Here is a 144,179-nt window from a genome sequence, read left to right as displayed (position 1 = left end):
AAAAAAAAAAACCCACACGCTTTCGACACGATTGTACGATAATCAGATTGTTAGTACAGGGCTTTCGAGAGCCGATCATGACAATTCATCCAATATTATTTGACCGGACAAGCACAAAAAAATTGTCCTTATACGATACCAGATCGTATGATTTTCGTTTAGTCAGTACAGTTGTTGTCCGAAAATACATTAAATCACTTCTGATTTTTTTTTTTTTTCTGTTGTACGAGACTTTTTGTGACTTTAGTAACCTATTAAATTCCTACTTACGACTACTAAGCGAAAAGTCGTACGGTATTCGGATCGTGTGTACGGGCCATTAGACTTTAAAAAAAAAAAAAAAAAGAATAGAAGCAGGCCCTCTATTGCAGCGGAGACATGCAGTGCATTAAAATGAACTTACTTGCTTGCTCCTCTTCATCATTTACACCGAGCTGCCATGTGTTATGTAATCTTGCGTTGGCCAATCAAGAGAGCCAAAGACTGGCACCTGGAAGATGCCATAGAGAGCTGGCAGGCATTGAAGTATTGCAGACTTTAGATACCCGGGTGAGCGGACTTGTAGTGATGACAATGCCATATGGAGGAGGTGACCCCGGCAGTCTATAGAAGTATACACGTAGTCACAGTCCTGACCGGACACACGTGTATCTCCCGGCGCTGACGTACTGCTAACCGCTCAGCCTATACATACTGCGCCAGAGGAATGTCGTTCTATAACCGGCGCTCTATACCCCGGGAGAACTTACCTCTCTGATACCGCTCGTCCTCGCCGAGCTCCCCGGCTCCACTCTGCTCCTCCAATTATACGAGTCGTGACGTCAGTGGGCGGGCTCTTCCACCCGCCCCGCTGTGTGTCCAGTCTGCGGAGGAGAACCGTGTGAGGGGGGCCCCGGGGCAAAAAGGGGGAGGGGCCCTGGGGTAAAGAGGGGGAGGGGCCCAAGTTTGCTCTCAGTAGCTATTCTTGTGACCATTGTGAGAGGGATGGACCTGAACTCCGGGGGGGACCTCCTTTTTTATTCCTCCTCATTTGTTTGAAATGTATGAAAAAAGCAATAGTGTAAAGTAGAACTAAAGGCAAACCCACTTTTTGTGTATTTTGAATGGAGTGGAGAGGAACCAGAACACCGGTCAGGTTTGTATAGTGACGGCGCCCCCATAAGCCCCGGCAGTGTCAGGACCAGTGGTGGCAACCACCCACCCCCCGCTGTTTGCACTTACCCCATTGGTGGCAGGCAGCGTGGTGCAGCTCCGTGTCTTCTCCTCTATGGCGGCTTCCAGCTCCTCCCCTTCTCCTAGGCATCCAATAGGATTGCCTGTCCTTTCAGCCATTTGGGTGTCAAAACCCGCTTCCTGATTGGCTGGGGGATCAGTGTTACAACAGCAAATATTCATTCGTTGTTGTAATACATCCAGGTGTGATGGGGGGGGGGGGAGACTCTCTGCAACCTGCGCCCACCCTATATTGAAGCCTATTAGAGCCTCCGGCTCTAATCGGTGCTTCAAAAAAAACAAAACTGCCCCTCCACATTGGAATCCATGCGCCGGATAAAGTTATCTAGATCCCAGGGCGAACACACCAAATTGCACCCCCCCCCCCCCCCAAAGATGTATGAGTATTATAGGTTAGTAAACCCCCCCAAAATATTGAGAACTAATCCCCCAAATACAAATCTGCCCCCCTCCCAGCACAAATTTATGTCCCCTCCACCAAAAAAATAAAGTCACCCCCTCCTAGCACAAATCCTCTACTTCTCAATTTTCCCCTCCGAGTACACATCCTCCCCCCTTCACCATATGACCTCTTCTAGTATAAATCCTCTTCCCCTATCCCCCCTTCCAACACAAATTCCCCTAAATCACCACTCCTAGCAATTCTTACCCCCTCACATAAAACCACAGTGCCCGGGGCAGCCGTCCCTAGTGCCCACCCCTTGTCCCGGCCCTGAGCCCAGGATTCCTAAATGAACAAATGATAACAGATACTAACATTTCTAGGTAATAACACCACGGGTAATCCCTGATGTATAGGGGAATGCTGGGCCCTTTAATAAAAGGGGGGATTTTGATGTGAACAGAGGGTTCATCTTGACTGCTGCACTCTACAGTATATGATGTTTTGAATGTTCCTTACTTCTGACACCTGCACTCTATACATTATGCTGTAGATTACATAGTCCTGACTCCTGACCAAGGTGTTCATTGTCCCACTAGTTGCTGGTTTTAATGAAGTTCTTCTTTAGGCTGAGTTCACACTATTGTGAATTGGATGCATCCAATTCTCACAGCAGAGATTGTGACTGGCTCTCCATGGAGCCGGTTCACACAAATCGGGGACGGTTGCGGAGCGAATTGCACAGGGGGCCTGTGAGTCTTCTAGTCCATTTCAGGTCCGAATTCAACCCAAGAATTCGGATTGAAATTGGACCTAAAAACGGTGAACAGGGACGCCCGGACCTGGGAGATGTTCCATGCTTCAGTGTGAACCCAGCCTTAAAGTGGTTGTATGCCCTGAAAAAAAAAAAAAAAACACCCTATAAGGGGAAGCATAATGAGCACCGTATACTAGCTCCTTATGAAATACTTACCTTAGAACGAAACGCCCTCACCGTCTCTTGGTCACCGCTGAGGGAGCTGACATGTTCCATCAGCGTTTCTTCCGGGTTCGCAGCCCCGGCACTGTGAGTGGCCAGAGTCGCGATGATGTCACTCCCGTGCATGCGCGTGGAAGTCCTCGATCCGGCAGTGTCCGCATGACCTTCAGAGCGCATGCAGCTGCATGCAACGTGAATATCTCCTAAACCGTATACGGTAAGTTTAGGAGATATTCATTTTACCTACAAGTAACCCTTATTATAGGCTTACCTGTGTAGGTGAAAATGTGCAAGCGGGGTATACAGCTGCTTTAACCCTTTCATGACTAAGCCTATTTTTGAAATTTGGTGTTTACAAGTTAAAATCCATATTTTTTGCTAGAAAATTACTTAGAACCCCCAAACATTATATATATTTTTTAGCAGAGAATCTAGAGAATAAAATGGAGATTGTTGCAATATTTTATATCACACGGTATTTGTGCAGCGGTGTTTTAAACACAAATTTTTGGAAAAGGGACACTTTCATGAATTTTAAAAAATCCAAACAGTAAAGTTACCCCAATTTTTTTGTATAATGTGAAAGATGATGTTACGCCGAGTAAATAGATACCAAACATGTCAGGCTTTATAATTGCACGCACTCATGCAATGGTGACAAACTATGGTAGCTATGAATTTCCATAGGCGACGCTTTAAATTTTTTTTTACGGTTACCAGGTTAGAGTTACAGAGGAGGTCTAGGGCTAGAATTATTGCTCTCGCTCTGTCGATCGTGGCGATACCTCACATGTGTTATTTGAACACCGTTTACATATGCATTCGCGACTTCCATATGCGTTTTCTTCGCTGCGCGAGCTCGCGGGGACGGGGGCGCTTTAAAAATTTTTTTTTTAAAGCGCCCACAGCCGCCGGAGGCAGACGATTGGACACCGGGCCTCCCGATCGCACGGGAGGCCCGGTAAGAGCGGCGGGAGGCGGTGGGAGGGGGGGATGTCCCCTCCCGCTCCTCCGGTATAACAGCCGAGCGGCTTTTAGCCGCATCAGTTGTTAAATACGGGTAGACGATCGCCCGCTCAAAACAACGGGACCGGGATGATGCCTGCAGCTGCGGGCATCATCCCGGTATAACCCCCGAAAGCAGAGTACGCAGATGTGCGTGCGGTCGGCGGGAAGGGGTTAAGGTAGGCTCAGTCAGACAAAATTGTACCCTTTGTGTGTGTGTAAAAGCATATGTAATGGAAACATAACATTTTTAAAAAATGAGTCCTTTGTTCTGAGTTTTTATTGTGTCTGGGAAGCTGTCAGTTGTCATACAATACAATATTTGCAGTGTTTATAGCAACTAGGTACAGATTCTGGTTAATGAGCCCCCATTAAGCTCCTCCCACTGTTAGGCAAAATCTAGCCATGAACACTTAACGAAGAGATGTGCTATGTACGCCGCAGGACTTTTTTTTTTCTGTTCTATCCCAGGCCTTTCATGCTCAGATTTTGTCGCTCAGTTTTGAGTTTTTATTTGGAAAGTCAGGCACATTAATTGTTACAAGTATTGTTAACCGCCTCGTTTTGGAATTTAGGTGTTTACGTGTTTAAAACAGTTTTTTTTGCTAGAAAATTACTTAGAACCCCCAAACATTATATATTGTTTTTTTTTTTTTTCTCTAACACCCTAGAGAATAAAATGGCGGTCATTGCAATACTTTTTTTCACACCATATTTGCATAGCGGTCTTACAGGCACACTTTTTTTGGAAAAAAAATCAATCACTTTTTTGAATAAAAAAATAAGACAACAGTAACGTTAGCTCAATTCTTTTTTTATATTGTGAAAAATAATGTTACGCCGAGTAAATTGATACCCAACATGTCACGCTTCAAAATTGCGCCCGCTCGTGGAATGGCGTCAAACTTTTACCCTCAAAAATCTCCATAGGCGACGTTTAAAAAGTTCTACAGGTTGCATGTTTTGTGTTACAGAGGAGGTCTAGGGCTATAATTATTGCTCTCACTCTAACGATCACAGCGATACCTCACATGTGTGGTTTGACCACCGTTTTCATATGCGGGCGCTACTCACGTATGCGTTCCCTTCTGCGCGCGAGCTCGTCGGGACAGGGCATTTAAAAAAAGTTTTTTATTTATTTTATTTTATTTATTTTTACACTGTTTTTTTTTTTTTTTTTTAAATATTTGGGTCACTTTTATTCCTATTACAAGGAATGTAAACATTCCTTGTAATAGAAAAAAGCATGACAGGTCCTCTTAAATATGAGATCTGGGGTCAAAGTCCTCAGATCTCATATTTGGACTTAAATGCAATAATAAAAAAAAAAAAAATGTCATTTGAAAACATGACATTCAAAAAAATGTGGCTTTAAGACGTATGGGAGGAAGTGACGTGGAGACGGGTGGGGGCCATCTTCCCCTCACTCGTCTCCATGCACAGCTAGGGAACGGACGAGATCGCCCCCGCCGACGGCTTCGGTAAGCGGCGGAGGGCACCGGATCGCGGCGGGAGGGGGGGCCCCTCTCCCGCCACCAATAAAAGTGATCTTGCGGCGAATCCGCCACAGAGACCACTTTTATCTTGTAGCCGGCCGAAAACGGGGATATCAGGGTTATGGCAGCTAGCTGTTGCCATAACAACGATATCTGGTTAAATGTTTACGTAATGTTTTTACTATTTAACCACTTGCTGCCCGCCCGCCGTCATATGACAGCGGGACGGTGCAGCTGTTGTTCTGGGCCGCCGTCATATGACGGCGCAGCCTTCCAGGCAGCCCAGGGGGCGCGCGCCTGCCGCATCGCTCGGGTCCCGGTGCGCGTGCCCGGCGGCCGCGATGTCCGCCGGGCACCCGTGATTGCCCGGTAACCGAGCAGGACCGTGGATCTGTGTGTGTAAACACACAGATCCACGTCCTGTCAGATGGGAGGAGACCGATGGTGTGTTCCTTGTACAGAGGAACACCGATCGGTCTCCTCCCCTTGTGAATCCCCTCCCCCCACAGTTAGAATCAGTCCCTAGCAACACATTAACACCTACAGCGCCCCCTCCTGGTTAACCCCTTCATTGCCAGTAACATTTATACAGTAATCAATGCATTTTTATAGCACGGATCGCTGTATAAATGTGAATGGTCCCAAAAATGTGTCAAAATTGTCCGATGTGTCCGCCGCAATATCGCAGTCACGATAAAAATCGCAGATCGCTGCCATTACTAGTAAAAAAAAAATTATAAAAATGCTATAAATCTATCCCCTTATTTTGTATTTTGTATATTTAGACGCTATAACTTTTGCGCAAACCAATAAATATACGCTTATTGCGATATTTTTTACCAAAAATATGTAGAAGAATATGTATCGGCCTAAACTGAGGAAAAAATTTGTTTAAAAAAAAAATTTGGATACTTATTATAGCAAAAAGTAAAAAATTTTGTGTTTTTTCAAACTTGTCACTTTTGTTTTGTTTATAGCACAGGAATTAAAAAACGCAGGGGTGATCAAATACCACCAAAAGAAAGCTCTATTAGTGGGGAAAAAATGATAAAAATTTCATTTGGGTACAGTGTAGTATGACCGCGCAATTGTTATTCAAAGTGCGACAGTGCTGAAAGCTGAAAATTGGCTTGGGCAGGAAGGGGGTGAAAATGCCCAGTATGGAAATAGTTAAATATTGATTGTCTTATTTTATAATTGGAGTTTCTGTGATTTTTCAGGATGTCAGTAAAAAACATACAGTACTTTTTCCATGTTTTGTCAGTAAAAAAAAATTATGGGGGGTTGGCAACATTGATATGGAGTTTTTTTTTTTTTTTTTTTTTGGTTGAACTAGATGGATTTGTGTCTTTTTCAACCTGATTAACTATGTAAAGCCTCATTACAGTATCCAATACTTATGAGTGATATTGCAAATGTTGCCGGGACAACAAATGTGGGTTTGCAAGGCTCTAGCTCAATTTGATAGCTCAGGGGGTGGAGCTGAAGCAGAGCTGAAAATAAAATAGATTTTGGTCTGATCTATATAGTTGTATATAAAAGGCACTATTTATCTTTCAAAAAACTGTTTCCCAGCGCTAAACCTTTCATCCAATTTCTAAATTGCTGTATTTGTACATTTCCAAAGCCAATATAAAAGAATAGTAGCACTTGTGGGTTCAACTAATCATTTTTTTTGTTAATTCTCCTTTAAGGGGGTGTGGCAGGGTGCGTGTCCTATGCCTACCCACTTTTGCTAGTAGGTGTCCCTTATTCCCATCTCAAAAAGTTGGGAGGTATGGGTTAATGTGTAATATATATTATAGCAGCAAAATGTCTGAATAGTGGTAAACAGCATTATACGTTGATTCCTGTCTAGTAAGGCTTCATGTACACTGCTGCTGGTAAACGGACGTTTAGAGTAAGGATGAGATCAGGCATGCTCGCAATGCGCACGTGCAGAACCAGCCAGGAAGTCGGCACCGCACAGCTGTAATGACAGGCAGTGACACATTTCTCGATCTCTGCAGCCATGGTTCGGGAAAATGTCTCACTGCCTGTGATTAGCGCTGTGCAGTGCAGACTTCCTGGCGGGCTCTGCACGTGCGGGTTTCGAACACACCTGAGCTCATCCTTATTTAGGAGCAGTTGGGCGTTTTTTTTCAGCTGCCCCTGAACTCTCCTCTATGTTATCTTATCAGTACATGTACACAGAGTCATTTGTAGGCAGTTGAGTTTAGAAGCATTTTTTTGGAAAGCAAAAAAAATGCGTTCAGGACAGATGTTCAGAGGCATTTGAAACGCCAAATGCCTGTAACAGCTTGTAAACGTGGTAAATTACATTTCGCCGTGTTTTGTTTACAGGCATTTTTCATTTTTTATTATATGCAAAAAAAATAAAAGGAAATAAATAAACGCGGCATGTAAATGCGGCAAAACGGACATTTTTAAACTGCTGAAATGCTCCATACTTCCAAAAAGGTGCTGTCATTTGCCATGTATCTTAAGGCTCCCATTGTTCTGGGATAGTCATGGTGGGAGCTGCAAAAGCAATCAAGGAATATATAATTTCCTGAATACTGTGGCTGAGGAAGGAGCTGATCAGGAACAATCTGTGCTATGATCTGTTTATATCCTTTTGTCCACAGAAATTTATTTCTTTCTGTTTTTCATCTATTCCAGGGATGGATGAAAACGAACAGAAGGAATGCCCGTATGAAAAGGGGCCTAAGTTTTGACATGTTTGTGGTCTATTTACCAACAAAATGTATGGAAGAGGGGCTTGGCCTTAGCTGTAACTGAACAAAGCTGCTCCATGTTTTGGAACCTAAGCAGCAGTTTCTGGGGCAGATCTGGTGCTTCTTCATTTTATGTGGGGTTTTAATTCAAATTATATTTAGGAAGTATTGTAGCCCCGAGGGCTTTCACACTGCAGCAGTGCGCTCGCAGGACGGTAAAAAAAGTCCTGCGAGCCGCTTCTTTGGAGCGGGGAAGGAGCGGTGTATTCACCGCTCCTAAACCGCTCCTGCCCATTGAAATCAATGGGACAGCGCGGCTATGGCCGCGCTGTACGAGCGGATTTAACCCTTTTTCGGCCGCCAGCGGGGGTTAAAACCGAACCGCTAGCGGCCGAATACCGCTGCAAGAACGATGGTACAGCAGCGCTAAAAATAGCGCTGTTGTACCGCTGAAGCCCCCACCGCCCCAGTGTGAAAGGGGCCTAAGGCCCCTTTCACACTGGAGCGGTTTTCAGGCGGTATTGCGCTAAAAATACCGCCTGAAAACCGCCCCTAAACAGCCTCCGCTGTTTGTTCAGTGTGAAAGCCCGAGGGCTTTCACACTGAAGCGGTGCGCTCGCAGGACGGTAAAAAAAGTCCTGCGAGCCGCTTCTTTGGAGCGGGGAAATCAATGGGACAGCGCGGCTAGACCGCGGTAATACCGCGGCTATAGCCGCGCTGTACGAGCGGATTTAACCCTTTTTCGGGCGCCAGCGGGGGTTAAAACCGAACCGCTAGCCGCCGAATACCGCTGCAAGAACGACGGTACAGCGCTGTTGTACCGCCGACGCCCCCACCGCCCCAGTGTGAAAGGGGCCTAATTGTATTGGTTGCCTGGAGGTTAGAGCCGCCCTCCTCGGGTATACATATGTAATGGCCGCCATCTAAATTTTTATTGGCTATCTGTGAGGTAGGCCGTTCCCCTTGGATATAAAAGTATAGACTTCGTGTACCAGAAATGATGTCCTTGGCAGGGTGAAAAGCGTTGATGTAATTTCCGGTCCGGAGTCCGTTCGACGTCACTTCCGGTTGAACTCATGCTGGTTACGACATTCCCTGATTAGATTACTTGCTTTCTACATGCCTGATTTTACTGATGTCCTGGAAGTACAATATTTTATGCGCAATAAATGTTACAGGTTTGCAATACTTCACTATTGGTCCCCTTTCTTGTTCTAATTTTGGTGAACACCTTGAGTCCTGGTGAATCACGTTGGGGGGGGGGGGGGGGGGGACGACGACCCCTATTGGACTTTGTCATCCATTGCCTGTCACCAGATTAAAGTCTGTTTGACCCCCAGACTGAAAGCTGGGACCCCATGATTTCTGGTGAGTAGGGATATAAGAGGGGGTGTGTGTCACATTGCAGAGTGAAGTTTGGAGCACAAGGGCACGTTATTTGAACTTTATTTGGGACTTCATTGACAGTACATAGTTATTATACACTTTTTGATTTTTTTACATTTTGTCATTTGTAAGCACTGTTATTATATTTTACATATTTGTAATACTTGCTGATTTTTCCCTTAATCCCCTAAAACACACTACAGGTACAGAAAAAAGAACTATTGATGTGTCTGCAATATAGTGTGTTATTACCTTCCTCTTTGAGATGACAACAGATCTGAAATTCTTGGCATGTGTTTTCCACTCTGCCTATGTCAATACAGATATATTCCAAAGAACACACATCTCTCCTCATCTCCATAATGACTCCATGTGCAGAAACAAGGGGACAGCACAGCATCAGCTCACAAGGTTATTTGCTAAATCAACAGGATGTTTTATGAAACCGATATATAACAAAATGCTTTCAATGGTTATTTACAGACCAAAGAGGAGCAAATGAAAGAAACCTATTTTGAGGGATTACGTATATTTTAAACTCCAGGGTAAATCTGGAGCTCAATTGCTGGAATCACTTGGGAGCCTGTGCTAGCAAACGTGGAACACTGCCAACCCTATTCATGCCCCATAAGTAGAACAACTGTTCTCTGCAGTCCATAGATTTTATACACCCAATGAGACTATACTACTTTGCCTACCAGCCAAGAAAGCAAGGGGTGTCAAATGGTGGACAGAGCCAGGGTTTTATAATATTTTAAACCTCAAGTAAGCAGATGGATAGTTTGCCAAAGCTCTGTATATACTAACCACTTGCCACTGTATTCTTTATCAAAAGAAATCTATGGTAACAGCATTTATTTTTATTTTAAAGCATCAGCATTGTACAAATACAAACAATAGTTATTTTTAACAATCCAAAATAAGCTTACTTGAAAAATCTCCTTTCATCTTGTAAGTGCTGTTCATCTATTGGCCATCTCTTTCCACAACTTCCTAGATTCCCTGCATGCTTTGCAGCTTCTCCTCTTCCCATTCATTTGGTTTCATTTTGATTTCTAAGAACTACATGTCCCATGGTACCTTGCTACCTTCAAGCAGTGAGTCCTGTACTGACTCTGCCTCCTCCTCTCAGCACCTTTGTAGTTCAGAAGGCAGGCTCTGTAAAATGTGTGACACATTAACTACAAGTCACAGAATTCAAGGAAGTAAATGTGTGGGGATCTTCACAAAGTAAGTTTATAAACTTCAAGATCGTTCAGAATATGAGTAGACTATAAATACTGTATTTATTGGCGTATAACACTCACTTTTTCACCATGAAAATCGGGTGCAAATAGCGTGTGCATGTTATACGCCAATACTTCAATTTTAACTGCCTCGGAGGGGACAGGGAGGGGGGCGGGACGAGCGTCATCAGATTACATAGAGTGAGAATCTCCTCTTTACTTGGCGGCCTCTGTAATAGGAAGTCCCGTCTCCTGGGCCGCCATTGGACCACTGTTCTGTCTATCATAGGAGATTCTCACTGTATGTAATCTGTCGGCGCTCGTCCCGCCTCCTCCCTGTCCCATCTAGGCTGCAGATGGGCATCGATCAGGCTGCACTGATGGCAATGGTGAGGCTGCTGCACTGATGGCAATGGTGAGGCTGCTGCATTGATGGCAATGGTAAGGGTGCTGCATTGATGGCAATGGTGAGGCTGCAGATGGGCATTGATCAGGCTGCATTGATGGCAGTGATGAGGCTGCAGATGGGCATTGATCAGGCTGCCTTGGTGGCAATGGTGAGGCTGCAGATGGGCATTGATCAGGCTGCCTTGATGGCAATGGTGAGGCTGCAGATGAGCATTGATCAGGATGCATTGATGGCAATGGGGGGGCTGCATTGATGGCAATGGTGAGGCGCTGACCCTTATTTTGCTTCAAAGTTCCTTATTTAAAATTTAAGTTTTTTTCCTGAAACTTCCCTCTGAAAATGAATGTGCGTGTTATACGCCTGTGCGTGTTATACGCCGATAAATACGGTAGTTGGAATGAATAAATTATTTTACATTTTGTACCAAATAGTATTTTGTTATGATTTTGGCCATAGGTTTGGGGTCATTATGCTGCAGAATGTAGTAGAGGCCAATCAGAAATCTGTCTGATGGTATGGGATGATGCAAAGGAATTTGCCAGTACGTTTCAGCAGTGAGGGAGCCATCAATTTTGATTAAATTACCAAATTAAATACTGCCCCAAACCCCTTTCACTGTTGCTTGCAGACATTTATACAGGTATTCTCCAGTCCTTTGGCACACACGCTGCTTCTGTTAAAGAACATGTGTGAAACATAGGGCCCGCAGGCCGAATCTGGCCCTCCAGGCCATTTTATGTGGCCCTCGCACCTTTCCTACAGCACCCCCCTTGTCTCCACCCCTACCTTGTCTCAGAAGTCAGCAGCAGGGAAGCCAGAACTCCTCCACCAAATTGTGCGCTTCTCTACGCAGCCACAGAGAATGCCCCGACCCCCCTTGGTCTCAGCATTCTGTAGACTCAGGCAGCTGACTCCTGCCCTCTTTTTAGACCCTGCACTTTCTGCTTCCCAGCTCCACCCTCAGCTTCTTCACAGCAGCAGCAGCACAAGGTAAGAGGGGATGCACTGTGATGTAAGGCAGGCTGGGGGACTCATGACTTCTAAAGGTAGGGGGGCTCTTGACATCTACTTATAATTAATATGAGAATAATACAATTCTATGCCAGTTGAAAAGAAGGCTCACACACCGACCAATAAAGTTTCTTGTGGATGATACCAGCTGTGTGCTTTTCAGACTTGCATCATCAGGAGTGTAAGTGGGCTCTGTGCCAGTCTATACCTGACCGGCACAGCTTAAGTCTTAAAGAGGAAGTAAACTCTGGTGTTTTTTTTTCCCCCTTTCTTCTTCTCTGCAAAGTAAAGGCATAATGTGCTAGTATGCATCGCATACTAGCACATTATGCGGCACTTACCTGCAAACGAAACCTGTGCCATCCCCACTGCAGGCCACACCCATCTTTGCCCGTCTTCCTTCTGGGGCCGCGGACTCCGGCTGTGTAAGTGGCCGCAGCCACGTGACGTCACTCCAGCGCATGTGTGGGAGCCGCAGGTCACGACACACGCTCCTAAAGAAATGGCACAGGCGGCCATTCCTTCAGAGTGCATGCGCCGATGACATCATCGGCATAGTGAATATCTCCTAAACGGCGCACATTTAGGAGATATTTGCAGCACCTATAGATAAACCTTATTCTAGGCTTACCTATAGGTACAAATGTTACAGGGAGGTTTACAACCTCTTTAAGTCATTACTAAATCCAGTAATGATCAAATGCAGAGGCAATTATTTAATATGATAGAGTAGGTACATTTATATAGTCTTACAAAGGCAACGGCCCCTTTGAGGGCAACCATAATGCTGATGTGGCCTGCAATGAAAGAGAGTTTGAAACCCCTGTGTTGAAGTCACAAGTTATCAGTCCAGAGCGCCTGCAGACTATTTTCTGAAATCCAAATCACGATTTTCATGAGTAGGTGAGTCGTATGGCTATTTTCACCTCAGAACTGAGGCTCTCCTATTTAAACCACTACTGCTAAGACTGTAGATGGGTATACCAGAGCCCCAATGGTTTCTGCCAAATCTGAGCTGACAGCAGTTCTAAACATCTTGTAATTTAGAGATACATTTAATGTATTTTTTGTTGGCTGCTCTATGGCAGACTGCTGCTTTTCTGGTCTTAACCATGCCTGTTTATGCGTCTTCTGAAGATGCATGTACATACACACACGGTCAACTTTAGAACATAAGCATTTTTTTTTTTTGAGGAAGCAATGCAAATCAATTGAATAACCTGAAATGGTACAAAAGTAAGAGTTGTAAAGCGCTGCATAATTTGTTGGCGCTATATAAATCCTGTATTATAATAATACTGTCCAGAGTAAAAATCCAGCAGGTTTCCTTACCACATAATTTGTCACAAAAAAAAAAAAAATTCCTGACAAGAAGTGGCTTTACTGAAGAATTGCAGCCAAAAAGCTAAAAGCTATACCTCCAATGTTGACACAAGGCTAATCAACTTAACTGTGCAGGAAAACATAAGAACTGGGGAGCAGAAAAATGGCAGCAAAAGCTCTGGACTCATGAGTCAAAATATGAAATACTTGGTTGTAGCAAGAGCCAGTTTGTTCACCGAATTTTACCAAAATTTTTCTTTTCGGTTCACCGAAGTGCTGGAGAGCAGTACAATGAGTGGCTGCAGGCAACAGTTGAATGGAGTTGGAGATTTGGTCAGGACCAATGGTGTCCTCAATGCTGAGAAATACAGGTAGATACTTATCCATCTTGACATACCATCAGGGGGATTAGACATGTGCAATTAGTTTAGTAACTAATCGAAATTCGGCCGAATTTTGCATCTTTCGGACATTCGGATGCATCCGAATGTCCAAATAAAATTGTAACGAATTTCAACTAAATACGAAAGAAATTATAGCAAATATAACTAATGAATTAGACATGATTCAGTGATTCGTTAAAGATCTAATGAAACAAAAAGGTCAACTCAAAGTAAATCTTACAGTCCAATCAGCTGATTAATTTTGTGCTGGAGGTTGGATTACTGGCAAAGTGCCTTCCTGAGAACTGAGTGAGAAGGGTGTTGTATTGTATTTAACCCCTTCCCGCCGACCGAACGCACATATGCGTCCTCGGCTTTCCGGGGTTATACCGGGATGATGCCGGCAGCTGCCGGCATCATCCCGGTACCGTTGTTTACAGCGGGCGATCGGCTACCCGAATATAACAACCGATGCGGCTAAAAGCCGCTCGGCTGTTATACCGGAGGAGCGGGAGGGGACGTCCCCCCCCCTCCCGCCGCCTCCCGCCGCTGTTACCGGGCCTCCCGTGCGATCGGGAGGCCCGGTGTCCATTCGGGAATCTCCGGCGGCTGGGGGCGGGCTGGAACGAAGCTGTGAGCGGCTTCGTTCCAGCCTTCTAATTGTAAACACGGAAGCGACGTCATGACGTCACTTCCCGTTTACTCGGCTGCCAATGGCGCCGAATTTAAAAAAGTACACAGTATTCAGAATCGCCGTTTTCGACGATCTGAATACTTTGAAGTGTAAAGGAGGGATGGGGGGTCTTTTAAAGAGTACCTGTCACCACATATTACTGTCACAAGGGATGTTTACATTGCTTGTGACAGCAATAAAAGTAAAAAAAAAAATAAAAATTTTTAAACACAATTTATAAAAGTACAAAAATAAATAAAATAAATAAAAAAAAAAAAAAATTTTTAAAGCGCCCCCGTCCCCGCGAGCTCGCGCAGCGAAGAAAACGCATACGGAAGTCGCGCCCGCATATGTAAACAGTGTTCAAACCACACATGTGAGGTATCGCCACGATCGTCAGAGTGAGAGCAATAATTCTAGCCCTAGACCTCCTCTGTAGCTCAAACCTGGTAACCGTAAAAAAATTTTAAAGCGTCGCCTATGGAAATTCATAGGTACCGTAGTTCGTCGCCATTCCACGAGTGCGTGCAATTATAAAGGGTGACATGTTTGGTATCTATTTACTTGGCGTAACATCATCTTTCACATTATACAAAAAAATTGGGGTAACTTTACTGTTTGGATTTTTTAAAATTCATGAAAGTGTCACTTTTCCAAAAATTTGCGTTTAAAACACCGCTGCACAAATACCGTGTGATAAAAAATATTGCAACAATCGCCATTTTATTCTTTAGACTCTCTTCTAAAAAAATATATATAATGTTTGGGGGTTCTAAGTAATTTTCTAGCAAAAAATACGGATTTTAACTTGTAAACACCAAATTTCAAAAATAGGCTTAGTCATGAAAGGGTTAAACAGAAGAGAAGAGATTGTTTATTGAATCTATTAACACACACAATGACAATCTCTTATGTATGTGTATATATATATTCGTAATAATGATTTGTAGTTTGGAAAGTCGTTTGTTTATTGAATCTATTACCACACAATGACAAACGACTTTCCAAACTACAAATCATTATCATGAATATATATACACACACATACATAAATATTGAATTTCAACTAATACGAAAGAAATTATAGCAGATATAACGAATTAATGCGACATGATGCGAGATTCAGTATAACGAATATCGACACTCTACAGCAATGACGAATTATCCGAAAACAAATTAACGTAACATAACGCATATAACAGAACGAAATTATGTATTTTACAAATGACAACGAACCAAAACTTAACAAAATTTTCCGTTGTGCACAAGTCTAAGGGGGATGTGTGATTGGCTGTATGTTTGGGGTCATTGTCCTACTGCAGAATAAATTTGGGACCAATGTCATTAAGAACAATCCTCAGCATAAAGAACAAGGAGTCTTGGAAGTGAAGGTCTGACCCCCACAGAGCCCTGATCTCAACTTCGGGTCTGTCTGAGATTACATGAAGAGACAGAAAGATTGGAGGCAGCCTACACCCACAGAAGATCTGTGCTTAATTCTTTAAGAAGTTTGGAACAACCTACCTGCCGAGTTCCTTCAAAAACTGTGTGCAATTTTACCCTGTTTTGCCTTCCAATTATTGATTTGATTTGGATTTTTCTTCTGTTCATTTACTAATTTGTTAATTGATAAAAGTAAACTATTAACACTTCTATTTCTGAAAGCATTAATTTACAGCATTTCTCACACCTGCCTAAGGCTCCATGCACACTAGTGTTTTTTTATATGCTATTATGCTAGGAGCAGAAAAAAAGCTATAATATATTAATATATATATATATATATATATATATATATATATATATATAAAACATATAGTGCAATCACACAACAGAGCTGCTAGTACTGTTAAGTAAACATCAACTGTGCTAAAAATCAAAAAGTTCACTCCAGACCATCTGACAGGGTCAATAGATTTGACCTTTTAGAGCCTATGCTTTGTAACTTCTCTAATTCCTGCATCTCCAGTTATATTGAAACTCCAAAAAAGGAGAACTGCATGACAATTCGTAAAAAAAAAAAAAAAAAAAAAAAAAAAAAAAAAAAAAAATCGCAATCTCGATTCAACCCCCCCCCACACGATTTTAATCCAGCATTTCCATGATTCATGTAACAAGTGCAAAGCAGTTCCCTGCTCACAGCTGTCAAAAAAACAAAAAGCAGCTGGTGTCACTTCACATTCGGCTACGCATCACATTTTGCTACCCGCTGGAGTGCGCATGCGCGACACCGCCATATGCATTCCAACACTGTTGTAAGACCACTTTGCCACAGGGCCCCTCTCTGCCTGGCTTCGCTCAGCATAATTATAATCTAACTCTATGTCCACTTGGATGGTGGGGCTTGAAACTGGACTCAGGGGTGTGGCCATAAAATTCAGTGCAAGCGCAGATCGCCAGTGTTGGAACGCGTATGGCGGCGTCACGCATGCCAAATGTGATGGGTCGCCATATGTGACGCTACATCGGCAGTGTTTATCAACAACATTGCTCAAGAGATGAACTTTGATCTGCAAATGGGGTCAGTTTAACCACTTAAAGACTAAAGTCTTTTTCTGACATATGTCGCTTACTAGTAAAAATCAGTATGCTGAGGTCTTTCTAACTAAATTTTCAGAAAAAAAATACACTTCAACGAATTAAAAAAAAAAAACAAACTGTAAAATTAGCCAACAAATCGGAATCAGGAAATACAGCAGTAGGAAGGCAATGCTCCCTTTATGAATTCCAAGTCTTTCTTTTAATTTGACTCAAGCACAACTTTTATTACTTAAATTAGTTTATGACTAGTTTAGGTCTTATGCACACAGGAGTTTTTTCCCTCCCATGGACATTTGTCTAAACCTGCATTTTTGAAATGTGGTGTGTGACGCGTTTGGGTGTTCATTCGTTCCATTGGATAGAAAATTCTGGCCATTGGAATGAATGCTCAAGCACAAAACCTGCCTAGTGCTTAAGTGCATTTAGAAGTGTTTAAAGCATTTGTTACCCCAACTCTTCATATTCCTGATATGTGCCTGCTGTACCATCAACTTGTATGAGAACGTATCCTGTTCTCTTTGTATTGCTTCCTTTATGTGAAATCCCTGGTGTTCCTGCCAGTCCCTCTGCTTTCCTATTAAAAACTGACCACGCTAAGCAGTAGAGCACAATGTGGTCAGTTCTCTAGCTATGCTGGGAACTTCGTGTACTGTTCTCCGATATTCAGACTTGTCCTGACACGCCCTCCCATTGCACAGCCATTAACTGGGAAGCTCAGTGTACTGCTGCTTCTCCTCCCCCCGCCTCTTATTCAGCTAAGAACAGAGGTAATGGGATCACTTATAAAAAAGGGGAAAAGGTATTTATAATGTTTTTTTACATCTATACACAAATGTTTTGCCTTTTATTTCTATTTTAAACTGAATGGGTTGTTTTACAAGGTGATCGTTTACAATCACTTTAGGCGTGTTGGGTGTTTTTTTTTTTTTTTTTTTTTTGCAGCAAATCGCTCCTCTCCTAAACACGCTGGCACTGGATTATCTTCTGTCTCTAAATGCCTATGTGTGCAAGGACACATAAGTTAACATAGAGAAGCTAACAGAGGGGTGTTTAGAGGCCAAAAAGAAAACTCAAAACGCTCTTAAAAATGGAGTTTGAAGCCCAGTGTGCATGAGACCTTAAGTTTTGTTTTAAATCATTTTCTGGTAGAATTATTCAAGCTCTTTTCAGCTTCAGTTTGTTTATTGACAGTATGACATTGGGCTCCACAATTTGTTGATACTTTAATACATTCTCTCCTCTACTTTTTAATAAGTTTAACAACCCATAAAAAATTCAGCCCATACCCAACTAATGGCAAAGTTGTTTTTCGCTTTAACCTTTTCCCCTAGCATCCAATATACACTATATTACCAAAAGTATTGGGACACCTGCCTTTACAAGCACATGAACTTTAATGGCATCCCAGTCTTAGTCTGTAGGGTTTCATATTGAGTTGGCCCACCCTTTGCAGCTATAACAGCTTTAACTCTTCTCGAAAAACTGTCCACAAGTTTTAGGAGTGTGTCTATGGGAATGTTTGACCATTCTTCCAGAAGCGCATTTGTGAGGTCAGGCACTGATGTGGACGAAAAGGCCTGGGTCACAGTCTCCGCTCCAATTCATCCCAAAGGTGTTCTAGCAGGTTGAGGTCAGGACTCCGTGCAGACCTGTCAAGTTCCTGCACCCCAAACTCACACATTCATGTCTTTATAGACCTTGCTTTGTGTACTGGTCCAAATCATTTGGTGGAGGGGGGATTATGGTGTGGGGTTGTTTTTCGGGGTTTGGGCTTGGCCCCTTAATTCCAGTGAAGGGAACTCTTATGGCATCAGCATACCAAGACATTTTGGACAATTTCATGCTCCCAACTTTGTGAGAACAGTTTCGGGATGGCCCCTTCCTGTTCCAACATGACTGCGCACCAGTGCACAAAGCAAGGGTCATAAAGACATGAATGAGCGAGTTTGGGGTGGTATTTACTGGCAGAAAAAAAAATGTTTTATTATACAAAGTTAAAACAAGGGCAGAGGATTTAATAGATGGAAAGATGACTGAAGTTCCACTTTAAACACTATACTGAATTTGCCCATCACTAACATTCAAGCATCTTCAGGTTAGCGTAAAAATTGACAAGACACCTGCTATTATATTGTTCTTATTTTTAGCCTTATTCATAAAGAACAGGCTTGCTATTGTGATGAATGTTTGTACATGCTATACAACTTGCCTTGTTCTTGGCAACATTTACTGTAATTGTATTATTAGCATTACCCACATGTTAGTCTTACTTTGTACCCAAGTACCCAAGAAGATGACAGTGCTATATAAATCATAAAAATGATGAGGATAATGCAGAAAATAGTGTTAATTAAAAGAAGAAATTAACTTTCATTTTTAGAAAACAAACGTCTTTAAAAAAGAATTGACAACTTAAGAAGCTAAGTTCATTTATTATACACACACAGTTTCTGTTTTTACTTACATTAAATACATTGGCAGATTGGGGTAAAAGTCCATTATGATTATAACCTAAAGTTAGATTTTTTTAATGCAAATAAGACAAAAAGAAAATGCATTTTAAAATAGAGGGTATTTAAACTGTCAGAGTTGCAATCTACCAACTTGCCAGGTTCTATTCATATGTAATCAGAAAAGAAGGGTGAAGGCAGTCGGTTGCACTATGGCCTTCCTGTGGACAATGGTAGTTGTATGTGGCAATACAGCCTGCTTCATTACCCAAACAGTACAAACATATTTCTTCTGGTGTCCCTGAGCACCAACACCATCAATACAGCAGTAAAATGCTACTCCAAAGATGACTATGCTGAGGCTGGGCCCAGCTGTAACACCAGGCACTTTAAAACCATGGCTAGCAATACAATTTTACATCAAATTTTTTTTTTTTAAACAAAGTAAATGCTCATCAGCCAACTTACATCTTCTGGCGGCAGAAGTACACGGCTTTAGAAATCGTTTTTGTTTTATGACATTACTATACAGCAGTTTCTCTATGGAACATTCTTTCCTGACATTGAGTAAACTAATTTAATTTGAAAATTCTTAAAATATCCAGACATTCTTTTATTTTTTTTTAGAATCCCAGATGTATTAAACAGGTTTCCTTAAAATATATACATTTTTTTCCTTGATGAAAACCACATTCATGGTTAGAACTTTGTTAGAGAAAAAAAATATTTCCACCCAGCTACGTCAAATTCTCTCGTCTCTACAGTTGAAAATGAATGTTGATTTGACCTCACTAACCATTAAAAAAAAAAATTAAACAAAAGTTCCAAAAATAAACATTTTGGATGAGATTCTACCATTGTATGACCAACTTAATGTTCCAGTCCCTACACAAAATGCATGCTCTTAAGAACAATGACAATGTTCTCCCAACCTTGGGTTGGGAAACAGATGTGGCCCATGTGCCACGAGAGCTTGATCCTTTTACTCTAGATGTAATTGTGCACAGATTTTACAATAATAAAAAGAAAATTCTGGGTGTGACTTCTCAGAAGCCATTGTTAGCATTTAGCTGTTGACCTCTACACAGCCCGATCACAAATGATGCTCTAATTTGTAACTTTATTTTCTTTCAAAATGTAATAGTACACTCAAAGTATCTATAGACATGAGACGACAGTTGTCTCATATGGCATTGATGGGGAACCTGACTGGATGGTGTCAGGGCGAACACCAATCAGGTATGTTAGAAAACCTGCCTCACCTTTTGATGCAAATGAACTCAAGGATGAACGATGGTCAACATGTTTTGGCCAATGGATGTTCCTTCTGACTTTAATAACCAGAACAAAGGATGGGACTCACCCAGCCAAAAACTGTCAAATTTGGCTCTCTCAGCAGATGGTAAATGCATGTTAATAAAATGGCTATTAGAGCAAGATTTTATAGTCCACAGATATCAACCTTTAAATATTGACACAAATGACAGGCATAGGTTTGTTGGCTGAATAAACTTAGATAAGACACTAACTAAATACAATCAGCCAAAGAACCTGGATCATTTAGATAGGTCAATAATCAAAAGCATGAGCCGAGTTCCTGGAAAACTACTTAGAAATAAAAAATGATTACACATAATAGTGTCAAAAGTATGTTGCCAAATACAAAGTATACCGCATAAAAGTTAAAGGTAACTGAACAACCACCCTGTTAAATCTATCCTCATCCTTAATGTAGTGTGAACCCGGACATTCATAATTTTTAACACTGCAGTAATATTCAGGAGTAGCAAGTCTTCCAAGATACCATAAAACATTTAAGAACGATTTTCTTTGTTCATAAAAAAAAGTGATATAAGCAGGCTTATAATAAAGTGGTTTTAATTTGCATTTCAGTGATTTCAGACTACTAAAATACATGATGAGTTTATCAAAGTGTTTGAATGAATAACTGCCTGTGCTGCACACACTCGTTATCTAACCTGCACTTCAAAATGAAATGCAACTTTAAAAATGGCAGCTAGAAATCACAAAGCTCTTTCACTTTAATAAATTAAAATCTTCAATCACTGCTAAAATTTACCCATAGCTTTGTCATTTATGTAACCATTAGATCTTGGTAATAAGTGCTCTTGGACACTAGCTAAAACTAGCTAACCAGATATATTTTGCTCTGTCTTGTCCTGCATATAATATACAAGTTGTATTTAAAACCGTACCACACTCAAACATCCCAGCCTAGGTATGGAAGGAAGGCACATTTCATGGAAATCCATAAAGCCACCGACATCAGTAAGAACACTTTAAACACACAGAAAGGCACATACCTGCCATATCACCGGGTGTAAGACTAAAGAGAACCTCGTGCCTTGGACCTGGTAGTGTGTGGTCCAGCGTTTCTCACTTAGATGTTCCTACAGTAAAATATGTGTTGTGATGGGTTAAGGAAAGACCATCCTAAACCACAGGAATGCTGATAAACACTAGTAAATGATGTGTAGTTGCTCATTTGCTACAGATAGGATAGCAGGCTTTGAAAATCATTTTTAAAATAAAATGAAGCAATCTGAATATATATGAACATCCCAACTATCTTTCAATGACTTCTGAAATAAAGTGCATGCTGCCCAAAGCAGCTATTGCTGTAAGCAATACTTAACACACAGGTTTGCAAGAATTCTTTTAAAAACAATAGGCAGACAAAGAAAATCAGTAACTAGAATCAGTTTAAAAAAAAAAAAAATGAGAACATTACCATCTATGCCGTGTTTACATTACTTGTAGAGATGATTGCTAAATACAAAATGTGAGTTTAGCCCTCCTTAACAGTGCCTTTGCCGCATCAGATATTGCAGGCAACTAGTTACAGTTGTGTCTCCATATTAACCCAACAGTGTCAACTCTGGTGCTCAACCTTTTTTATGCACCATTTGACAATTTTCCCAAGACTCCGAGAATTTGTTTTCCATCGTTAGAACCCCAAAGAAGTTGCCAGCATTTTCAGATATGACAGACTGGGGTACTTGAAAACAGAATAAGCAACCCCTTTGAGTCCCCGATATCCATTTTGATGGCATTGTACATTCATACACAAAGCAGCAAACACGTATTGTACACAGATGGCTTTTACAGAGATGTAGCTTCTAGAGAGCTGAGATGTAGTGCTTCTAGAAATGCTAACATTGAATAAAATCCAATTTGAACTCCAAAACTGCTAAAGGCATATTAAGTATTGCAAAACACAGAACTATTTCCCTCTTCAGGTTCTTGTAAACCATTGTATGTGCTTTATATTCCCGACACAAATGTGTGTTTTCCATTCACAATAGAAAATGAATGAATGTTATTACTTCAATAAAAAGGTCCAACCTGCTGTCTATAAAATCTGACAGAGATAAAAAGATACAGAACATAAACATCACTGTCGGTAGATGTACTCACCCATTCCAGTGCTTACAATAATCACAAGCATGTCTCACGTTCCCTGTTCCACACCAACTCAGCATCTGTGTATCTACAATCGTTTAACTTTTCAAGCTAAAGCAATTAAAAGCTCACCATGAACAGATCATTTACCACATACAGCTGTCAAACGTTTAGGCACACAAATTACATATTTGACAGAAGATGCAGGCAAGAAATCAATTGTTTACAAGTGGTAGGAAGTATGAGGCTCCTGGAAGTTCTACTAAATGATGTGATAAGCTGCAAAACAGAGAGAAACTTTAGAAGGTGGTAGATGGAAGCAAAGAAACTTACATGAAATCAAAACAAAAATCAATATTAAAGTCACTATATGCATCTATTATACAAAGTAGTATCAGTTTCTTATTTTGTTTTTTCTTCTTTACTCTGTTCTGAAGGCGAGATCTCCAGATGCTTTTAACTGCTGTGTCACCAAGAGTAGTCTGTGTGTGTTTGTCGGAAGCGTAAAAAAAAAAAATTAAACCCACAATAGTGCAGTTATAGCAGGGAGGTCTCTGAGGGCTGCAGAGGTGTGGGAGGTGGAAGGGACAGGTTGCTTTGTTTCCATGGGTGTGCTGTTATCCATTGGTGAAGGGAAAGAAAGGAAGTGCAAAAGGGAAAGTCCTGGCAGAAGAGTGAGGTGCTGGAAAGTTGTTTAGTTGTAGTTCTGGAGGGTAGCAGGGCAGGTGCAAGAAGAGAGGTTATAATCTTATCTTGGTTCCCCATTGCTTCTCTTGTCTCCTCCATTAATTGCTGCAGCACTGGCTCTTGTTCTGCTGTGTCTGCTCATGTAGATCCACGCCTCGGCTCCGGCCAGCAGCCCCGCTTGTGTTCTGAGGCTCATTTTTTGGCAGTTTCTTAGCTGTTGAATGAAACACAAGAAATTAGGTAAAAATAGACACACTACTATATTCTAATTTCTTAAATGCAACGAGCTTTCTTTGTTATACTTGCATGCCAAACATAACATAAAGCCAAATAAGAAAGTCATACAGGAACTTTGTGGGACCAATGAGGAATGTCAAGTCAACGTCTGTTGAATTGTGTGGGATTTTAGTCGGAAAATTAAGTCCTGCTAGATCACTTCAGGCTGGCCCCTTTTGCAGGTATAGCTATATAAAACATTCAAAATAAGTGTCTATAATATTTAGAATTCAGTAATACACTGTCTCACCCTGCTCTGCACATGCTCAGTTGCACTCCGTTTTTAGGCATATTTAGGCACTGTGCTGAGTTTGTAGAGGCCGATCTGCTGACAGGCTTAAAGTGGAATTAAACCCTCCTATCCTTTACAGCCAAAGAAGCTGCTTCTGTTTGATCTGCAACTGCCATGGTGCTGCACATGTGATCAGTAATGACAAGCCATTTGATGGTTTGACAGTTTGGTTGAGGACACAAGCAAATGTGATAGTTAGCAATCCCAGAATTCCAGGATTGTAACACTTTTTTCCAACCTTTAAATCAATGGGTTTAGTTCCGCTTTATCATTTACTGCTGTTCAAGGGCTTTGGCTTCAGCAAAATAACAGCCTCCAGCAAGAAGAAACAGGAGCAATATTGGAGGCAATTTACAGCCTTTCAACAAATTTTGGTAGCATAATTTTTAATGTGTAATTTATGTTCCTTGCTAAAGAATATTCTTTTTTTATCAAGTTGTTATGGGTAAAGTTCAGCTTTAGGTTGGTCATACACGGTTTACATTTTAGCTGGTTCCTGATGAACCAAATCAGATGCGTCCATTGTTCTGGTATGTTGACAGCAGGTGGGGCCACCTGTCAGAATACAATAGCCACAGCAGGAGATTTGTCCATTTGCATTGTAAAGCACTGATGGAGGAATCTGTCTTCAGTCTGTGGGTTGACTGGAGAAAAATCTATGTGCGTGGCCAGCTTTATAGTGGGAGTGGGACTAGTGTTTGATGCGCTCTACAGCATTAACATAGCTAATAGACTGTCTACACCAACCTATGAACCAGACCTGCAACCAACTGTTTTATTTTACAGAGTACAACAGTGCACTAAAATCTGAGTTTTTGACTGTATCTGAAAATATTTTCTTTTGACAACAGACAGATCCCCATTCTGACAGGGAAGTAGAGAGTGATCAGGAACAGAGATCTCTCTTTACTCCCAGTCAGTCCACTCCCCCCACAGTTAGAAACACCTCTCTAGGGAACACTTAACCCCTTGATCACTCCCTAGTGTTAACCCCTTCCCTGTCAGTCACATTTATACAGTACTCAGTGGCTATTTTTAGCTCTGATCACACCTATAAATGTCAATGGTCCCAAAAAAAGTGTCAAAAAAGTGTCAGTTCTGTTCGCCGCAATGTCGCAGTCCCGCTAAAAATCGCTGATCACTGCCATTACTAGTAAAAACAATAATAATAAAAATACCATAAATCTATTCCCTATTTTGTAGACGCTATAATGCGCAAACCAATCAATATACACTTATTGCGATTTTTTTTTAACCAAAAATATGTAGAAGAATATATATTGGCCTAAACTGATGAAGTAATTTATTTTTTATTATCTTTTAGGATATTTATTATAGCAAAAAGTAAAAAATATATTTTCTTTTCAAAATTGTCGCTCTTTTTTTGTTTATAGCGCAAAAAAGAAAAAACGCAGAGGTGATCAAATACCACCAAAAGAAAGCTCTATTTGTGGGGAAAAAAAAAAAGACATCAATTTTGTTTGGGTACAATGTCTCACGATCTCGCAATTGTGCAGTATCGCAAAAAATGGCCTGGTCAATAAGGTGACAAATCCTTCTGGGGCTGAAGTGGTTAATTCAACAAGAATTAAAATTAAAACAACATTTGCTTTTTCACAGAAAGAACAATGAAAGGATTTCCAAATACACCTTGATTTTTAGAAGATACTATTAACGCTGTACCCAAACAAAATTGATGTTTTTTTCTACAAATAAAGCTTTCTTTTGGTGGTATTTGATCACCTCTGCGTTTTTTATTTTTTGCGCTATAAACAAAAGAAAAGCGACAATTTTGAAGGAAAACACAATATCTTTTACTTTTTGCTATAATAAATTTCCCAAATGTAAAAAACAAAAAGCAATTTTTTTTCCTCAGTTTAGGCCGATATGTATTCTTCTACATAGTTTTGGTTAAAATCGCAATAAGCGTATATTGATTGGTTTGCGCAAAAGTTATAGCATCTACAAAATAGGGGATAGATTTATGGCATTTTTATTATTTATTTTTTTCTAGTAATGGCGGCGATCAGCGATTTTTATCGGGACTGCGATATTGCGGCAGACAAATCGGGACACTTTGGACACACTTTTGGGACCAGTGACATTTATACAGTGATCAGTGCTATAAAAATGCACTGATTACTGTATAAATGACACTGGCAGAGAAGGAGTTAACACTAGGGGGCGAACAAGGGGTTAACTATGGTGCCTAGGTGTGTTCTAACTGTAGGGGGGTGGGACTGACTAGGGGAAGAGAGAGATCAGTGTTCATACTTTTTTTTTTTTTTTTTTTAACAGTTTAAAGTTTCAAAACGGAGCATACATTACCAGGTTACAGATACATACAGAAATCAAATTTTCTCTTACAGAACATTGCAGGTGTAGTTATTAGCAGCAAATGTAGTAGTCAGTTAGCACATTTCCTGTGTCAGATACCTCATAAGCCACTGCGAGCATGACCAGCAAGAAATATATGGGGGGGGGGGGAGCTCCGCTGACTGCCTTTCGCAAAATTACTCAATGGTTAAGTGCTTTGTTTTCACCCATGCTGCCCAGATTTTCCCAAATTTTTGGGGGCAGTTTCTACCCAAATATGTTAATTTGTATAGCGGCAGTGCTGCATTCACTAGGGATTGCCAGAATTGTCTAGTGGGTGGTAAGGGTTGGTTCCATTGCAATAATACTGCTTTTCTAGCGTAGAATGTGGTATAGAAAACAAACAGCTTCTTCCCCCAGGAGACCTCCATAAAAAGACAAATACCCAACAGGAGAGGGATCAGGCTATGTGGGACTGTCAATTTTCCACCACTCCAGGACAGGACCAAACTAGGTGGAAGAAGTCAGCACCGTCCGAGCTACATCTAGGGCAATTTGCCGTTCGGTCAGGGTATATTCTTGCCAAGTGTGCTGGGGAGTAATATGCCCGGTGAAGTCACTTCATTTGTATAAACCTAACTTTTGCTGAGATTACAAGGGGCAAGTATTGCTGGACACCCTCCTCCCAGTCATCTGCTAGTTCTTGAATGTCCTTCTGCCAGAGCTCGAACAGCTGGGAGACCTTAGACGTGTCCAGAGTAGCTAGCATATTGTATAGTGTGGATAGTGTTCTCTCACCATCAGGGGATCTGAGCGAACTCTCCACAGTTGACATCTCCAGAGAGGGGAATTGAGAACGAAAAGCAATTGGAGAAACCTAAAGAACATATGGTTCAGTAGGCCTCGATCTCTCTTCAGAGCATCAAAGGAGATCAGCTGTCCCAGAGACACTATATCACCCAATGCTATGACCCCATGTCTGGCCCACACGACTGTATCAGGGATGGAGCGGAAGTGGGGCAAGCGAGGATTACCCCAAAGGGGGGGGGGGGGGGGTCGCTGGAGACCACACATCAGACCCCATAAGCTGCCTGTTAACAGTGTCCCACACCTTAAGGGTTACCGGTGGATCAGAGCAGGGCCCTCTATGGACCAGGTTTCTCAGTTCCGCATATGAGCCTAGCAGTGCCGCCTCTGAAGATGTGGGGTTGGCCGGGTTCTCAGAGAGCCATCACTTAACAGTCACCAGGACCGCAGCCCACTAATATTTCAAGAAGCAGGGTAATGCTAGTCCCCCTAGTGTAAGAGTTAATTGTAAAGTTGTTTTTGCTATTCTGGTGGCTTTCCCATTCCAAACAAAGGAGGTAATGATACCATCCAATTGTTTGAAAAAGCTATTCGTTATGGGCACAGAGGTCTGACGGAAAAGGTAAGTGAACTTGGGCAGAACCAACATTTTAAATTAAATTAACCCGTCCCACTGGTGTTAGGCGTAGGGATTTCCACGTATTGCATCTTTGAGATAGCTGATTGATCATTGGGCTCAGGTTAAGGGTAACATATTGTTTTAGATCCCAATGTATTTCCACTCCCAAATATTTGAATTGGGAGACCCTCCGGAGCTGCCCATCCGCCTGTGAGGGGCCAGCTCCAGAGTGTAGAGGGAATAAAACTGACTTCCCCCAGTTTATACATATACCTGAAAAATGGCCAAATTTGTCAGTAACCGATAGGGCCACCTGTAATGAGGTCCCGTCATCCCTAAGATACAACAAGGTGTCGTCGGCATATAACGACACCTTTTCCTGAAGGGGGCCCCTAGCAATGCCCCGGACCTCAGGTGTGGACCAGAGGAGAGCTGCCATAGGTTCAATTGCTAGTGCAAAGAGCCCCGGGGAGAGGGGGCAGCCCTGTCTGGTTCCCCCGTTCAAAGAGAAGGACGGAGAGAGAACCGTACTGGTACGTACTCTGGCCGTTGGGGCCTGGTACACTGCCTTAACCCAGGAGACAAAGATCAGACCAAATCTGAATTTGTGAAGGACCATCCAGAGATAACCCCACTCCACGGAGTCAAAGGCCTTCTCCGCATCAAGGGAGGCCACCACCTCTTTCTCGCCATCTCCATCGGCCAAAACAGTATACAACCTACAGATATTGATATCGGTCCCCTTGCCTGGCATAGGGCCTGACTGGTCTTCATGAATTAAGGTATTACTTCATTCAACCGCCTGGCAAGAATTTTAGTCAGCACTTTTGCGTCTGAACCAAGCAGGGAAATAGGTCTGTAAGATGAGCACAGTTGGGGGTCTTTCCCGGGTTTCGGTATCACCACTATGATGGCTTGTGCCATAGAGGGTGGGAGATCGTCACCCTGTAGGGTCTTTGTAAACATGTCATGCATTCTAGTAGCCACCTCCTCTATGTATTGTTTATAAAATTCAGGGGGAAGCCCATCTACTCCCGGGGTCTTCCCTGTTTTCAGGGAACCCAATGCCTGTTGGACCTCCTCTAATGTAATCGGAGCGTCCAAGCTTACCCATGCTGCTGTAGTGAGGACAGCGAGCGTCACCCCATCCAGGAATTCATATAGCTCCTCAGAGGAGTACTGCGCCCTAGAGGAGTATAAGGCAGTGTAATAATCGGCAAAGCAGACATTTACATTAACAGGTTCTGTCACCAGGGTCCCATCGCTCCTGCGGAGACGGGCTATAGTAGAGACCGGGGATTGCTCCTTAGAGATCCAGGCCAATAGCCTGCCTGTTTTATCACCTTGCTTGAAGATTTTTTGCGTTTGGGCCAATTGGCGTTTATTTGCCTTGGCGACTCTGAGCAGCATCACTTTGCGATAGGCTACTTTCATATCCTGGGCTGTAATAGGATTAGAGGTAAGGGTAAACCGAGATTCTAGATCTCGGGCTTTAGCCCCTGCTTCCTCCAGTGTGATCCTATCATTCCTACGTTCCCGAGCTATGGATGAAAGATAGCAGCCCCTTATGTAGGCCTTGAAAGTATCCCAAACAGTTCCCGCTGTAGAAGTGTTAGCGTTACGTAGCCAAAATCCTTTTATCTCCTTGGCCATTTCTATATCTATAATTGGGTTCTCAATCCAGTACCTAGAAAGACGCCATAGTCTATCCGCTTGGGGGGGGTAGTAGTTTGCAATGTACATAACAGCGGGGAATGATCAGAGATACCCCGAGGGAGCATCTCGATCCCTTTAATTTTGGGGAGCATGGTTACACTGGCATAGAGAAGATCGATACGGGATAGTGTGTTATAGGAAGAAGAGTGGCATGTGTACATACAATCTGACGGGTGTTTCCATCTCCACACATCCTCCAACCCAAACATCCGAGCCCATTGAGACAATACCAAGTCGGTAGCGGGATCCGGGGACAATCTATCCAAGGATGGATTTGGAGGAATATTAAAGTCCCCCAGCTAGGACCACGTTATCTGTAGGGAATTGGGCAATCAGGGTAGTTATTTTATGTAGCAGGGAGAGGTTAGCTGGGGGTGGCAAATACAGACTTACCAGTACCATCTCTATAATATCTATCATTGCGTGTATCAGCACGTACCGTCCCTCCAGGTCTGTGACAACATCCAGGGGTTCAAAATTAAGGGATTTATGGACCAGAACACTAACCCCCCCGGGCATAACTGGAGTGTGTGGCGTGATAGTGGCGACCCACTCATGGTCTTTTTAGGCCCATTAACTTCCCACCCACTAAGTGTGTCTCCTGGAGAATGCAGTTATGAGGTGCATACTTAAGGTAGTCAAAAACCAGGGTGCGCTTAATTTTTTGGTTAAGCCCTCTGACATTCAAGGACAAGATCTTTATTGGAGCCATATCCTGGGAGGGTAGAAGGAGCCATCGGGGAACTTAGTATATCTGAGACCCGGAGGGGGCAGTGCCCCACCCAGCAGAGAGCCCACCAAGGGCTTTCTAAGGTGTTCATACTTAGTATGAACACACGATCTGTCTCTACTCCCCTGAAAGAACCAGGATTTGTGTGTTTATACACACACACACACACACACACACACACACACACGCACACGCACACACGCACACACACCCGTTCTCGTTCTGTAACGAGGAATCGCGGGTGCCCGGTGGACATCGCGCCCACCGGGCACACGCTTCGGACGCATGCGCCGCCGGCGTACAGCTATGATGGCTCGCGCAGGGGGAGCCAACCGCCGCAGTATAAATGCGGCGGCTGTTGCGGAAGCAGTTAATCACCACTGGGTTTTTTTTATTTTTTGCTAAACCAATGAAAAAAAGACCAACTTTTTTTTCTTCTTCAAATTTCTTAGTTTCTGTAATAACATTCTGCAAAGAAGTAATTTTTCTTCTTCACTGATGTGCACTGATGAGGCTGCACCGATAATCAGTGCCCCGATTATCAGAATAAACGATGGGCTGACAAGCTTGCGGGTTAACGGCTCTCCTTGCCTCCCAACGCTGTGTCTGTGGGAGGAAAAGACTGCCAATAACCGGCAAGTCTGTTTACATGTAATCAGCTGTGATTGGACATAGCGGTCACAGAGCGTGCCCAATGCGCTCTGCAGGAGGCGGGGTTCTGGGAGGATGTCTATGGACGCTATCTCAGACCCAGACAACCACACTGTAGCTGTTTTTTGTGTATAGCGCGGTCAGGAAGTGGTTAAACAAAATGAATCTCAACAAACAGATTAAAATGTGTGTGGTCACCTTCAGTCTTTAGGGTAAGACTATATGGTAGATTAATAATGCAGTCACTCTAAACCAAACAAGGTTTGCAAGTGAATTTTTCAGGTGCCTGTGAAAAATTACAGATTGAGGCATTAGTGAATTTTTGGTGAATGTCAGTAAATGCTTTAACCGCTTGCCGACCGGCGCACGCCGATGTACGTCGGCAGAGCGGCACGGCTGGGCAAATGGGCGTACCTGTACGTCCATTTAAAATTTCCCGCCGTGCCCGCCGGCCGGGAGCTCCGTGAGTCGGGTCGCGGGTCCCGCGGACTCGATCGCCGCGGGGATACCCGCGATCGCCTCACGGAGCGGATGAACGGGGAGATGCTGTTGTAAACAGCATCTCCCCGTTCTGCCTAGTGACAAGTGTCACTCGATCTCTGCTCCCTGTCATCGGAGCAGAGATCAGTGACGTCACCCACACAGCCCATCCCCCTACAGTTAGTAATCACTCCCTAGGACACACTTAACCCCTCCCCGCCCCCTAGTGGTTAACCCCTTCACTGCCAGTGTCATTTACACAGTAATCAGTGCATTTTTAATCGCACTGATCGCTGTATAAATGACAATGGTCCCAAAAATGTGTCAAAAATGTCCGACATGTCCGCCATAACGTCGCAGTCACAATAAAAATCGCTGATCGCCGCCATTACTAGTAAAAAAAAAATTATTAATAAAAATGCCATAAAACTATCCCCTATTTAGTAAACACTATAACGTTTGCGCAAACCAATTAATAAACGCTTATTGCGATTTTTTTTACCAAAAATATGTAGAAGAATACGATCGGCCTAAACTGAAGAAAAAAAATGTTTTTTTTATATATTTTTGGGGGATATTTATTATAGCAAAATGTAAAAAAATAATGCGTTTTCTTCAAAATTGTCGCTCTTATTTTGTTTATAGCGCAAAAAATAAAAATCGCAGAGGCGATCAAATACCACCAAAAGAAAGCTCTATTTGTGGGGAAAAAAAGGACGTCAATTTTGTTTGGGAGCCACGTCGCACGACCGCGCAATTGTCAGTTAAAGCGACGCAGTGCCGAATCGCAAAAAACGCTCTGGTCAGGAAGGGGGTAAATTCTTCCGGGGCTGAAGTGGTTAAATAAATGCCTATATGAAGTGTGTACTTGATTCCGGTTAATTTTCTTAGGCAGATTTGTCTCAAGATGTCTAGATAGTCTTCCCTCTAAAAATACTAGTACTAGCATGGTTGTGGCCAAGAGCATCATGTGAACAGACATGTGTCACAGAGCTCCCGCATAACCACCCGATTTTCGTCCACACACCTGCCACAGCTACAGCGGACACCCCTGGAGACCTTGGGCATTAGATCTAGCGGTATGGTGACCCGCAAACAGAAGGGAGACGGCGTGCAGCCTGATCCCCAACATGGCGCCAAAGCCGGCTTTCTCCCAGCGCTCACGAGATGATGCACAGAAAGGAGCTGGTAAGCCTCCCAAAACCCCTAAAGCCCTATCTTCCATGCTGTCCAGGAAGATACAAAATTACACAGGGTCCTCCTGGTTCCACTGACCAGCAGATTGCTGACACAGACGAGGGAGAGGAGGGAGATGATGCAGATCAACCCACACTGGCTGAAATAATTAATCACTTGCTTACTGGGCATTTAAACCCCCCTCCTGTCCAGACCAATTTTCAGCTTTCAGCGCTGATGCACGTTGAATGGCAATTGCGCGGTCATACAACACTATACCCAAATTAAATTTTTATCATTTTTTTCCCACAAATACAGCTTTCTTTTGGTGGTATTTGATCACCTCTGCGGTTTTTATTTTTTGTTAAAAAAAATGTAAAAAGACCGATTTAAAAAAAAAAAAAATTTTTATATTTTGTTATAAAATTTTAAAACAGGTACAGTGGGGACGGAAAGTATTCAGACCCCCTTACATTTTTCACGCTTTGTTATATTGCAGTCATTTGCTAAAATCATTTAAGTTCATTTTTTTCCTCAATGTACACACAGCACCCCATATTGACAGAAAAACACAGACATTGACATTTTTGCAGATTTATTAAAAAAGAAAAACTGAAATATCACATGGTCCTAAGTATTCAGACCCTTTGCTCAGTATTTAGTAGAAGCACCTTTTTGATCTAATACAGCCATGAGTCTTTTTGGGAAAGATGAAATAAGTTTTTCACACCTGGATTTGGGGATCCTCTGCCATTCCTCCTTGCAGATCCTCTCCAGTTCAGTCAGGTTGGATGGTAAACGTTGGTGGACAGCCATTTTTAGGTCTCTCCAGAGATGCTCAATTGGGTTTAAGCCAGGGCTCTGGCTGGGCCATTCAAGAACAGTCACGGAGTTGTTGTGAAACCACTCCTTTGTTATTTTAGCTGTGTGCTTAGGGTCATTGTCTTGTTGGAAGGTAAACCTTCGGCCCAGTCTGAGGTCCTGAGCACTCTGGAGAAGGTTTTCGTCCAGGATATCCCTGTACTTGGCCGCATTCATCTTTCCCTCGATTGCAACCAGTCGTCCTGTCCCTGCAGCTGAAAAACACCCCACAGCATGATGCTGCCACCACCATGCTTCACTGTTGGGACTGTATTGGACAGGTGATGAGCAGTGCCTGGTTTTCTCCACACATACCGCTTAGAATCAAGGCCAAAAAGTTCTATCTTGGTCTCATCAAACCAGAGAATCTTATTTCTCACCATCTTGGAGTCCTTCAGGTGTTTTTTAGCAAACTCCATGCAGGCTTTCATGTATCTTTCACTGAAGAGAGGCTTCCGTCGGGCCACTATGCCATAAAGCCCCGACTGGTGGAGGGCTGCAGTGATGGTTGACTTTCTACAACTTTCTCCCATCTCCCGACTGCATCTCTGGAGCTCAGCCACAGCGATCTTTGGGTTCTTCTTTACCTCTCTCACCAAGGCTCTTCTCCCCCGATAGCTCAGTTTGGCCGGACGGCCAGCTCTAGGAAGGGTTCTGGTCATCCCAAACGTCTTCCATTTAAGGATTATGGAGGCCACTGTGCTCTTAGGAACCTTAAGTGCAGCAGAATTTTTTTTGTAACCTTGGCCAGATCTGTGCCTTGCCACAATTCTGTCTCTGAGCTCTTCAGGCAGTTCCTTTGACCTCATGATTCTCATTTCCTCTGACATGCACTGTGAGCTGTAAGGTCTTATATAGACAGGTGTGTGGCTTTCCTAATCAAGTCCAATCAGTATAATCAAACACAGCTGGACTCAAATGAAGGTGTATAATCATCTCAAGGCTGATCAGAAGAAATGGACAGCACCTGAGTTAAATATACGAGTGTCACAGCAAAGGGTCTGAATACTTAGGACCATGTGATATTTCAGTTTTTCTTTTTTAATAAATCTGCAAAAATATCAACAATTCTGTGTTTTTCTGTCAAAATAGGGTGCTGTGTGTACATTAATGAGGAAAAAAAAAATTAACAAATGATTTTAACAAATGGCTGCAATATAACAAAAAGTGAAAAATGTAAGGGGGTCTGAATACTTTCCGCCCCCACTGTAATTTTTCTCCTTCATTGATGTATGCTGATGAGACGGCACTGATGGGCACCAATGGGTGGCAATGGGCACTGATCGGTTACAATGATAGGCAGCACTGCTAGGTGGCACTGATAGGTGGCACTGTCAAATGGCAATGACAGGTGGCACAGATGAGGCAAAATTGCCTCTTCCTCTTCGGGACCGATGTCCCTTGCAGATGAGCCGGTGATCGGCTTTTTTTTTTCTCTTCACGCTGTTAGCGTGAGGATAAAAAAAAACCGATCACAGAGCTTTTGTTTTTATCGTGATCAGCTGTCATTGGCTGACAGCTGATCACATGGTAAGGGGTCGGGACCGGACCCTTGCTCGGATCGGTGATCACGCGAGTCTCAGTGACTCGGAGCACGCAGGGCGCGTGCACAGGGGAGGCCGTCATATGACGGCCTCCCGGAAATTCAGGTCCGCGCTGTGGCCGTCATTCGGCAATAGCGTGGATGTGAAGAGGTTAAAGCTGTCCACAAGTGCACAGCATCAGTTGATATGCTCAAGGAACACTTTGGAGGCTTAAAAGAGGAAGTGGGGCCGATTCGCCATGATCTGCAAAAAATAAGAGAACGCACTACAGCAGCGGAGGGCCACATAAGTGACATTGAGGATAGGTTACTATCATTGACGAGGGAGCTGCAATCCACAGCACGCATTGCTAAAGCCACTGAACTTAACACAGATGATATTGAAAACTGCCTTAGGCGGAATAATGTCCGGATAGTGGGGCTCTCTGAGAAGGTGGAGGGAAGGGCACCCCCACAGAATTTGTGGAACAATGGCTGCTGGATACATTTGGAAAGAAGGCGTTCACCCCATTGTATTTGGTGGAACGGGCTCACAGGGTTCCACCTAGGCCTCTCCCGCCTGGTCACCCACCCCGCACTATGCTGGCCAGATTTCTCAATTTCAAGGATAAGGAGATTGTGCTCCCTCTGGCCAGAGAACGCCACAACATCCAGTAAAACGGCACAATCTCCTTCTACCCTGACTACTCGGCAGAAGTGCAACGCCGCAGGGCAAAATTTACAGAGGTCAAGAAAAGGCTCCAACGTCTCCAGGCCACTTACGCCATGTTGTTTCCTGCTAGGCTCTGTATCCTGGCCAGGGGGCAAGCCCACTTCTTTGATTCAGCCATGGAGGCCTCCGACTGGCTGGATGCCAATGAGCATACACTTTGCCAAGCTGGAAGAGATGTGGCAGAGATAGATTGAGGCACAATTTTGGGCTCCATTGCCAGCTTACCATAGCCCAAGGGGCCAACTACCACGACCCTACCACGGCCCTGGTGCACCAAGTCACAGGGATGCACAGTGTGGGCATGGGTTTGGAGGCACTGGCCTACGCTAAATCCAACAAGCTTTTTCCCACCTACGTGTTGATGCAGAAGGTGTGGAACAAAGCCAGACAGCTGCAAGATGTTACAGGATTCACGGGTCAGTCTTATTGGGGACAATGGGCATTATAAGGAGCTGCAATCTTTGCAGTGTAGAGTGAGATGGAAGCGGTATGGGGTTACACACCTGGTACACATCTCCAGTGGCAAACTGCACTCACTCTTTGCAGACTAAATTCAACCTCCCCCAATCAATGTATTTCCCATACCTACAATTACATCATGCTGTCTGGGCACAATCAAGAGGGGTCCCTGTGGGTCCTATCCCCGGCCCCCATCTTTCATTATATGACAGAGGTTTCTCATTTTAAGGGATTTATTTCCCGGTGTTACGCCATGCTTACGACCACACACTTGAAGGGCTTCTCGACCAACATGGCACCCCATGGGAGAGTGAAGTGGGCACGTTTGAGGACGATCAGTGGGAGGAGGCCCTACAGGTGGATCAGCTGTGTTCTCTCAATGTGGCACAGTGTCAGTCCCAGCTGTACATCGTATTGCGGGTACATTTTACCCCTGCAAGGCTGTGTAGGATGGGTTCGAGAGAACTCAGAGTGTACGAGGTGTTCCAGAGACCATGGCGACCTTATACAGCCTAAGCCCTGTATATTGGGTATTCTAGACAACCTCTCTATTGAGGAAATCCCTAAACAAGCCATAGCCAGAGCACTCTTTCAGGCACGCAAGCTTATCCTTAGACATCGGAAAGGAACAGAGCTTCCCACTCCAAGAGAATGGACGACTCAAATGGGGGACACCCTGCGCTTGGAGAAGTACATCTTCCAGCACAGGGGCCACCCAGAAAAGTTCAACACTTTATGGTCTTCATGGTTAGATACTCCTGGTCTTAGCGCAGTGGATTTGGTCTTGGACAGACTGTTTCTCTAGCACGGAGGTTAGCTCGGATCACAATATAGAAAGGTGGCCTTCTGGGCTAGCGCACTGCATGTAACTAAAAAAAAAAAAAAAAAAGTTGGAGGATAGTTAAAAGGGGGGGATCAGGGAAAGCAGCAGCAATGTAGTACTATATACGCATTTTCATTCATGCTAGTGGAATGTCGGAATATGCCTGTCAATACTTTTTATGGAACCTGAACTGTTGGATTGTATGTTATTGTTTACTTCAATAAAACTTTTGAGAAAAAAATAAAAATACTAGTTGCCAAGCTACTCATGATTACTTTTTGAGACATTGAATTAGAACAAGCATGTAAATCAAGAAGGCGACACTGAAGTCGGAGCAGTTTTTAGTAGTAGGGACCAGTTTGTGCCTTTGTGTTTATTGTTGCCTGGGTCTCCTTTAGGATATCTACCCTCACTTCTTATACTGATGACATGTCAGTGTCAGATAGAAGAGGAAGTGAAAATAAATACTGCCAAAAGGGAAACACATAGCCTTCAATCCTGACAAAATTTATAACATTCCCCCACTCAATCCAAATTCTCGCTCCCTCCAAAACTGGGCGGAGATACCCTAAGGTTTACACTTTGGGCCGTTCACACTTTCAATGTCATATAGGTTTTTAACAGTTAATGATTTAAAAGAAACTCAGTAATGGTCTTTATGTTTTTAACTATGGATGTTTATACTGTGTATAAAATATATATATATATTTTTCTGTTCACTGTGGTTCCCTGACCTTGCCAGATGCGTCATCACATTCCTTTCGGTTTTCCCCCTCCTTTGGCTAAAACTGGTTTAACTAGTTAAAGACCCTACAATAAGATATTGGTGTAAGACAAAACATGAGTTGGGTTTATGCAGGACTTCCAGGGACAAAGTGCCTGAGGAAAGAGGATTGTCGCTTTTTGGAATTTCAAATGAAATTTATGAGCTTCCCTGAACGTGAATGTTGCTGTATTTATCTATTTAAAAAAAAAAAGTTTAAACCTTTATTACAAAATGAATGAATAAAAAGTGATAATGAATGCAGCGCTAAATTAAGTGAAAAACAGGGTGATACACTGTCACACTATGTGTATATATTATGTATTAATAGTTAAAGACCAAAATAGACAAAATGAAGGGACAGTCTCCAATGACTGGAAGGAATGTCCATATTTGAGTAAAAGCCCATTGACATATAAAACGTGATATCCTTTATGTGAAGAAAGAAACAACGTGTATGGATGGTGCTTCTGAGTCTTCATGCATTCAAGATGGATGTATGGGTAGCAGAAGTGGGTACGCTTACTGGAGGAGGTGGACACAATCACCATACGGCCTAGTGTTATACAGGCTTAAGAATCGATTGATCCCGGGAGTGCTTGCTTGAAGGTATTGGTGGTAGATTCCATCTAGGGCAACCGTAGCTGTAGGATGGTGCTCAGATCAACAGCGGATGGATGGATAATCTTCACAGAAAGCAAACCACAAGAAACTGCAACTTCCCCCGTATGGGACATCTGTCTCCATGTGCACATCGAAGCTAATCCAGCTTCCCACATTGCCATTTTTATGTTTTTTATCTGTTCGTGATCACCTACATTCTGTACAACTTTTTTTGGATCATTAAACCTCATTGGAGTCCCTCTTTCTTTTCCTCCATGGGTCCACTGAGAACCATCTGCTTGTGATCGATCAATTTCGGCATCAGAGATTGGGTGCATTGGAGATCCATAGCCTGTTTAGAATAGCCACCCTCCCATTGGTGGCCGGGACCCGGAAGACACCATCTGGTTGGATATCCTGGATGACTATTCCCTTTTTGCCTTATTGACGCACTGCCATATGGTAGATGCGTCCCACCGATCCGGTAAGAGTACCCATCTGTTTTCTTGAAGTCTGGAGTGCCATTACAACCTGTGATTTACCCCCTCACATTGTTCACAGCCTTTTCAAGATATTACTACTCCCTTGTTAGGAAGAGGACTGTTTATTTTTAGTTTTTATAGACTTTTGAGATTGTTAATTTATCTAGAGTCACTTATTTGCACACTTTTGCAATATTAATATTCTTTGGTGCTTTTGTTACTTGACCCTTTTATACACAAAGCTATTTATGTATTTGCTTATATTTATTTCACTCTCACTCACTGAATAGCGCTGCACTTTTTACTTTCACATCGAACATTTGTTGTCGGAAATTCCGATCGTCTGCACGCGGTATAACAGTAAAGAACCCCTCCCATTAACAGTTTAAGAACTACTTCTCGTCAACTTGTGTGGTTTTTAAACAAAATACACTAATGAATTTTAGTGCACACAAACACAACGCAATATCCATTTGTTTTGGTAATATAAAAGATATTACGCCGAATCAACAGATGCCCAACATGATACACTTAAAAAATTGGTTACGCCTGTGGAATGGCGTCAAAACTACGGTACCTAAAAATCTCCATAAGCGATGCTTTAAAAGCCTTTACAGGTTACCAGTATAGAGTTGCACAGGACGTCTGGTTCTAGAATTACTGCTCTCGCATTGATATTTGCTGTGATACCCAACGTGTGGTGCGACTGCCATTTAAGCATGCACACAGGACTGATGCATGCGTTCACCTGCGTGTGAGTACGGTGTGATTGGGGCACTCCTTTTTTTATTACTTATTTTCTTACAATTTTTTTTATTTTTACACGGTTTCTTATTTTTTTTTTTTACATAATTTACGTTAATTTCATTGCTATAAGCAATGTACATAAAATGTCTCTTATCATATGAACAGACCTGAAAGCTTCAGAGGTCAGTCCACGCACAATATAAATGCCTTGGGATGGTACTGGCTCTACTCATACTGACTGAGTAGAGCCAGCACCTCTACTTAGTCAGTATGTTTTAGGATTATACCCAAGACATGTAAAACCATTTTAACATTTTATAAGCAACAAAGAGATCTACTTGCAAAACAACCTACCCAGCCACAGCTCAATCCAGCAGCATGATGTTGTCAGCACATGCTCCACCCCAACATGTTTGGTCCTACAAGACATTCTTAGGGGGGCTAATATTTTTTGCACCAAGGACAGTTATTTACCTGACTGTCAACTATTCAGTGGCTTCGAAAAAAATCATGAAATGCTGACCTGGAAGGAGCAAGCAGATCAAGATCTAGAAAATCCTCCAGGGCAGTGACTCAAAGCATTATCATTATTATTAGCATTATTAGCATATATCTTTCTCTTGGTTAAAGGTTTCTTTTAAGGGTAGTCATCATGCACACTTCCTGAAACATGCACCCTTAGTGATAAATCAACAAACAGATTACATAGCAAGACTGGTGAAGGTCAAATATAGTAAACAAAAGTACTAGAAGTGCCAAAATAATCATTCCCATGAATGTGAGTCTGTTTTCAGTGTAACCATTAAATGTGAATTCATCATGCCATTGCCAAGACTATTGTTCACACACTGAAATAAGGGCTAGATAGAGGAAAAAACATCTATATAAACAAAAGAATAGATTGCAGTCACAATATAAGTTATAATTAACCACTTAAGCCCCAGAAGGTTTTACACCTTTAATGACCAGGCTATTTTTTGCGATACTGCACTGACAATTGCGCGGTCGTGCGACGCTGTACCTATATAAAATTTCTATCCTTTTTTTCATACAAATAGAGCTTTTGGTAGTATTTAATCACCACTGCGGTTTTTATTTTTTGCTAAATATACAAATTATGGTATATATATCGATATCTATATCTATATCTATATCTATATCAGTTTTCCCATTTTTCACTGCTATAAGCAAATATTTTTACTGAATGTGTGTAGACACTGTATTGTTGCAATTAGCCATGATTGGTCACAGCTAATAACATGGTACAATTGGGCTGTGATTGGCCCTGTCTGTACCAGGTGATCACTGTGACTAATCACAGTTAGCAACACAATGAATTGTATATAATGAATGGCATGAAAGGAAGCCATTGTTTACAACTGTCATGTAATCTGCTGTGATTGGTCATAATGATCAGGACACTGGCAGCAGGCCGGTATAGTGATCAGTCATCTGCTGTGACGCAGCAGGTGACAGATTGCACCAGAGTGCGGCCCAAAGCGACCGCGCAAGACGCATTCTCAGAAAGACCTCATATGACGTCCTTCCAGAATAATAGGTTTCCCGCCCGCCTGTGATTTTATAAAGGCACAGGCGAGAAGCAGTTAAAGTGGCAAAACATGAGCAAATGTATCCTGAATGTGTTGTTTTTTTTTTTGCCTTGATTTACATATTATTGGGTCTTTGCCATCTGCTTGCCTTTCAAAACTCAGGTTCTCTATAAAGCCTGTACTAAAAGAGATATATAGAGTGCCATTGCTGACCTCCTGCTGAGTATGTTATTTACCCCCAAAAGTAAAAATTCTTGCATTATACCTTTAAATTAATAAAATATACGTAATACCTTAAGTGAATGTAAACCCCCACATATACCAAGTGAAGTGAATAGCCTCAGATGATACACAGAGATGAAACAAATCTCCCTATATAAGTTTTACATGTATATCTGCTGTCTTCAGCTTGCTATATTTTTTAGAAAGTGCACATTATGTTAGAATTTTCTTCTTGTTCAGCACTGGGAGTGAAGTCTTGGCATACACTGTGTGACAGCTGATTGGAAGAAAGGCACACACCAACAACTCCACATAGGCAGAGGAAGAAAGGAATGCACAGAGCTGTGCTGTGAAAAGACCAGCTCTCTGCTAATCTATTAATAGCTCCCACCCCGACACAAATTTCAGGCTGGTTTGGTCTCGGTTGTTGGAAGTTATCATGCTGATAACAGAAGAACGGAGCAGCAGAAAGACACATGACTCAGGGCTTTGGAGAGAGGTAAGAAAACACTGCAGATATATGTGCTTCGTTCAAATTTCATAAATCAGGTTTACATCCACTCTAAGTGCACAAAATGTGTGTGTGTGTGTGTATATATATATATATTAGGGCTGTGAAAATTAACGATTAATTCCTCGATTAATCGTTAAATTTTTTTGATCGGTACTCACCTCTCTGCCGGCTTCCAGGTCTTCAGGGAGTTCCGTCGGAGATCCGGTGACGTCACGGACATCAACGTCACCGGACTCCTCCCCCCCACCCCAAGTGCCTCCGTCTGCTAACGAAGGGAGGGGGGGGGAGTCCGGTGACGTTGATGTCCGCGACGTCACCAGACAGCCTGGACAGTGATGGTAAATATGGATGTGGTTAACTGGGATCATTCAGTGAGCTAATTGTAGGCAAATTTTATAACCTTTTGACAAACTCTGGTATGTCTGTGTGACTGGCTAAAGTGATGCCTACTTACTATAAAGTGACTGACAGTCAATATACTAGATAAGTTTTATAATTAAAGTTAAACTAACTTTCTACGTTTTTCTTAAAGTTTAATAAAAAAAATGTTATGTATGTGCATTATAATTAAAAAAAAAATCGATTAATCGAACACGAAAATTTTAATCAGTAACAGCCCTAATTATATATATATATATATATATATATATATATATATATATATATATATATATATATATATATATATATATATATATATATATATATAAAAGAGCTGCATGATTCCGACTAAAATGAGAATCACAATTTTGTTTTAGAATAAAGATCACGATTCTCATGGTGTAACATCACCTTTCACATTATACAAAAAAATTGGGCTAACTTTACTGTTTAGTTTTTTTTTAATTCATTAAGGTGTATTTTTTCCAAAATTATTGCGTATGAAAGACCGCTGCGCAAATACAGTGCGACATAAAATATTGCAACAACCGCCATTTTATTCTCTAGGGTCTCTGCTAAAAAATCTATATATAATGTTTGGGGGTTCTAAGTAATTTTCTAGCAAAAAATACTGATTTTAACTTGTAAGCAACAAATGTTTAGTCTTTAAGTGGTTAAAGTGATACTAAAGGTTCCTTTTTTTTAAAAAAAAAAAAAAAAAAAAAAAAAAAAAACACAACATACATATCATACTTACCTCCACTGTGCAGCTTGTTTTGCACAGAGTGGCCCCGAACCTGCCCTTCTGGGGTCCCTCAGCGTCTCTCTCGGCTCCTCCCCGTATTAGATAACCCCCTGGGAGAAGCGCTCTCCGGGGGGGGGGGGGGTTATCTTGCGGGCGCGCTCCCGAGTCCAGCATTCGTTGTCCATAGACGCCGAATGCAGGAGTCTGCCCCTCCCCTCTGGCGGCCACGTCATTGGATTTGATTGACAGCAGTGGGAGCCAATGGCTGAGCTGCTATCAATCTCTCCAATCAACAGCCGAGAAACCCCTAGCCGAGAGATGGCGCGTGCCCGTGGGACAAGTTCGAGGGTTCAGGTAAGGGCCAGGTGTTTTTTCACCTTAATCCATAAGATGCATTAAGATGAAAAAACACTTACCTTTACAACCCCTTTAACCACTTCAATACAGGGCACTTATACGCCTTCCTGCCCAGACCAATTTTCAGCTTTCAGCACTGTGGCAGTTTGAATGACGATTGCGCGGTCATCAATCACTGTACCCAAACTAAATTTTTATCGTTTTGTTCCCACAAATAGAGCTTTCTTTTTTTTTTTTTTTAAATCTTTATTTAAGGATTGCTGAATGTACAGAAAGAAAGGAAATCAAACATATCATCCAACCCATTCCAACACTAGGCATCAACAACAATTTGTTATAGAGCTTTCTTTTGGTGGTATTTGATCACCTCTGTGGTTTTTATTTTTTGCTAAACAAATAAAAAAAAGACCAAAAATTTTGAAAAAAATTAAAGTTTTGCTTTTGTTTCTGTTAAAAATTTTTGTAAATAAGTAGGTTTTCTCTTTCACTGATTGGCACTGATAAGGCGGCACCGATGAGGTGGCACCAATGAGCGGGCACTGACGATGGGCACTGATAGGCGGTACTGATGGGTGGCACCGATATGCAGCACTGATGGGCATTGATAGACGGCACTGATGGTCACTGATAGTCGACACTGATGGGCACTGATAGGCTGCAAAGATGGGTTCTTATGGGTGGCACTGATGGGGGCTGATAGGCGGTACTGATGGGCACTGATACGCAGCACTGATAGGCATCCCTGGTGGCACTGGTAGGCATTGTGAGTGGGCACTGATTGGCAGCTGCCTGGGCATTGATTGGCAGCTGCCTGGGCATTGATTGGCAGCTGCCTGGGCACAGATTGTATTTCCCTGGGGGTCTAGGAGGCATACTTGGTGGTCCAGTGTGGATGGCTTCCCTGGTGGTCCTGGGTGGGATCCGAGGGGGGGCTGTGCTGATAAACAATCAGCACAAACCCCCCCTGTCAGGAGAGCAGCCGATCAGCTCTCCTCTACTCGCGTCTGTCACCGGCTCTTCCTATTTACATCGTGATCAGCCGTGATTGGACACGGCTGATCACGTGGTAAAGAGTCTCCGTCAGAGACTCTTTACCTAGATCGGTGTTACAGGGTGTCAGACTGACACCCCGCAACAACGAACGCTGCGATGCGCGCCCCCGGGGGCGTGCAGCGGCTCAATATCCTGCGGATGTCATATGACGCCCAGTCAGGATATTGAAACCACTTTGCCGCCGTCATTCTGCTATATGGCGGGCGGCAAGTGGTTAAACTGCCCTCATCTACAGACAGAAGTTAATTCCTTTGATCTAAATTCTAAAAGAACCAAATGTTACAAAGTTTCTCTTTATCTGGCCTGAGTGATGTTGTGATAAACTTGGCAGGCTGCCTGTTTTTTTGACACCTGTCAGCTTGAGCAGAGAACTCTGCACATATCGAAATATGCTGTGTTAAGATCGCGAGGGGGGTTGAATCGTGTAGCTCTAATATATATCCAACATATCCAATATAATTGTAATCCAGTGATATGAAAGCATCTTTAAAATCCCTTGTGGCTCCACCAACAATACAAAAAGACAGTCTCTTATCATATGAACAGACCTGAAAGCTTCAGAGGTTAGTTTACGCACAATATAAATGCCTTGGGATGATTGTAAAACCACATGGCACAGCAGCAGAGATCAACAGAATTCAGCTGCAGCCAGCACCTCAACTGAGTCAGTACGTTTTAGGATTATACCCAAGAAGTGTAAAACTATTTTAACATTTTATAAACAAAGATCTACTCACGTATGAGCAAAATAACCTATCCAGCCACTGCTCAATCCAGCAGAATGATGACGTTAGCACATGCTCCACCCCAACATGTTTGGTCTCAGAAGACGTTCTTGAGGGGGCTAATATTTTTTGCACCAAACACAGTTATTTACCTGACTGTCAATTATTCAGTGGCTTCAAAAATTCATGAAATGCTGACCTGGAAGGAGCAAGCAGATCAGGAACTAGAAATTCCTCCAGAGCAGTGACTCAAGGCATTGACACCAATATGACCAGGAAATAAGCATTTTCAGAAAAAGTCAGCAAAGGCAGCATACAGATTTCTTTCTTTTAAAGGTTTCTTTTAGGCTGGGTTAGGACCTAATACCCGCATCCAATTCACAATGGTGTGAACCCAGCCTTAAAGAGGAACTGAAGTCTGCTCACATAATTTGTAATAAATACATCTTTGCCAGTCTAAAGCTTCCCTCCAACCACTTTGTAGATTATTTTATATATACTGTGATTCTGTACTTGCCAAATATGCTGCAGAAATCTCCCTGGATTTAAACAGACACACAGGAGGCACACCTCCAGCTCTGCATCTCTCATTGGCCCTCTTATGACCCCCCTCCCTTCCTGGCAAACTCTTACGAGCGAGAGGGAAAGCTGTACACGATGTCATAAGCCTAGGCTTTTTACTAGACAAGAAACAGAAAGTGGGCTGTATAAGGTATTTACTGGCAGAAAAAAATGTTTTACTATCCAAAGTTAAAACAACAAGGGCAGAAGATTTAATAGATGGAGAGTTAAAAAAATGACTGAAGTTCCGCTTTAAGGGTAGTCATCATGCACACTGCCTGAAACACACACCCTTAGTGATAAATCAACAAACAGATTACATAAACAAAAGTACTAGGAGTGCCAAAATAATCTTATAATATTCCCATGAATGTGTTTCCAGTGTAACCAATAAATGTGTATTCATCATCATGCCATTGCCAAGACTATTATTCACAAACTGGAATAACGGCTAGATAGAGGAAAAAACATCTATATATGTTTTTTCCTCTAGATAGCAGTCACAAAATAAGCTATAATTAAAGTGACACTAAGGCCCCTTTCACACTTATACGACTCGCACGATTTTACCGCGATTTCGCCGCGATTTGGGAGCAGTACTACTTTGCCACGTTTTTGGCATTAACAAATGAAAACACAGTAGTTGGTAGAACTCCACGCCAAGTTTTAAATAAAAAAACTGGCGTGGGTTCCCCCCAGGGGCATACCAGGCCCTTAGGTCTGGTATGGATTGTAAGGGGGAACCCCCTACGCCGAAAAATCGGCGTGGGGGTCCCCCCAAAATCCATACCAGACCCTTATCCGAGCACGCAGCCCGGCCGGTCAGGAATGGGGGTGGGGACGAGCTGGCGGCCCCCCCCTCCTGGACCATACCAGGCCGCATGCCCTCAACATGGGGGGTGGGTGCTTTGGGGCATGGGGGGCGCAGTGCGGCCCCCCCACCCCAAAGCACCTTGTCCCCATGTTGATGAGGACAAGGGCCTCTTCCCGACAACCCTGGCCGTTGGTTGTCGGGGTCTGCGGGCGGGGGGCTTATCGGAATCTGGGAGCCCCCTTTAATAAGGGGGCCCCCAGATCCCGGCCCCCCACCCTATGTGAATGAGTATGGGGTACATGGTACCCCTACCCATTCACCTAGGGAAAAAAGCGTCAATAAAAAACACAGTACACAGGTTTTTAAAATAATTTATTAAGCAGCTCCGGGATCTTCTTCCGACTTCGGGGGTCCTCTTCCGACTTCGGGGGTCTCTCCGCCGTCTCCTCCCGGTGTCCGCATCTTCTGCCGGCTCCTCCGCTATCTTCTGCAGCTCAATTGCTAGCGGTGGTCCGGACTTCTGCCTTCTTCTTTTCTTCCAGAGATGTTGACACGACGCTCTCTCCAGCCAGAATGGTCTCTGTGCGCTCCGCAAGGGACTTATATAGGCGGTGGCCCCGCCCCCTTATGAGGTCACTGTCCCGGGGCATGCTGGGACTGTGCCGTCATAAGGGGGCGTGGTCATCACCCGGTGACCACGCCTCCTAAAACGTCACAGACCCAGCATGCCCAGGGACTGTGACGGCATAAGGGGGCGGGGTCACCGCCTATATAAGTCCCTTGCGGAGCACACAGAGACCATTCTGGCTGGAGAGAGCGTCGTGTCAACATCTCTGGAAGAAAAGAAGAAGGCAGAAGTCCGGACCACCGCTAGCAATTGAGCTGCAGAAGATAGCGGAGGAGCCAGCAGAAGATGCGGACACCGGGAGGAGACGGCGGAGAGACCCCCGAAGTCGGAAGAGGACCCCCGAAGTCGGAAGAAGATCCCGGAGCTGCCTAATAAATTATTTTAAAAACCTGTGTACTGTGTTTTTTATTGACGCTTTTTTCCCTAGGTGAATGGGTAGGGGTACCATGTACCCCATACTCATTCACATAGGGTGGGGGGCCGGGATCTGGGGGCCCCCTTATTAAAGGGGGCTCCCAGATTCCGATAAGCCCCCCGCCCGCAGACCCCGACAACCAACGGCCAGGATCGGGGGATCGGGGGTGATCCGCGATCTGACTTCCCGGCAAGGTGGGGGGGGAATGAGCTGGGCCCTATAGGTGGCTCCTCCCCCCCATGTTTCCCCATTGGATGCCCGGATGGCCACCGGGCGCTGCATTGGGGATTACTTCCTCCTTGCCGGCGGCATTCCGGAACACTCTCGGATGCCGTTCGCCGCTGCGCATGCGCGGGGCCCCGCGCGTGCGACGTGACGTCATTGGCATCGCGAGATTTCGACGAGAGTGACGCTGAGCCGGAGCCTCGCTCTTCCGGAACGCCGGGGAAGCCACGCTTGACTGCCCGTATGGCGGTCACGCCGCCCACCGCAGAGCAATCAGGGATGGCACATACACCTGGATTGATTATAAGTGAGTACACACCCCCAGCAGGCAGTATATAAGAGGTATACTCGCAGCACACTTTCAGTCGTCCTTCCTCCCTGGTGAACAGCAGGCACTTTTCATTTTTCACTAAGTATCACTTCTACTACTCCGTATTTGGTCCTTGTCTAGGCACTACTTCTTGTCCTACACAATGGGGGTTCATGCGAACATTATTTGATTCTGCATTGACCCCCGTTCATTCATAGTGGCCTTGCCGCACAATGGCTTGGCCACCATTTGTTCTCTATAATTTATACTTTGATGTTTACCTATTTTTCAGACTGGTGGACTCAGTGTGGGATACCAATCCACCGAGCCCGCTATACCCTATGACCAATCCCGGGTTTGGTTAACAGGCACCAGTCTTGTATATGGGGCAACACAGTGCCTAAACACGTGTCCTTTAGTACCCCTTGAGGTAATTACTTCATTTTTAATTTTTTGTGCAATCTTCTTTTCTTCCCTTTCCTACCCCCACCCACTACCCCCCCTCCCCCTCCCCTTCCCTTCCCCCCTTCCCCTCCCACCTTCTCCCTTTTCCCCCTTTTCCCTTTCCACATCTTTTCTCCCAGTATTTTCGGTGAATTCACCTCCTTTCACCACATTCCTATACTCAGTCCTCACCAGCCTTTACCTACTTTTCATCCTTTCACCCCACTCTGGTTTTCTTATATATTTTTACACTTTCGCACGGATCGTCATCACACTGAGCACACACTGAGGTGCTGCTTATACCTTATACTGCCTCTAGAAAATACCATATATATATATATAATTTCTTTCTTCCTGTCCCTTCTTGGACATATAATCAGTACCATGTAAATGACTGAGTTTATTATGAGGAATTTTTTGATTACCCTCACAGGTGTAACCCTCTGTGCTCCCTGGTTGTTTTGTTAGTCTGGTGGGTGGTACCCAAGAGTGTGACCTCTCGCAAGCCACGTCGCTGCTTTCACTACCCCGGCCTTGAACCGCGGTGGCGGTAGGGGTGCCCGGTGTCCTTCCTCTGGGGGGGACGGGAGGATAGTCGTTCCAAGGGATCTCCATATGGGAGGCCCCGTTCCTCTCTCTGCTGAACATATATTATTGGGTAAATAATTATTACTATTGTATCCATATTTTACATGGTGAATGTAACTACTATTATACTAATGTAATTTATTTACATGTATCAATTTCATCTATGTATATTTCTCAGCAGACCAATCCTCTGAAGAAGACCCCAAGTACAGGGGTTGAAACGCGTCAGGTTCAAATATTCATGCTACCGAGTGTTGTTGTGAATATATGTCTGCCAATATATGCTCAGCCTACATAACATGTAATGTAATTTTACCTCAAGTGCCCCCTACTGGAGTTCATTGTTTTAACTTTTATGGTACACTTTAATAAATTTGTTATACTTTTGATACTGAATCTGATTCCTTTTATCATTACGCTGCCTAAAAACCCCATCTTGGGGGAACCTCTCTCTTGTTTATAGCCCCCAGGCGGAGAACCCCCTAGCAAAGAGACGGCGCGTCCGTGGGACAAGTTCCAGGGTTCAGGTAAGTAAAATGGGGGGGGCTGGGGGCCGGTCACTGACAGGTGTTTTTTCACCTTAATGCATAGTGTGACGGGAGGGCCCGTGGAACTCAGAATCCCTTGGAAAGTAGGGGATGACCTTGTTTCAGCTCCCCATACACCTCTTATGTCTAAGTCACCCTGTGCTATCCTGGCACAGGGTGAGTGAGAAAATATATCTTGGACTACTTAAAATGGGACAGTAATATTTGTCCACAATATCTCCCAGGATGTATGTAGAGACTATTATTGGTTTGTTTGATTCTGAACTCAACCTGTTAATTGAGTGAGCTGATCACATTAGCCTCCAGGACTGGCTAGGAGACGAACAGTCTAGTCTGGCTTACCACAGGTTCTAAGGGTATTCCACACATTGTTGTTTGTTCTAATTAACCCTGTGTTGATGTTTATGGTAATGTGTATTGAATAGTCACCTAGTCTGGGTAAATGATTTAGTAAACTAGCTCATGTTAATTAGGTTACAGTTGTATTGTTAGAGGAGGTTCCAACGGCATATAAAGTCTTGTAATTTTGATTCTAAATGAATATAGTCCATGTTAGCAGTGAAGCAAGTGTCGCCTTGTTTTATGCTTGGGAGCGGTTGGAATATCTGATATCTGTATCCAGACTACAAGGAAGTGGTATACTGACGGAAACACTCAAGAGGAGTGTGGGACGTTCCGTGACACATAGGATGCATTAAGGTGAAAAAACACGAACCTTTACAACCCCTTTAGAGTAGAATTCCAGATGAAACCTAACTAGCCTTAAAAATGCTCCATCCTAACACCTATGCTGACTAACCTGTGTAAAAAAAGATGTATGTACTTATTTATTTTCAGCCCACTCCAGGCTGGTCACGTGACTCCATGTGTCAGCCAGCGGCGGCTGCAGGGGAGAGGAGCGTGCCATCAAAAACAGCTGGTAAACCCGAAATGACTTTTTAATAAGCTCCTATCTCCCATTTGTTGTTGGCGCACCTTCCCCTCCCCTGTAGACGCTGCTGACTGACACAGGGGAGCTGGATCACATGAACAAGTATATACATCTTTCTTACATAGGTTAGATTGCACGGCAAAACTATTTTACATAACAATTAGGAACTTCACTTATTACTATGTTGCCCCTGTTGTTCATTCTTTTAATTATTCTTTAGACCCCTTTAACACTGATGCAGTGTGGTTTGACCGCACCGCGGGTGTAGTGCACTGTACTCGCAGGTTTGGGGGGGGCTAGCTACACTTTCCCCACAGCGTTCTATTACGTCCCGTGGAGCTTTATGAAAGCACATCAAAGCCATGGGACATAATAGACCTTTATGCGAAAGCACAGCTAGCCCACAGGTACACTGCACTACACCTGTGGTGTGGTCAAACCGCACCACATCAGTGTGAAAGGGCCTTAAAGTAAATGGAGAAAAATGTGTTCATTAACAACTTGTGGATCGCCCGCCTGCAATGTACTGCGGGCGCTGTAGGCAAAGCAATGTACCTTTATGTCGTTGCCTACTACTGGGTTTAGGGCGTGCGCAGGCGTGAGCCTGTCAGCAAGCCCTGGCCAAGGATTAATTGCAAGGGACCTGTTGATAGGCTGTGTGCAATCACAGCCCAAAACACCGAGTTCCGTACGAAGAGAGGATCTGTCAGTTCTCATCCCTGTAAAAGCAGCGCAATGTACACACATTACACATTGTTAGGCACATATTTAACTCCTTGATTGCCTAGATGTTAACCTCTTCCCAGCCAGTGTCATTAGTACAGTGACAGTGTAAAGTATTCACACTAATTACGGTATTGTCACTGGTGATGTCAATGGCAGTCAGTTCCCCCACAGTGTCAGATTGTCCGCCGCAATATCGCAGTCCCAATATAAGTCGTTGATCGCTGCCATTAGTAGTTTAAAACAAAAGATTTAAATTCCAGTATATATACCAAATTTTGTAGGCGCTATAACTATCACACAAACCAATCAGTATACACTTATTGGGATTTTTTAATATATTGGGATCAAAAAGACAAAAATTTGACAAAATTCAATTTTTTATTTCTTTATTAGATATATTTTATAGCAGAAAGTAAAATATATTTATTTTTTATATCACAAAAATATAAAAAAAAAAACCTAGTGGTGATCATGACCGCGCAATCACCAGTTAAAGTATAGCAGTGCCAAATAGCAAAAAATGACCTGTTTATAAAGGGTGTAAAATTTTCCAGAGCTTATGTGGTTAAAGAGTAGGTGAGAAGTAGAAGGTCGGTGAAGTTTTGTTCAAGTTCACACTAACCTGCTAAAAAATCAATTGCCATTGCTGCAATTTAAGTGTTATAAGATAGGTTGAGAAAGTTTATCAGTTCAAACATGAGGTCAGATGCTGAAAAAAAATAAATAGCTTTATAACTGGGCTCACTAAGTCCTGGAAATAATTTAATGGAATAGGTCAATGACCTTAATAATTGGAAACTTCAACAGCAAGAATTCCTGACATTGTTAGCCTGTTTTAACCTCTGTCAGTGTCACTTTTGCTGGACAACATCTGTATAAAATTTTGCAAATAAGTAATTTTTCTTCTTCACTGATGTGTGCTGATGAGGCTGCACTGATGAGCAGTAAAAAGAATGTACTTACTTTGCCTCGTCAGCCTTGCCAGTTACCGGCTCTCCTTTCCTCACACAGAGTGTGTGTAAGGAAAAGACTGCTGATAACTGGCAAGTCTGTTTACATGTAAGTGAAGTAACACATGCAAGAGTTGACACAGCTGCACACCCCAAAAAGCATTGCAAAAATTTTCCACTAATTTTGCAAGTCTGTTTACATGTGACCAGCTGTGACTGGACACAGCTGATCACATGGTAAAGGGCTGCTCTGATTGGCCCTTTTCTGCAATCAGCTGCATCCAAAGAACACATCAGTCACAGACCGCATCTGATGTGCACCCAGGGGGCACGCAGGAGGCATGGGAGGAAATCTCCAGAACTGGAGAGCAGCACTCTTTCGGATATAGCTTGGGCAGGAAGGGGTCAAAGTAAAGAAAAATGTGGTCATTAAAGAGTAGTTGAGGAATAGAAGGTCAGCAGCTTTTAGTTCAAGATCATACTAACTTGCTGACTATTAAAGTGGAATTAAACCGATCGATTTTAACACTTTCCAAAAACAGTTACATTCAAGGCATGCCATGATCGATAAGTGTCAGTGGCTTTAACTTTTAAGCCATTAAAATGACTGGTGTCATATCTAATCCTGTGCCATTGCAACTGCTGATAAAACAGAGACTAGGATGACAGTTTCCTTGTTTATAAAGGATAGGAGCGGTTGTAAACCCTTAGGCCCCTTTCACACTTATACGACTTGTCCCACGATTTTGTACTGCAAAATCGCATGACAAGTCATTCTTCATGATTTTCAATGACTACCATTCATAATGGCACGACTTTAAAGTGGAGGTCCACCAGAAAAAAAAAATTGCATCAAAAAATTCCTAAAAAATTGGAGGGAGAAAAAAAATAAACTCACCTGAAATGGCTGTTGCTAGGCAGTCTTCCTAATCTGCCTCTTCCTACTCCGCGGTGATGTTCAGTCTTCTCCTCCCCACGTTGCATTCTGGGGAATGGGGCACGGTGTGTTATGGGAACTGTGTGTGTCCCTCAACACATCGCATCCCATTCACAAAGCGCTGCGCGACTCGCGCATGCGCAGTGGGAAATGAGCAGTGAAGCCGCAAGGCTCCACTGCCTGTTTCCCTTAGTTAGGATGGCAGAGCCGGGACCCGAGGGACGGGTCGGCCTCGGGCGGCCGACATCGCGGGCACCCAAGACAGGTAAGTGTGCTTATTATTTTGATTTTTTTTTTCCCAGGCCGGAACCCCCCTATAAGTTGCGCCGACTTCAAAAGTAGTCCATGCACTACTTTGGTCCAACTTCGAGTTGATGTCCATAGACCTCACTGTTAAACCCTCAAGTAGCATGCAAATCGTACCTGAATAATATAGACACAATTTCAGTACGACTTTGTAAGCACAAGCTGAGGGTCAATTTGTAAACCCCAACCATGTAAAGTCGTACAAAGTAGTACTGATCCCAAATCACGCCAAAATCTTACGCCCCTTTCACACTTGTCCGACTTATCCTGCAATTTCGGACTGCAAATTCGCATGACAAGTCGTACCCCATGATTTTCAGTGAGTACCATTCATATCTGTGCGACTTCAAAGTAGTCCCTGCACTACTTTGGTCCGACTTTAACGTGACTTGAGGTCCATAGACCAGGCAAAATCGTGTAGAAGTCGCGGCAAAAACACGCAATTTTCAGGTCGCACAAACGTGAAAGGGGCCTAACATATACCCAGTAAAATGACTAGCATTAGATGATACACAGAGATGAAAAAAATCCTCCTACATAAGTTGTAGCTGTGTATCTATAGATTGTTCTCAAAACATAAATGGTAAAGGATTTCTCTGTAGTTCTAGGAGCAGGGGATGGGGATCTGAATTCTACACACATATGCATAAAGGTAAAAAACCTGCAGTGTGCAGCTCCCCCCTCAGGGAACAAGGCCTATCCTTCCTATCCTACATCAAAGAACAATCAGACATCCAAGCTCAATCCAAATGTGTTTCAATGCCTGCAGTAAAGTATTATGTCTGGGGACACAAGGGATCCATAGTGCTATCTCAGGGTTACCCAGAGTGGACAAGAATTTCAAGACTGTCCAACCACTCTCTTCCACAGATCTGTCAGCCAGAACTGTCACCTCAGGCCAGTCCGCAATGGAGGCTTCCATTTTTCTATCTTGGCAGGTGCTTCTCAAAACAGAACTAAACCTTCCCATGTTTTACAGCCAAAGATGGTACCATCTTGGTCTCTATATAGATAAATCTGCAATTGCCATGGTGCTGCTTTTGTGAACTGCTACAATAACGGCTATTTGAGGGCTTGAAAGTTTAGTTAGGCAGATATACGCACAATGGTAACCAGGGGCATTTTTGAACGTAAATGATTTAGAGAACTGGTTAAAGTGCATGTTACCCCAACATTTCATGTGTTTAACTGCTTGCCGCCCTGCGGCTGTCATATGACGGCCAGGCGGAGCGGCTCTCTTTCTGGGAGGGCGTCATAAGACGCCCTCGCCTTCCCTGCCCACCAGGGGGTGCGCGCTCCCCGCCGGCGGCAATCACGCGCGCCCGCCGTGTCATTGGGCACCCGGATGCGCATGCCTGGAGGCCGCGATGTCCGCCGGGCACCCGCGATTGCCCGGTAACACGGGAGGACCGTGGATCTGTGTGTGTGAACACACAGATCCACGTCCTGTCAAAGGAAAGGAGACCGATGTGTGTTCTCAGTATAGAGCAACACCGATCGGTCTCCTCCCCTTGTGAGTCCCCTCCCCCTTCAGTTAGAAACACTCCCTAGCAACACAGTTAACCCCTCGATCACCCCCTAGTGTTAACCCCTTCACTGGCAGTCACATTTATACAGTAATCAATGCATTTTCATAGCACGGATTGCTGTATAATTGTGAATGGTCCCAAAAATGTGTCAAAAAAGTGTCAAAAAAGTGTCAAAAAAGTGTCAAAAAAGTGTCAAAAAAGTGTCCGATATGTCCGCCAAACTTTTTTTTTTCAAACTTGTCACTCTTCTTTTGTTTATAGCGCAAAAAATAGAAACTGAAATGATCAAATACCACCAAAAGAAAGCTCTATAATAAAAATGTCATTTGGGTACAGTGTTGCATGACCGCGCAATTGTCATCCAAAGTGTGACAGCGCTGAAAGCTGAAAAATGGCCTGGGCAGGAAGGGGGTGAAAGTGCCTGGTATTGAGATGGTTAATGTGTCTGATGTATTATGTACTTGTATTAAAAAGCATCCTATTATACACACACACACAAAATGCATCCAAAAAGTATTCACAGCGCTTCACTTTTTCCACATTTTATTTTACAGCCTTATTCCAAAATGGAAAAAATAAAATTATTTTCCTCAAAATTCTACAAACAATACCCCCATAATGACAACACGAAAGAGGTTTATTTGAAATCTTTGCAAATTTATTAAAAAAAAAAAAAAAAAAAAAAAAAAAAATCACATGTGCATAAGTATTCACAGCCTTTGCCATGACACTCAAAATTGAGCTCAGGTGCATCCTGTTTCCACTTATCATCCTTAAGGCCCCTTTCACACTGTGGCAGCGTCGGCGGTAAAAAGGCCCTATTTTTAGCGCCGCTTTACCGTTGTTTTAGCGGCGCCATTCGGCCGCTAGCGGGGCGGTTTTTAACCCCCACTAGGGCCAAAAAAGGGTTAAAACTAGGGGTGCGCATCTTCACTGGTCTCACGATTCGATTACGACTATCTGGTCAACGATTCGATTCCGCGATGCATCACGATTACCGACGAGCTCCCACTTCCACTTGGGCTGCCTAGGCGGCCCTTCCACCCTGCAATCTTCTGGGACACATCACAGTTCCCAAAAGATTGCCCGGCTGTGCAGGACAGCACAGTGAGACATGCGCACCCAGCTGTGAAGCTGCAAGCTGTCACAGCCGGATGCCCACGGTAGTATTGCCAGCGCCGTGGACAGGCGGGGGAGAGAAGGGAGGGTTTGGGTGGCCACGTCGCTGGATTGTGGGACAGGTGAGTGTCTTTTTATTAAAAGTCAGAACATGCACTTTTTTTGTAGCTGCTGACTTTTAATAAACAAAAAATTGACTGGAGCTCTGCCTTGAATTAAAAATAACCTCACTCCCTTAAAAAGTGCAGTAATCCGGTGCACTACAGGGTACAGAGATTCACACACAAACACGCGGCTGCTGGGAGGTCAGAAGGGATAGAATCCACAGATGACAAACAGCCCTGTGAAGTTCCCTGTACTGTCTCTGTGCTGACCAGTGGCAGCTGGTGCTCAAAATATTTTTGGGGGGTGCAAACAAACTGAAAAATACTGAACCTCCCCCATCAAATGCAGCCTCACTGTGCCCATCAAACTCAGCCACTGTGCCCATCAAACGCAGCCATCTGTGCCCATCAAACGCAGCCATCTGTGCCCGTCAAACGCAGCCACCCGTGCCCGTCAAACGCAGCCACCTGTGCCCATCAAACGCAGTCACCTGTGCCCATTAAATGCAGCCATCACTCACCCACCCCCACCACAGTTTGTTGGCATTCCTATTTGCACCTTCCAGCACACTAGGAGTTAACAGTGGAATGTGCTCAGGATAACCAGGGACCTGTCAGCATGGAGCCAGAGGTGTACGGTTACTGTTTTTAAAGTTACTTTCGTTTATTAAATGTTGTGCTACTATGGATGATGTGCTTTTTAAAAAACGATGTCACTTCATACCTGACGTCAGCGGGGAATTCTCAGTCCCGCCCGCCTCTCTTCTGATACGATAACTATAGTCAGCGGGCGAGACTGAGAATTCCCCGCTGACGTCAGGACTCAGGAGACACGTGAGAGGAGAGCAGAGAGGAGAGCGGAGAGGGGCGGGGCGGGCCAGGAATCACATGAGCGTATCGTACTACGGGGAAATTCGGTATGAAGTGACATAGTTTTTTAAAAAGCACATACAGCGGGGGCACATCCATAGTAGCACAACATTTAGTAAAAGAAAGTCATTTTAAAAATACGCTCCGTGCGAGGGGCGGGGCTAGTCATGACGTCACCAGACATCGATTTTCCGGTCCTTATGCATCGATGCCGCATCGGGGACAGCCGAATTGCGATGCATCGATTAATTTCAGCACCCCTAGTTAAAACCGCCCGCAAAGCACCACTGCAGCAGTGCTATGCCAGCGGTATAGCCGCGCTGCCCCATTGATTTCAATGGGCAGGAGTGGTGTATACAACTGCTCCTTCACCACTCCAAAGATGCTGCTAACAGGGCTTTTTTCAGCGTCCTGCCAGCGCACCGCTCCAGTGTGAAAGCCCTCGGGGCTTTTACATCTGGGAGACTGCAGCCGCTGTTTCAGGGCGCTTTGCAGGCGCTATTTTTAGCGTTGTATAGCGCCTGCAAAGCGCCCCGCACGCTCACATGCTCTACACCTTGATTGGAGTCCACCTGCAGTAAATTCAGGTGATTGGACAGGATTTGGAAAGGTACACACCTGTCTATATAAGGTCCCACAGTTAACAGTGCATGTCAGAGCATGAACCAAGCCATGAAGTCCAAGGAATTGTCTGTAGACCTCCGAGACAGGATTGTAGCGAGGCACAGATCTGGGGAAGTGTACAGAAAAATATCTGCAGCATTTAAGGTCCCAATGACCTCAATATCATTGAGCCACTCTGGAGAGATCTCAAACGTGCAGTTCATGCAAGACAGCCCAAGAATTTACAGGAACTGGAGGCTTTTTGCCAAGAGGAATGGGCAGCTTTACCATCTGAGAAGATAAAGAGCCTCATCCACAAATACCACAAAAGACTTCAAGCAGTCCTTGATGTTAAAGGGGGCAACACGGTATTAAGAACTGGGGTATGTAAACTTTTGATCAGGTTCATTTGGGTAGTTTCTGTTTTCATTATGATTTAAAAAAGAGTAAACACCAAGGCGGGGTTGTCCCGTCACCCCTGCTCTTTGCTATCGCGATTGAGCCACTGGCAGCGGTGGTGAGGACTAGTCAAGGGATCACGAGGTTTAGGTATGGTAACCTTCATGAGAAGATTAGGTTATATGCCGACGGCATGATGCTTTTCTTGGGGGACACCACCGCTTCATTGGCTGTGGTGACCACCATTATTTCAGGATTCGGACACTTCTCTGGCCTGACGATTAACTGGTCCAAGTCGGCCCTGATGGTGCTAGATGGGGAACGAGTGGTGGATCTGCCCGATTCCTGCCCAATCCTGATGGTGACCTCATTCAAATACCAGGAAATACAAATATCACCTAAACTTGCAGACTATTGCCATTTAAATATACACTCCTACTGTCTAAATTTAGAGACAAAGTTAACACTTGGAACAATCTTAAACTCTTGGTGGCTGGTAAGGCTAACTTAATAAAAATGATACTGATGCCACAGCTACTATACTTCCTACACAACTCTCCGGTTGTGATCCACCTGAAAATGTTTTGGGTGGTTAACACCCTCTTTAGACGCTTACTATGGAACACAGGCCCCCCCAGAATTAAATCAGAACAGCTACAGAATCCTAAGGACAGTGGAGGATTGGCAGTGCCCAACCCTTGGCTGTACTATATCGCGGCCCAAATGCAGCATCTGATTGGTTCCATGACCCAAGACCCGATCGGCTCCTTGGCACGGCTGATGCTGACTGGATCTGGAGCAGAGACTATTCCGATGGGCTTGGAGGCACAGATGTTCCACAAATCTAATAAAACAGACTCCCACCTTTACTTTAATTCAGAAACTCTGGAATAAGGGTAGACAGATACAAGAGGTAACCGGCTTTACTGAATACAGTCCGATATGGGGGAATCTCTCCTATGTCTATATACATGTGACCTCGGTGGTATGGATGTGTCATTGCCATCATCCCACATCAATTTGTAAAAAAATTATATAGACCTCTAAAGGGATTTTTAAGGCAATGAAAATTTAGATTTTGAAAATCAATTTTATTAATATCAATCAGCGTTAGAAAATACGAAAATTACAAAAGGACATAATCAAACGAACAACAGTTCAAAGTTTAAAGTTCAAAAAGGATTGTATATACATCAAATAATAAATATATCACATTACAAATATTGCATAAAAGGAGAGTATATGGAAGGGAATGATGCATCACACTACCCAATACAGTCACCACAGATGGCAGCCGTGGCATGGAGTAGTGGGATTCCAACGCGTTTCAACATATATATTTCAAAGAAAAGTCTTCTTCAGGGAAATACATCAGTCTAAAAAACCAAAAGTGATAATATTACAATTTGTGAATATGTATGTGTACATTTCCTGCATTGTGAGACTATCACATAACTGACATCCTCCCAAAGCATCTCGTGGGTAAGTGTAATCTCCCATGTCAGGGTAAGGAGTCCCAAACCTCCAGGGGTTAAATTGTCCTATATCTCTACAAGACGGCTGGATAGAAAAATTGATCCCGATCTATGGCGTTTTCAGCATCGAATAACTGATGGCTGTCTGAAAAATAGGGCATAGTGAGTAAAGGGTATTGGTGGGATAATGGTGGGGGGGGGGGCACCATGGCAAGCCCCCCCCCCTCACATACATAAAAACCCCCCTAAACAATTAATCTAACAACAAGTACTTTCCTCCCAATACAGGGAAGGTCCTGTTCCAAAGTGAGTGCATAGGCCAAAGAACACTTACTTTCTCAAAAGGTGCAAGTCGCATAGCCTGGAACGATAAGGGTCCATGTAGATCCAACAAAAAGTTTGCCCTGATACTCCTCGGTGAATTCCGAGGGGGGAATGACGCCATTTTGCCGTCTCTGGCGTCCTATATGTGGTGTGGGCTGGGATGTGGGTGGAGATAGGGCGCAGCGCTGACCAATGGCGTGGCTCGCCTGTAAAGGCCGCCGTCCGGTGCGTTCCACGTAACAACGTTGAGCGTCACCTAGGCATCGGACGCCGCCGCAGAGACCGCGCATGCACGCCGCGATGGCGTGCGTCTAATTGCGCATGCACACCGCAGCGTACTGTGTCTATACCAGCGTGAAACAACATGTATGGGCCAGCTGCCATGTTGGAAAAGGGCCATGCCCATACTTGGAATTGTGTAGTAGTAAGGCCATCCACACAGGGCAGAAAATAGTTGCCATGGGTGAATAAGTCTTAAATAAAAAAAACCCTTGACAAACCCCCTTAATAAACCCCTAGATTCAAAGTCCCACCAAGTGGGTACTGCGGGGGGGGGGGGGGGTCAAACAGATTGAACTGGATCCATATATAAAGGAGTCTTATTGGACCACAAAGAATCCCCATATCCCACTCTAGATGGATAAGGTGGGAGGAGGACTGGGACTAGTAACCACCGACACAGAAACCCCTGCCTAAAGAAAAACTAAGGCAGGGGAATAGGGTAGGCCCCAATGTGTGATAGGACATTAGGGTGAAGACCCACCTCTGGGGCTTTTTTTAGGACTATCCACCCCTGCATGGTACACCCCCGAGGTGCAGAAGGGGATAGCAAGGTGCAGGAAACTAGCTAAGAAAAAATATGTATCAATATTGATAATGAAAAATGAAAATAATAACAATAACATAGAAAAAATAAATCACACAATCCAACCTGGAAAAGGCTTAGAAATATTGGCCCTGACCAGGGGGTTTTTGGTGACATATTTGCAAAATGTAATCACTTACAAACAATTGTCTAAAAATATATATTAATTTGAAACCCCCCTAAGAGTTGAAAAAAATCTCTATCTTGTACTCATATACAGGTAAGGGGTTCATGAGGGATACCCCCCAACGCGAGAATTAGACGGGTGGAAAGGTATCTGGCCTGAAGGAATGGATAAAGGCAAAGGCGGGAATATAGAGAGTGCTTTTAATCGGTTTTACCCGATCCAAAGCCCTCTAAGAAGGGCCTAAAGCTCACGGTTTCATTTAAATCGGGGGGGTGGTGGCCCTAAGGCGCCTGATCCAGCACATTTCGCGCTGGAGCAGGACCTTGTTCCAATCACCCCCCCTAGTTGGTATTTGCTTATGTTCGTTGGAGAATCTCATGATGATTCTGGTCGTGGTGTCTTCCTTCTTTGGATCTTTCTTCTTGAAGATTATGTTCCGTCTGTGTTAACGCAATTGAACGCTTTCTTGAGAGCTGACTTTCTATATCCTCTCTCCATCAGTCTGGCAGTCAATTCATTTGATTCTTGCTGGAAGTCCTCGTATGTGCTGCAATTCCTTTTGAGTCTTAGAAATTGACTGAATGGGATAGATTTTTTTAGTGGCTCTGGGTGAAACCTGTCTGCGTGTAGCAGTGTATTGCCAGCTGTCTCTTTTCTATACAGCTTGCTCGAGAGTCCTCCAATCTGATCTTTGGAGATGGTGATATCCAAAAAACTGACTTCCTTGGGGTCATGGTGAAAAAAAGATTGAAACTGTTCTGGTTCATGGAGCTCAGGCATTCCTTAAGTGCATCCTCTGATCCGTCCCAGATGATAAAAATGTTCTCTATGTAGCTCTGCCAGAGATGGATAGACGACATTTTTATCATCTGGGACAGTTCAGAGGATGCACTCAAGGAATGCCTAAGCTCCATGAACCAGAACAGTTTCAATCTTGTTTTCACCATGACCCCAAGGAAGTAAATTTTTTGGATATCGCCATCTCCAAAGATCAGATTGGAGGACTCTCGAGCAAGCTGTATAGAAAAGAGACATCTGGCAATACACTGCTACACGCAGACAGTTTTCACCCAGAGCCACTAAAAAAATCTATCCCATTCAGTCAATTTCTAAGACTCAAAAGGAATTGCAGCACATACGAGGACTTCCAGCAAGAATCAAACGAATTGACTGCCAGACTGATGGAGAGAGGATATACAAAGTCAGCTCTTAATAAAGCGTACAATTGCGTTAAAAACACAGATAGACTGAACATAATCTTCAAGAAGAAAGATCCAAAGGAGGAAGACACCACGACCAGAATCATCATGAGATTCTCCAACGAACATAAGCAAATAAGAAAGATCATCTCCAAGCACTGGTCAATCCTCACAGAAGATCCGATTCTAGGTAGTCTGGTTACATCTAGACCTCAAATCACCTACAAAAAAATCTGGCTCCATAGGAAATATGCTCACACAGAGCGAATATAAAGGAAGTGCAAGAAGAGATCCCTGCAAAACCAGGGGCACATATCCGTGCGGATCTTGTACGCAGTGTGGAGTCATAGGAAGGAGAACCATGATAACATTACCCAGTGGGGAAAATTTTCAGCTACGGCACTTCGCCAACTGCAGAACACGGGGAGTTGTCTACTTAATGCAATGTCAATGTGGGGCCTTCTATGTCGGGAAAACCCGGCAGGAATTCACTAAGAGAGTTGAAAAGCACATACACAGCATGGCATCGGTAACCTTTACCTACCATTAGGTAGACATGTAGCCAAACAACATAATTATAGGATGCCCAAAGTCAATTTCACAGTCTTGGATAGACTTCATATACCAACTAGATGGGGTGATTGGAACAAGGTCCTGCTCCAGCGCGAAATGCGCTGAATCGGGCGCCCTAGGGCCACCACCCCCCCTGGTTTAAACGAAACAGAGAGCTTTAGGCCCTTCTTAGAGGGCTTTGGATCAGGTAAAACCGATTAAAAGCACTCTATATCCCAGCCTTTGCCTTTATCCATTCCTTCAGGCCAAATACCTTTACACCCGTCTGATTCTCCCGCTGGGGGGTATCCCTCATGAACCCCTTTACCTGTATATGAGTACAAGATAGAGATTTTTTTCAACCCTTGGGGGGGTTTCAAATTAATATATATTTTTAGACAATTGTCTGTGATTAAATTTTGCAAATATGTCACCAAAAACCCCCTGGTCGGGGCCAATATTTCTAAGCCTTTTCCAGGTTGAATTGTGTGATTTAATTTTTCTTTGTTATTGTTATTATTTTCATTTTTCATTATCAATATTGATACATATTTTTTCTTAGCTCGTTTCCTGCACCTTGCTATCCCCTTCTGCACCTCGGGGGTGTACCATGCAGGGGTGGATAGTCCTAAAAAAGGCCCCAGAGGTGGGTCTTCACCCTAATGTCCTATACCTACCTGACACAGGGGGGCCCCATTGTTACATCACACATTGGGGCCTACCCTATTACCCTGCCTTAGTTTTTCTTTAGGCAGGGGTTTCTGTGTCGGTGGTTACTATTATCCATCTAGAGTGGGATATGGGGATTCTTTGTGGTCCAATAAGACTCCTTTATATATGGATCCAGTTCAATCTGTTTGACTCTCCAACCCCCCCCCCCCCCCCCCCCCCCCCCCCGCAGTACCCACTTGGTGGGACTTTGAATCTAGGGGTTTATTAAGGGGGTTTGTCAAGGGGTTTTTTTATTTAAGACTTATTCACCCATGGCAACTATTTTCTGCCCTGTGTGGATGGCCTTACTATTACCCAATTCCAAGTATGGGCATGGCCCTTTTTCAACATGGCAGCCGGCCCATACATGTTTCACGCTGGTATAGACACAGTACGTTGCGGTGTGCGTGCATAATTAGACGCACGCCATCGCGGCGCGCATGCGCGGTCTCTGTGGCAGCGTCCGATGCCTAGGTGACGCTCAATGTTGTTATGTGGAACGCACCTGACGGCGGCCTTTACAGGCGAGCCACGCCATTGGTCGGTGCGGCGCCCTATCTCCGCCCACATCACATATAGGACGCCAGAGATGGCAAAATGGTGTAATTTCCCCCTCGGAATTCACTGAGGAGTATCAGGGCAAACTTTTTGTTGGATCTACAGGGACCCTTATCGTTCCAGGCTATGTGACTTGCACCTTTCGAGAAAGTAAGTGTTCTTGGAACAGGACCTTCCCTGTATTGGGAGGAAAGTACTTGTTGTTAGATTAATTGTTTAGGGGGGGTTTTATGTATGTGGGGGGGGAGGCGAGGGGGCTTGCCATGGCGCCCCCCCCCCTCCCACCAATACCCTTTACTCACTATGCCCTATTTTTCAGACAGCCCTCAGTTATTTGATGCTGAAAACGCCAAAGATCGGGATCAATTTTTCTATCCAGCCGTCTTGTAGAGATATAGGACAATTTAACCCCTGGAGGTTTGGGACTCCTTACCCTGACATGGGAGATTACACTTACCCACGAGATGCTTTGGGAGGATGTAAGTTATGTGATAGTCTCACAATGCAGGAAATGTACACATACATATTCACAAATTGTAATATTATCACTTTTGTTTTTTTAGACTGTGATGTATTTCCCTGAAGAAGACTTTTCTTTGAAATATATGTTGACTCCTGGAGGCCATCCTTGGTCCGGGGGTGCCTTTCGACCCGAGGGTTTTCGTACTAGGTCTCCCACCAATCTCCCTCTCTAAAAGATCCAAAAAACTTCTATCACATATATTAACAGCCGCACGTTGTCTGGTGGCATTAAAATGGAAACAGAGGGAACCACCTTCGATGTCGGAGCTGCACTCTAGGATCAGGGAGGTCAAAAGGATGGAGTATCTCACGGCCTCCTTAAACGACAAACTTGAAAAACATAACCAAATATGGGAATTATGGGTCCTCTTTGAAAACCCCATAACTTAATATGCCTTGGGACGGCCTCGGGAGGTTTGGTCTTTCCCTCTGGTGAGTGGGTACTGGGCTCCTGGGGTGGGGTACGATCCCACTGCTTTCATCTTCTTTTCCTACTTTCCCTACCCAACTCTACTTATCCCACCCTGGACTTTCCACTAACCCCCCTTCTTCTCAATTCTTCTCATTAATTTTTATTTCTACACTTTTTTCTATTAATTCTTATTCTTTTTTTTCCCTTTTTTTTCCCTTCTTCTGTTAAGATGTACAAGGTATACAACCAGTGGTATAAATCTAGAGTCAGTCCACCTGTTATAATTTTTCTCTCTTCTTATCTAACATTCAGACAAGATATGTACAATGGCTTCTACTCCATGTTACGACTGTTACTAGAGCTGGGCTCTTCTCTGGAAACGACTATGGCACCTTATTATGTATCACCTTGTACTTTAATTTTCTATATGTGTTCTATTATGAAAAACTTAATAAAAATTGTCAATTTTCAAAAAAAAAAAAGAAATATATGTTGAAACGCGTTGGAATCCCACTACTCCACGTTACGGCTGCCATCTGTGATGACTGTATCGGGTAGTGTGATGCATCACTCCCTTCCATATACTCTCCTTTTATGTAATATTTGTAATGTGATATATTTATTATTTGATGTATATACAATCCTTTTTGAACTTTGAACTGTTGTTCGTTTGATTATGTCCTTTTGTAATTTTCGCATTTTCTAACTCTGATTGATATTAATAAAATTGATTTTTATTCAAAGGTCTATATAATTTTTTACAAATCTCTACTATGTCGAACTAGCAAAACTAAAACGGGGCCCCAGGTGGCGCTTCTTTGGCGCTCCTTTGCTATCACACATATTTCAGAACAGTAAGTTGCTGTCTTTCCCTGAGTTGCGAGCTAGGTTTAATCTACCAACTACTATGTACCACACATGGGAGTAAGTCACACATGTGCAAGTCACAAGCAAGTCTCAAGTCTTAACCTTCAAGTCACAAGCAAGTCCCAAGTTACTGTGGCAAAAAGCAAGCAAGTCAAGTCGAGTCCCTGCTAGAAGTCAAGCAAGTCAAGTCATTTATTTTGGTCAAGTCACAAATTAAGTCAAAATACTGATCTACCCAATTTCCACCTTTAAATGAGTTAAAAGTCAGTTTTCAGGAAAGGTTTTGTTTTATTTGCAACATTAACAAAACTGCTTAGTGCTTTTTTCTTGGCATATTAAAGAAACACTTTGAATGCCCAAACAGCAGACAAGGAGCAGAACACTCAGCAATTAAATGGCCAACAAGCCTGAAAAAATGTAGTCCTTGCTGAGGGGGAAAATAACTAAGCTCAAAGTTTGAACTTGACACAATGCCAACATCTGGACACTTGAATAGTGATAAGAATAGCCACTTAAAATGCATTGCATTTGCAAAAAATTCAATTGGAAAGTACTTTCTCGCTCAGTTGTGAGCGATGGGGTCGCATTATCACCCCACCATGGCTGAACACACGTTCAACAGGTGCGCTTGATGCAGGGACTGACATAACTCTTACCGCTACCCTGAACAGCTCCAATGGCATTTGGCAAATGCTGATTGGCTCAGAGGCGGTGGTGGGCGGAGTGTGTGGGTAATATTTTCGGGGGGGGGGGGGGGGGGGGGGATGCCAAGTCATTGCTAGTCAAATAGCCCAAGTCAAAGTCAAGTCGCAAGTCATTAGTGACAAGTCAAAGTCAAGTCGAGTCATTTATTTAATTTTGTCAAGCAAGTCGCAAGTCCTCAAACAGGTGACTCAAGTCAAGTCATGTGACTCGAGTCCCCCACCTCTGCTATGTACTACTCATATCTCCAGCTCCAACATGCGGTGGGCGCGCAAGGAGATGCTACCCACTGGGCTATGTCGAGCACTCACATTTTCCATTTATTACAAACCAGCACTGAAACTAAAGGGATTATCTCACATTGCTACCAGATGCTACTGACGCACCACTTAAAAGCTCACCCAACTAAGGCACCGTCCCTATGGGAAAAAGATGTAGGTCCACTTACGGGAGACCAATGGGAAGAAGTCCTGCAATCGCTACCTGCTCTCTCAACGTGGCCCAAAAGGTATCCCAATTATTTATAGTACTTGGGGTGCACTACACCCCACTTAGATTATAGAAAATGGGTAGGCGGCCAGATTCTCTATGTAGCAGATGCGGGCGACATCAAGGCGATCTCATCCACTTACTCTGGAGATGCCCAAAACTCCACAGGTACTGGAGCGAGGTGCTCGGAACACTTAATCGAGTGTTCCGGACTACCGTCCCCTTGGATCAAACTCACTGCATACTAGGGGTACTGGAGGATATTGTCCCGGAGGAAATGACTAGAATAGCTTTCTCTAGGGCTCTGTTCCAGGCACACAAGCTCATTTTGATTGGCTGGAAATCGGTCTCCACACCCTTGGTAGCCTCCTGGATAACACATATGGGTAATACTCTGGTTATGGAAAAATATATTTACCAACATAGGGGCAGCCCTGGCAGATTCGAAAGAATTTGGGCACCATGGTTAGATTCCCCCTGGACTAAGTCCCAGGGAATTGGTAATGTCCAGATTGCTGCAATGCCCTGCGGGAGGATCATAACGGTTTATTGATGGCTAACGCCAGATGTATGTTACGTATAAGTATGTTGTGAACACTCTAGGTTTGAAGACAAGATAACTATGATGGACGCTGGGAGGACTGTGCATTGTACATGTAAATGTATTAATATATAATGCTTGTACATTGGAAACTGTTTGAACTTGTTCAATAAACACCTTTTTGATTAAAAACAAACAAAAAAAAAGAGTAAACACAGTTGATTGATAATAAATGGCTTCAGCTAAACACTAACCATGAGTGGAAGAAAAGTTTTTGTGTAGTCATTCATATTCTCTAAAGAATGGGCAAGAAATCAAATTCTGCCAGGGTATGTAAACTTACGAGCACAACTGTATGTATATATACACACATATATATATATATATATATATATATATATATATATATATATATACACACACACACACACACACACACAAAAACTCATGTAAATAAGTACCTCAATAGCCACATAGCATATAAATCCACATTTTGTGCACCAAATTCTTTAGGAAACCCATTTATTGCCTTTTAAAAGTAGCAGTGACATCAACATCATGCTGCATCATGCCTGTCCAGGGTGCAAATCTGTGGGAGGAACCCTGCAGGCTATATCTACTACAGACTACCTGCAGAAAACTACAGGATAGAAAGGAGAGAAGACCAGTCACCCTACACAGGGAGTGAGAGCGGCACTGACTAGTCTGTATTACTGCATGGAAGCAAAGTCTCACATTCAATTACTTCCCAGTTCTATAATAGATACAAGAAACAACAAAATTCAAGAATACGCATTCCTCTTGTATTTAGAAAATATTTGCTTTTCCTGGAGTTCACCTTTAAAGTAACCAGAGATTTCTGGCCTGCAGTCTACATATTGATACCGGGGTGACAGTACTCTTGAGTTATTTAACCAAGGCAGGACTCTATTTTAAGGAGATGAGTGCTAACAATTCAGTCTATCAGAACTCAGGATTCTGCAGTGGATCTGATCAATAGTTCCTACACTACAGAGCACAGGCATTTAAAAAAAGTACTTAAAGTGGCGTTCCACCCACTTTTATAACTCTTCAGCATCCCTCACTAAACTGTGCAGTGTAAACGAATTGGATATTTTTTTTATTTTTTTTCTCAGCACTTACTGTATATCTGTTGTATTCATTTTTCACTTCCTCCTCCCTGGCCGCGGCCCATCGCATCATTTCCTGTTTGCAATGCCTTCTGGGAAGGGGCGGCAAATTCCTCTGACACTGCCGTTGCTATGGAAACCTGACCTGAAACCTATTACACTGCTTGTGCTGCACTGAGCATGTGCGAGATCTGCAAGGATGAGATCCAGGAAGAAATACAGTCTGGCTTCAGATGCCCACACTTAAGATGGCCACGGCCTGCTGTAAGTTTATAAAATAACAAACTACTGCTATAAACTAACAAAACAGACCTTAGTTTACAGACTAACTTTACTAGAATACATTAAGCTTGTGTATTATAGGGGTATTTTTATTTAAAAAGTATAATTTCGGCCGGAACACCACTTTAAGCAAAAAAAAAAAATATGCTTATGAAAATTAAATTGTGACTTAGTCACAACAGCAGAAGGCATTAGGACTTTAAAAAGGTGAAAGTTCTGGCTCCAGGTGAATGAACTATAAGTCAATGCCCAACCCTGGCTTCTGCACTGTATACAAGCAGGTCAATTATCCTTCGACTATACTCATCATTTTCTAATCTACTACAATATCGTATAACCTTTATGAGCACATAAAAACAGCAAAAGGTAGTATTGTAAAAACTCAAGCCACAGAAGAGCAGAGGCAAATGCAAAATATCTATAATACATATCCTAAAGCAGTGGTTCTCGAAGCCTGCTAAATGCTTCCAAAACATTCCATGACCCAACAGTAAAAAATAAATAAATAAAGTTTACACGCACATAAAATATAAAAATACAAAAATATGCATTGAGATGCTTGAAGGCTTTGCGTGTAGCTGGGGACTGTTGTGGGGGATGGGGGTTTCGTAGGGGGTTAGGGGACCCTGCAGCAAACTCTGAAGGGTCCAATAGGGAGGGGATGAGGCTGGGGGCAGGGTCTCCAGAGCGGCTGCAGGCTTTGTGGGGACACTGTGGAGAATGGAAGGCAATGTGGGGGTTAGGAGGCACTGTGGGAAGTTGAGGGATTTGCAGGTAGCTGGAGACTTTCAGAGAATTGTGAGAACATAGCAGGAGCTGAATGCAACAGATATCCAACCCCACTCACTTCCTTCAGACCTGATATCAATACGGGTTGCCAGCCGCAATGGTAAACATCTTCCATGGGCTGCGTCTCAGTGGTTAAGAACCACTGACCTAAAGTCTATTTAGTCAGATAACTAAACCTTGCAAATTAAAAAGGCTTAAAATGAATCCAGTCTCGAGCAATTCTGTAACACTTACAGGTATTTATTACATCTCAGAGATCACAGTACTTCCCCTGACAATGTCTGCATCTTCTTTTCTCACCAGGACAAAACAATGTTTGTTCAGGAATCATCCCAGCTCAGCATCTATTTCCTGAGCTAAGATACTGGTTTAAAAAGAAACATTCATGTAAATTCTGGTGCCTGGCAGTTCTTGGCTGTGCTCACACATGACCAACGCTGATCATCCACCTGCTGTAGCCTCCCACCATGTGACTTGCTACATAGTCACAACAACATTGCAGTCTGATCCTTGGAGAGCAAGTTTATTTGTTGCTTTCTTTGCCCCATTAGCAAGCTTGCCCTCGAGGGCCTTCTAGACCTAGGGATGTAACAGGAGTGGGAGACAATCTCTTGAAAGTTAAGGGAATACTCTTCTAAGGCAGTTGTCACCAGACCAGGACTCCACTATGGAAGATTTACTCTCATCTCTTATTCCGGCAAAAACTGTAGGATCTCCCATCATCTACTATCTCAGCGATAACGGTCACCAGGACAAATGGAGAGGGTGGACTAACAACAAACCACCATGTGAGGCATAGACAATTTTCTAACAAGTAGGGAGAATGAGCTATGCTGATTGCAGAGAGTTATGCCTGGTACACACAAGGAGATTATCGAACCAATGATTGTCTTTTTATTTTGCACGCTAGTCTCATATCAACAATAAAAGAGGTTACTAAAGTTGCGAAAATTCTCGAACGACAGAATAAAAATTTGAAAGTGATGTAACGTATTGTATTTGTAATGTATTGTATTTTTAGAGGACAATCGTATCGTATGAGAACATTTTTGTGCTTGTCCCATCGCATAGTTTTGCATAAATTGTCGTGATCCGCTCTCAAAAGCGGTGTGCTAACGATCAGATTATCGTATGTTCACTTCTAAAGCGGTATTTTTCGTACCATTTTCTGATCGTGTGTATTGGTCTTTAGCCCTGACTCAGCAGGAGGCTTGTTAGCGCTCCGCAGAGAGTTCAATTCTTATACAGTGAGCAAGGGTCATTCTCTACAGCATGCTGGCATGGAACAGGTATTTCTAATCAGGTGCTGACTACAGGTATCTCCTTTCATGCCTGCATCAATTTTACCCCAATGCCTACCATTTTTTTCAATTTCAGACAACAAACCAAGCCCTACACTGTACATAGAATCCACACCAATCAAATACTTCTTCCCGCTCCAACTTATCCGTTTTCTATCCACTGTCAAAACATCCCAGAATTCCAAGCCATTGTCAAGTTCAGCCCCATTTTCATGTAGTTTTTCTGTGTTGCATTGAACTGCATTAGGTTATTCTGTAGTATTCCAACATCTGATGGCATTTTGGACCACTACAATTTGTTTACGAATGTGATTTTGGTATCTTCCTCTGTGCTCTACTTCTGTTTACTGCAAGTGAGTTTAGTTCTAGCTAGAACCTTCCCACTTCTATGTTTCCTCAGTCTGTTAGGTATTCACAGAGACAGGGCTTGGGAAAGTCGGTCTTCTTACACTTGAAAAGACTAGGAAAACATCCTCTGTACTGCAACTAGCTGAGGTAAAATTGCATTGGATTCAACTTCTGTGTTTAACTGAAGAGTTAAGCTGCCTGTGGATAGTGACAAGTCAGCAGATGATCATAATGTCCAGACAGACTGGGTCTAAAGAGGTATGTCAATGCATAAACCAGCATTTGAAACAGAACATGGTCCCTGTGGTGGAGCAGAATAAATGCCTCTAATTCTGCAATGCAGCCTGAGCTACCAGACTTTGGGCCCACACGAAGGCATGAGAGGCTGAACTCTAAACACAAAAATTTTAATTCAACCACTTGAAGACCAGGCCTTTTCTTTTTGCTGTAACAATCAGTATTTTTTGCTAGAAAATTACTTAGAACCACCAAACATAATTTTTTTACGGCCCTAGAGCAGTGGTTCTCAACCTCAGTCCTCAAGTACCCCCAACGGGCCATGTTTTAGTAACTTACCTTAGATAAAGTAGCTCTTATCAATACCGTGTCATTGATTTAAAGCAGCTGTGCAAAGTAAAGGAAAACCTGAAAACATGGCCCATTGAGAGTACTTGAGGACTGAGGTTGAGAACCACTGCCCTAGAGAATAAATTTGCAGGTGTTGCAATTTTTTAGGTCACATGGTATTTGCGCAGTGGTTTTTTAAAAACGCAATTTTTTTTGGCAAACATACACTTTTTATGAATTTTAAAGCCCAAAAACACAATACCCAATTGTTTGGTAAAATGTAAAAGATGATTTTATACCGAGTAAATAGATACCAAACATGTTCCTTAAAAAACTGCACCTGCCTGTGCAACGGCGACAAACTACATAAATTTTACTATCCATTGGTGATGCTTTAAAAGCACAGGAGGTCTGATGCTAGAATTACTGCCCATGATCTGACATTCACAGTGATACCTCACATGTGTGAGATGATCGCTGTTTGCGTGCATTCGTCTTTGCACACAAGCATGGGGGATGGGGACGCTTTAAAAAAAAAATTCTTTTTACACTGTTGATTTTTATTTTATTTTTTTTATCACAAGAAATACAATTATCCCCTGTGACAGCAATAGGCAGTGACAGGTACTCTTTATGGAGAGATCTAGGGTCTATTAGAAAAGTGATGTATTGTAAACGCTTCTGCTTCCCTATATCATAGAGGTGAACAGAGCCGTTCCGGTTTGTTTGCCTCTATGATCAGCTTACAAGAGAGCCAACCTTCGGCTCTAAAAAAAACACTACCATGATGATGCCTGGAGCTGCAGGCATCATCCTGGTGTAACTGCTTGAAGTCCATCGATGTATCGGTAAGTCGCTGGTCCTCAAGTGGTTAAATATATTCATCAGAAGCCCCAAAGGATATGAATGCACTTTTGTGTGCGCCAAAAGCAAACCTCAATATTACCTAGTAAAATTTGTGGTGACATCATCACTGTGCTGCAAGTATATCTAAGGAGAAAGCTTTCATTTTAGTTTTGGATAGAGTGGTGAGCAGTTAGAAGTGTAATTCAGCTTTTTATTGCTGTGTGTCCCTGGAACAGAGATACGCTCTTTATTTGTATTTTTTTTTTCTCACTTGAGTCTACAGAACAAAAATTAAAAAGGGGGAAATCTCCCCAATGGAAGTTTTGACAATAGTTATACTTGTGCATAACTTGTACAGAGACCAGAACGGTGGGAGGGACTTAACAGGTCCACCAACTTTAGTCAGCCTGCAAAAAACTACATGAGAGGGTGGAGCCAAGAACAGTTACCTTGCACAAGGGGAGAGAGCAACAGTGACCGGTCTTAATTATAGGCAGCTCATGCACAGAGGCAAAATTTTACACTGGATTACTGCACAGATATGGAAGAAATACACAAAGTGCACCAAGATTCAATAAGAACACACATGCCACTTGTATTTCGACAAGATTTGCTTATCCCAATGATCAGCTTTAAGTTGGCAACATAGAGCTCTGGATGGATCATGTCAGTTACCAGCAAGGGTCTGTGCACAAGCACAGCAATGAACTGCACTCACAGGCTCAACAGCAGGTACTGAACTTTGCTCCTAGTAATTTTTTGGTATAGTTTTTGGTACATAATGGTTTCCTTCATTGGTGCGATCTTATTTGTGTAGATCAGCAGATAACTTTCAGAAATGGCAAACGACACCAGACAGAGGTCTTGGTAATGGACATCAAGCTATATCCTATAAAATGATTTATTGTCTGTGCTGAAATTGTTCAAATTCTACAACAATCTTAACCCCATGTATTAACCATTTCAGCTACGTACCAGCACGTCGCTGGAGTTTGAGTAGTTATACCAGGATGATGCCTGCAGCTGCAAGCATCATCCTGGTGCCATTTTGTAGAGCCAGGGTTTGGCTCTCTTGTAAAAGCAATCCTAGCAGCTAACTAGCCGCTGGATTGCCTTTACAAACAGGGGACATTTTTCCCCTCTCTCCCAGCTTTACCAAGATCTCTTGTCCCATCGAAGTCCCGATCGACCACCCGGTGCTTCCGCTGGCTGATTACAGTGCCCAACGAAGAACAAATTGGCTTTGTTGGGCTCTATGATATAGTAACCTAGAAGCGATGATGTCACATCACTTCCAGGTTATCCAGATGTCAACGGCTTTGCTGGGGTTTTTCGTCTTCCTCTGGATCAACCGTGGGTATAGGATTGGGTATATGGGATTGTTTGATATTTTTTATTTATTTATTTTTATGGTTGAACTAGATGGACTTTAACTATGGATCAAACTGATCTTGGCATGACCAAATGCTTTTTTATTTTTAATCAGATATTTTATTAAATATTTCATGTTGTTAACACATACAAAACAGTCACAGCTTCCACAAGAACCATGCTAAAGTCATGTATTTTTTGTATATAGTGAAATAATCATCCATCCGTTTGATCAAATGCATTTAAGAGGAGAATCTGGGGTCTTATAGACCCCGGATCTCTCCATAAAGAGTACCGGTCACATGCCTATTACTGTCACAAAGGATGTTTTTTTAAAGCGATAGTGTAAAAATACAAAATAAAAAAAAAAATTTAAGTACCGCTGTCCCCCTGTGCTTGTGTGCAAATGTAAACGCACACATCGGTCCCGCAGACACGCAAACAGCGATCACACACATCAGGTATCGCCGCAAACATCACATCATGGGCAGTAATTCTACCTCCTGTGTAAGTGAAGTAAAGTGGTAAAATGTAAGGCTTTTTAAAGCATTACCTATGGATAGTAACATTTTTGTTGTTTGTCAACATTGCATGGGTGTGCGCAATTTTAAAGCATGACATGTTTGGTGTCTACTCAGTGTAACTTTTATATTTTAACAAAAAATTGGGTTATGAATGGTGTATTTTTGCATTAAAACTAGAAAAAGGTTTTTTTCTTTTTTTATGCGACATAAAAAATTGCAAAACCCACCAATTTATTCTCTAGGGCCTCTGCTTTAAAAAAAATACATAATGTCTGGGATTCTAAGAAATTTTCTAGCAAAAGATACTGATTGTTACATGTAAACAGAAAGTGCCTGTTCTTTAAGTGGTTAAAAAACATTGAAATAAATGTAAAATAAAATAGAAGCTGGACTCCTGACTCATAGGTCACACAACTCTAACTCAATAACCTCAATAATTATCGAGACACCTTCAGTTTTTAAAGTGCAGTCAAATGAGACTTTGACATATATAATGGAGTAAAATGGCCATAAAATTACATATCAATTGAGGACAGGAGTAAATCAGTTCATCTACAAACACATTTCTTCTGAGAAAGATACTGCAGTCTTTACCTATTGCAAGAAACAGGTCATTGACATTCATGGCTGTTTTGGCGGAGGTTTCCATAAATAACAGGCTGTTGTCATCCGCATACGCCTGAGCTTCCTGTAAAGGACAAAAGGGAAAGAGCTTTAAGGGTCAATGACTCCCAAGTTACTTGGTAGGCAGTAAACGTGTATAAGTGTAGATAACTATTAAGTATGTAGATTTCCTACAATACAGTCAACACTTAATGCCACGATACATAATGTTCAATCGGGTTTACTGAAGTTTCAGCAATACGAGGAAAAAAAAACAAAAAAAACGGGGGAACAATGTAACTAAAAGGCAACGTATCGTAGCTTTTTGTATCTTCAACCTTATGCAAATTACCTAAAACAACTTACCCAGTTTGGTTTAATCGCTTTTTTTAATCTACAAATATTCTGTCTCAAGAAAACTCAACAAAAACGGTTAAAACTTATCAGCAGGGCCCCGATTAATACTATTGACAGCAGATTGTTAGAGATTTTCTAACTCATGAATGGTTTATTGTATCAACTTTTTCATTACAAATACTGTACTGGTGACCCCACAATAGGGATAAAACTTTTTCGCAGAAGAGAGTTTAATAAGACTCGTGGCCACTCATTACAATTAGAAGAAAAGAGGTTTAACCTTAAACTACGTAGAGGGTTCTTTACTGTAAGAGCGGCAAGGATGTGGAATTCCCTTCCACAGGCGGTGGTCTCAGCGGGGAGCATTGATAGCTTCAAGAAACTATTAGATAATCACCTGAATGACCGCAATATACAGGGATATGTAATGTAATACTGACACATAATCACACACATAGGTTGGACTTGATGGACTTGTGTCTTTTTTCAACCTCACCTACTATGTAACTATGTAAATATTACAAAAAAATACTCCATAATAATCTCAAATCTTTTATCGGTATTAAAATCTTGTCACCAATAGCTCTTATATTGATGCTTGAAAACCAAAACCCTCCTGACGATGACATCTTCAGTTAAAGAAGAGTTCCAGTTGTGTTTGTGTTTATTAAAAGTCAGCAGCTACAATAAGTGTAGCTGCTGACTTTTAATAAACACACACACTCATCTGTCCCACGATGCCGTCGCCCGAACCCTTGCTTCTCTCCTCCTCTCCGCAGAGACGGCAGCACAATCTACCACAGAAGGCAGTATACACAGTATAACCAACATCACCTAAAAATCTAAAAGGTAAATAGCTGCGCTACATAACAAAACAGTATATTAAATTTATATAGTAATTCATAACCATACACGTACTTAAATAAAACTGAGACACCACCCAGTGAAACAGCAGTGACAGTGAATTACAAAAGCTCATAGCAAAGTCCAGATGAACACAATAATGTAAATGTTAAAAGTGTAATCCGTAGTATTTCAGTAATGTTACGCCACTAGATCTTCACACCGCACCACATGAGAGTGTGCCACATCTTCCTCATTAAGTTTAGACTCACCAGATTAATTTTAACCTCCGGGATCCCTGGAAAAAGTTAATTTACATTATTGTGTTCATTTTGGACTTTGCTATGAACTTTTGTAATTCACTGTCACTGATATTTCACTGGGTGGTATTTCAGTTTTATTTGTTTAAGTACGTGTAAAGTTATGAATTACTATATACATTTACTACACTCCGGGCCGTTGCTACCACTAGGCAAACTAGGCAGCTACCTAGGGCGCAGTCACAGCCATGACTCATGGACAACTCTGACATTCCAGTTAAAATGAAAATGGTTACGGCACTGAAGTGAATCATAACAGACACACAGTCAGAGAGATTCCTCCCCCCACCTCCTCCAGGAAGTCAGGGGATTCCTGCCTGTTTTCTGATTGGTCAGTGCTAAATGAGGGGACGTGGCTACCAAAGGGACGCCAGCCCACCTTGGCCTGATCAGTGGTGGGAGCACGTTAGGAGATGAAGGAGGGTGCAGCTTTGCTGTCTTAACAGCGCACCCGTTATAAGGACCACACAGCCCGGAGTGTGAAGAGCGGCTGCTGTGGATCCAACTGAAGCAAGGAATAGCAGGGGCGGACTGTCACTGAGACACAGAGCCAAGCAGAGAGAGCCCAGTCAGAGGACAGAGATCTGGAGTGAGTGTGGTGGAGGCCAGACCCGGCCTAAGTTTAAGCGGTCACTCAGAGCAGACTGTGAAGTCCAGAGCCAGCCACTGGACCCAGTCAGGCCAGAGGACTCTGGTATTTAAATTTGCTGACCTGACATAGTCATCTACCATATCATCTCCATCCTGCACACAGTCATCTCCATCCTACATTCATCTCAGACTAACTAACCACACCCCTTTAAGCCCCACCCAATATATAGCATACTTCAAACCACTCCACTTTTTATTTTCCATGTTACTTGTGGGGGGGGCGGGGTTTGTGCAAGTAACTGGTTTTGCCTAGGGCGCAAATAGTCTAGCACCAGCTCTGACTAAACTATTTTGTTATATACCTTTTAGATGAAGTTGTTTATATGTTTTTTTTATTTTAAAGTGGCAGCAGATTATTAAAGTGTAACTAAACCCAGGAGCCTGCATTCACCATATCTAGTCTCCCACAGTACACAAAACATGGAAATGCAATAGTTTTAGTAAATATATGAATGAATGATTTGTAAAGCGCTGCAAATGCGAACTGAATCGCCTCAAGGTGCTAAACTGCTAAATACCTGTTCTCATCAGCAGTATATAGAAGTCTTGTGACTTCTATCAGTACCTGGTAAAGCTTGTAGGAGGAGTTTTCATAAGGATGCAGGGCCCATGACCCTCTTGTCTGGACAGTGCTGATTGGCCCTGTGCTGATCACATGCACTTTCCCAATGAAAAAAAAAAAATCTCTACCAATACACACCAAACTGAGCATGTGCAGCCTGACTCCAAAGTTCTGTCTTATCCGGACCTGTTCTGGAGTCAGTGGAAGAAGAGGAGGATCTGTGCATACAGTATCAAGAAGCCTTTTTATACAATGCAGAGGATTAACCCCTTAGGTTGCACAGTGAGTAAAATAAGCATGCTTTACTGCATTTCCAAACTCATTTTACTGTTGTGGGTTTAGTAACACTTTAATTAACACATATTATTTACTGGATTTTCTGTGGCGCATTGGTGGGATTGGTGGCATATGAGCACTTAGAACACAGAACCTGGGACTAGTATATACAGTATACATGCAAACAGGCTCCTTCCTGTATAACCACAATTTACATTTTTCCAATCTTCATAAGTTAGCTTCTATGGACAGTGATTTTGAAGCATTAATTTGATCTAATTTGAAAATGGAAAGCGCAATCTCTAACATTTTGTCATCTAAAGGGATGTTAGGTCCTACTGACCTATTTATCTAAACACTGGTGTTTAACACTTTCAATGTGGAGATTGGTGGACTGTAGATATATATTCCTAAGGTTTGCTACATGAATAGGAGTGATGTACATGGAGCTTCTCTCATCCTTTCCACTCACTGCAAATTTCCCAGACAGGATCTGTCAGACTGAAAATTATAGCCTTCCTGCAGTCCTCTATTGACATAGAACACCAACAACACTGCTGTTGTCCACTGACCATGTGATCTTTGTTATTGCTTTATGTTATATAGGAGTATGTGGTAGCAAGCAATGTTTAGTAGTTTTTTTACTCAAAATGATATGCCTTGTTAAGCTTCCATACACCTTAATCTGTGGCCCTGCATAAACTAGGTGTGATTAAAAAAAAAAAAAAAAGAAAATCAAAGAATAACATAAAAGCCATTGAATAAAGCAGAATTATATTAACCAACACAGCAACATGGGCTTGCATGCTTTAATCCCAAAGATGTTCCAATGGCTATGAATTCACACTCCAGAAATGTTTTTTTTCCTGCAGGGGTTCCTTAAGTTCTTTCAATAAATACAAGTCACTGGTGATCAGGTTTGGGTGGGTGTTCCACAATTTCACACTTTCCTTGCTTGACGGCATCTATTGTGAAAGTTCAGACCTGTAAACCAGCTGTGTTGCCTATACAGAATGAGCCTCTGCATCAAAACTTGGCCCGTTTTGTTTTTCTTCATAGTCTCCAATGCTTTCAGAACGTTTTTGTGTGCCAAGACCCTTTAATGGTTTCTCCACATTCTAAATAAAGCAACGAGGAGCATTCCTTCTACATGACAGAAAAGTAAAGCTATCATTTTCCTGTGGACTCCAGGAAAATGCAATGAGTATTCCTTCTACATGACAGAAAAGTAAAGCCATCATTTTCCTGTGAACTCTGAGTCACAAAATGTCCTAAGAAGGCAGTACAGTGGTTGATTGAGATATCTGCCTTGCAATACTGGGGTCACTGGTTTGAATCCTGACCAGGACACTATCTGCATGGAATTTGCATGTTCTCCCTGTGTTTGTGTGGATTTTTTGTACTCCAGCTTGCGCTCACACTCTAAAGACGTGCTGGTAGGCAAATTGGCTCCTGTCTAAAGCTTAATACACACGGAGTTCTTTTTTGTTCAATCCAGCGGGTTGAACGAAAAAAACCTGTCAGCTTTGGTCGGAGCCGCTGCACTAATGATCCAACATTAGTACTGCGACCTCCCCCGCTGAGCTGTTTTGTTCTGACAGGGGGGTGGCCCCCCTGCCAGAACACTCCAGTCAGCGCCCTCAGCCATCGGCTGAGAGCGCGGATCGAAAGTCGGTCGGCTGCTGCTTTTCCAGCATGCTCATTCAACAGAAGCCGGCTTCTGTCGGACCGGGTGCCATGCACATGGGCTGAATGTCAGATGTTTTTTATTCAACCAGCAGATTGTGTACCGATGTTGCTCAGCATTCAGCCCATGTGGGGCTTTAAAGTGTATAATAATATACAATGTATTGTATAATAATAATAAAAAATAGTAAGCACATACTTAGTTGACTTGTCTCAAAACAAATGATCCAAGTTTTATCCACAGTTATGTGTTATGTCAAAAAATTTGCTGTATCATGTTTTCATTGGCCCAAAGTTTGGTCAAAATGTTCAATTGTATTGCCTTATCCTGTGTCATTATGGGTATGCAAGGTGGTACCCATCATGCAGAGAGCTATAGAAAATGCTAAGAGTCGCTGAAACATGGCAGAATGCGATTTGCCAGTTCACCTATACCAAGCTTCTATTTTAGAGATCATTTCTGCAATCATGTTTGTTGTTGGGTGCATACAGCATGAACCATCCTTGCACAATGTTAGGTCCCTTCTTTTGGGCAAACTTTTCTTTGAGACAAAAATATTTCTACATGAATATCCACACAGAAGCCCATCATAAAATCTATCAAAATGCCAAGAAACTTTGATAACAGTAAGAAATGCAATTACCTTATTTAACCATAAAATATGAAGGCATAGGTTACAAGCCGTTTAACAATTCTCATCTCGGGAGGGAATTTACTACTTTATATACCCTGGATGGAGGTGGCCATCGTGGTAAAGGCAGAAGTTTGTAGGAAGCAGCCCAGCATCACCAAAACCCACTACAAATCCCCCAAGACTAGCAGACAGAGGCAGCAGTGCCTGAGATCCCACACTGCAGATATACAGCTTTGGGACAGTAGACACAGGATTGTCAATATACACTCACATGCAAGGAAGTTCATTGCTATTTTTCTGGAAGCAGTAAATGAAAGCAGACATTTGTCAGGGTACTTCTTAGGCACAGTTAACATTTCTAGGAGGTTGTCTTATCAGACAGCAAATATTCAGCTCAGGTCCACTTTTGCTGTGAGCAAGAATAATTATTGGCAGTCTGATATTTATTTTGGATTATCCAAAATTTGTATGAGGAAACACTAAAAAGGGTTGTGCAAGACTGGATACACAATTTTATCCCGTATTTATATCCAATTGTGGGAGCGATGTATGATAAATGAATAAAAAGAAACACTGTTAGAAAGTTTTTATTAAATTGTTGGTTAATTTTTTTTTTTTTGCTTATAAATTGGTTAATTGATCTGTACTGTACCATTTTTAATTATAATGCAAAAAGAAAGTATATAACCCAATCATAATTCCTGTCACCAGTGCACCGTTCACTTCCTAATAGAAGCTTAAAGCCCAATTCTGGGCAGAAAAAATATTCCTTGCATTAAGGCTGCAGCCCACTGCTTGATGATGCCAGGACCCTAGATCACAAAAGCATTGGCGTGCGGCGGAAGCTGTGGGGACCGGTCTAGCTGTGGGGAAGAGCGAAGGTTCGGGTGTACTTCTGTTTATTTTTCCCCTAGACATAAACAGGCAAACTTTTAATTTTCCTGGAGTTGTATCCATATCCTCTACCTTGTGCTTCCGTTATACAGCTTAAAGTGGAGTTCCACCCACTTTTACAACTCTTCAGCATCCCTCACTAAACTGTGCACTGTAAACAAATTGGATATTTTTTAATATTTTTTCTCAGCACCTACTGTATATCTGCTGTATTAATTTTTCACTTCCTCCTCCCTGGCCGCAGCCCATCGCATCATTTCCTGTTTGCAATGCCTTCTGGGAAGGGGCGGTAACTTCCTCTGAAACTGCCGTTGCTATGGAAATCTGACCTGAAACCTATTACACTGCTTGTGCTGCACTGAGCATGTGCGAGATCTGCAAGGATGAGATCCAGGAAGAAATACAGTCTGGCTTCAGATGCCCACACTTAAGATGGCCACGGCCTGCTGTAAGTTTATAGAATAACAAACTACTGCTATAAACTAACAAAACAGACCTTAGTTTACAGACTAATTTTACTAGAATACATTAAGCTTGTGCATTATTGGGGTATTTTTATTTAAAAAGTATAATTTCGGCCGGAACACCACTTTAACTGTCAGCCCCAGTGGTTGCAGGAAATGAGCCCAGAGATATTAGAAACACTAAAGAGTTAAACACATGCATGGTAATACTTAATGTACACCGTTATGCCCTGTACACACGGTCGGACATTCCGACAACAAAATCCATGGATTTTTTCCGACGGATGTTGGCTCAAACTTGTCTTGCATACACACAGTCACACAAAGTTGTCGGAAAATCCGATCGTTCTGAACGCGGTGACGTAAAACACGTACGTCGGGACTATAAACAGGGCAGTAGCCAATAACTTTCATCTCTTAATTTATTCTGAGCATGCGTGGCACTTTGTGCATCGGATTTGTGTACACACAATCGGAATTTCCGACAACGGATTTTGTTGTCGGAAAATTTTATAGCAAGCTCTCAAACTTTGTATGTCGGAAATTTCTATGGAAAATGTGTGACGGAGCCTACACACGGTCGGAATTTCCGACAACAAGGTCCTATCACACATTTTCCCATCGGAAAATCCTATCGTGTGTACAGGGCATTACAGTCTACTGAGCACCCTTATTGGGTCTATAAAATATTTTCAGGTGGTTAGACAGATTAACAGATAGTTGTTTAGCACAGGTACAGAAAGGGAGCTTTAATGTCCATATAAAATGTACAACTCCAATTCCAAAAAAGTTGGGACGCTGTGTAAAATCTACATAGAAAACAAAATGCAATGAGTGTGTTCACAGACAATGATTTGTGGAAGTATTCCTGAGCCCGTGCAGTGATGTCCATTACAGAATCATTCCAATTTTAATGCAGTGCCTTCTGACAGCCCCAAGATCACAGCATTCCAATATTGCCTTTCGGCCTTGTCCTATGCGCATAGAGATTTCTCCAGATTCTCTGAATCTTTTGAGGATATTATGTACTGTAGATGATGATGTATTTAAAGCAAAATTTCACCCAAAAGAGAAATTCTGTTTTTTCCGCCTACCCACCCCGCACCTGACTTATGGCTGTATTCTTTTTTTTGTTTTTTTTTGTTTTTTTGGGGGGGGGGGGGGGGTTACTTGTTTTGACAGGTACCTATTCCTAATTCCCCTCGGATCGCCTAGGCGATCTGAGCAGGAGTTCGCAAACCCCACCCCCGCAGCCTTTTGGAACACATCACAGGGCCCAGATAGCTGCAGAACCATTCACGACGTGCAGCTCATGCATTGTGAAGCTTGCCTTAGTAAACATGCCAGCACTGGGGACCTGAACACTGGTAAAGAACCGGCCCGTGTGAGGATGGCATTGGATTCCTGGACAGGTAAGTGTGCTTTTATTAACAGTCAGCAGCTACAGTATTCGTTTTTCATACAGCATTCATACATTATTCTGAAATTGTTCAATGATTTTTAGACGCAGCTTTTCATAGATTGGTGGACTTCTGCCCATCTTTACTTCTGAGACACTCATGCATACTAGCACATTATAACGTAAACCGCATGGAGGCCACATTTATATTTTTTAATTCAAGAGTTTACTAACACTTTAAAGTTCACCTTCTGGCAGCCATGCAACAGCATACTACATAGATAATGAGTGTGCAACCCCTGTTTGCATGATTATTCCAAAAGTCTGCACAGAGCCTAAAGGGAATATTAGAAATATCCACTGAAGTATCATTTCACCTACTGCAAGGAATAGAATACTGGCCAAGATTGCGAAGGCATTTTTCTTCAATTACAACACTGTGACTGACTGATAGCAGACATACTCTTCTACTTAGAACGTTGCCTGCTAAAAGTTTGCCAAGTTTTTTTTTCTAAACACCCATCAAAAAAAAAAAAAAAAAAAAAAAAAAACACTGCAAAATTGATTTTAATAGGAAGAATACTCACTTCATATTCAACCATGCGCTTATTAGTAAGGTCCGCCTTGTTGCCCGAGAGCGCAATCACGATGTTTGGACTGGCTTGTCTCTGCAGTTCTTTAACCCATGTCTTTGCTCTGGCAAACGTCTCCTATGACAACACAACAAATCAAAAAGGTGAAAAAGGCAGCTAAAAGAGTCTTGGGAAAAAAGGCTATGAATATTTAATTAACGGGATGACAGTTATGAATTGTTACCATCCATGTCCTTACATTACCCACAATAAAAGAAAAAAAGTCATAAACATTCAAATGATAAACATTGACAACTTTCAACAGCTCATGGTGATAACGACTCACTTTCCCACAAATAAAGTCCAAAGAAACACTGCATGCATTAAAGCTGTCATTTAGCTGGAATATATGGGCTGCCATTGATTCTGATGACCTTTTCCAGCAACAGTTTGTTCCATATGACATGAAATATGACAACCTGGCTGCAGTGCATGAAACAATGGAAATGTATTATAAACGAGGATCAAAGTAAGTTTATCAGATAATAACAAGGCTCCCTTATATGATTACATATGATAATTTAGTTTAGTATCAGCACATAGGAGGATTAGAGTACATTATAAATGCAACCCCCCCCCCCGGCTAGTAACACACAGCCCCCCCAGGCAAGTAAAAAAAAAGCAATACAAACCCAGCACTACCTAAACTATTTGAATGTCTAATCAAAGTCCATTTTAGGGTTGTACCAATACCACTTTAAATCCGAGTACAAGTTCCGATCATTTTTTTCAAGTACTCGCCGATACCGATTACCGATCCTTTTTTTAATGTTGTGCGACAGTGGCACTAACATGCAGCACTGATGGGCACTAATGGGTGGCACGGATGAGGCGTGGACGGTGTCAGTGTTTTTTTTATTTATTTTTTAATTATTTTTACAATTTAACCTTTATTCCTTTATTCCTTTATTTATAACAGCCCTGTGGGGGGGGGGGGGGGGGGGGTGGTTGGTGAGATATCAGGGGTCTACACAGACCCGACATCTCCCCTTTGAGACAGGGAAAGGGACTGAGGGCACAGATTCCCCAGTCCTTTTCTCTGCAGTTTCAGCTGCACTGAAGATGAATGGACAGGAGACAGCGGCACAGATTACGACGCTCAGTTATGCATGGACAGTGCACTCGGAAAAGGAAGGAGCCGGTCAATGACAGATTTACCGACTCCTCCCTCCGCTCTCCATCCTGACAGATCTGGGACGAGGGACCGGAGGAGGGCATATGGAGCCGGAGAGAGGGAGGAGGATACCGCTGAGAGGGAGGAGGACACTGGAGAGAGAGAGGAGGAGCCAAGGACCCAGTGAGAGTGAGGATACCTGAGAGAGGAAGGAGGGCCCGGTGACCCAGAGAGAGGAAGGTGGACCCAGAGGAGGGGACAGGGGACAGTGGGGGGTGATCGGTGTGGTGGTGGGGGCAGTTAAAAGCACCGATCTCCCTGTATAGCTTTCAATAATGCACCTGACAGCTGCGGGAGTGAGAGGAGGAGAAGCTATAAAAAGCTATACAGGGAGATTGGTACTTGTAACTGCCCCCACCACCGCACCGATCACCTGTGAGGCTACCCGGCCCCCCTCCTGAGCTTGCGGACGCCTGGTCCGATACAACAGGTATCGAAGCATTTGCACAAGTACCAATGCTTGTTATCTGTACCGATACTAGTATCGGTGCAGCAACCCTAGTCCATACAAAGGACATAAACAAGAAAAAAAAGTCCCAATAAGCAACCAAGTAAAGCGTAAAACCATGTACTAAACTTTATCTTCTCCTTTAAGTCAAACCCAACAAAACGCATCAGAAGGGGACATCAGACGCACGCTGGAGCTGGAAGTGCTGTGGTAGCCATCTTGGAAGAGGTTTTGTACATGGTTTTCCCCTCTAAATGCTTACATTTAACTTATTTTGAAATAAAGGTTTTAAATGATAAAATACTGCACTGTGGTCCTTCTAAAATCTTTCTTCTGGCTATAGGAGGATACTGGATGGAGAATGGAAGGTGGAAAGTGGATTACATTTTACTGCGCCTATATAGCCCCTCTTCTCTGTAAGCTGTGGAGTTTGGTAAGGTTCATACTTTTCACTGGAGTGACACACATGTGGTAGATGGTTATTACGGAAGCACAGAGGTGGAAGGAACCACTTACAAAATGGAAGCTTTTATTGGTGCATGGTAAATGTGAGCACAATTTTGATATTTTGGAATGCGATTCAAAGAGGTATCACATTATTTTAGTGATTGTGTTTCCTGGGTTTGTTCATCGGTATATGAGGACATTATTGGAGCGATATTTGAAAAGAGTAAGAGTAGATGGCCAAAGGGGGAGGTGGTGTGCATGAAAGAACACCGAGTTGGTGGCACTTATTCACTTGGTTTGGTGACATTGTTGTTTTGGAATATACTACACTATATATTCTATTTTGTTTTTGCTGTTTAAATGTATGTCAAGGTAATGAGGTGGTGATAAGAAGAGAAGAAGTGGATGAAATGAAGACTTATTAGAACAACTTTTGTTGCAGATTCCTGAAAAAAATCCCATGGGAGTGGTTTCATAATTATCTGTCAGCTGTGCAGCTGCAGAGCACTAATAAGGAAATCTGCTGGGTCTGCATCCCTTTAGGCTTCATGTACACGGGACGTTTTTACAAACTCTCCTAAACGATTTAACATGACAGATAGTGACGCCCACGTTTAAACTGTCCGTTTTCCCGCATTTACATGCCGCGTTTGCATTTAGCAGCGTTTTTAGCCAAAATAAAAACCGCCTGTAAACAAAAACGTGGCTAAACACGAATGGTCGTGTTTAGCCGAGTTCAGGGGCAGTTGAAAAAACTCCCAACTGCTCTTGAATGTCCATTTACCAGCAGCAGTGTACATGAGGCCTAAGATGTGTTCCTACTGAAAGTATCTTTCCAAAAATTACGTTTTTGTTGCACGGGATGCCTGAAATCTGACTTGTATCTAAAGGCCCGTACACACGATCGGACTTTTTGACAACAAACATGAAAATTAGCTGTTTTGGAGCAACATCCGACTGTGTGTACGCTCCATCGGACAAACTTTTTCTGTTTCCATCAGACTTTTGTTGGCTGTGCGAACGCACAAACTTTCTGGCAACAAAAGTCCGATGGAGCAAGTCCGATCGTGTGTACACAAAAGCATCGGAGACATTTTCCTATTGCGGCCAGTGCGAGAGGGAATTCCCCTCTGGGGGCATACCAGACGAAAAAACGGCATGGGGGTCCCCCCCAAATCCATACCAGACCCTTATCCGAGCACGCAGCCTGGCTGGTCAGGAAAAGGGGTGGGGATGAGCGAGCGCCCCCCCCCCCCCTCCTGAGCTGTACCAGGCCACATGCCCGCAACATGGGGGGGTTCTTTGGGGGAGGGGGGGCGCCCTGCGGCCCCCCCCCACCCCAAAGCACCTTGTCCCCATGTTGATGAGGACAGGGGCCTCTTTCCGACAACCCTGGCCTTTGGTTGTCGGGGTCTGCGGGTGGGGGGGCTTATCAGAATCCGGGAGCCCCCTTTAATAAGGGGGCCCCCGGATCCCGGCCCCCCACCCTATGTGAATGAGTATGGGGTACATCGTACCCCTACCCATTCACCTAGGGGAAAAAAGTGTCAATAAAAAAACAGTACACAGGTTTTTAAAGTAATTTATTAGGCAGCTTCGGGGGTCTTCTTCCGACTTTGGGGGTCTTCCGACTTCGGGGGTCTCCCCCCTCCCCAAAGCACCCACGCCCCCATGTAGAGGGCATGCGGCCTGGTACGGCTCAGGAGGGGGGGGGGCTCTCTCGTCCCCATCCCACTTCCTGACCGTCCGGGCTGCGTGCTCGGATAAGGGTCTGGTATGGATTTGGGGGGGACCCCCACGCCATTTTTTTCGGCATAGGGGGTTCCCCTTAAAACCCATACCAGATCTAGGGGCCTGGTATGACCCTGGAGGGGAACCCTTGCCGGTTTTTTATTTAAAATTTGGCGTGGAGTTTCCCCTCAAGATTCATACCAAACACAGTGCCCAGCATTGGCTGGGATCCAGTGTGAACCCGGCTCGCACGGTGTCAATCTCGCCGATAAAAGTGGCGAGATTCACACAATATCAGACAACATTACAGAAGTTGACCAAAGGGTGGTGGTAAAGAGCTGAAAAACCACGTGATTTGATGAAAGTTGGCTGGAAAAGTCCTGCCGTCTGTATGTAATACAAACTTATGGCCAACGCCCTTTGTACAAAAATCCAAGGGAAAGTTTGTACAAAGTCTTAACCTGTGTATGGGGCTTAAGGCAGACTTCTGGGAAAATTGATGAGCCAATCACACAAGCGGAAAATGATGTTTCTGGGGTGTGTCCAGTACACATTGTGTACAGAACAACTCCAGGTAGCCATATTGCAATGCATTTTCAGAAAATTACAGCAGCTGCAGATAGAAAAGGAAAGGAAATTTTTAATAATATTCAACTACAATATGACTAGTGTCGCAAATATATGTGCTATATTATATTTTGTTTATTTGCTATTTTTTTTCCCCACGAAAGTGGAGTTACCCTTTAAAAGAACCATTACTGAAACTGCAAAAGGATCAAATATATAAAGCCTCAGTAGTATAGGTAAATAGTCCATATTAACAGTTATGTTTCAGGTCACCACAGACCCTTATAAAGTTTGCTCTAAGCTTGAAAAGTTTCAGGAAAGGAATATTTTCTGCAAGTACTTTCCCTCTCTGGTGCCCCGAGGTTGCTGATGCTGCACTAGGTTTGATAAGGGTGATATGTGACTCAGCACTGATCATATAATACATACTCTGACAAAGTGTGGCAAAATGGAAACTTAACACCTATAAATATTATCAGACTCATTTTGTATATCTGTGAAACAATTTTGAGAAATAATCAACATGTGATTAAAGTATATAAAAGTTTTGGATTAGACCCCTGTCAGTTTTTATTGCTGTCTGTGCCCCTGTTAGGGAGATTCACCCTCTGCTTGTCCTGTTTACTATTATTGAAAGTAGGAGTAAGGCCCCTTTTACACTTGTGCGACCTGAAAGTCGTGGGATATTGCCGCAATTTTTTGCCGTGACTTTGCCGCAATTTTAAGCAATGCCTGTGTAAACATGAGATCTATGGACCTCAAATCGCATCAAAGTCGGACCAAAAGTAGTGCAGGGACTACTTTGAAGTCGCTGAGACTTGAAGTCGCACACTCATTGGAAAACATGGGGAACGACTTGTCATGTAACTTTGCAGTCCCACAAGTGTGAAAGGGGCCTAAAAGAAAATTCTACAGTTTGGGTTGTCCCCAGAAAAGTAGTGGGAAACTCTACCAATGGGGATACTAGTTCTGGTGACGTGGGGGGCCCCCAAGAGAGTACCTTCATTTGCAAGGATTTCCTCTCACTTCCGGTTTTAAAAATAAAAATAATATGGTTGCATAGGTGTGCACACCCTTATTAATACTTTGTTGAAGCACCGTTTGGTTTTATTACAGCACTCAGTCTTTTTGGGCATGAGTCTATCAGCATGGCACATCTTGACATGGCAATATTTGCCCACTCTTCTTTCAAAAACATTCTAAATCTTACAGATTGCGAGGGCATCACCTGTGCCCAGCCCTCTTCAGATCACCCCACAGGTTTTCAATCAGACTCAGGTCTGGGCTCTGGCTGGCCCATTCCAAAACTTTAATTTTCGTCTGGTGAAGCCATTCCTTTGTTGATTTGGATGTATGCTTTGGATAGTTGTCATGCTAAAAGAACCTCCTCATGTTCAGCTTTCCAGCAGAAGCCTGAAGGTTTTGTGCCAATATTGACTTGTATTTGGAACTGTTCATAATTCCCTCTACCTTGACTAAGGCCCCAGTTCCAGCTGAAGAAAAACAGCCCCAAAGAATGATGCTGCCACCACCATGCTTCACTGTGGGTATGGTGCTCTTTTGGTGATGTGCAGTGTTGTTTTTGCACCAAACATATCTTTTGGTATAATGACCAAAAAGTTCAACCTTGGTTTCATCAGACCATAACACATTTTCCCACATGCTTTTGGGAGGCGTCAGATGTGTTTTTACAAAATGTAGCCAGGCTTGGATGTTTTTCTTAGTAAGAAAGGGCTTCCATCTTGCCACTCTACCCCACAGCCCAGTCATATGAAGAATGCGGGAAATTGTTGTCACATGTACCACACAGCCAATACTTTCCAGATATTCCTGCAGCTCCTTTAATGTTGCTGTAGGCCTCTTGGAAGCCTCCATGACCAGTTTTCTTCTCGTCTTTTCATCAATTTTGGAGGCACGTCCAGTCCTTTGTAATGTCACTGCTGTGCCATATTTTCTCCATTTAATGATGACTGTCTTCACTGTGTTCCATGGTATATCTAATGCCTTGGAAATTCTTTTGTACCCTTCTCCTGATAGCTTTTAACAACAAGATCCCTCTGATGCTTTGGAAGCTCTCTGCGGGACATGGCTTTTGCAGTAGGATGTGACTAAGAAAATGTCAGGAAAGACCTACTAGAACAGCTATACTTTACTTGGGGTTAATGAGAGGCACTTTAAAATGATGGTATGTGTGTACTGACTCCTATTTAACATGAGTTTGAATGTGATTGCTTAATGCTGAACACAGCTACATACCCAGTTATAAGAGGGTGTGCACACTTATGCAACGATGCTATTTTAGTTTTTTAGTTTTACCCCCCCCCACAAAATATTTCAGTTTGTTTTTCAATTGAGTTGTACAGTTTATAGGTCACATTAAAGTTGGAAAAAGTTCTGAAATGATTTATCTTGGTCTCATTTTTTTACATCACAGAAAACTGCCATTTTAGACTTTTTATATCCACTGTACATAGAAGGGATGCAAAAACTGTGATAATCAAAAAAAAAAATGTGGATTGCGGCTGCTCTAATTAATGGCAGGACCAAAAAACTGACATCAAATATTGTGAGAAGCAGCACTGATCAAAACTACTAAAACAATGCTACATTGTGAGGAAATATGATCATAGATTAAAAAAAAAAAAAAAAATCAAAACAATTATATCACACAACTATAGTGAACAGTATATATATATATATATATATATATATATATATATATATATATATATATATATATATATATATATATATATATATATATATATATATATATATATATATGCAAAACATGAAAGTGCAAAGTGCTTTAAAGTGGATGTAAACCCCACAAAAAAATTTTCATTAAGACTCATATCTGTTACAGCAGAGGATGTAATTTCATCTGTGCCCAGTCTTGCCACGAAGAGTTAATGCAGCTCTGAGCAATCCTCTCATCTTTCCTCAAGATAAAAACACACACAGAGAAATAGGTGTCTGCTTCTTCCCCCTTGCTGTGAGTGACAGGTGATTTCCTTATTTCATGCACTAGTGTAAGAGAGGCATTCTGTGTACTTCACCCCCCCCCCCCCTCTTTTCTTCGCCAGCTCTCCCAGGATTGGCTGCTCTACACCTCAGCATGATTGGGCATGCTGAAGTCATGTGGTGACTTTCCTGGGTTTTGACTGGATGTTAGTGATCATGGGGCATAATCCACGAGACCAGCAGAAGTTCAGTGTAAGAAATATCGATGCCTGGCCAAGGGGAGTGTAGAGATGTGCAGGGAGTCTACTGACATCACAACTCTGCCCACCGAGCCCTGGACAGCAGACCCGCAGAATCTGGAGTATTGCAGGGCTCCAAACAGCTAAAGGAGAGATATTTGACAGATAAGGATACATGCTGGAGGCATGTATATCCTTAGAGATCAGCACTATGGAAGTAATTTAGAAATGATGAGAGAGGGTTTACATCCACTTTAAATGAAAAAGTTAATGAATCCAAAAAATACAATAAAGTCCATGAATAGTAGTGCTCCAAACAATGTGTGAGCAAAACTGAAAAAATTATGAATAGAATAGTAAAAATATGTTAGTGCTAAAAATTCATAAGTGAAAGAACAGTTCTTCAGTAAACGATATGTAGTGGTGACATTCAGTGATATCTTGTATGCTGATTCAATGTGACAATAACACCCAAGTGAAATCCTCCACCAAACATACCAAACTGACTCACCAGATCCAATAGCTGGTAAAATTATAAACCAGCAACTGCCTTTTTGCAATCAATGCTTGAATCAGAAGTGCTTGTTAGCAAAAGTACAAGGTCCTCTCCTCTCCAATAAGTCATGCCATGGTTCCCACAGACATAAGGGAAGGAAGAAGGAAGCTCTGATAGTTCCAAATCGCCTCCAGCCGCTATGGTTCGTATGTGAGCTGCAAGTGCAATCCTGGACTGCGTGTTGACGTCAGCGTCCTAGCCCTGCCCTACGAGTTTCATCATACGATATCTTCCCGGGGTGACTGGAGGCAATTTGGAACACATTTATGCCTAGAATCCCTAGTGTCGGGTCTGACACTTGTAATATGTGAGTGTATTTTTTTTTAGGTTTTAAATAAACTTTTTAATAAGCGTTATTACACTACCGGAGCTTCCTTCTTCCTTCCCTTATGTCTGTGGGAACCATGGCATGACTTATTGGAGAGGACCTTGTACTTTTGCTAACAAGCACTTCTGATTCAAGCATTGATTGCAAAAAGGCAGTTGCTGGTTTATAATTGTACCAGCTATTGGATCTGGTGAGTCAGTTTGACACGTCGTTTGTAGGATTTCACTCGGGTGGTGTTGTCACATTGAATTAGCATACAAGATATCACTGAATGTCACCACTACATATTGGTTACTGTTTTTTTTTCACTTTTAATTAATTTTTAGCACTAACATATTTCTACTATTATATTCATATTTCAGTTTTGCTCACGTATTGTTTGGAGCACTACTTTTCATGGGCTTCATTATATTTTTTGGATTTATGAACTATTTCATTTAAAGCACTTTGCACTTTAATGTTTTGAATATATATTAACTGTTCACTATAGTTGTGTGATATAATTGTTTTGATGATTTTTGTTATCTATGATCATATTTCCTCACAATGTTGCATGTATAGGGTGTCTTAGTAGTTTTGATCAGCACTGCTTCTCACAAATTTTTTATTTCAATTGTAATTTCTCACAGGCATGCATGTGGCAGGGTGACCACGCAGCAGCCAGTCCGGTCACCTAAAAAACAGGAAGCACCTGAACAAGGACCTTCATTACAGAATAAAAAGGTATTATTTTAATGAAAACTGCACATTTAAAAATAGTGAACATTACTTTTTTCATTTTTACAAAGTGTAACTTCATTTGGTAAATATAACATTTGTGAATAGGCAAGATTTTTAATGCAGAAGAGACAAACTACAGTGAGGAAAATTAGTATTTGTTCCCCTGCAGATTTTGTAAGTTTGACCACAGAAATGAAGGGCCTATAAATTTTCACCATATGTGTATTTTAAATATTAGAGACAGAAAACCGACCAAAAATCCAGAAAAAACATGATACAAATGTTATAAATTGAGTTGCAGTTCAATGACTAAAAAAAATAATTGATCCCCAAGCAAAACATGACTTGTTACTTGGTTTAGAAACCCTTGTTGGCATGTACAGAGGTCAGACATTCCTTGTAGTTGATTACCAGGTTTGCACATATCTCAGAAGAGATTTTGGTCCACTCTTCTTTACAGATCTTCTCTAAACCCTTAAGGTTTCTTGGCTGTCGCTTGGCAATTCAAAGTTTCAGCTCCATACTCCATAATGTGATTCTTCTTGAGCCACTCCTTTGTTGCCTTAGCGGTATGTTTTGGGTCACTGTCATGCTGGAAGACTCACCATCAGTGTTCTGGCTGAGGGAAGAAGAAAGAGCTACATTTTGGTCTAATCTGACCACAGCACTTTCCCCCAATCCTTCTCTGAATCATTTATATGTTCACTGGCAGACTTCAGATGGGCTTGTACATGCCCAGGATTGCAGGATTTCAATTCAAGGTGGCGTACTGTGTTACCAATGGTTTGTTTGGTGACTGTGGTCCCAACTGCCTTGAGATTATTCACAAGCTCCTCCCGTGTAGTTCTGGGCCGATTCCTCACTTTTCTCATGATCCTCCTTAACCCATGAGGCAAAATCTTTCATGGAGCTCCAGACGAGGGCGATTGACTGTATTTCTTCTATTTGCAAATAACTGCGCCAACAGTTGTCTCCTCCTCATTCCAAGCTTGTGCAGGTTTACAATCTTGTCTCTGACGTTCTTTGGCAGCTTGCTGTTGCCCATGATGGAGGGTTTGAATGGAAGAAAGATTCTGTTGACAGGTGTCTTTTATACACATAATGAGTTGTTGTTAGGAGCACCTTCTTAAATTGACAAGATTAATCTGTGTACCACATGATCACATACTGTAGCCAGTCTGTGGGAGCCAGAATTATTGTTGGTTGGTAGGGGATCAAATACTTATATTACTCACTGAACTGCAACTCCATTTATAACATTTGTATCATGTGTTTTTTCTGGAACCTTGGTTGATATTTTATCTCTATCATTAAAATACGCCTATAACAATTAAAGACCCTTAATTTCTTTGTAAGTGGACAAACTTTAAAAATCTGCAGGGGATCAAATAATTATTTTCCCAACTGTATGACCCTTTTGCAAAAAAGGTGTCCTTACTGGCTTGTTCACAGTGTACAAAATGTCTGAAGATCAGGACCTGAAAAAAGACTGGCTGAAGATGTTAGTGTCCAGTGAGGATGTTCCTGAAATAACAGCATGGCAGGAATTTTACGCTTTCTTATTTATAAAACTAGCTAAAAAATTTGACAAGCCTTATTGCTCTTACACAGTGGAATGGGAAAACTTGTCCTGGCAACCCCTCCCCCACCACCTTTTTATACCCATTCTACCTTCTCCCTTCTCACCCCACCAACTTTCCTCCCCATTCATTTTCTTGAATCTTTATCTGTTTAAGTTCTTTACTCTTCAATATACAAGATGATGATGGTGCTATCCTCTCCACTCTACCAGACATTACAAATGTGAAAATTGTTTTCTAATTGATATGAATCACAACTTTATATGTTTAACGTCTTAGCTTTCTAAACCTCGTACACTGTACTGTTATGTTTATCACTTATTCTGGTATGAAGAATTCAAAATAAAGTATTTTTAAAAAGTTGACTTTACAATACAAACAAAAATGGTTTTAGGGCAAATTTTCTTCATGATTTTTTTTTATTTTTTTATTTTTTATCTTTACTTCTAATATAATCTTTGTTTAACAAATAAACATTTACACATGGCAGAGCCTTCCTGGACCATTATGGGTGGAATAGAATGATTAGTCTACCCTCAAGTTGTAAAGCGCTACGTAAACTGTTGGCGCTATATAAATACTGCATAATAATAATAATAATTAGTCATCTCTGCAAGACATGAAAAGGCTACAGCTCCATCTACTGGATAAAAATACACTAACATGCCAAATTTTTACATCTACCCGACACAAGATCTTTTTAGGAGTGTTACACATAAAAGCAGTTGACACAATCAAGACAATAGACCAGTATGTAAATTTCACACCAGTAGGACATATTTGGTATATATGGCCAGCATAGACAATATAGTAAGTGAGCATCAGGCTTGAAATAAATATTGAAAAACCATGTGATACAAGCCCAGAATGCTATTCTTAAAGAATACGTCAAAAATGTTTTCAGTCCCATGCCTATCCAAATAAATAAATCTAAGTTTGCAAAGGAGACTATACAAATGATTAGTTTTCACTGAAAAAAACTTTTTTTTTCCGTTTTAGATAAGGTAGGGATCAACTCCTTTCAGGTGTGCTGTTGTGGAGATTTCACTTCACATTCTGACCCAGAGAATTGCAGGCAGCAATAGAGCCCTCCCAAAGCAATGGGATATCCTATCTTAGGGCCCATTGCATTTTGGTGTGCTGCATTCATAATAGTGGGCTGCAATGCTCCTCAATGCATAAAAAAATAGGTTATGTCTGCATTTCTTACCAGCTAATGCAAAACACAAGAAGACAATGCACTGCATGTGTGTTTTGGAGATGTGTTGGGGTGCTAATCACAATGGCATTTAGCACATTACCACAATGCAACTGTCTAAGGTGTGCCCTTAGATAGATGTCACTGAAACATGTGTCCCCATTAGATTTCTTCTTGCCTTCATTTCTGGTGACAAGTAAAACATTTGGGATCTCCCATCACTTTCTGTACTAGACAATGGTCAATGGGCCCATTTGTGAGGATAAATCTCTCCAGCAGGTACAAAGACAGCAATAAATCCCTGACAGATGTTCTATCCCTTCAGATTCGATCCAAAACTAAAACAACAAATTGGGCTCTACACACACTTTAAACCGTTAGTTCACATTTATATAAAAAAAAAAATTACCTATGCATTCCAGCTTGTCTAGAAAAAAGCAGTCCTCAGGTAAAAAAAAGCTATATGGCATTGGCCATGTGCAGCTTTCCCCAGCCTGTCTGCAAATCTTAAGTGGACAACCCCTGCAAGCGGAATGATGCATGGCCCCATTAGTACAGGAATGAGTGACCTTGTGGAAAACCTGCACATGCGCCGGGTGCTCTCACTACCTCTGTCCTATAACGCTCAGGTCAGCCACAGGTTTTGAACAAGCTAGAACGTTCCTGCACTTAAGGAGCCAAGCATTCATTACCCTTCGTGCCCTGAAAGGTATAAGGGATGGGGAGGGTCACTCACTCTAGAAGTTTGTTTGACAGGTGGCCGTGAACACAGCCAATGGGTATGCCTCGCAATTTAGGCATCTTTTATAAAGGCACACTTTTAAAAGGACACTAAAAACTTTTTTTTTTTTTTTTTTTTAATCTATTCGGGTATGCATGCTTAGCTCTCAAAAAAGTACCTTTTATTGCTCCCAGTATCCTACAAATTCCTTTTTTATCTCGCTGTTGTAATCTGATTTCCTGAGAGTATGGCTACATTCCCCCATGGTCCCACTGGCTGTAGGAACATAGTCACACTCTCTTGCTCACTCCAGAGACAGGCTAGGGAATATGAACTATGGGACTTGTAGTGTGCAAGGATCAGTACACATACCCACAACTAATGTGCACTGCTTGTTTGTTAACAAAAATAAGTGGGGTGGGGCGCAGAAGCAGAGGTCCAGGAGCTCACAGAGGACATTACAAGAGAACAGTAAAAACACAAACGGAAACAACTTAATGAAAAATAGGATACAGGGTCATTAAGTAGTGGAAGTGTATGAATTATTTTTTAAGGAAAAGTGTTTCACTTGTTCAGTGTCTCTTTATTATACTAGAGAAGCTGAAATGCATAAATAATTTTGGAAAGGTAAACTAACCCTTTAACCCCTTCAGATCCACGCTATAGCCGAATGACGTCCTCCCCTTTGCACACTCCCTGTGCGCGCTGTGATCACGAGTCAATGAGACTCGGGTGATCACAGATCGGAGTAAGGGGTCAAGCCCAGCCCCTTACCACGTGATCAGCTGTCAGCCAATGACAGCTGATCACATGATGTAAACAGAAGATCCATAATCAAATTTTTTTTTCTTCTCACGCTGACAGCGTGAGGAGAAGAAAAACCAATCACCAGCTTCTGTTGAAGGGACATCGGTCCCGAAGAGGAAGAGGCGAAGCCACCTCATCTGTGCCCACCAGTACCGCCTGCCAGTGCCCACAGCCACGAATCAGTGCACACCAGTACATAAAAGTGGCAGCAATCAGTGCTACCTATCAATGCCCACGAGTGCCACCTATCAATGCCCACCAGTGGTGCCAATCAGTGCCACCTAGCAGTGCTGCCTATCAGTGTCACTTACCAGTGCCCATCACTGCCACCTATTAGTGCCCTTCAGTGCCACCTATCAACGCCCTTCAGTGCCACCTCTCAGTGCACACCAATGCCACCTATCAGTGCCCACCAGTGCCGCCTTATCAGTGCAGCCTATCAGTGCCCATCAGTGCAGTCTCATCAGCGTACATCAGTGCAGCCTCATCAGCGTACATCAGTGCAGCCTCATCAGCGTACATCAGTGTAGCCTCATCAGCGTACATCAGTGTAGCCTCATCAGCGTACATCAGTGTAGCCTCATCAGCGTACATCAGTGTAGCCTCATCAGCGTGCATCAGTGTAGCCTCATCAGCGTACATCAATTAAGGAGAAAATTGGTCTGGGCAGGAGGAGGGTTTAGGTGCCCAGTAAGCAAGTGGTTAAATAAAATATTTTCAAATCATTTCAAAATACTAATAATTAATTTATTAGTGAAATGGTTTTACAAAGTTTGATCTGTATTTATTAACTCATTATACAAGTTCCAATTTATATTTCTGCCACATATTTACGCATTCCCCTGATATATTTAAGTTTAAATTTGTCTGGAGTCTGTAAATCATATTACATGATACATGAAAAGCAATTACTCCTGCTTTCAAAATAAAAAAAAATTACCTGGTTGGTGATGTCATAGACCACAATGGCAGCTTGTGCGCCCCTATAGTACATAGGAGCCAGACTGTGATATCGTTCTTGTCCCGCTGTGTCCCAGATCTCAAATTTTACCGTTGTGTCATCCAGGCAAACCGACTGTGTGAGAAATGCAGCTAAAGAGAAAAAGAGCAGAAAATAAATATGTAAAAGGATCACAATTATATTTTATACTATTATATACTATAATATACTATTCTATTATTATACTTCATAGAGAACTAATGGTTTATGAAGCATGTATACAGGCAGTATAAACTTAAAAGTGGAAATTCAGCCCAAAACTAAAATCTCGAAATCTACAACTAACCTATCTAGCCCTGTAAAGCAAAAATCACTATGCATACTTTTACTGAAGCCGCTCCAGTCTCCAGAGGTGGAAGCTGTGTGCAGGAGACAGCTGGCAACGGCTGGGAAATGACTGTGAAGTGACATCACCTATTACCACCTCTTCTGCACGCACCTACACAGAGAAGCCACTGCTGACAGCTCAGCATGGGACTGGACCGTCCTCAGAAATTGTATTTATAGCGATTTTTGCTTTACAGGGCTAGATAGGTTGGTCTTAGATTTTGGCTGCAAGTAGATTTAGAGATTTTAGTTTTAGGCTGAACTTCTACTTTAGGTGGTATTACGGGCTAAGCTTTTTTTTTCTAAAAATGATAAACAAGTTCATACTCACCAGCTCTGTGCAGTGGTTTTACACAGAGCAGCCCCGATCTTCCTCTTCTCGGGTCCCTCACCAACGCTCCTGACCCCTGCCTCCTGCACAGTGCCCCCAGAGAAAGCAGCTTGCATTGGGGGTACTCGAAGAGGCTCGCTCCCAAACCGCTGCTCTGTGTGTGTCCATTGAGACACGAAGTTGCGGCTTAGCTCCACCCCCTATCTCTCCTCATTGGCTCACTGACTTTAATTGACAGCAGCAGAAGCCAATGGCACCCACTGCTGTCGCAGCCAATAAGGAGGGAGAGTCCCCGGAGAGCTGAGGCTCTCATGCACATCGCTGGACCGAGAAGGGACTCCACTAAGTATTAGGCTGGATTCACACCTATGTAGTTTTAGTGCTTTTTGCAGATTTGCACTACAGTCCATTTAACATGGTTTCAATGGAACACATTCTGTAGTGCAAATCTGAAAAATGCAAAAAGCACTAAAATTGCATAGGTGGTCATCCACCCTTAGGGGGGCTACTGCAAAGGTTTTTTACCTTAATGCATATAATGCATTAAAGCAGAACTTTGCCAATAACAACTTGATAAAAAATAATGTTCTTTAGCAAGGAACATACATTCCACATTAATAATTATGTTATAAAAACATTAGCATGTGTTGTAAATTGCTTCCAGCATAGCTCCTATTTCTTCTTACTGGAGGCTGCCATTTTGCTGAAGCCTAGAGCCCCTGAACAGCAGAACTAAACCCATTCATTTAACAGTTTAAAAAAACGTTTTCATTTTTGGAATGCCATTACTGCTAACTGTCACATATGCCTGTGTCTTCAACCAAACTGTCAAACCATAAAATGACTGGTGTCATAGCTGATCACATGTGAAGCACCATGGCAATTGAAGATCAAACAGAAGCAGCTTCCTTGGCTGTAAAGTGTGGCTGTATAGGAAGGTTTAATTCTGCTTCAAGGCTGTCAGTAGATCAGCCTCTATAAACTCAGAAGTTCCTAAAAATGCCTAAACATGGAGAGCAACTGAGCATGTGCAGAGCAGGGTGAGACACTATTACTGGATTTTATACAGTATAGACACTTACCGTATTTATCGGCGTATAACACGCGCCGGCGTATAACATGCACCCCAAGTTTAGGAGGGAATTTTAAGGAAAAAAAACTTACATTTAAATGCCCATCAATGCAGCCTTATTAGTGTCCATCTGCAGCCTTGTTGTGTCATTTGCAGCCTTGTGTCATTTGCAGCCTTGTGTCAACTGCAGCCTTGCCCAGTGACACTGCAGTTTTTAAATATGGTGCCGCTGAGACTCTCGGCTCCTCTGGGAGCCCTGTGGGCGGAGCCGAGCGCCGCCGACATTCATACATAGCCGAGTGTACTCGGCTAGCTCCGCTCACAGTCATGCCCAGTCCCTGTGTTATGTCCATCTTAGGGCGGGACTGGGCGTGACTGAGTGGAGCTAGCCGAACCTAGCTGAGTACACTCGGCTATGTATGAATGTCAGCGGCGATCGCTCCTCCGCTCACAGTCGGCGGGGATCAGTGTATAACACGCACCCGCGATTTTCCCCTGATTTTAAGGGGAAAAAAAGTGCGTGTTATACGCCGATAAATACGGTATTTTTAATGTTTTACATAGCTATACCTGCAAAACGAGCCAGCCTAAAGTGATCTAGCAGGACTTCATTTTTTGACTAAAGTTCCACTTTAAGGTAAAAAAACCTTCTACCTTTAGATCCACTTTAGAAGTATGGTCAAAGCTTTTTTTGGCCATACTTCTCGTCGGTTACTGGAGAACACTTGCTAATGCACTCCTATGACCCAGAGTCGGCCGAAAGTGGATATTGCTCGCCCTCAGTCGACATGGCTGAGCCACTCCAGATCTCAGCATGTGGCTGAGAACCAAAGCCAACTGCACCCACCCCCTCTCCAGAACAGTGCTACAGTGAGCACTAGAGGAGCAGAGAGGAGACCGGTGATTGAGTTACTGCTCATTGCTAGGAGCAGACCGAGAACTGGGCGACTGTCGGTCATGCAATTGCTCAGTTCTTGGACTTAGAGCTCAAGTGGGACGGCTGCAGCATCACTGTGATGCTGCAACATAAAAGGTAGGATTGTTTTTTTTTTTGTTTTTTTGTTTTTTTTATACATAATCCAAAATTTCACTTTTAATTTAATCCTCAGTTCAAAACAATGAATCTAATGAAAATAATCTTCACGCAAATTAGCACTTTGTAAATGCAGGTTAAACACATTTCTTACATAAAGTATGCCATGTAAGAGGACAAAGAAATACAGCTTACAACATTTCCAGAAAACACTCTCCCTTTGGACAACCTACCTCCGATTGTGCTCTCCTGGAATTCATGAAACTGTCCCTTGACAAAACGCAACACCAGACTGGATTTGCCCACTGCAGATTCACCCAGCAACACCAACTTGAACTGGCAGATTTTACTGCCCTGTGACTGACCATTCGGCCTTGCTGCTCCTCTTCCGGCCATTTCCTTGCAAAAAATTTAAAAAGGAGCACTCCAAAGGTTGGAGGACTGTGTGAGACTCCCTAGGGACTGTTAGTGAAAGGAAGCTGATGTTCAGATGCTGAAAGAATCTATAAGGAAACAAAAACAAAAAATACAGGTATGTGAAGATCACCTAAAAACTACGATATATTAATCTACGTTTAGATAGAGAAAGAAGACAGAAGTATGGGATTATTTTATGCTGTGCAAATTTTTCAGACAATGCATGACTGAACTCGTTGGTATCCTTCTTTAACAAGCAAATATTACAAGATGAAACCTAGTGACATTTAAATAGCAACAGTACATACATATAGTTCATCGCGTCCATATGGCTAGTCTAGTTTTCAAATGGAAAAAAGAGTTGGTATGGGTTGATAAGCAGCTCTGTTGTTGCAAGGAAGTTAATATTCAAATTATAGCACTTCATGTTAAAAATAAGATTTTTTCGTACTTACAGTAAAATTTGTCTCTTGCAGCTCATTAAAGCAGAACTAAACTATCCGAGTATCACAAACTGAAAACACTATTTAATTCTTTTTTAATATTAAAGTCGCTTTATTTTGTTCAGAATTCACAAGTCCATTTACCATTTATTCGACCGTCCATAGAGCCATCACGGGTCTGCCCCGTTACGGTGTAAACGTGGACATGCACTGAATGGGCACGGATGACAAAACACTGACATTTGTCCCTATCAGCTCCAATTCAGCAGTGGATCTGGTCACAAATACCCACTGACGAGCAGAGCTGCTCTGTGTGAAAGGAGTCCAAGGATTAAAAATAGTTTATGTTGACCGGGAAAGCTTAGATCTGATCTAAGGGACACAGGATTTAGTTATTCAGAAAAAAAACAAAAACAAACTGCCATCTACAGGACGATTCGGAATGTGGAAACTGGCAAAAAAAAAGGCCAGTTATAACCCCTCCCACTAATAGCAGGTTTCAGTTTTGTAGGAAAAAAGTACTAGGGGCAGATCACAAAGACAGAGGGTGGGGCTTGTGTCCCCTAATAAACTCCAGGAAATGGATTTTAGGTAATTATAAAAATCCAACCTTCCTCATCATTCATAAAATAGGACTGGTGGTGTGCAGAAGGTATTGCCTACCGTGAGTGTCCTTAAACTGGTGGTCTTTTACAGCAGTCATGCATTTTTAATTTAGAGGTCAAGGAACTCAACTTCCCTAGCATTATATTTGTATTTAAGATCTATATTATCACATTACAATTAAATCAACCCAGGATTTTCACTAGCTTGTCAGCCCCCCAAAGCCACCAGTACAAACATCATCAATGTAACGGATCTCCAAAAGAACATGCTTAATATACCCACATATGATGCTATACCCATACGCTCCCACCATCCCAGGTGTAGGCAAGTGAGCAGGCAGCACCCATCCCCACACCTACTTTTTAACAAAGTACATGCTACAACATGGATAGGCAACCTCGGCCCTCCAGCTACAACAAATCCCATCATGCCTCTGCCTCTAGAAGTCATGCCTGTGATTGTCAGGGGTTTGCAATGTCTTATTAAAGAGTCTTCAGAGACTGGGTCACACCAGAGAGTATGCCATGGCTCTGAACTTAGAAAGCACTCTGCCACTAATAAATACAGAACACCAAGATCTGAAAAGTTCAGCATGCAGTGCCTGAATGTCACATTTTAGGCAGGCCCGGCAATCTTTGTTCCAGTGGGGTCCAGGTATACCCTTACTGAGGATATGCTGATCCGGATAGCTGCATAAAAGCCTAGCTCAGCAGCAAATAGAATAAGTCTTGATTAAAGTGGTAGTAAACTCTGTTACACCACTTGTACCTACAGGTAAGCCTATAATAAGGCTTACCTGTAGATACTGTGAGTATCTCCTAAACTTGCACAGCTTACAGTGCCGGACCTTCAGAGCCTGTGCCGCAAAAGGCGGCTCCCACAGGCATGCGCAGGAGTGACGTCATTGTGCCCCCAGCCACTCATGTAGCCAGAGGCCATAAACCCGAAAGGAAGACCGGGGGTAAATGTCAGCCTTCTCAGTGGTGATATTGTGGCGCTGGAGGGCTTTGTTCTAAAGTAAGTCTATCATAATGTGCTAGTACAGTGCCTTAAAAAAGTATTCATACCCCTTGAAATTTTCCACATTTTGTCATGTTACAACTAAAAATGTAAATGTATTTTATTGTGATTTTATGTCATAGACCAACACAAAGTGCCATATAATTGTGAAGTGGAAGGAAAACGAAAAATGGTTTTCAATTTTTTTTTACAAATAAATATGTGAAAAGTGTGGCGTGCATTTGTATTCAGCCCCCCTGAGTCAATACATTGTAGAACCACGTTTCGCTGCAATCACAGCTGCAAGTCTTTTTGTGTATGTCTCTACCTAGCTTTGCACATCTATAGAGGGAATCTGCCCATTCTTCTTTGCAAAATAGCTCAAGCTCTGTCAGATTGGATGGAGAGTGTCTGTGAACAGCAATTTTCAAGTCTTGCCGCATATTCTCAATTGGATTTAGGTCTGGACTTTGACTGGACCATTCTAACACATGAATATGCTTTTATCTAAAGCATTCCTTTGTAGCTCTGGCTGTATGTTTAGCGTCAGTGTTCTGCTGGAAGGTAAACCTCCACCCCAGTCTCAAATCTTTTGCAGACTCCAACAGGTTTTCTTCCTAAGCCCCATGCACACCCCATGATTTACCAAAATCATGTAGTGTTAGGGCCTGCCTGATTGAATACAAATTGAAACTCTTAAAGGTTTGACCTCATATTATATGGCTTTGGTAAATCTGAAGACAAAAATCTGCAGAAAATCTAACAGTGTGTATGGGGTCTAAGATTTCCCTGTATTTGGCTCCATCCATCTTCCCATCAACTCTGACTAGCTTCCCTGTCCCTGCTGAAGAACAACATCTCCACAAAATTATGCTGTCACCACCATGTTTCACAGTGGGGATGGTGTGTTCAGGGTGATGTGCAGTGTTAGTTTTCCGCCACACATAGCAATTTTGCTTTTAGGCCAAAAAGTTTAATTTTAGTCTCAAGATTTCTGTTGACACTCCACCCCTACCTCTCCAAGCCCCTTATGCAAGGAGGATAATTAAAATAAATTAAAAAAAAGTATATATTATATATATATATATATATACATATACATATACACACACACACACACACACACACACACACACACACACACACACACACACTTTTTTGCTTTTCAATTCTATTTAAAACTGAATAGATTGTTTTACAAGATAAGGGTTTACATATGCTTTTACGGTTCACCACTCTGACACCTCTGCATCGTCGGCTGCGGTAGTGGCCAGGGTGGTGCACGATGCAGCGCATCGCACGGCTGTTTTTTTATTTGTTTTGAATAAACTTTATGTAAAATGTACAAAACGTACACCGCAATGTAGGGCAGCACGCTACACTGCCTTAGATTGTAGTGAAATGCAGTACAGTGCGCTGCGATAAAATGCAGCATGTCTGCATTTTACTGGAGTAAAGCACTAAGCTGCGTTGCAGTGTGAATGGGACATATAGGAAACGATTGTTTCCTGTGTGTCCATGCAGCGACAGACATTTTACACTGCAATAAAATGTCTGTCACCGCAAATAGTGTGAATTAGCCCTAATGAACAATAAAGAAACAATATTTGGCTTTGAAATCATCCCAATGATCTTCTGTAACCTTTATTGTAAAGTTCTAAAGCATAAATCTATAATACAATAAAGCACATTCATTATTATCTAATAATTATAATACAGCTTGATTGGATTTTTAAAAGAACATTAGGCAGCCTATTAACACTGAGTAAGCATATTACCACAATTTTAGTACACATTATGGTGTGTAGATTAGTTTGGAACCACTTGCACATTCCCTCATGGTTGCCAATAAATCAGAAACAATGGCTAATTGGAGAAGTTAATCCATCTTGTCCTGTGATCAGGGCCAGCATCACATGGGTTGTGCTTTTATTCCTAAAAAAACGAAGCAATAAAGCTGGGATTTTTGTGGCAATCTGTGCATGACCAGCTAGCCTGATACCTTCAACTTCTTAGCTTCTGCATGTGCTTAGGGTTATGAAAGTCAGACTGGATTAAAACAGTGGGGCCCATTTATAAAAGTTTGTGCAAACCAGGAGCATTCCTTTCCCTGGATTCACCCAGACCACAAGAATTATGTGCTTGCCATAAACCGTGTACACACGATCAGAAAATTGTACGAAAAATACTGCTTTCAAAACGATCGTACGATAATCGGATCGTTAGTACAGAGCTTTCAAGAGCCGATCATGACAGTTCATCCGATATCATCCGATCAGACATGCACGAAAAAAAAAATTCATTTAAAAAAATACATTTCAAATACACTACAACACAATACATTACATCTGAATTTTTATTCTGTCGTACAAGAATTTGTGACTTTAGTAAACTCTTCAGATTCGATCTGAGATTAGCATGCAAAAAAACCCCCCCAAAAAAACGGACGATCATTCGTCCGAAAATCTCATCATGTGTACCGGGAATTAAGCTTGGGAATGTTTAGACATAGAAAATGATACATCTGAGATAGGCAAATCCTTCCACAGGAGAAATATCTGCTGAAAGCAACAAAATTTAGAAGATCAACAAAGGGGACTGCAAACCTATTAGTCTCACCAGATGTAAGCAGTGGAAGAGTTTAAAAGAGGACCTGCAATGTGGATGCTGTGTCCAAAAAGGGTAAGCAAAAGGGCAAAGTTCTATTCACTAGTATTATCTGAAGGCTTAATGAAATTGGTCTGTTCTTGATCTTTTCTCTTCTGTCTGATGACTGGTGGGGTAATAGCCAAGAAGCATCAGGTGAAGTGGAGGAAGTAGGTCCATAGAATGGATGAAGCAGGGAGATCCTGCAGGCTCTCAGATACAGCTTTCTCTCCAGCAAGCCTCCAGGAGAATAGTGAGCTGTACAGTAGCAACCATCACCAACTCTCACTCCAAACTTCATAGACTAGCAGTTGGAGGAAGCAGGCCCTTGGATCAACCTTTCTCAACATTTTAAACTCAAAGGAATCCATTGAATAATTTTCTGATCTCAGGGAACTCCTGCTAAAAACAATCATATCTACAGCTCATGGTACATTACTGTGACTGATAACTTGTAGAAAAGTTTTAATAAAATAATGTGGCAAACGATGTATTTGGTATCCTAGGCAAATCATTATTGTAACATTGCCTTTCAATACAACACAATTAATTTCATGAATAAATGACATGATTAACTGCAGAAAAGAAACCCAGAGAACGTGACCTGGGGTGTCCTCTAGCATTAGAAGTCAGTTAGTAAATGACTGCTTACACTGGTGTTTAGTGGAAAATTTCCCCTTGTCATGATGGTCAGTGTAGATGGGAGATCAATTTACTTTTGCTCACTGCTCATTCCCATAGAAACCTCAGGAAAAACCCTGGTTGAGAAAGGCTGTCTAAAATCCCACACTGCAGATATATAGATATGAGGCTTCAGAAAAGTAGTGCCAGGGCACACTCACATGCCAGAAAGAGCATGGCTATATTTCACAAAGAATTGAAAACAAAATGTAGATTTTTAAGGACACTATTTAGCCAAAACTAACCTATATTCCCTAAGATAGCAAATTTTCACTTTGAGTATAGGTGATGATGCAACGGATGAGATTAGATTTTTTACTTAAAGCTGAGGTACTGCAGATTTTTTTTTTTTTTTTTTTTTAAAGTCAGCAGCTACAAATACTGCAGCTGCTGACTTTTAATAGATGGACACTTACCTGCCCAGGGCGCCCACTATGTCGGCACACGAAGCCGATCTGTCCCTCGGCTCTCGGGTGGAGGTGCGGCCATATTCGGTGAGGGAATCAGGAAGTGAAGCCTTGTGGCTTCACAGCCTTGCTCCCTACTGCGCATGTGCGATTCCACTGGTCCCTGCTGTTTTCTGGGACCTGTGTGCCTCCCAGAAGACACCGGGGGGGACTGATGAGGCGCCGGATATGGCATAGATACCCGCGGGTACTGCAGCTATCTATGCCCAGAAGTGGGAGCAAATACCTGGATTATACAGGTATCTGCTCTCCCCTCCCACCTGAAAGGTGCCAAATGTGACAACGGAGGGGAGGAGGATTCCGAAAAGCGGAAGTTCCATTTTTGGGTGGAACGCCGCTTTAAAGTAAATGAAAAGTTACACCATAACGAAAGTCTAAAATGGCCTTTCCATCATAGCTTAAAGTCGTTGTGAAGGCTGAAGATTTTTTGCCTTAATGCATTCTATACATGAGGGTAAAAAACCTTCAGTGTTCCGCTCCCCCGAACATTTACCTAAGCCCGATCTAGATATAGTGATGTGCACGAGACCCGAAGCTCTCCCGGGTCTCTCCCTTCTGATTGGCTGGGATGCAGAAGCAGGAACCATTGGCTCCCACTGCTATCAATTACAGCCAGTGAGATGGGGGGCAGGGCTGAGCCGTGCTCCCTGTGTGTTAGAGCTGGCTTGGGAGCAAGCACGCATGAGTGCTCCCACAGCAAATGGCTTGCTATGGGGCACTCGGCAAGGGGGAGGAGCCCAGAGTACCAGCGGGGGCCCTGAGGAGGATCAGGGCTGTTCTGTGCAAAACCACTGCACAGAGCAGGAAAGTATGACTATTTTACTTTTACTATTACGGCACGTACCTGTCCAGGCATCCAGGGGTGTCCTCAACCGAGCTGATACTTGAATAGGCTCTGGGATGCTGGCGCCGCCACCTCGGCTAAGGAAAACTGGCAGTGAAGCCGCTCTGATTCACAGCAGATTTCCTACTGCACATGCTCAAATCTTTCTGTTCTTTGTTTGTGGGCCAGCTGCAGGGGGGCAAACTTACAGCTCACTTCGCCGCGAGACCATTTCCAACAAGGTTTCTGCATCGTCAAGCACAGCCTGTCATTGCAGGCTTCCAGGAACCTGCTTACCCAGTTAACATCCATGCCCCTGGCCAAAGCTTGTGGAGTGTATAGTCTTTCTATCCCCTGCTTGGCAAGCCTTGTGTGTGCTATGCCACATACCCTGTGAGTAGGATTTTGTCTTTTAATAAAGAACTTTTATTAGTGCTACTACACTATGGTGGTTTGTGCTGCGTTTTTCCCTTCCTATTGTTTTCATACAGATGGAGTTCCCTCTCTGCAGCACATGGCATGTAGTGTAAGTTTTTTATGTCTAGTTCTGGGCTACACACATTAATTGTTTTTTTTATGGTTGATGGTGTACCTATTTGTCTCTTTCATATATACAGTAAGTAAATATCGATCACTGGGCATCTTTGGACGGTCAGATTTCTTTCTACATTTAGTGCATGGACACAAAAAAAACAGCTTCTAAAAAGCTGCATTTAAGCATCTATGGTGCATAAGGCCATGATGTTTAATTTATAATCTCCATTCAAGTACCTGATCTTTCTTCCTTTTACTAGGGTTGCACAGATACCGTGACACTACGACAATTCATACAGGAATTGCACTGCATTGAAAAATCTTTGCAGTGCAATTTGTGCCCGCAAAAGGCATTAATTTCGGGTATTGAAGCATTTGCACAAGTAGGACTACTTATGAAAACACTCGGTATCAGGACAGATACCGATACCAGTATCATGTGCAACCCTACTTTTTACTTGTGATTATATCACGGCTATCCCTCTGACCCTAGTCAGTCCCTACAGTGAGCAGAACTCATTGGTGACGGTGCTGTCACTTGACCGCTATTGCTCAAGTCACTGCAGTGAGGGGCAGGCAAGATTTCTTTGGTAATGGTGCATGTGCAAGAGATGGAAGCCACCGACAATCACAGGGCTCAAGCATAACTAACAAAGCAAACTGACTTCCAGGTACTGCCGCTACATAAATCAGCCATTTGCAAGATGACTGATTAGTGTTGTCAGTGCCAAATCGGAAATAGTATACAAGAAGGGAATGGCAGGATCAACAGGTGATATTTTTAGTAAACAGAGTAAAAATGCAGATTGGGCATATATAAAGGAAAACTTGTGATATACATTTTTTTTTATTTTTGCCTGGCTCCATTCACACCTGAGCGTAGCAATTTACTGGCATTTTTCAGGCAATTTTTTTAAGCGTTTTTGCTTTTTTATTACAAGCATTTTTTAAGTGTTTTAGAAGTGCATTTCAAGTGTTTTACAGCTTCAGGCATTTTTGTTTAGCTGATAGAAAGCACTAGGGGGAGGAGAGGGAAAGGGGTGGAATTAGGGGTGGAGAACTGCTGTTTAAAGAGAGACAAAAACGCTCCTAAAACGCTCAAGTCAGGCGTTTCTATTGAAGTCTATGGGGCCAAAAATGCTTGCAATCTGCCAAAAAAAGCTCATGTACTTTTTTGAGCTTCAGGCATTTTGCTTGAGGCCTTTTGCTTCAGGTGATAGAAAGCTCAGATGTGAACAGGGGCTATTAAAATGAATGTGATTTGGCTTGTTGAGCTTGTTAGAGCTACAAACTTCAAGCAGAAAAATCGCTCAGGTGTGAACGTGGCCTAAACAATTTTTGCATCAAATTATTTGTGTCAATAAAGTACATAAAAGTCAGTGACAAGAACGTAGCCTAGTAGAAGGATTTATCTTGTACAACAGTGACAATTAGTGGCCAGTCTGCTTAATCTACACATACATTATATATATATATATATATATATATACACATATATACACACACACACACACACACACAAAGTGCGTATAGAAAATAATCTCCTATTGTAAATTTGCAGCCTGTAGACAGTTTTGTTTTTTTCCAGCTGTACTTAGTGCAACTTATAACATCCAAGTGAAAGATAGAACACCAACATGTCAGAATTTTTTTTTTTAAATTCAAAAACAGAATCACTGAGTTGGAAAAAGGATCACACCCCCCTTTTATCAGTATTTTGTTGAACCACATTTTGCTTTAATTACATCCTTTAGTCTGTTGGGATATGTCTCTACTAAATTTGCACATCTAGACTGCAATATTTGCCCATTCTTCTTTGCAGAACTGTTCAAGTTCAGTTACATTTGATGGCGATTGTTTGTGGACTGCAGTCTTCAAGTTATTCCACAGATTTTGAATGGGGTTTAAAGGGGTTGTAAACCCTTGTGTTTTTTCACCTTAATGCATCCAATGGATTAAAGCGGGGTTCCACTCAAATTTTTAACTTAATCTTACCCCCTTCAGTTAATTGCATAGATGTTCAAATGCTGCGCGAAAAAAAATGTTATCGCTGTAATTACCTTTATATTGTACTTTATTGTGGCACTTCCTGTCTCTCCTCCCATGGGAGTAGGCGTGTTTATTGCCTTTCCCCTTACCCGGCGCCGCACTGTGTCCTGGGAGCTTAGTGTCAGGCTTCCCAAGATTCAGTGCGGAAACAATGATCATGCGCGGGAACAAGCTGTGAATGAACAGCATTCACCACATCCAGGAAATCAATGCTTTGAGTCATTGTCATGTTGGAAGGTAAACCTTCTTTCCATTGACAACTTTGTTGCAGAGGGCAGCAGGGTTTCCTCAAGAATTTGACAGTATTTTGCCCCATCCATTTTTCCATCTATCCTGACAAGTGCTCCAGTCCCTGCTGCAGACAAACATCCCTATAACAGGATATTACCACCTCCGTGCTCTACTGTAGGAATGGTGTTATTTGGATGGTGAGCTGTATTGGATTTCCAGCAGACATATTGTTTGGTGTTGAGGCCAGATCATTCTATTTTAGTCTCATCTGACCAGAACACCTTTTTCCATGTGGCCTCAGAATCTTCATGGTGTGTTTTGGCAAAGCTCAGTCGTGACTGCATGTGGCCTTTCAAGGAGTGGCCGTTTTCTTGCAACCCTCCCATACAAGCCACATTTGTGGAGAATTTGTGATATTGTGGTCACATGAACACAATGATCACTCTTTGTCATAAATTCCTGCAACTGCTTCAGAGTTGCTGTAGGCCTCTTGGTATTCTCTCTGACTTCCTTCTGGCACTTTCATCCAGTTTGGAGAGATGTCCTGACCCAGGGAGGGTCTGTGTTGTACCAAATAACTTCCACTTCTTAATAATAGACTTCACTACTGTGCTCCTACGCATTGATAAAGCATTTGAAAAATGTTTGGATCCATTCTCTGACTTGTGCCTGTCTACAACATTATCCCGGTGATCAGAGTGCCTTGCCACCCATTGTTGATTGTTTGCTTCAGTTGCACTACAAGGGACTGAAATGCTCCAGGAAAGCTCTTTTCATGCTGAGCTAATCAAAATGACCACAGCTGATCACTGTTGAAAGTCAAATAGATTTGTGTGCCATTGAGAAGGTGATTAGCTACACCTGATTGAGTGTACAGGTCATTTTTAGGAGGGGGTGATCATTTTTCCAACTCAGCGATTCTGTTATAAAATTTAAAAAAAGAAAAAATTCTGGCATGTTGGTGTTATATCTTTCACTTGGATGTTGGATGCACAGTGTGCTGCTTTCTTGCTTAGTGTGGTCAGTTTTTAATACGAAAACAAAGGGACTGGCGGGAACACCAGGGACTTCACATAAAAGAAGCTATAAAAAGAGAACAGGATACTCTTTCATACAAGTACAAAGATATAGCAGGCACATATCGGGAATATGAAGTGTTGGGGTAACAAGCGATTTAAGCGGAACTTCAACTAAAAAGGGAATTCCTGCTTTTCCTCCTTTTACCCCCTTCCTCTAACATATTGTTGTTTTTGTTTTTTGACTTCCAGGTACCAGGTGCCGGGTATCCCCCCCCCCCCCCACCACCACCACCACCTGCAACCCCCAGGGACACGTCACCGGTCCTAGGATGATGTAGAAACTATACAAACTACTAATACTATAGAAACTATTTTACCTGCCAAAGGATTTGGATATTTTATGTACGCAGTCCTGGCTCCTACTAGAACACAGGGGAAAACACATACACATGTCAAATGTTCAGAAACAAAATGGCTGTAAGAATTTGCCTTTGATTCCAGTTAAAGTCAGAAAGGTATATCCTGTCCTAGATATATGCGAATCTGAGCAAGCGTAAACAGGATTTCCAGAATGTGCAAAATGTTATTCATTCCTTCAAACCTAGGTATTTTCTGCATGTTGTCTAATTTTAACTGGAAGTACATTCAAACTGAATGCAGAGCAACACAATTGTAATATAGTACGACAATGGTGACAATGTTTAATCACTATGTCCCAACTGTTCTCCTATTACGTTACGCTGTCACATGGGCTACCGATGGAGACTAAAAGCAGCAATGCTAATGTACACTGCACAGGAATGGTTCAACGTTCTCATTAAAGAGGCGTTCCAGTTTGTAAAAAGAAAAAAATTTAAAAGGTCAGCAGTTACAAATACTGACTGACTTTTAATATAAGGACACATACCTGTCCAGGGATCCCACAATGTTGGCACCCCTAGCTGATTCGTCAATGGGCATTAGGTGCTGGTGCCGGAATCTGTAGTAAGGGAAACAGGGAGTGACGCCTTGCAGCTTCGCACTCTGTTTCCTACTGTGCATGTGCGAGTTGTGCTACGCTTTCTGAATGGTCCCGCCGTCATCTGGGACCTCTGTGTATGCCAGAAGGCATCGTGGGAAGGGGGGTGGGGGGGAGAAGAAGCAAGAAATGACGTAGATTGCTATGTGATGATCTTGGGAGCGGGTACCTGTCAAAACCAGGTGCCCACTCCCCCTCCCCCACCAAAAAGTGCCAAATGTGGCAGTGGAGGGTGAAGCTCTGCTTTAACCACCCTGAGAAATTGGCCTCATGCACACTGGACATTTCGCTCTCTTAGGCCCCTTTCACACTGGGGCGGTGGGGGCGTCGGCGGTACAACAGCGCTATTTTTAGCGCTGCTGTACCGTCGTTCTTGCAGCGGTATTCGTCCGCTAGCGGTTCGGTTTTAACCCCCGCTGGCGGCCGAAAAAGGGTAAATCCGCTCGTACAGCGCGGCTATAGCCGCGGTATTACCGCGGTATAGCCGCGCTGTCCCATTGATTTCAATGGGCAGGAGCGGTTTAGGAGCGGTGAATACACCGCTCCTTCCCCGCTCCAAAGAAGCGGCTCGCAGGACTTTTTTTACCGTCCTGCGAGCGCACCGCTTCAGTGTGAAAGCCCTCGGGCTTTCACACTGAACAAACAGCGGAGGCTGTTTAGGGGCGGTTTTCAGGCGGTATTTTTAGCGCAATACCGCCTGAAAACCACTCCAGTGTGAAAGGGGCCTTAGAATCCTTTCCTCCTGGCAGAGTTTTGGCAGGAAAAAACCCTTGACAATTGTAAATGCAAGTAACATGTTTAGGCGCATCAAGCACTTGGGCTTTGACCAGAATAATAATATATCCTGGCTATTGACATTAACACTCAAGCACTAAAAGCGACAATAATTTTCGTTTACACCAGTTTTGGAACATCAAGCAATTTTTCCTGCCTCCTGGTTTTTATTCTGCCTCTAAAATATCCTTGTGTGCATGGACACATAGACTAACATGCAGGGTCATTTAGAGGCAGGGCGGAAAAGAAAACCCCACGCCAGACGTCCCATAATGCCATAATGTACAGCATTTTCTGGAATAGATTTATTTAGGCAGAAGTGGCTTTACATCTTGGTGTAACATGTTACTAAAGGTGAACTTCTCCTTTGAAAGAAAAAAAAATGGGAGCAGACACATCACCTTCAAAACTGCCCAGCATATGCAGAGTGCTAGTCTGATTTTCCTTCTCCACAGGTATAACTTAGGGCCCATTCACACCAGAAACTACACATAACTGTGCGTTTTTTTAAAACTGCATGTTTACACACGCTTGAATGCATTTTGTGCTGTGTTTATAGTACTGCATTTTGCTATACGTTTTTGGCCTTGGCTTTTTTGGCTTAAAGGGATGTGGTGCAGTGCATAAGTGCATTCGTAGCGTGTTCCCTGCATTTGTGGTGCAAAAAAATGCAGCATGCTCTACTTTTTTTTTTTTTTTAACTGCGCTGAACTGCACTGCAATGATGTGAACTATGCCCATAGGATTACCTTGATTTGGGGCTGTCTATGCAGTTTGAGTGCAGTTCAAAATGCATCCAACTGCATTCGGTGTAAAAAGGCCCTAAGGGCCAAACTTTTTTTCTAGATATCTTGGAGCGGGATCAGAATTAGAGGTGCCCCGAATATAAATTTTGGTGCCGAAACCAAAAATGCAGGATGCACTTGGCTGAAAGCGAAAATGACAGTTTTAAAAAAATACATATATTTTTATATACAATTTTCCCCCTTTCCCCGAATTATAGTAGTTATATTAAGGGATGGAAGCACGTGTTAGCATTCAGTTGGCCCTATTCTCTATAACCAAACCTGCATCTAGAAATAGTGGTCTTAGTATAAACTTTCCCAGCTTATCTTTTTCAGTCCTTATTAATTGATATGTAGCACTCAATTCAATGCTGTTTTACTTTTGCATATTCGTCAGGCACATTACAATGTTTTAACTGCGCACATGATGGCGTATGTCTTGGTTTGTGGTGTCACCCGAATCTCGTCCAGTTCGGGAGTTGCAATGCACACTGTGGGCGTCCTTCCCTCCTTCACCTCCTTGACACCCGGGGGGTGGACGCGCTGTCACTGAGCATCGACGTCACGTCCTATGCGCCGGACATATGGCGTCCTTGTGACGCTGCACCGCTGGCGGGATTTTCCATCTCCACGAGCAATAGAGAGAGGTTGTGATGGCGCCAATTGCCAAGCATTTTCAGCGCCATTATCGGCACCTTTTTCTCTATAGTCTAAATGCCAATAACACCATTTTTGGCCGCCAAAATGTTGATGCATCTCTAGTTTCTATGCGGAGCTGCACCAGATTTTGCACTCTCCAATTGGTTGTCCCCAGGACACTAGTTCTGGGGACAACCAGGCATTCCCTCATATTTGAGGAATTTCTTCTCACTTCCTGTTTTGGCTATGGCACAGGAAGTAAAGGGAAATCTCCCCAATGGTATACAGATGGAAAAAATAAGCTGACAGGGGAGACCATTGGTATACTGGTTTTATACAGTTGCGCTAAGAGATTCTGCTTTCAGCTATTTGTGGGCTTTTAGTTCTACTTTAAAGACCATGACCACAGGCCAGCTAGTTGAAAGCAGAATCTCTTAGCACAACTCTATGAAACCACTATACGGTGACAGCACATCCATGGAAGTAACTCCCTTCCACCCAAAAATATTAGGTAAAGTTTTAGGCTCCATTCACATCTAGGCATTTTTGGGCGTTTTCCTGCTCTAAGCCTCAGCTCTAAAAACACCCAATAGGACAAATCCCATTCAATTCAATGGCCCCTGTTCACATCTGAGTGTTCTGTCACTTAAAGCAAAACCGTCACCCAAAAAAAGTACGAGCTTCATTTTTGGCAGATTACAGGCGTTTTACCGCTTTTACATTGCTGACCTTTTAACCGTGAAAACGCCTGTACACAAACGCTGCAAAACGCCTGAAAAAAAAACGCCCCAAAAACACCTGTCAAATAGCAACTCCTAGGTATATGGGGAGACAATCACAGTAAAAATACGCAAATAGAATCGCGGGACGCCCGTCGCCCAAAAGAAGCAGGAAAATCGAGCCGCATTTGGGGTGCTATTGAATTTGACAGGCAAAGCACCGAGAATGCAGAGGCAATTCCACCCACGAGTCAGAAAGCGGAGATGTGAACGGAGCCTTTGGCTGGATTCACAGTTTTCAGTTGCGTTAATGAACGTAATGTGTGATGCAATTTATTTTGAATGGGGCATCAAAACAATAAGGCAAGTATCTGCCAGCATTGTGGTGGTTGAACTGGATGAACTTGTGTCTTTTTTCAACCAGACTGTATAACAGGCCAGTGTGTTACTGTGCATTGTGTTACAAAAAAGGGTGCATTTCTGCCTGTGCTGGTTTGTGTAGTTTAACCTGCTTTCATTTACAAACCACATGGATGAAAATGTCCCATACTACAAGAAGAACCTGGTTAGGAAATCACCCACGTCACCAACCAAAGGCACAAAACTTGTATGAAGAAACGGAACTGCCACCCAAACCCAGTACAAACATGAAAAGAATAAAAAAAAAAAAAAAAAATGAATGTACAATATGGGCAGATATGCCTGGTCCATATCAGTAACTCAAAGTATAGAAACCTGAAACAGCCATGCAAATAGCATTCTTAGGCCTCCTTAGAAATGTCCCCAATACTCTGAGGTCGGCCTTTAACACAATGTGTTAAAAAAAAAAAAATTGCTTTGTTTTGTTTTTTTGAGTACAGACACAAGTCCCAAAATTCTGATTAGAAAGAAAGCAAACAAAAGCAAGGAATTATCAGCTTACCCCAAGACTTGATGAACATAACATGATTAGTGTGTGCTGTAAGCCCATCATACATGGTCCAGAGCACAGGAACTCAAGACCAGATCTAGCCACCAGTACTGTGTGCACACACAGGGTCTCTGTCAAATATTCTCAGCACCTACATAGCCAAGCATTTACACACTGAGAAATGACTCAACAAACCACACTCTACAGAAGCAGGACGTGTACAGAAGTAAATGACAAGCGTCATACAGGTCAAAATGAAGAAGCAACAGAACACGGGAACTCTTATCCTAACAGAGCACTTTATACTTCTCATAATGTACACGTAGGGCTAACCTAGACAGACCATACACTCAGCAGGGCCTATTCTGTAAAAGCAGTAGAAAAAAAACTATTCTGCAAAAACCCACATTTAGCATTTCTATTCACTTTAATCAGATTGATAAAAAGATAGTTTATTGGTTATACTGTCTGATCACATCTTTAGTGACATGCAAAGGCGTCATCTATAAGAGGGGACACAATGGAGCCTGCAGTAGTTTGAAGCGGACTGTGCGACGTCGAGTCCATGGGGGTACTCTACAACCGCTATCAATTAGTATTCCTCCAGAGCAGGGGTGGGCAATTCATTTTCGTAAGCTGCCACATGTGAAACTGGGACTGTTAGAGCCCTTGCACACTGGGGCGGGGGCGGCGTCGGCGGTAAAACGCCGCTATTAATAGCGGCGTTTTACCGTCGGTATGCGGCCGCTAGCGGGGCGGTTTTACCCCCCGCTAGCGACCGAGAAAGGGTTAAAAACCACCGCAAAACGCCTCTGCAGAGGCGCATTGCCGGCGGTATAGCCGCGCCGTCCCATTGATTTCAATGGGCAGGAGCGGTAAAGAAGCGGTATACACACCGCTCCTTCACCGCTCTGAAGATGCTGCTAGCAGGACTTTTATTACCGTCCTGCCAGCGCATCGCTCCAGTGTGCAAGCCCTCGGGGCTTTCACACAGGAATACATGCAGCGGCACTTTCGGGGCGGTTTGCAGGCGCTATTATTAGCGCAATAGCGCCTGCAAACCGCCCCAGTGTGCAAGGGCTCTTATTGAAGGCCAAAGTTTAGTGTAAAAGATTTTGATTAAAGCGGAGTTCCACCCATTTTTTTAACCACTTCAGCCCCGGAAGATCTAGCTGCTGATTGAATGACCAGGCCATTTTTGCGATTCGGCACTACGTAGCTTTAACTGACAATTGCGCAGTAGTGCGACGTTGTACCCAAACAAAATTGACATCTTTTTTCCTACAAATAGAGCTTTCTTTTGGTGGTATTTGATCATCTCTGCGGTTTTTATTTTTTGCGCTATAAACAAATAAAAAGAAAAGCAACATTTTGAAAAAAAAAAAAAAAAAACAATATTTCGTACTTTTTGCTATAATAAATATCCCATTTTTTTTAAAAAGCACATTTTTTTTTCAGTTTAGGCCGCTATGTATTCCTCTACATATTTTTGGTAAAAAAAAAAAAAAAATAATCGCAATAAGCGTATATTGATCAGTTTGCGCAAAAGTTATAGTGTAAATTTATAGCATTTCTATTATTCATTTTTTTACTAGCAATGGCGGCAATCTGCGATTTTTATCGGGACTGCGACATTATAGCGGACACTTGACACATTTTTGGGACCATTGGCATTTATACAGCGATCAGTGCTATAAAAATGCACTGATTACTGTAAAAATGTCACTGGCAGAGAAAAGGGTTAACACTAGGGGGCGATCAAGGGGTTCACTGTGTTCCCTGTGTATTTTTCTAACTGTAGGGAGAGGGGACTGACCCAGAGGAAATGACAGATAGTGATTCCTAGCTATTAGGAACTCATGATCTGTCTCTCCTCACAGAACAGAACAGGGATTTGTTTACACACACGTCCCTGTTCTGCCTCTCGTGCCCACTGTCATTGCAGCGCAGTGGTCGCGTGCACCTGCTATCCCACTTAAAAGGAGCAGACGTATAGCTACGACGGCTCACGGGATAGTGCCAACCTCCCACAGTATGACGGTGGCTGGTCGGCAAGCGGTTAATGTCCAATCATTTTCATGCCTATCCGCAATGCTATTCGAAATGGCATTTTTTTTCTTTTCTAAATACCTGCTTTGCTATTTGTTTCTGCGGCACTTCTGGTCCGGCCGCCTAGGTGATTCCCTTAGACTCCTGGGATATCGGCATCATCTATCCAAGCAGTACATGGGAATTGCCTAATACTGAAATCTTATGTGATTTCACTACTTTCCCTGTCTTCACATACCTTCCAGGGTGTCCTCTGATTGACAGGTTGCCATAACAACGAGATGGGAACTGCCACCGCCATTGCTATGGCAACCTGTCATGAAGAAACAGTGCCACACAGTGGCATTACTGTGCAGGCGAGAGATCGGGAGGTGCATGCTGAGTAGCCAGCTGCACCGAATTCCGGAAATAAAGGCAAGCGGGCTTCAGGTGCCCACAATTGCAATGGACCCTGCCTGCTTCCGAGATCAGGTTAGATTTTAATGATTTAAAACAAACAAGGAGGAACACATTAGTGACAATATCAAATTGTTGAAGTAGAAGGAGTAACATGAGGGGGAAGGATTTGGAAAAAAATTGTATTTGGGGACTGGAACTCCGCTTTAAGCCAGCAGTCTTAGGCGAAAAACACTGGACTGGGAAGGTCTGTAAGTACATAAAAAAAAAACATAAAAATAAAGAAAACAAGCACCTGGCCCTAGGAGTAGTAGGTACAACCAATCATGAAACCCTGCTCATGATTATCAAAAGGACAGTGAAGACCGGTGTCTTGCTGAATAAGTTCCTTCGGTGGATAGGTTCCCCCCTGTACTGCGCAGGCGCAGCGCCTGCGCAGTACGTACTACTGTCGGCCGCCGGAGATAGCCGAAGCTCAAACGCTTCAATCAGCTGTACATGGCGCCTGCGCTCTGGGTCCAGGTTCCTTCCCCATTATCCAAGTGGACCTAGAGGGGGAATCTAAAAGTGCCGAGCGCAGCGAGGCCGTGCCCGAAGCGTGGCGAGCGAAGCGAGCCCGCGAGGGGCCCTCTTACAGGCGCCGTGTACAGCTGATTTTCAGCTGTTCCGCCGGCTTCTACTGCGCATGCGCAGTAGAGGGGGGGAACTAATCCGCCGAGCGGAACTTTCTCGGCAGAACACCGGCAAAAGCAGATGAGGAAACTTACAGGCTCAGGGTTTAATGAACTGATCTGCCAATGTATGACTGACAGGGGAGATAACTGGCATGGCGGCTGCAAGCACTGTGACTGGAAGGAGAGCGCCTTCACAGTGTGCAAGCACCAACACAGAAAGAACTTAGCTGGGTAGCAGAGTGGCAGGAAAGCATCAGGATGTCTCCTAGGTAACACTCTCCTGCCAAAATCAGATCCTCAGGCTCTATCCTTCCAGTTTTCCACATGGATAGATCTGTCAGTATGCCTCTATGAGCCAGTCAGCTTCCTTGTGAGGCTCAAAGAGGCACGCCGACAGTGGAGGCATCGAGGGCTTGCTAGGGACAGCCAAAGGGCTAGATATGGCACTAGGGCTGCAATTTGCCCAGATCTGTGAATAAAAGTGGTTAAAAGGTTTAAAACAACCTTTGGAATAACATTAATATTTTAATGCCTAAATGAGATTTGAAAAATGAGGTTTAAATAAGATGCCCACAGACTACAGTAGATGTCAGTCTTCCAAATTTGATGGTACACAAATTGTCAGGTGCACAAAACAATCTTGCTGATTAGAAAAATTCACTTAGCCAGGCCATTCATTATGCTAGAAAAGTGCTTGATTTCCCCATCAACAGAGTCAGTGTTGATGGGAGAATCCCTCTTGCAGCGCTGTTGTGGTCTGCCAGTGGGAAACGCAGGGAGCCTTCCCCACCCGCAGAATAGAATAATTCTAATTCTAATAATTCTGCCGCAGGCAGTGATCAGGTGAAAAAATTCTGATAGGCTGGTTTTACAGAAATACAACCAGCCTGCCCACAGACAGATCAAAATTTGTCTGGTTCCTGCTGAACCGGCAAAAATTTCAACCCATCTATGGCCAGCTTAAACAAGCGCTCCTGTCTGAGGGAAAAAGTGGACAAAAAAACTCTTTGAGACAGTGTATTTCCTAATGTCCATGGCCACGTTCTGTAGCCACTATGTAAACAAGCCCGGAAGGCAACAGAAAAAAAAACTAGAAAAGCTACAATTTCTGGGGAAATTGTGTGAAGTGAAGTGTTCTTGCCTCTACAACTGGAGTGAGCGGAGTAACTGGGTGGAGTGGCTTGAGTAACTTGTGTGGTTGGAGTGACTGGAGTAACTGTGAAAAGTGTTAAAACGCTTAATATTTTAAAAAGTATGAATAGTAGTAAAAAAGTTGAAGAAGTCCCATCATTAGCTGAAAGAGCTGAACATTTTTTTCAAAAACGATTTTTTTTTTTCTCAAAAATGATTTATTTTTTTTTTTTTTTCATGGGGTGGTCATAATGTTTTGGCTGATCGTGGGGTGGTCATGATGTTTTGGCTGATTATTGGGGGGGGGGGGGGGGGGTCATAATGTTTTAGCTGATCATGGGGTTGTCAGCTTTTGTCATCTCTCACTCTAGTTTTGAACATTTTGCCATTCATTCCTATGGGACCAATTTCGCCGCAAAAACGACGATATTTCGTGAACCATTCGGCGAATTGTTCCACAAAGTATTAGCGCACCAATCAGGAACAATCCGCACGTTTCAGTATATTACTGTCTATTTGGGGTAAAAGCTGTGGTAGGAGTTAGGGTGGTAAATTTGGCTATAATAAGAATAATATATATGTGAGATAACAGTAAGTGGTCTTGCTATGCAAGAACACTTAAAAATCAGATTCCAATGAATGCTTCCAGGAAGTTAATGTTTCTACAACTGATCTATATCTTTAAACTAACAGAAAGCAACTGAACAGTAGATAATCTTATGATCCAAAATAGCCATCCTGTAGTTAATTTCTGATGTCAAACAAGCCTTCATTAGCCACCTAAGGACCAGAAAGATTTTCCCCCCTTAATGACCAGGCCACTGCGTCGCTTTAACTGACAATTGCACGGTCATGCAACGCTGTACCCAATCCCAGACTTCCCTTTTTCCCCACAAATAGAGCTTTCTTTTGGTGGTATTTGATCTCCTCTGAGGTTTTTATTTTTTGCGCTAAACAAATAAAAAAAAAAAAAAAAAAAAAAAAAAGGCGACAATTTTGAAAAAGATACTATATTTTTTACTTTTTGCTATAATAAATATCCAAAAATACACAAAACAAAAATTTCCTGATTACTAACTAGGGGGGAGAAAAGTGGGACTTTATATGAAGCACACGAGGTAAATGGGTACAAATATGGCTGGCTAGTAATGGTAACATGCAAACTGCTATATAATAGTGAATTGTAAACAAGGGATAATTTTATATAAAGAGAAAATATTTATTCCATACAGTAATACATACAAGTATAATAGCATAATAAAATAGTAGTGCATAGTGTTGCCAGACTCTTTTGTTCCATATGAATAACATGTAAAAATATATATAACAGTAACAGTGCAAATTATTCCTAGATGGCAACAACATGAGTTGCATCCAATTTCTCAACGCATTTCGTGGAATATCTCCACTCATCAGGAGCGGATGCGATGTGAGTATCTAAAGATGTAAATGGATAGTGTAAATTATAGATAAACACTATGTCTCAGCATGGGAGAGGGGGATACAAAAAGAGGGTAGTGGAAAAAAACCCAACCTGGCTAGGGATCAAGTAGGAGTCTAGATGTGAAACGGTGAGGATCGGAGGCCAGCCGGAGTAATCATCATTCACGGGAGCTGAGGCGGTAAACCCAGAGCACAAGGATGACAACCCAAATAGGGAACGGATATTCAGAGGAGTGTGATATCCCATGAATAAGGGTGATATAAATGACATGTAGAGTAAATAAATATGATAGTGATTGAACGAATCACAATGTAATATGCTTAATATATATGTGGAGTGAACCAAAAATGGTACCAGACAGTGGTCAGAGGTGAAAACAGTAAGGTAGGATAAAGTAAAGAAGATAGGACCTGAGGTGTAAATGAAAAATATTAAATAGTGAGGGAGTCACAGTAAGTAGCCCAAAAAGGAACAACCACAATAGAAGTCTAAAGTGTGTCCACCTGCCACTCGCGATCGCTCCACAGAGAGCCAGAACGAGGATCTGCGTATGTAAACAAACAGATCCACATTCTGACAGGGGAGTAGAGAAAGATTGTCTGTTCCTAGTGATCAGGATTAGTGATCTCTCTCCTCCTCGAGTCAGTCTACTCCCCCCACAGTTAGAAACACCTCACTAGGGAATACTTAATCCCTTGATCTTCCCCTAGTGTTAACCCCTTCCCTGCCAGTGACATTTATACAGTAATCAGTGGCTACGTTTAGCTCTGATCGCTGTATAAATGTCACTGGTCCCAAAAAAGTGTTAAAAGTGTCCGATCTGTCCGCCGCAATCCTACTACAAGCTGCAGATCGCCACCATTACTAGCAAAAAATAAATAATAAAAATGCTATAAATCTATCCCCTATTATGTAGACGCTATAACTTTTACGCAAACCAATCTATATACGCTTACTGCAATTTTTTTTATCAAAAATATGTAGAATCCATATTGGCCTAAACTGATGAAGAATTTTGATAAAGAATAAAAAACATGTGAGACTTTATATGAGGCTATAACAAATTACAATGCCATAGCCTCCATCCCTAAATGCAATGCAATGCTTTTTGGCATTGATTGGTTATAATTAGTAACCACTAATGCAATTTCCAGTTACTTACAATAAAATGAATGGACTGCCTTAAGCCTCTGGGCACAACAAAAGATAAATACCCATGCAGTACAGAGAAGACCCACTGCAAGGGTATTTTTTTGTTGTTAACCAGAGGTTCAGCCTACTCACCTTATTCCTCACCCCACCAGGGTCCCCTCTAGTGATGTGACTGGGTTCCTGCAGCCTTCTCTCTAAGGCCCCTTTCACTCTGCCACGACTTGAAAGTCATGCAATTTTGATGCAATTTCAGGGAATGCCTGTGTAAAATTGAGTTCTATGGACCTCAACTCGCATGAAAAAAAGAACCAAAGTAATACAGGGGCTACTTTGAAGTCGCACAGATATGAATGGTTATCATTGGGAATTATAGGGTACGACTTGTTGTGCGACTCTGATGTCCAAATTCGCAGGAAAAAGTCACACGATGTGAAAGGGGCCTAAGCAGTAACCACAAGCTTGTCCCCAGTATACAATGCAGGGTACAGTCACGCATTGTACATGACGATGCTGAGGGGCTGCCCACATGATGGAGATTTAGGGGAGAAGAGGACAGGACTAGATCAGAGGTTGGGGTCAGAGATGCCCTGGCATTTTACCAATAGAGAAAAGGGTGCAGATAATGGTGCGGGAAAAGTGCGCAATTTTGCCTGGATTTTAAACATGCTTATGGTGTGTTTTTCATAGGTCATGTGACTCAAAAACTGCATGAAAAATGTAACATGGGTGTGTTAACAATGCGTTCTTTCTGCATTTTCAATGCATTCCAATGGGCAGGTGCGTTTTTTTTTAACTAACCAAAAATGTTGCAAGCAAAATTTTTAACCACAACGGAAGCGCAACGGACCAGTGTGAAGACATACATAGAATTTAAAGGGATGCATTTTTCTTGAGCTTTTCTTGCGCTGAAGGTGCCGATAATGGCCGACAAATTTATATTCATTTAAATTCATGATATTAATTAAAAAGTTGAATACAACTATATATAAAAATACACAGTATCTCACAAAAGTGAGTGCACCCCTCATGTTTTTGTAAATATTTTATTATATCTTTTCATGTGACAACACTGAAGAAATGACACATTGCTACAATGTAAAGTAGTGAGTGTACAGCTTGTATAACAATGTAAATTTGCTGTCCCCTCAAAATAACTCAACACACAGCAATTAATGTCTAAACCGTTGGCAACAAAAGTGAGTACCCCCCTAAGTGAAAATGTCCAAATTGGGCCCAATTAGCCATTTTCCCTCCAGGTGTCATGTGACTCATTAGTGTTACAAGGTCTCAGGTGTGAATGGAGAGCAGGTGTGTTAAATTTGGTGTTATCGCTCTCACTCTCTCATACTGGTCAATGGAAGTACAACATGGCACCTCATAACAAATAACTCTGAGGATCTGAAAAAAATAATTTTTTCTCTACATAAAGATGGCCTAGTCTATAAGAAGATTGCCAAGACACTGAAAATGAGCTGCAGCACGGTGGCCAAGACCATACAGCAGTTTAACAGGACAGGTTCCACTGAGAACAGGCTTTGCCATGGTTGACCAAAGAAGTTGAGTGCACGTGCTCAGCATCATATTCAGAGTTTGTCTTTGGGAAATAGATGTTTGAGTGCTGCCAGCATTGCTGCAGAGGTTGAAGGGGTGGGGGGTCAGCCTGTCAGTGCTCAGACCATACGCCCCACACTGCATCAAATTGGTCTGCATGGCTGTCATCCCAGAAGGAAGCCTTTTCTAAAGATGATGCACAAGAAAGCCCGCAGTTTGCTTAAGACAAGCAGACTAAGGACATGGATTACTGGAACCATTTCCTGTGGTATGATGAGACCAAGATAAAATTATTTGGTTCAGATGGTGTCAAGCGTGTGTGGTGACAACCAGGTGAGGAGTACAAAGACAAGTGTGTCTTGCCTACAGTGAAGCATGGTGGTGGAAGTGTCATGGTCTGGGGCTGCATGAGTGCTGCCGGCATTGGGGAGCTACAGTTCATTGGGGGAACCATGAATGCCAACATGTACTGTGACATACTGAAGCACAGCATGATCCCCTCTCTTCGGAGACTGGGCTGCAGGACAGTATTCCAACATGATAATGACCCCAAACACACCACTGCCTTGTTAAAGAAGCTGAGGGTAAAGGTGATGGACTGGCCAAGCATGTCTCCAGACCTAAACCCTATTGAGCATCTATGGGGCATCCTCAAATGGAAGGTGGAGGAGCGCAAGCTCTCTAACATCCACCAGCTCTGTGATGTCATCATGGAGGAGTGGAAGAGGACTCCAGTGGTAACCTGTGAAGCTCTGGTGGACTTCATGTTTAAGAAGGTTAAAGCAATGCTGGAAAATAATGGTGGTCTCACAAAATATTGACACTTTGGGCCCAATTTGGAAATTTTCACTTAGGGGTGTACTCACTTTTGTTGCCAGCGGTTCAGACATTAATGGCTGTGTGTTGAGTTATTTTGAGGGGACAGCAAATGTACACTGTTACACAAGCTGTACACTCACTACTTTACATTGTAGTAAAGTGCAATCTCTTCAGTGTTGTCACATGATACTGTGTGTATATTAATTAAACTGTCATTTTCGGTTTCGGCCAAGAGCATCCTGAATTTTTGGTTTTGGTGCACCTCTTGATCTACCCCTGAAGGGTGGATTTTAACTAACTTCCAGAGTTGGGCTTTAACACATTACACACGTGTTGCTGTCACGCATAGTCTCTTAACAAGCCCTTAACGTGGACCAGAAAGTGACGATCCAGAAGTGTTAATTGTGCCTAAGCAGTACCCTGAAAAATGTACCACCTGAAAAATAGTATTGGTATATGAGTGTCTAGGCACATCTGTACTTACAGCCCCATAGGTGTACATCTGGAGCTAGATTTGAAGTGAGATTTGGTAATGTCACCACTGTGCCAAGCGCAGTTCTCTTTGCTGGAGGCTCTGGCATGAAAGTAGCAGACCCTTCCCTCTACCAAGACAACCACCTCCATACAGAAACAGTGCAGAACTAGCGGAGCTGCAGGAAGACAAGGGATACTGGTGACAACCCTTTGCTTGCTCTTTCTTGGGTGGATCTTCTAAAGTTCTGTTCCTCTTTAAAGGGTTAGTTCACCTTTTCATTAAAAAAAAAAAAAAAAAATTGAAAGGTGAACACCCTAAACTCGCCCAAGCCCACTTTTTGGTCCCTGATGTACTTATCTCTGTGGGTGATCAGCTGTCAGTGCCTATGCAGCCAGTGCAGCATTGTGGGGATTTAAAATTCCTGCTCTTCTCTCACATCTTTCAGCAGAGTTTCCAAAACATATTAGACCAATTCTCTGTGCCAGAGCTGACTGATCCTTTCCGGGAGGCCCTGCAGTAGGAAATGGGAGAAGAGCAGGGATTTCAAATCCCTGAAGCGCTGCACCAATTACGTGGGGTGGTGTTGAGGGTGTGTAGGATGGTATTTCAAATTTTCTGAAAAGGTGAACTTACATTTTAAGGTGCTAGACAGAGTGACAGTCTCGCGTCTACAGAGAGTTCACCTGATCTTGCACTGTGTAAAGCTCTCCGGGGGAACAAATGATTTTGCAGGTTAGAAGAACTGCTCTGATCACTATTGTTCATCAATCATTTAGGCAATGCCAGCAAATCAGCGTTGTTCAACACCTACTTCCCTTTTCTATTCAAATAAACATGCCAAGCAGAAAATTGCTGATTACGGATTCTCGGGCTGAGAATTGTTGTGTTGTGTATGCACAGCCAACTGCTTCATATATCCATCAGCAGCCTACCAGTTGGCATGAAGGCCAAACATAATTTATATTTCCCCCTGGTATTCTTTTAACAGCTTTGATCACAGTTTACAGTGTTACTTTGGGCCACGTCACATGACAGATCCTCACTGGTAGCAATATGCCAGCAATAGGATAGCTAAATAATCTCTCCACCTCACTGGTTCAGATAGTGGATATGCATTCTTCCTACTTCCATAACAATACCTTTGCTGACAGGATCACTAGGGACATGGCGCACTTGACACCCCAAGCTTTCATCTTGATCACATTTGCTAATTGTTTGCACATAACTACATTTGCATTTGGAATCTATAGCTGCGAACCTACATCATGGGTTCAAAGGAGCTGTCCATGCAAGTGAAACAGGTTGTTGTAAGGCTTCAAAAATGAAACAAATCCATCAGAGAGATAACAGCAACATTAGGAGTGTCCAAATCAACAGTTTGGTACATTCTGAGGAAAGAAGAATGCACTGGTGAGCTCAGCAACATGAAAAGGCCTGGACGTTCATGGAGGACAATAGTGGTGGGTGATTGCAGGATCCTCTCTATGGTAGAGAAAAAACAATTCACAACATCCAGACAAGTGAAGGACACTCCAGGAGGAGGGTGTATCGTTGTCAAAGTCTACAATCAAGAGAAGACTTTATGAGAGCAAATACAGAGGGTTCACCACATGGTGCAAACCATTCATAAGCCTGAAGAATAGAAAAGCCAGATCAGACTTTGACAAAAAACATCTAAAAAGGCCAGACCAGTTTTGGAAAAGCATTCTTTGGACAGATGAAGCTAAAATGAATCTGTACCAGAATGACGGGCAGGGCCATATGAACATAGGGGCTATTGAAGCTTTAGCTCCATGCCCCTACCTTGAGATAGGTCCAGCCCAGTGAGTCATTATTTCTGTTTGCTCTGTGTGTGTACAGGATTGATATGTAAATCGCGGGCGGCATTGATATGTAAATTGCGTGCTGCAGGCAGTACTGATATGTAAATTGTGGGCGGAAAGCAGTATTGAAATGTAAATTGCAGGCAACAGGCGCTATTGATATGTAAATTGCAGGGCGCCAGCTAAGTTCCACACAGTGTAGCACAACATAGAGGCTGACTCTTGTTCCTTCCCCACAGCTTGCACAAAACACCCATTTCCTCCCAACTCCCGCCCTACAGTCTCACTTGCTTGGCACCCATGCTTGTCTTTTGCTGGTGGAGGGAGTGTGAGGAAGGATCCACACACTCTGAATGGCCGATGGTATCATCAGTGAATTACACTAGCTCCGCCCCCTGTATCTCGGGAGTGCGTGTGAGGGAGAACAGCTGGCACAAGCAAAGCGGCGCCCCAGGAGTGATGGGAGAGGGTGCGGTGCCCAGTCTACTTCTCATGCAATCAACAGATCTATCTGTTCTATGAGCAAGAGCATTCTACAGTAAATGATGGGGAGCCACAAATGCCGATTGTTGTTACTTTGCCACACTGCAATGTAAATAATGTGATTTGTGCAAACATCTTCTAGCTGTAAAGGTGACAGCAGCAAGAATGAATGACCACCATAGTAAAGATAAAAGAAAAAAAAATCATGACATCTGAACATCTTCCAGCAAATTTTAAGTGTATTCCTCCCTTACTGTATTAGCAAGCTTTGTACATTTTTTTTTTTTACCTTTAGGAAGAAGGATACAGACTCACCATAAGTACAGAGAGAAAACAATTACTCTGTATGTGCTCTGTTCACACCATGCATGAGCTGTGGTGTGTGGTGTAAAAATGCAGCACGTCTGCATTTTTTAACAGAGAAAACATGCCTGCATTTTTTTTGCAGCACAACGCACGTCACAGCAGCACAAAGTGCAATGAATGGTCTTTCATTAATTTTGACTAGGTTTAAAAAAAATAAAATAAATAAGGAAAAAATTAAGCAGTGCAAAGCATTTTACCAATTGCACACAAACAGAGGGCACGCATCAAATGGACCATAAAGCACGCCCACTGGTGTGAACGATCCCCAAGTGCTAGCAGCTGTATCAAAGACAAAGTTTCCTCGCGCCCAATGAATTGATGATCTTTATAGCGAGTGTTATGCCGCGTACACACTATCGGTTTTCACGTCGGAAAAAGATATGACGGCTTTTCCAACGGGATTCCGCTCAAGTTTGCCTTGCATACACACGGTCACGCAAAAGTTCGCTGAAATTACGACCGTCAAGAACGCGGTGACGTACAACACTACGACGAGCCGAGAAAATGACGTTCAATGCTTCCGAGCATGCGTCGAATTGTTTACGAGCATGCATAGGGATTTTGCGCGTCGAAATTGCCACAGACGATCGCATTTTTGGATAGGAACTTTTCCCGACTGAGAAATTAAGAACATGCTCTCAATCTTTTGCTTGCTGGAATTCTGCCAGCAAAAGACCAATGGAGCATACAGATGGTCGCATTTTCCAACGAAAAAATCTCATTGGTCTTTTGCGGGCCAAAATTCCAACCGTGTGTACACGGCATAAGGCAGGCCAGACATTCAACCAGCGTGTTGAAAGAAAAAAAAAAAAAAAAAAGAAAAAAATTCCCCCATCTACACAATTACTCCTGCTGTGCTTTTATATTCTGCTGGCAGGGAGTCTTCCCTGCCATCAGAATACAATGATCAATGCTGCCGGTTATAGCTGGCAGCACTGGTCATTTGGGAAAAACCTGACAGGCTGGTTGCACACAAGACGATCAATAGATCAACTTGTGTACAACAAGCTAGCCTATATTATTTAAGATACATTAATAATTTAGTTTATTCAGCATGAAATTGAGCTTAGTTATATAGCATGAGGCTATAAATTTTGCAATATTTACATTTTTGGTAAACTCATTCAATTAATTCAAGCTGAGAGAACATGTACTACATTGATGCATTCACACAATTTCACAGTAACCATGAGATAAAAGTTTTGCAAATCTATGTACACTACAAACTGTATGATTGTTTGAAGAGAAACGCACCTGTACCAGGCTCTAAGTATGAGGAGGAGGAGGAAGGGCATACAGTAAAAATGAAAGCGAAACCTTCTAAGCAGCTTATATACCTTATGATCTTTCTGCACATAGCTTGAAGTGCTTTATTCCTCCCTTGAGGAGCAAAATGGCAGCAGGTCATGAAAGAGATCCAGTTTGGGAATATTTACTAACCTGACAGCTTATTATTCTAAATAAAAAACCTTCATCTTGTTTGCAAATATTAAAGACTCTAACTACCAGCAAGAGAAAGTCCTTACATTTACAGAGCACCTGTCATTTCTGATCCATCATGGCAGCGCAGTTCCTGTTAGCGGGCATCCACTCACCTGCTGCCGCCACGTCCCTCACCTTGTTGTGCCACTGCCACATCACCAGCTGTCCCATTAAAGTGAATGGGACTGTCAGTGAGTCAACAGCGGGACAGAGGTGACAGTTACTCTTTAAAAATTATGATTTAAATCAAATCCACCCTGCAAGGATGCTAGAGAGCAGGAGGTCTTGGGAGGAACGAAGAGGACAATTTGGTTGGCATTTTGAGACTAGGTTAGTGATGTAGCTGGGGGCAATGCTTTGGATGGCTTTGTAATTTATTGTTAGTATTATGAATTTTATTAGTTGGGCGAGTGGCAGCCAATGGAGGGAATGGCAGAGAGGGGTAGCAGACGCTGAGCGGTTTGCAAGGTGGACGAGTTCATTTTTTACATAAACTGGTTAATTGTGAATGATGGCCCTAGAAATTATTGCTCTCTCTCTGACGTTCGATACCTCACATGTATGAAGTAGTTAATGTTTACATACACGTGCTCAACCTACACTAGGTGTTTTCATATGGGGTATGTACAGGGGTGACAAAGGTGCTTTAACAAAAAAAAAAAATTGTAATTATTTTATATAATTCTATTTTTTTTTTTTTTTTTACTTTTATTGTCATTATAAGGTGGCTAACACACTGACAGGCAGGTATTCTTTATGGAGACATTGGAAGTCTATTACACCTCTAATGTTTCCCCTGCCACTCAATACAGCTAATCAAGTACAAATGGTGCTCAAATTGCTACATCCTCAGCTACACTAGCCAAGGAATGATAGTTGCGACCCCGCACGTGACATAACACACATCACTTAAACGATCAATAGATGTAGGAGGGATCAGAGAACTTCTATCCCTCAAGTTCCTCCTGCTCTCACTGTTCAGGCTGTTTCCTATGGTCCCAGGACCCCCATGGGGGGGGGGGGGGGTGATGGCTGTTAAAAGCCAGTGGCAAGCTAAGGGCTGCAGTAGCAGCTGTGAGCTTGTTTTAACCACTTGTCTACCATACTGTTATTTATAAACATCCCCATGACTAAATCTCTGACGAAACGTACGTCGGGAGGCAGACGTGCTGACATCATCGCAGTGTATAACGTGTGTGTGGACGGGTGTCTGCAAGCCGGCCGGCATTTCCTTACGAGCGTTTCGATCTTCTGCTTTATTGTAAGTGCACAACTTTTATCTATAATAAAATCATTTTTTTATGGATTCACACTATGGAGAGTTTTTTTTTTATGCTCCTGTAATCCGGATCGCTGGTCCATCCACTGAGCCATGATCTTCTGGTATATCCCCACCTTAATCAAGTGATTTACTGCTGGTGCTAGTCTGATATCCGGATATCGATCTCAGTTTACAGGCTTGCTATCGCTTGCCCTCTGATAAGCGTGCAATTTGTATGGTGGAGATTCACTATCACTGGTGTTTTTCATTTCTGCACAGAAGGATTATTTCATTAGTATTCACTTCACTGGACGATATTTTTCACAGGACTGATTTTGTTGGTATCCCCTTTCATTTGGGGAGTTATCACTTTATCTCATATCTGATAAGCCTGTTATACTATGCCTATTTAGGTATTCATATCAATTTCATAGCGCAGCTTCCTACTTTTTTCTATTATTTATAAAGATAACTCAATAGATGAGTAGTTAACGCCAATTTCCTACATGTCTTTTCTGTCACCCAACACACCCAATGTTTACATTCCTACATACTGACTTATTTCCAAGACCTGGCGTTCTGCCAAAATAGGCAACCTGTCAAAATCTCCAACCACGTCACTTGCAGTCGCAGATTGACAAGCAGCAAACAGGGATGCTCAAAATTGTACAGCTCTGTGCACAGGATTTCTGTGCTCACTGACTTTGATTGACAGCAGCGGGAGCCAATGGCACCCGCTGCTGTCTCAGCCAATGAGAGGGAGAGTCCAGAACAGCTGAGACTCTTGAGCAACATCGCTGGATCGAGATGAGGCTCTGGTATTAGGGGGGCTGCTGCACACAGAAGGTTTTGTATCTCAATGCATAGAATGCATTGAGATACAAAACCTTCTGCCTTTAGAACCACTTTAAACCTGGGTTCACACTGGTGCATGTGGGACATTGCATGTGATTCGCACCACATTCTTGTGCACATCACATGCAATGTCAGTGCGTTGCAATTTGAGCCATACATTTTGTATGGCTCAAATCACATTGCATCCACACCAAAATGGTGCAGTACCCTTTTTTTGACCGCACCTGAATCGCTTTGCATGGGTGTTCACACCATGAGATATGATTCTGGCAATCGCACTGTGTTTTGCAATCTGTTTTGGGGTGTCGTTAATCTAACATTGACACCTGCAGCAGATCATAAGGAAAGGCAGCCAATCTTGCGCATTTCCTGCATAGCATCAATGTGAACCAGGGCTAAAGCAGAACTTAACCCAGTAATTTAACGGTTTCAAAAAACAGTTACATGCCAGGAATGCAACTGTCACATTACCCTGTGCTCTCCTCCAAACTGTCAAGCCATCAAACAGTTGGTGTCCTGTTACATGTGCAGCACCAAGGCGGTTAGTTCTGCTTTAAATCCAAATAATTATATATCTATATACTAGACCAGGGTGCCCTTTGGGTCTTCCGGTGGGGCTGCAAGCATTAGGCACAGTTTGTCCTGGACCAGAGATGGAGAAGGGGACTCTGTGGTGATGACAGACTACGACGTGATCGCAGGGGACTCTGTGGCGATGACGGACTACGACGTGATCGTGGGGGACTCTGTGGCGATGATGGACTAAGACGTGATCGCAGGGGACTCTGTGGCGATGATGGACTAAGACGTGATCGCAGGGGACTGTGTGGCGATGACGGACTAAGACGTGATCGCAGGGGACTCTGTGGCGATGACGGACTAAGACGTGATCGCAGGGGACTCTGTGGCGATGACGGACTACGATGTGATCGCGGGGGACTCTGTGGCGATGACGGACTAAGACGTGATCGCAGGGGACTCTGTGGCGATGACGGACTACGATGTGATCGCGGGGGACTCTGTGGCGATGACGGACTACGAAGTGATCGTGGGGGGACTCTGTGGCGATGATGGACTACGAAGTGATCGCGGGGGGACTCTGTGGCGATGATGGACTACGAAGTGATCGCGGGGGACTCTGTGGCGATGACGGACTACGATGTGATCGCGGGGGACTCTGTGGTGATGATGGACTACGAAGTGATCGCGGGGGGACTCTGTGGCGATGATGGACTACGAAGTGATCGCGGGGGGACTCTGTGGCGATGATGGACTACGAAGTGATCGCGGGGGACTCTGTGGCGATGACGGACTACGATGTGATCGCGGGGGACTCTGTGGCGATGATGGACTACGAAGTGATCGCGGGGGACTCTGTGGCGATGGCGGACTACGACGTGACCGTGGGGGACTCTGTGGCGATGGGAGACCACTGTTGTATGGGAAGGATTCCTATATGATGAGAAAGCCTCTGACGTACAGGACAATTGGCATGTTCATAACGCGCAGCGCGCACCCAGCTATGAAGCCACAGCCGGACGCAAACACTTGCAATGATGGTGCTGCAGAGAGGAGGGGGAGGAACGAGGCTTTGGATGAGCACATAGCTGGATCGTGGGACAGGTGAGTGGTTTATTAAAAGTCAGCAGCTACACTTTTTGTAGCTGCTGACTTTTAAATAGGTGGAGCTCCACTTTAAATGATTTTTTATTTATTTTACAATTTAGTCTGTGGTGTCTGAGGATTGTACATCGGGTGTCCTATCAGGAGGTGATGAGCACAGTGTGTGTGTGTGTATGTGTGTATATATATATATATATATCACATCACACAGGACAGGTCCGGGCTGTGACAATAGGAAGCCTCCAGACGTCACAGGACAGGCCTCACCCGGGATGACACAGGACCCAGGCCGCTCATAGACCGGGAGAAGTGTGAGTAGTCCGGGCACGGTATACACACATAGGGGGGAGGGGAGCCGTCCTCACACACTGTTGCTGTACACCGTCATACTGATGGTGGTGACACCGGCAGAACACAGGCCACACACCGACACGGTCAGCAGGCGGCGGAGGAAGGAAGACTACAGGCGCTCTCCATCCGGCGGAAATTACCTGAAAACGGAAGCCACTATCTCCCCGCACTCGGTGCGCTCCCGCTCCGCCTAGCCGGACGATGTACGCTGGATTCCGGGGGCCTAGAGGACCTGCGCTGACATCACAGTCATGTGACCGGGGGTGACGCTGCGCCGTCACGTGACGTGACTACGGGGCTGGGAAGAGCGGAGGGGGAGGGCGGGAGGTTTTGAACGAAGACAGGGGGGCGGAGTCAGGAGGGGAAACAGGGAAGGCCAGCCATTCCTCACCTCTCCATCTGATTCTGAATGGACTGATGAGTTCATTTTCTGCATGCTAATTCCAGATCTGGAATCTACAGCCAGGCTTTCCACAAGGCGGTCAGCAATAGCAGTACACTTTAAGTATGCAAAACCAGAGCAGGTCTGTGTACTAATAGGAAAATTTCCCTTCAGTTCCTGCTCCAGAGATGTTAGAGGAAATCTCCCAATACAAGGGGAATGTCACTCTTAGCCCGTGTGTGTGTGCGTGCGTGTGCAAATCCCGGTTCTCTCAGGGGAGGGGAAACAGACTGTTGTTCATACTAAGTATTAAAAACAATATCTATTAATAAAAATGCCATAAATCTATCCCCTATTTTGTGGACGCTATAAAATTTGCGCAAACCAATCAATATACGCTTATTGTGATTTCTTTTTTTTTTTTACCAAAAATATGTAGAAGAATATGTATCGGCCTAAATTGAGTAAAAATTAGGTAAAAAAAAAAAAAAAAAATGGGATATTTATTATAGCAAAACCTACAAAATATTGTGTTTTGCAAAATTGTTGCTCTTTTTTTGTTTATAGCACAAAAAATAAAAACCACAGAGGTGATCAAATACCACCAAAAGAAAGCTCTATTTGTGGGGGAGGCATACATTTTGTTTGGGTACAACGTCGCACAACCTCGCAATTGTCAGTTAAAACAACGCAGTGCCATATCGCTAAAAATGGCCTGGTCAGGAAGGGGGCAAATCCTTCTAGGGCTGAAGTGGTTCATTCAGACCTGAAACGGAGCCAAAGACACACAGGACTCCTGTGCAATCCGCCCCTAAGATGTGTGAACCGGTCACACACTCCTGTCATGCAAATTGAATGCAGGGAAACCCGCATTCCGATCGCATAAATGTGAACCCAGCCTTACTGCTGCTTTGAAATCGTGCAACTTCATCTGAAATTGCACAAGTTCAAAAGGCGCATGTAGTGTGACTTGGAACACATCTGTGTGGCTTCATGCACAGATGTCTATGCAAGTCACATCCAAAAATCACCAAAAGTAGTGCAGGAACTACTTTATCAAAGTGATGCGGCACCGCAAAGTCAGCTTTGCATCAATTTGAACAGTGCAATTGCGGGCAATAGAATGCTATTTGACCTGACAAGTCACTCCAATGTGAACGAGGGCTTAGATCATTGTTTCTCAACTCCAGTCCTCAAGGCACCCCAACAGGTCAGGTTTTCAGGATTTCCCTCAGATGAATTGGCTATGGTAATTACCAAGGCAGTGAAACTGATCAAATCACCTGTGCAAAATAATGGGAAGCCTGAAAACATGACCTGTTGGGGTGCTTTGAGGACCGGAGTTGAGAAACACTGGCTTAGATCACCTTCATGTGTGCAGCTATACTTTGTTTTTCAGGAGGCAATATGTTGCCTTGTCACAGCCAGCTTTAACCCTCAAAATGCTACACCACACAGCAATTGCATATGTTTACTTGAATGAGCCACATTTAGTGGCGGTACCACCTGCTGAATGCGCCAATGCCGTTTAAATTTTGCCACAAAGCATCACAGAACAGCTACAGCCCTGAGTGTCCGCTATGCTTATGTTGGGGGGGCCTGCATAGCAATGGCTCAACCACCCTGCTTTTACTGACCATGGTAATGACCCCTGTCAGTGGTAGATCGTCTCCAATTTGTCCCTTTACCATACCAAGCTGTCCAGCAGAGATGACAGTTAAAGGAAGTTGAAAAATAATGGACTTACTGGCAGGAGCAGCAGGTATTGAACTATGCTACATGGAAAAAAACAGACTGCATTATTAAAACCAAAGACAGATATACAGTGCCTTGCAAAAGTATTCATCCCCTTGGCATGTTTTGTGTTTTGTTGCCTCACAACCTGGAATTTACATGGATTGTTTGAGGATTTGCATCATTTAATTTACAGAACATGCTCACAACTTTGAAGATGTTTTTTTTTTTTTTTATTGTGAAGCAAACAACAAATAGGACAAAATAACAGAAAAAGTCAATGTGAATAACTATTCACCCCCCCTAAAGTCAATACTTTGTAGAGCCACCTTTTGCGGCTATCACAGCTCCAAGTCGCTTTGAATAAGCCTCTATGAGCTTGCCACATCTTACTACTGGGATTTTTGTCCATTCTTCCTTGCAAAACTGCTCCAGCTCCTTCAAGTTGGATGGTTTGCGCTTGTGTACAGCAATCTAAGTCTGACCACAGATTTTCTATTGGATTGAGGTCTGGGCTTTGACTAGGCCATTCCAACACATTTACATGTTTCCTCTTAACCACTTGCCGACCGCCTCACGCTGATATACGTCAGCAGAATGGCACGGGCAGGCAGAATCACGTACCTGTACGTGATTCTGCCTCCCACGGGCAGGGGGTCAGATCGGACACCCTACAACCCCCCCCCCCCCCCCCCCCCTGGTGCCCGAGGCAGTCGGCTTCTGTCCGGGAGCGATGAGAGGTGAGGGGGAGGCCATCCATTCGTGGCCCCCCCCTCACGATCGCTCCCGGCCAATCAGATTCTTCCTCTGCACAGTAAACAGAGGCAGAGGAAATGATGTAATCTCTCCTCGGCTCGGTATTTTCCGTTCCGGCGCCGAGGAGAGAAGACTTCAATGTGAGTGCACCAACACTACACATCACAATAGAACATGCTAGGCACACATAACACCCCCCATCACCCCTCTCCCCCCCGTCACACTGACACCAAGCAGTTGGTTTTTTTTTTTCGATTACTGCATTGGTGTCAGTTTGTGACAAATAGTGTGGTAGGGCAGTTAGTATTAGCCCCCTTTAGGTCTAGGGTACCCCCCTAATAAAGTTTTAACCCCTTGATCACCCCCCCCGTCGCCAGTGTCGCTAAGCGATCATTTTTCTAATCGCTGTATTAGTGTCACTGGTGACGCTAGTTAGGGAGGTAAATATTTAGGTTCGCCGTCAGTGTTTTATAGCGTCAGGGACCCCCATATACTACCTAATAAAGGTTTTAACCCCTTGATTGCCCCCTAGTTAACCCTTTCACCACTGATCACCGTATAACTGTTACGGGTGACGCTGGTTAGTTCGTTCATTTTTTATAGTGTCAGGGCACCCGCCGTTTATTACCGAATAAAGGTTTAGCCCCCTGATCGCCCGGCGGTGATATGCGTCGCCCCAAGCAGCGTCAGGTTAGCACCAGTACCGCTAACACCCACGCATGCAGCATACGCCTCCCTTAGTGGTATAGTATCTGAACGGATCAATATCTGATCCGATCAGATCTATACTAGCGTCCCCAGCAGTTTAGGGTTCCCAAAAACGCATTGTTTGCGGGATCAGCCCAGATACCTGCTAGCACCTGCGTTTTGCCCCTCCGCTCGGCCCAGCCCACCCAAGTGCAGTATCGATCGATCACTGTCACTTACAAAACGCATAACTGCAGCGTTCGCAGAGTCAGGCCTGATCCCTGCGATCGCTAACAGTTTTTTTTTGGTAGTATTTTGGTGAACTGGCAAGCACAAGCCCCAGGCAGCGTCAGGTTAGCGCCAGTACTGCTAACACCCACGCACGCACCGTACACCTCCCTTAGTGGTATAGTATCTGAACGGATCAATATCTGATCAGATCTATACTAGCCTCCCCAGCAGTTTAGGGTTCCCAAAAACGCAGTGTTAGCAGGATCAGCCCAGATACCTGCTAGCACCTGCGTTTTGCCCCTCTGCCCAGCCCAGCCCACCCAAGTGCAGTATCGATCGATCACTGTCACTTACAAAACACTAAACGCATAACTGCAGCGTTCGCAGAGTCAGGCCTGATCCCTGCGATCGCTAACAGTTTTTTTGGTAGCGTTTTGATGAACTGGCAAGCACCAGCAGCCTAGTACACCCCGGTCGTAGTCAAACCAGCACTGCAGTAACACTTGGTGACGTGGCGAGTCCCATAAGTGCAGTTCAAGCTGGTGAGGTGGCAAGCACAAGTAGTGTCCCGCTGCCACCAAGAAGAAGACAAACAGGCCTGTCGTGCCCATAATGCCCTTCCTGCTGCATTCGCCAATCCTAATAATTGGGAACCCACCACTTCTGCAGCACCCGTACTTCCCCCATTCACATCCCCAACCAAATGCAGTCGGCTGCATGAGAGGCATTTTCTTTATGTCCTCCCGAGTACCCCTACCCAACGAACCCCCCCAAAAAAGATGTCGTGTCTGCAGCAAGCGCGGATATAGGCGTGACACCCGCTATTATTGTCCCTCCTGTCCTGACAATCCTGGTCTTTGCATTGGTGAATGTTTTGAACACTACCATACACTAGTTGAGTATTAGCGTAGGGTACAGCATTGCACAGACTAGGCACACTTTCACAGGGTCTCCCAAGATGCCATCGCATTTTGAGAGACCCGAACCTGGAACCAGTTACAGTTATAAAAGTTACAGTTACAAAAAAAAAAAAAAAAAGTGTAAATATATATATATATATATATATATATATATATATATATATATATATATATATATATATATATATATATATATATATATATATATATATATATATATATATATATATTTTAAAAAAAAAATAGTTGTCGTTTTATTGTTCTCTCTCTATTGTTCTGCTCTTTACTGTATTCTATTCTGCAATGTTTTATTGTTATTATGTTTTATCATGTTTGCTTTTCAAGTATGCAATTTTTTATACTTTACCGTTTACTGTGTTTTGTTAACCATTTTTTTGTCTTCAGGTACGCCATTCCCGACTTTGAGTGGTTATACCAGAATGATGCCTGCAGCTTTAGGTATCATTCTTTTCAGCCAGCGGTCGGCTTTCATGTAAAAGCAATCCTAGCGGCTAATTAGCCTCTAGACTGCTTTTACAAGCAGTGGGAGGGAATGCCCCCCCCCACCGTCTTCCGTGTTTTTCTCTGGCTCTCCTGTCCCAACAGGGAACCTGAGAATGCAGCCGGTGATTCAGCCAGCTGACCATAAAGCTGATCAGAGACCAAAGTGGCTCCAAACATCTCTATGGCCTTAGAAACCGGAAGCTACGAGCATTTTATGACTTAGATTTCGCCGGATGTAAACAGCGCCATTGGGAAATTGGGAAAGCATTTTATCACACCGATCTTGGTGTGGTCAGATGCTTTGAGGGCAGAGGAGAGATCTAGAGTCTAATAGACCCCAATTTTTTCAAAAAAGAGTACCTGTCACTACCTATTGCTATCATAGGGGATATTTACATTCCCTGAGATAACAATAAAAATGATTTAAAAAAAAAAAAAAAAAAAATTGAAAGGAACAGTTTAAAAATAAGATAAAAAAGCAAAAAAATAAGAAAAGGAAAAAAAAAAAAAAAAAAAAAAAAAAGCACCCCTGTCCCCCCCTGCTCTCGCGCTAAGGCGAACGCAAGCGTTGGTCTGGTGTCAAATGTAAACAGCAATTGCACCATGCATGTGAGGTATCACCGCGAAGGTCAGATCGAGGGCAGTAATTTTAGCAGTAGACCGCCTCTAAAATCTAAAGTGGTAACCTGTAAAGGCTTTTAAAGGCTTTTAAAAATGTATTTAGTTTGTCGCCACTGCACGTTTGTGTGCAATTTTAAAGCATGTCATGTTTGGTGTCCATGCACTCGGCCTAAGATCATCTTTTTTATTTCATCAAACATTTGGGCAATATAGTGTTTTTTAGTGCATTAAAATTTAAAAAAGTGTGTTTTTTCCCAAAAAAATGCGTTTGAAAAATCGCTGCGCAAATAATGTGTGAAAAAAAAAAAAAAAAAATGAAAAACACCCACCATTTTATTCTGTAGGGAATTTGCTTTAAAATAATATATAATGTTTGGGGGTTCAAAGTCATTTTCTTGCAAAAAAAAAATAATTTTTTCATGTAAACAAAAAAAGTGTCAGAAAGTGGTTAGAAGAGTGGGTAATGTGTGACATAAGCTTCTAAATGTTGTGCATAAAATGCCAGGACAGTTCAAAAACCCCCAAATGACCCCATTTTGGAAAGTAGACACCCCAAGCTATTTGCTGAGAGGCATGTCGAGTCCATGGAATATATTTTATATTGTGACACAAGTTGCGGGAAAAAGACAATTTTTTTTTTTTTTTTGCACAAAGTGTCACTAAATGATATATTGCTCACACATGCCATGGGAATATGTGACATTACACCCCAAAATACATTCTGTTGCTTCTCCCGAGTATGGGGATACCACATGTGTGAGACTTTTTGGCAGCCTAGCCGCGTACGGGACCCCGAAAACCAAGCACCGCCTTCAGGATTTCTAAGGGCGTAAATTTTTGACTTCACTCTTCACTGCCTATCACAGTTTCGGAAGCCATGGAATGCCCAGGTAGCACAACCCCCCCCCAAATGACCCTATTTTGGAAAGTAGACACCCCAAGCTATTTGCTGAGAGGTATAGTGAGTATTTTGCAGACCTCACTTTTTGTCACAAAGTTTTGAAAATTGAAAAAAAAAAAAAAAAAGTTTTTTTCTGGTCTTTCTTCATTTTCAAAAACAAATGAGAGCTGCAAAATACTCACCATGCCTCTCAGCAAATAGCTTGGGGTGTCTACTTTCCAAAATGGGGTCATGGGGGGGGTTGTGCCACCTGGGCATTCCATGGCCTCCGAAACTGTGATAGGCAGTGAAGAGTGAAATAAAAAATTTACGCCCTTAGAAATCCTGAAGGCGGTGATTGGTTTTCGGGGCCCCGTACGCGGCTAGGCTCCAAAAAAGTCCCACACATGTGGTATCCCCATACTCAGGAGAAGCAGCTAAATGTATTTTGGGGTGCAATTCCACATATGCCCATGGCCTGTGTGAGCAATATATCATTTAGTGACAACTTTGTGCAAAAAAAAAAAAAAAAAAAAAAATTTGTCACTTTCCCGCAACTTGTGTCAAAATATAAAATATTCCATGGACTCAACATGCCTCTCAGCAAATAGCTTGGGGTGTCTACTTTCCAAAATGGGGTCATTTGGGGGGGGGGGCGGGGGTTGTGCCGTCTGGGCATTTTATGGCCTTCAAAACTGTGATGGCAGTGAGGAGTGAAATCAAAAATTTACGCCCTTAGAAATCCTGAAGGCGGTGATTGGTGTTCGGGGCCCCGTACGCGGCTGAGTACCCCCGTACTCAGGAGAAGCAGCTGAATGTATTTTGGGGTGCAATTCCACATATGTCCATGGCCTGTGTGAGCAATATATCATTTAGTGACAACATTTTGTAATTTATTTATTTTTTTTGTCATTATTCAATCACTTGGGACAAAAAAAAAAAAATTAATATTCAATGGGTTCAAATTGCCTCTCAGCAATTTCCTTGGGGTGTCTACTTTCCAAAATGGGGTCATTGGGGGGGGGGGGGGGGGGGGGGGGGGTTGTACTGCCCTGCTATTTTAGCACCTCAAGAAATGACATAGGCAGTCAAACTAAAAGCTGTGTAAATTCCAGAAAATGTACCCTAGTTTGTAGACGCTATAACTTTTGCGCAAACCAATAAATATACGCTTATTGACATTTTTTTTACCAAAGACATGTGGCCGAATACATTGTGGCCTAAATGTATGACTAAAATTGAGTTTATTGGATTTTTTTTTTTTTATAACAAAAAGTAGAAAATATGATTTTTTTTCAAAATTTTTGGTCTTTTTCCGTTTATAGCGCAAAAAATAAAAACCGCAGAGGTGATCAAATACTAGAGCTGCACAATTAATCGTTAAAAAATCGTGATCTCGATTCACCTCCCCTGACGATCTCTCCTGCTGAGTTTGACGATTCTTTCATATAAACAAGTGGAGAGATTATCTGCTCACTCAGCTGTCAAAAGAAAACATCCAGGCATTCTGCCAAGTTTAGAACTTGAAACATTGTATCTAACTTCCTTCTTAGATCAAAGGGATAAACTTCTCTGTGTAAACAAATAACCTGGGCAATCTGCCAAGCTTTAAACAACGTGTAAATGCAGGAAGTTTAACCACTTAAAGTCTAAATCTTTTTCTGACACTTCTTTCTTAAGTTAAAATCAATATTTTTTGCTAAAAAAAATTACTTGGAACCCCCAAACATTAGAGATAAATATATATAAATAAATATATATATATATATATATATATATATATATATATATATATATATATATATATATATATATATTTATTATTTATTATAATATGGAATAAAATGGCAATTGCTGCAATATTTTATGTCGCACTGTATTTGCCCAGCGGTCTTTCAAATGCAATTTTTTGGGAAAAAATACACTTCAATAAATAAAAAAAAAGAAACAGTAAAGTTAGCGCAATTTTTTTTTGTTTTAATGTGAAAGATGATGTTGCGCCGCGAGAATCGTGAGAGAATCGTGATCTATCCTCTAAGCAAAAAAATCGTGATTCTAATTTTAGCCAGAATCGTGCAGCTCTATCAAATACCATCAAAAGAAAGCTCTATTTGTGGGAAGAAAAGGATGCAAATTTCGTTTGGGTACAGCACTGCATGACCGCGCAATTAGCAGTTAAAGCGACGCAGTGCCAAATTGTAAAAAGTGCTCTGGTCAGGAAGGGGGGTAAATCCTTCCGGGACTGAAGTGGTTAAACCACTCAAGTGTAGCTTTAGCAGTGCGTTTGGGGTCGTTGTCCTGCTGGAAGGTGAACCTCCGTCCTAGCTTCAAATCACACACAGAGTGGTACAGGTTTTGCTCAAGAATATCCCTGTATTTAGCACCATCCATCTTTCCCTCAACTCTGACCAGTTTCCCAGTCCCGACTGCTGAAAAACATCTCCACAGCATGATGCTGCCACCACCATGTTTCACTGTGGGGATGGTGTTCTTTGGGTGATGTCATGTGTTGGGTTTGCGCCAGACATGGCGTTTTCTTTGATGGCCAAAAAGTTCAATTTTAGTCTCATCAAACCAGAGCACCTTCTTCCATACATTTTGGGAGTCTCCCACACGCCTTTTCGCAAACTCAAAACGTGCAATTTTGTTTTTTGCTGAAAGTAATGGCTTTCTTCTGGCCACTCTGCCATAAAGCCCAACTTTATGGAGCGTACGGCTTATTGTCATCCTATGTACAGATACTCCAGTCTCTGCTGTGGAACTCTGCA

The 144,179-nt window shown here is 42.8% G+C and overlaps 2 protein-coding genes across 3 annotated transcripts in view; both read right to left on the bottom strand.

Annotated features, from left to right (window-relative positions):
* The window catches only part of SUOX (sulfite oxidase), a 69,846-nt gene extending 68,931 nt beyond the window's left edge, over nucleotides 1-915 (bottom strand). The window contains exon 1 of one of the 2 annotated variants that reach the window (XM_073613962.1): nucleotides 750-915. The gene's annotated coding sequence lies outside the window, so the exon portion shown is untranslated. Of the gene's footprint in view, nucleotides 1-403; nucleotides 719-749 lie in introns of those variants that run through there. The other variant, XM_073613963.1, reaches the window with a different exon arrangement.
* A 22,374-nt stretch (nucleotides 916-23,289) lies between these two features.
* RAB5B (RAB5B, member RAS oncogene family) lies at nucleotides 23,290-134,972 on the bottom strand. The gene is made up of 6 exons (XM_073613961.1): nucleotides 134,837-134,972; nucleotides 101,235-101,504; nucleotides 98,179-98,330; nucleotides 83,714-83,836; nucleotides 75,031-75,124; nucleotides 23,290-23,538 (listed from the first exon to the last, which is right to left on the bottom strand). Exons 2-6 carry the CDS (start codon nucleotides 101,395-101,397, stop codon nucleotides 23,423-23,425), a joined length of 648 nt encoding a protein of 215 aa, XP_073470062.1. The 5' UTR covers nucleotides 101,398-101,504; nucleotides 134,837-134,972; the 3' UTR covers nucleotides 23,290-23,422.
* Between the last annotated feature and the right edge of the window lie 9,207 nt (nucleotides 134,973-144,179).

This window comes from Aquarana catesbeiana, linkage group LG02 (assembly GCF_042186555.1).
Source record: "Aquarana catesbeiana isolate 2022-GZ linkage group LG02, ASM4218655v1, whole genome shotgun sequence".
Taxonomy (NCBI): Eukaryota; Metazoa; Chordata; class Amphibia; order Anura; family Ranidae; genus Aquarana; species Aquarana catesbeiana.
The sequence above is the reverse complement of the archived record's forward strand: the minus strand, read 5'-3'. Positions and strand labels throughout refer to the sequence as shown.

What these genes read in the sequence shown, in the direction of transcription:
- RAB5B (XM_073613961.1), bottom strand. Translation starts at nt 101,397, where the DNA reads ATGGCCGGAAGAGGAGCAGCAAGGCCGAATGGTCAGTCACAGGGCAGT. An exon ending in CCAGGAGAGCACAATCGGAG is followed by an intron (nt 98,331 to 101,234) that starts GTAGGTTGTCCA and finishes TTTTCTCTTTAG; the next exon opens with CTGCATTTCTCACACAGTCG. An exon ending in TGACCTGTTTCTTGCAATAG is followed by an intron (nt 23,539 to 75,030) that starts GTAAAGACTGCA and finishes TTCATTCAACAG; the next exon opens with CTAAGAAACTGCCAAAAAAT.